Raw genomic sequence first — 144,179 nt, forward strand, 5'->3', positions numbered from 1 at the left:
CTAGGTCAAATTACATAAAAATAAAAATTAGATAGAGAAAAATTAAATTAAATTAATAATTAGAATCATCAATTGTGAATGATTAAACCAGCCTAGATCCATCTTAACTCATGTTTTATTATGTTATAGAAACATTTTGACTCAGCCAAGATAAAATAAAATAAAATTAACTCCATGTTAAAATAACTAGTTTGTTGGGTAGTTAAGGTAAGTTTGAGATAAAAATAAAAATAACCCTTAAAGGAAAGATTTTTATTTATTTTATTATTATTAAAGCATAATATATTTTTTAATATATTAATTTTTAACATTTCAATTTTATGTTTTTAAACATTTATTTTAATTTTTAATTATGAGTTTTTATAACTTTTTGTTTTATTTGACTTTCTAACATATTATTTTGTATTTTCCTTGGAATTCTTTGGAGCATTTCGACATTATTTATTTTTTGTTAGATCATATCCTCCATCCATGTCATGATGATGAGCCACAATACGAGGTTCAAAACGTATCATTATGAATTAGAAAAATCTGAATTCAAAAAAAAAAAAAAAAAAAACCTATGTTAAAATACAAATTCTAGGTTATTATTTTTTAATTAATTTTTGTTGGGTAGTTAAACTTTAAAGTAGTTACCAGTGATTTTTCAGCTCCAGGTTTATGAGAATGCATGGTATTTCCCATGATATTCATGTGGAATATAGTCTATTTAAAGGGGGGAATTAAACTAGCCTAGATCTATCTTAACTCCGGATCTGCCCAGCGTGAGAAAGGTCAACTCTTTTTGCATCTTAAAATATTTACATTTCAAAAAAATTGATCTCTCTATACACTTTGTAAATCCAAAATTAAAATAAATTTAAATTAATGTATAATCTTATACATGTAATTTTAAAATATATATTTTTAATCATTTATATTTTTAATATATTATTTTATATATATATATATATATATATATAATTTCATTTAAATCACTTTTGACTAACACTCTCCATTGGGAAGGCAAGGTTACAATTATTTTTACTCTTATAAATATAATTTCATTTAAATCACTTTTCACTATCACTAAGCATTGGGAAGGCAATGTTACAATTATTTTTACTTCAAAACTTTTGTGAGATAGATATCATCCATAATTTTTTTCTTGGGAATATAAATTTATTACAATATTTGTGAAATAGTTTATATATATATATAAAAGTTTATCCATTATTTAATTAAATTAATAAATATGAAAATAATTTATATTATTATTTTTAATAAAATAGTAACAGAATTAAAAAGATAAATATAAATATTTCTATATAAATTGGAAATACAAAATTAATTATTATTTTAATTATAAAAATATTATAAAATAAAAATATTATAAATTGTTATTTTTTAATAAATTATATATATAAATTATGTGGAGAATAAAACACTAATTATTATTTTAATTATAAAAATATTAAAAAATAAAAATATTATAAATTGTTATTTTTTAATAAATTATATATATATATATATATATGAATGATGTGGAGATTTTTACATTTTACATCAGTTTTTTCTATTCGATCCTGCACATAATGGAGGGGAATGAGTGTTGACCAAAAAATTATAATCAAATTTGAATTGAGGAAGTGAAATTAAATTAAAAGGAGAAGATAACCATTATTGTTTTTAAATTTAAAGGTAGTTATAAAAAAAATTATAAACAAATTTGAATCCATGAATTGAAATTAAATTAAATATGAAGGAGAAGATAACCTTTCTTGTTTGTAAATTTAAAGTGAGTTATAATGTAAAAAATAAATTAAATGAAATAAAATTAATTAAATTAAAAAAAAAAAGATTAAATAATAAAGATTGTATTGAAAAATGATGTAATCTAATTTATAGATGAAATAGTCTTTTTTCATAGGAATTCACTAAAATATAACAATATAATTTCAAGATTTTTTGTTATTTAAAATACAGTTTTGTATGCATAAATGTATTCAGCACTCTGAAAAACCTTTGGGGCACTTGAATTATGCAAATTAAACAATTTAAACTCAAATTTTTAAAAATCTCCGTCAGATTCTGATCAAAATTAGGGAAAAAGGTCATTTCATCTATAAATTAGATTAAGCCTTGAGAAATTAACATTTTAACTTAAAATTTAAATAAATGATTTACAAATATATTTGGTTGGAGATAATTTTTTTAAAGATAAAGAGGAATAATAATTAGTTAAAGAAAGTCATAACAAACTAAAGAAAGAGATGTGAGACATGAAAAAGGAAGAGAGAGATTTAAATTACAAAGAAAGTATATGGAAAAATGATATTCTAGAAGAATTAAGAGAAACACAAATATTGATTAATAATTTTAAAAAATAATATTAAAATTTTAAATGGAAGATCAAAATATTATTTAAAAAAATTAAGAAAATAATTAGATATCATTATAAGATTTTGAATTAAAGATTAAAGAAAATTAGAAAACTACAAAAATAAAAACTATAATGATGAACAATAAGATTAAAAAGGTTAAACATAATGAAAAGAAAGGATTGGAGAAGAAAGGAGCTAAGGACATTTGAATTTAGAATTAATAAGGTTTTTCCTCCCATGCATATATTTTAACCTCAACCCCTAGGTCTAAATTTTTTACTTTCTGTACAAGCTTCATATGCTTTTGATGATGAATGGAGTGTTTATTCTAAATGTTTGACATTAAACATATGTATGTATGTATGGAACAACGAATGTATGTATTTGGCTAAATGTCTACACACACAATATTTTATACTAGGAATATATATATATACTGAAGATCAGCTGTGGGACTTGAAATCAGATTACAAGCCAATTATTTATGTTTCTCTTGGATTGGAAAGAAACAATTAGAGTAAAAAATTTAGCATGTCCAACAAAATCTCCCATAGGGCAGAATTATTTTGACCCCAGAAAATTGCAATACCTTCAAAATGACGCTAGAGAGGCTCTTCGAGAAGGAGAAAATTACAATTCACAGCCTTCATAGTCATGAATTGACACATTTAATTCAATGCACACTTGCAAAGTGCAAAAGAGAAAAAATTAAGAAGTCTGAAACAAATTGCTTCCTAGTTAATGCTTGGTTTGATGAGGAATGCAAAAAGGCAAGGAGAATGTGGAAAGAGTCAAACAAGGACAACATAAAGCTCAAAGCTTACAATCAATTATTAAGCAAGGAAAAGACCGATTTCATGGTTTCAAGGAGGGAAGAACTAATCTTCCTTGGGAATAATAATCCCAAATTATTTTGGAAGGAGCTCCAACCGAAAAAGATACAAATTGGAAATAATATTACAGCTTCTAAATGGTTTGACTATGCAAGACAACTCAATGAGCAGGCTCCCAAGGTTGACCCTCCCCCCTTGGTCAACACTGATACTGAACTCTTCACGGTACAAGAGGTAGAGATGGGTATCAAGAAGTTGGGTGTTGGAAAAAGCAAAAGACTTAACTGAACTCTAAGCAGAATATCTAAAGTGGGGTTCAAAGATTCTTGCACCTCACATTACAAAAATCTTCAACAACATCATACAACAAGGGCTCCCCACAGATTGGACAACTAGTCTGGAAATACCTCTTTTCAAGAGCGGTGACGTCAATAATCCCTCCAATTATAGGACCATCATGATAAACCCTTTGTTTGCAAAGCTATTTGGAAGCATGCTAAAAAATAAAATTAGCAAGTGGGCAGAAGAAAGAGATAAGCGTGCTAGAGGGCAAGCAGGTTTTAGACCTAAACATTCCACAGTTGATCATTGTATAACTTTAAGGCACATCATTGAAAAAGTTTGGGAGAAAAAGTAAGAAGTCTTTTGTTGCTTTGTTGATTTCAAAAAAGCGTTTGACTCGGTTCCTAAGGATAACTTTTGGCACAGAATGGAGGAACTTGGGGTTCCTAAACATTTGAGAGCAGCTGTGCATAGGCTGCATGAAGAGGTGAAAGTCAAAATTAGAACTTCATCAGGCATTTCTGAAAGTTTTAGAAGCGATATCGGGGTCAAGCAAGGTTGCCCACTGTCTCCTACCCTTTTTGGTTTATATATCGATAGCTTGAGCAGTGGTTAAATTCGTAAGGGGGTGATGGTATCTATTTGGGCAAGTTTGTTATAAGACTTCTCTTATATGCAGATGACCTTATTCTGATGGCTAAATCGGCTCTCGGTTCGCAAGAGCACTTCTATCCCTTGAGCATTTTTGTAGAAGTGTCGGGATGCAAGTCAATATTAGCAAAACGAAAGTAGTGGTCTTCTCTAAGAAAAGAAAACATAACCAACATAAGTTCTACTTTGAAGGCAACATTCTAGAAGAAGTTGCGGATTACAAATACCTCGAAATTGACTTCAACAAAAATCTAAGCTGGAATGGTTGTAGAAAGAAAAGAACTTTGGGGGGTTGGAAAGCATTTTATGCTTTTCAAAATAGGTGTAGAGAGAGTTATGGGACTGGAAAACCACTTAAACTCTTTTTGGGCTTCTAGTGATTCTGGTGATTCTCTATGGTTGTGAACTATGGGCTAGCAGTACATCCGACATGCAGTGGAGACAAATTGAGAAAATTCAGAAGCGTTTGATTACAAACAAATTTAAGATTAAAAGTGCAGTTCCTTATGATATCTTGTTAAGTGAAACAGGGATTGCTCCTATTGAAGCAATTGCTATGGTGTGAGTCATAAGATATTTAAAAAAATTGAGCAAATGGAAGAGGGTAGATGGCCTAAGGTTGTCTTTAATGATAGATTGTGCAAGAGCAAAAAAACTTGGATGCAGCAAAATAACAAATGGTTTAGTAAATGGGGTATTTGCTTGAACACGTGTCCCATAAACAACAAAGAGATAAAATCTTTTGTTATGGAAAAATTCCACAAGCATACTTGGGATAAGGAGCTAGGAAGAAAGAAAAATTACTATATTGAAGTGTTTAATCCCACTCATAGTCATCAACCAAAAGCATACATAGAGGCCAATATCTCTTGGAGAGCCAAAATTCTTATTGCTCAGTTAAGGACTAATTCTCATCAACTCCATTGTGAAACAAGGCGCTGGAAAAGGCCAGAGGAAGCATGGGAAGAAAGAATATGCATTTTTTGTTCTTCCAGAAAAGTGGAAACAAAAAAACATTTCATTTTAGAATGTGAGGCTTTGAAAGACAACAAGGAAAGTTATGCAAATATGCTGGCAGCTAGCTCTTGGTATAATCTATTTAGCGAGGGGTTTGTCGAGAAGCTGGGAGCATTTATTTTGAAGCTTCACAGAAAAGGGTCGAATACATCAAGCAGATGAAGAAGCAATCTGTCCCATAAGCTATCTTTAGCCTCGTGGATGTTAAAATTCTTTCTTTCTTCTTTCTTTCTTTCACTCTCAATAACAAGACTCTAAGCCATTACATTAAAGTTCCTCGTGTCATTTGTTGGAATTGAATTTGGGTAGGGAGGATGTCATCATTTCTTCCATCCATCTAAAATAAAGCATACATATTTATTACCAAAATACTAAATTTTTAAATTTATTTTTATATGGATGGTATTTAAATAAATTTATTTATAAATAATTTAATTGATATTTAATCTTATAATATTAATGAATTTAAATAATTTAATCATAAATACATATAAATAATTAAACTATTAAAATATTAATAATATATATGAGAAATAGTAATCAAACTATTTAAATCAATGTAGATTTGTCTTAAATCGTGATTTACCAAGTTTTGAAAGGGATTATGTCTGGAGTTAAAGATGGATCTAAGCTACTCTTTATTTCATAATGGATTTTCTCAAACCCTTAAATAGTCTTAATCATAACAAATTTTATGGACAAATACCATAAGCTATGCAAGACCATGGGTTTGTAATATAATTATTATTTTTTAATTTTTATATTCACTTAGTCACATTATATAACACCTTAAGTAGTGTTCTACAACATCGTTGTCATATTAGACTATAGAGCATAGATGCAATAAAACTAATATCTTAGTTATAAATATTAAGTATTAATAGTCATGATTATACAAAGTTTTAACATATTGTCTGTTAAGTTTATGATTAGAAAGAATAATTGATATCCTCTTCAACCATATTCATGTTATTCATGTTTGAAAATAACATAATAAACTTTGATATAATGATTTCAAATCTTGTTATTAACATCAAGGACCAAAACACATATAAAAATATTTTCCACAAAACAAACAAATTTAATATATATTTTTCCCCACAGAAAAATCACAATTTTATTCAAAAAAACAAAATTACATTTTGCATATGTTAAAAAGCATTCGAGCGGAGCCTTACCTTGTACCCAAAAAAGAAAATGCAAAAAGAAAGAACACTAAACTATTCTTTTCTACTCTTCTTTTTCTCCACTTTTCGCCAACCACAAGAGTTGGGAGTGGAAGATATAATGGCCATTTGATTCTCTTCTACATTTACAGAAGTTTCTTTATCAGAGTCTGAGCTCTCTGATGCATGAATTCTTTTGGTGCCACTCACTTCCTTTTCAGAAATAACCTTTTCATTTTGCTATTGATGAGTTGTAGTCGTTGTTACTTTGGAAGAAATTGGAACCATCAGAACTACCTACTCCACCCCTCTCTTCTCTATAATTTCTTGGGAATTTTGTTCAACAATATTTGTAGTATTATTTGGGGTTTCTTCTTCCTTTGCTTCAACATCTTGTGAATATGAGAACTGCCATCCCTTTGGATTTTGGGCTTGTCTCTTTTTTCTTTTGGGGTCTTTCTTTGCCCGAGGACATGAGTTTTGAAGATGTCCAGTTTGAAGACAAATACGACATCTAAACGCAATATTTTCAAAATATAGACATTAAAACCACTGCAAATTATTATGAATCAAAATAATGTGATCAGGTAAACCTTTACTAAGGTCCACCTCTACACAAATCCTGGAAAAAGTAAAAATTCCTTTTGTGACTCTATCCACATCCACCTTTAAGAACTTTCCCAAAGAATTGTCGATTCCTTCTAACACTTTGTGATGCCAAAAATGCAGGGGAAGATTATGTAACTTTACCCACACCGACATTTGGATACCACCATGGTATTTGCATCAAAGCACAGAAAGCATGGGGTCATAAAAAGACCTGCACTACCCCAAAACCATGGCCCCTCTCTTAATATGTAATCCAAATATCTGGATGTATCAAAATTGACAATAAAAAATCCCTCGAGCATAGGTGAATACCACAATTTTCAATCCAAGTGGAAAAGATCTAGTGATGTAAATCCTCCTTGGGCAAGAAAACATTAAATTTGCATATGACTGCTTTGGAATAAAATTCATAGTGAAGCTCATTTTACCTCTGGCAGGTTTATTGTCAAAGCTGGTACTTGATTCATTTGTTGCACAATGTAGGGACGAAGAATATTGGGGAGGTGATCAATAGTTTTGTGCGTTTCAACCCCTTCCTTTTATCACATCGTTGAAAGAGACTGGAACTTTAGGGTTACTAGATCCAAGACATCCTCAGGTTTAATATGATGGATGAGTCACATTTAATGTCGTAATATTGTAGCTTGGAGTCATCCTGCATTGATTTCCTTGCATAGATCAGACTTTGATATTTTGCTGGATCCCCAACTTTTCTTGAATCTTTTGCTTTAAATATTTCACTAGATCTCTAGCCCAAACCCTTATGATGATGAATTTCCCAACAAGGGATTTAACAAAAAAATGGGAAAATTTCTTTCACTGTCAGCTCTGGGTTTTGGCAGTCAATTTCTCTTCCTACAACCTCAGATCCAGGCACTATAAGGTTGAAAGGATCCATTGATCCACCTAGGCAACTGTTGGAATTTCGCCTCCCTATATTCACTTCTGCCGCCAATCTCCAAATGATAACATGATGTATTTTCCATGAATCCTTGTCTACCCTTCAATTCCAAGGAAAAAAGGAGGCCTAGACATCTGCTAACAGGATCCACTTTGGACATGACATAGTAACCTATCTTCGACATAAAATCTCGCCTATTGTCTCCTAAGAAAAGTTGAAAACTATAAGAAGACACAATGATAATCGAAAATCCGTCGGTGTGAGAGCATGATCTATCACACTGGAGATATGCACGCCGCCTAAGACCCTTCTCTCCTTAAGTTGATTATACCCACTATAGAAGGAATTTGTAGAAGAAAGACGAATTTGGTGTTTTGTGCGAGAAATCCAACGCACGAGGAAGACCTTCCACCATCTTCGATCTAGAACTAAGATCCAAAAAAATAAGTCATCGTATGAAGTGAAAGAAGGCAAAATCTCTATAACAATAAAAACTACACAACAAAAAACCGTAACCCTCATCAATCCATCTTTTCCCCTTGAGATTCCAAATCACTTAAATAGATTATTAATTTTATATAAAATATTTTCTAAACAAACTAATATATATATATATATATATATATATATATATATATATATATATATAACTTTCAAAATTTTAGCTATCAAAAAATATTTCTAACTTCAAAAACTTTAATATATATATAACACTAAACTTACTATGTCGGTTATATATCTATATGAAAACTTACTATGTCGGTTCAAAATTTTACATAATGAAAAGGAATATTTCAAATTTCGAGAGGATACACTCCATTCGTATCTATCGAGACAGTTTAAGCCATGTACCGAGAAAGTTCAAACAGATAGTAATATATCACATGAAACCTACAAGGTTGGAAACTGTATTCAAAGCCTTGTTCGACAGAAATTTGATCGAAAACAACTAAGTGAAAGTTACGTGAATACCATTGTTTGGCTCGTGCGAAAGGATTTAACACTCAGATCTGTGGGAAAGAGAGCAAGAACTGCACAGGATGAGGATGAGGATGAGGATGAGATACGCCAGTAAGGGTCATGTGGAATTGGTAGAAGTTATTAGGCAAGGATGAGTGTTATCAGAAATAGATAAATTGGCCACTCTGCTTTTTTGTGTTTCTGTTTCCATTTGTGTGTTTTTTTGGATCTTTTTGCTGTTACCAAAAATATTTATCTGCCAGCCATTCCAGTCGAGTCCATCTCTTTCATACAGACCGACAGATAAACAGTGGGTATGAAATTGGAAGATTCTCGGGTCAGATGGATCAATTATGGACGAGTCCTTTGCACATTATTAGGAAGGTTGGTCCATTGAGAGGTAACGGCAACAGCCGGTGATGACATACACAGTGCATGGGAGAGCATTCTCAATTTTCACTCAAACTTGACACAGTGAAAGCAAGGATCATTGATTTCCTGAAAGTGATCAGAACTGCATTGATTGATTGCTGCGGGGTAAGAATTGATCCTTTTGTTGCCATTTGTGTTTAGCATCTTGATAGTTGTCATTTCAATAAAATCACTCTATTAGCATTTATGGAATCTGTGATTTTCTCTGTTTGTAGTGTTTCTTCACTGCTGACCACAAGAGAGTGTGTCATTGTTGAGAAGGAAGCCCCAGCTATGGACTACTGAAAAACATATCAAGACTGGTGTGCCTTCCATATGGTGCCCTCTTCTGAAAGTAGGTTTAAACTTGATATTATTTATAGTTCGATATTTTACTGTTTAGAGCATTACATTTCCGCTTATTGGGCATTTGATTAACTATTCGAGTCAATTTAAAGGAAATTTGTCTATTTAAGTCCCATGCATTCTTAGCAACCTAGCTTTTTCTGGAGAGTAGAAGTTCATTCAAAGAGTTGAGGAGAAAAACTGTTATTCACCTTCTAGAAATAAAAAGTGCTTGACTTACACGGTTCTTTGTACACCAAGCACAAGCCCCTGCTCTGCTACCTTCAGGCAAGCAAATAAAGAAGCGTCATGGTTTGGGAGATCATATTTCTGCCTTCCCATTGTGTGCTAATTGCTAAAGATCGTTCGAAGATTAGGAGATATTGCAGTCATCTGCTGTCTTTCTTTATGTTTTTTGACAGTATAGTTTTGACGAATATTAAGCACCATGCAGTAAGCCAATCATTGGCTTACTGCCTTTCCATCTTGTCCATTGGATGAGAATAATGTAATATTCAATGGATAGGATGTAAAGGCCTTATTGTTTGCCATATAGTTTTGGCTTAGCAAACAAGTAATGTTCACCTCAGTTCATTAGGACAGGATTTGTTTAGTAAGAATCATTCAATCAGGTAGAATCCAATTGAATGGGAGAATGTACCCTTCTAGGATATAGACTTTTACTACCATGTAACATCACTTTTAACCTAAGAAACTGGATTCATCCAAATCCCCTATCGTGTCCCAAATCCCACAAATCGGACACGATTAGCTAGGTGTCCCAATGAGCATGTCTGACATGTCTTGGAGGGTGGGATTCGAGGGACATGTGAATCCCGACAATGTGTCCTGATTTCGGGACACGTGTCCCCTAAAAAAGTGTGTCATGCAGCTAATAAATCCCGATTTGGACTCATTTGGCACTCATTCTTGAGTGTGTCTTCTGTTGTGAGTGTGCGGGAGCTTGTAGCAAAGGGTTTGAGAGCATTTTGGACGTGATTCAAGTGATAGGTAAGTGCATTTTGTTTCTATTTTTTTGCATTTTAATTACAGCGGTTTGAATGTGCATTTTTTTTACAAGTTTGTGCATTTTTTCTTTATTTTTTTCTAGCATTCATGGCTCAATCAAGGGCAATAGGGAAGGGGTAAAGGAAGGGGAAGAATGTCCCCATTGGTGATGCCTCCCCTGTTCCAATTTCATTAGGGTCTATAAGTGTTCCCTCTATTGGAAGTGGGGCTGCAATAACAGAGTCAAATGTTGAGGGCAAAATGAATTTAGAAAGACAACAGGCTCAGGAAAACAAATATCCCTTATGGAAGTATGTCACAAGAGAACAAGGGCTAGGCAACAAGTTGAAGGGAGGAGGCAATGTTGCTTGGAAATGAAACTATTGCAACAATCATTTCAAGAGTACTTATTACCGTGTGAAAGGTCATTTGTTGGCTTTACTAGGCTGTGGAATTGGAACATGTACACAAGTGTATTTAGCTAAGAGGAAAGAAATGGAAAAAGAGGCCAATGTTGGTGTGGCAAGGGTGGCTACATCATCTAAGAAAAACAAGAATGATGATCCCCTTCCATTCTTAAGGAAAAGCAGCAATACATTTCCATTTGAGAGTTTTGGTAGGGGTGTGGGTCAAGCAACAAAAAGAAAGGAAGTAGCACTTGCCCAATGGATAAGATTTTTCAGAAAAAGAAACAGGAAGAGCTTGATCTCACCATTGCATTCTTTTTCTATCAGAACTTCATATCCTTTAATGTTGCAAACTCACCTTTATTTCTTGAGATGTGCCGAGCTCTAAGTCAAGGGGGCTCTATCAAGGTATGTGCCTCTTGGGTGAGAGAAACTTAGAAACACATTGTTGACTAAGGCAAAGAAAGAGGTGGACAAAATGCTTGAGCCTATTAAATCAGCATGGCCAACATCTGAGGTTAGTATTGTTTCTGATTGATGGATAGATCCAACACGCCACCCACTCATCAATTTCATGGTGTCTTCCTTGAATGGACCGGTTTTCTTGAAATCAATTGATGCACTTGGACAATACAAAGATGCACAATATATTGGTGAGTTGTTCATTAAAGTTATTGAAGATGTAGGTGTTGATTCTTGTGTGCAAATCATTACAAATAATGCACCTGTTTGCAAGGCTGCTGGCATGATTGTGGAAGCTAAATATCCACAAGTATTTTGGACACCTTGCATTGTCCATTCCTTGAATTTAGCACTTAAATATATTGCTTCTGATGTGCCTTGGATTGGAAGTATTATTGAGGATGCATGACATATCTGCAACTTTGTACAAAATCATACAAATGCCCTCACAATCTACAAGGAGTACACCAATCTATCATTGTTGAAGATTGCAAATACATGGTTTGCCTCTTCATTCATCATGTTGAAGAGGTTGAGGGAGGTCAAGACTGCTCTTGGGGCCATGGTTATATAAGAGTTTTGGTCTTTTTGGAGAAAGACAAATCAAGCAGCCTCAAAAAGAGTCAAGGACACAATGTTAGATGATGCTTGGTGGGCGAGGGTGTGGACCCTATCATTGCTTTGCTATGATTTGCAAATACAGACCAACCCATCTGATGAGCCCCAAAAATGGATAAATATTTGGGCTCATTCAACCTCCTAATTCGACTTAATCCACCATTCTCATTAGTTTATTGCATGTTTTTGATTATATTTATGCTAATAGAGTGAATTGGGTTAGTCATTATGCCAACAAGTCTAATGTGTGCTTTGTGTAGCCTTTTTGGTGAATTTGGAGACAAAGTCAATGGTTGAAATGAGCACTTGGCAGCCAAATTCGTGGAGAGTATTTTTAGGAAGGTGTTCCCTTCATTTATGGGCCCTTACCTCGAATTCTCCACCATCAGCTCGGACTTCAAGGGCCACCAAATCAATTAGCACAAGGGCAGCCAAGCAAGTCAAGTAGGACTGCTGTTAACTACAAGTTTTGGGCAGCCGAGCCCCTAAAGTTTAGGAGGATTGTTGGGGTCCTCAATTTGTATAAATAAGAAGGCTTAGGGCCTCATTGGGGGTTAGCTAGTAGTTGGCCAATGGTTAGTCATTTTGTAGGCAGAAGTTAGCTAGTTTGTATTTCGATTTTTAGGCAATAGATTAGCTTTGCTTTCAGCTCATTTTCAAGTTCTCCTTGTGGACAGTTTTGATGTAACTCTTCTTTTCTTGCTCAATAAAGATGAATCCAGCTTTGCACCAGCTCTAAATCTCTCTTAGGAGGCTGTAGCTCTTGGGGTTGGGCCCATCTCAAGTGCCCAGTACCTCCTTTGTTTATATTTATGTGTTTTTGTTGCATTCTTAGAATAAAATCTGCTATTTAGATTTAAATATTGTGTTGTTATTTAGGTTGCTTTCGATGATTAAAAAGGTTCTTCATGTTCAGATTTACTTGATAGGTTAATCACAGGGAATATATTCAGAAAAAGGCTACCAAGTACTTTGGATCTCACCTCCCCTTCAGTGGAATCATGAGTTGGGACCAATGTAACCTTGCTGCCCACAAAAACACATTCTTTGCTTCACCATGCAATTATTAGTGTTCGAATCTCATTTGCAGAACTTGATATCAGTTTTGGATGCATGTTTAGGTTTATGATTGCTTAGTTGCATAGTTGTTTCACATGGTTTCCTTGCAAATAAACTTCTGTTCATTTCCTTTTGCTGTTAGGTCAGATTAGAGTGAAGTAACTAGGTCATAGGTTTTATAAGTGTTTGTTTGTTTAGTTTGAAAAACCACTTGCAGAGTACCTGTTATCCTTCCTTACCTGCCCATACTCCATCCAACCTACCTGCTTCACCCTTCACTTAGAACCCTTACCTTACATTTGCCTCATTCGCTTACTTTGCCATGATTCCCATATTCTTGTGCAACATCGTTTCATCCCTCCTTGAACAGATCTCACCATCTACGCCACTCCTCAACTCCATCCTCCAAGTCTTGAACTCCCCTACACCCCTATTTCACCTCCATACTCATTCCTCCACCTTTTTTCCTCCATCCATGCTTCAAAACCCCATTTCTGAACATCCTGTAGAAAAATTACAGAACATCCTGTAGAAATCCTAAACATCCTGTAGAACCCCTGCGGACTTCCTGTAGAAGCTCACGAATGAGGTTTCTTGATAGCCAAACTCTGTGAAACTCTCTGGAAGGGTGTTGGGGACTCCTTAGACCCTCTCTGAACCTTCCCGACCTCTTCCAAGCTTTTCTCCTCCTTGATCCACCTCTGCACAGTAAAAAATAGTTAAAAGCACATGCATGATAATTCCAACAACTTAATCAAAAATACAAAAAGATGTTTTCTTCAGATAGAGGTAGTCTAGACACATGTATTTTACCTTCATAGAAGTAATGGCATCTCTTTCAGTAGTTTGCATGCTCTCCTTTGCGTCAGTAGGACTAGCTGGTAGAATTAGGGTTTGCTAGGGTTTGCGTTTCTTTTTGGCTTTCAGTTTCTTTTTGCAATTAGATTAGCTTCGTTCGAGTTAGCTTTCATCCATCAATTAAAAAGCTTCTTCTAAGAGCTCATAGAAGTTGGCTTAAGCTCCTAGTGGACTTGTGCCAGCTGACCAAGTGACAGCTGCGGCAAGAGCTAGTACTTGTGCATACAGCACCGTCGCTTCCAAGTTTGTTATGAACTACCGGGTTGATAAAATTAAAGAAGGGAGTTCCAGGAGTTGTAGCATTATTACTACAATACTGGAGCCCACCACCATCCTTGGAGAGGTTTATGAGGGATGTGATTCCATGATTGAGTTTGTGATGACCATTATTTTACAGAGTGATTGCCATGAGTATGAGACATCATCAGAGGCCTTCTTCACCACCATACAGGATATTCTTCTTAGTAGATGGGACAAGAATTGCACACTTTTGCATTGTTTGGCTCACTCATTGAACCTAAAATACTATAGTCATGAGTGGCTGTATGGTGGACCTTCTCGTAGATTCCCTCCTCACATGGATGGTGAAATTTCACAGGGGAGGAAGGATGCACTGAGGCAGATTTTTTAGGATAGAGCATCCCTCAATGAGGTGGAGGATGCCTTTGTGGAGTTTTCCACTAGCATTGGGCGATTTGCAAGCTATGATGTGATTAGAGACAGGGGGGCTAAGAAGCCCTATTCTTGGTGGGAAACTCATGGGGCAACAAGCCCTCCTCTACAACAGTTAGCCATGAGGCTCCTCTCTTAGGTGACTTCATCCTCTTGTTGCGAGAGGAATTGGAGCACATATGGGAATTTGTATAGTGTCAAGAAGAGCAGGCTTGAGCAGTCTAGGGCAGAGACAATGGTGTATGTGCACACCAACCTTCGTCTTATTTACAGGCAGAGGGATGAGTGGTTGAAGGGAAAGACAAAGATGTGGGATGTCTTTCCTGATGATATGGGTTTGGACAACAATGTTGAGTTGGCATTGGCCAACTTGGATCTTAATGACCTAGTGCTAGAGCCTGTCACTTTTGATGATGGTGATACTGTTGAGGGGTCATCCTCCACAACAACAAATGTAGAGATGACATTGGATACAAAGGAGGAGGATGTAGCGGAGGAGAGCAGTGGTGCCCATGACAATGATGCTGATTGATGACTCATGAGTCATGAGCTACCTACTACCTTGAGGCTTGTAGTTGTTTTGTATTTGTTATTTCTATTCGCCATTGGCACTGCTACTACCTATGTAACACATTTTGATTTTGATGCCTTAATGAGAAAATTGCAGTTTCTTGTCTTTCTCCTATTGGATCATTGATGAATCTGTCACAATTGTATATGTATGCATAATGTTACTTTTTAAAACTTACAAATTTTAAATTTACAATGTAGAACCTAGATCTATGTCTGAATTTGTATCATGGATGAGAATTTGTGTAAGAAATATCTATTTAATATTAATTTTTAATATATATCTATATATATATATATATATATATATATATAACGTGTCCTAACATGTCTTGTGCCGGGGGGTCAACGTGCTTGTGTCAGACACTCGAATTTTCATGTCCTGCGTGTCCTGTGTTCTTGTGTCGGTGACTTAGCTCTTAACTAGTGTGTTTTTCCTTTTACTTTTTTTTGTCATTGACATGCTTTGAGAGGTCCTTTGTGTGGGATGTTTTGCTCCTTTTTCCTTGGAATACATGCAAAGGGTCATAAGGCCATTTGTCATTTTCATAGGCAAATGCCTTTCCTTTCAATGGTCCAACAGTGCTATGTGGCACCACATCATGTGAAGGGTTTTCTTCTAAATGTATGTAAGCTCCTCCGTTAGGGTTTCCTATTATCTTCAACATGCTTTAGCAATCTCCTTGAAGAGGGTTTTCAACTCTGATGCTTATTGATGCCTTTTCTTGCCTTGTATCATGCTTTGGAGCCCAAACAAGTTAGGGCATTCAACTCCTTAGATTATGTTTGACCCTAAGCTCACGATGAAGTTTGAACCATGCCCTGGATATCTACTATGGCAGGTTTATGTTATAGTGCTCCCTACATCAATCACCAATGTGATATTGGAAAAGGCTCCATCAAAATCTAGCTATTATTGAACTCCAAGGGTCTTGTTCTATGCTTGGTGAGAGAAGCAAGGCTCATGAAAATGCAAAATGAACCATTCATTTTCAAAGGGGGTAACACATTGTAAATATTCCTAGTGTGGAGCCCCAGGCTGCTAGTGAATGCTTATGAGTCTTAGCGATGGGCTAGGATTATGGTGTGGTTGTTATGTTTGCCATGGTATGGTTATGTTATGTAAAAACATGTGTAAAAAGGAAATTTAGTGATATAATATCCACCAAAAAGGTTGCTTTAGTAAGCAACAAGGCATTAATGATATCAGAAGAGAGGAAGAGGAAAGGATGTTGGAAATATTGAGAGGGTGGTGAATCAATATTTCTTATCAATTAGTAACTTATTAAACTTTTCAGAGCATTAATTAATCTTCAAAATCAAACATAAGTCAACAATACATAGAATCAACAGATAAAAGACAGCAAAATTTTTAGGTGGAAACTCTTTTGGGAGAAAAACCACCGAATGCTTCTCTAATAATTTATGAGTACATCAAATGCTTCAACTCCAACTGAAAAGGGAAGCCCCAACTCCCTAGTACTCTAGAAAAGCATTCAATTTTCCAGCTCCAAGTGGAAGGATGCTCCAATGCACTAGTTTTATCAGTTGTTGCTGAAAGGATGCTCCAACACGCTTGCAAGCTCCAACTTGCCCTAGCACCACATTACCACCATGAGTATTTTCAGGCTCCAACCTGAAAGTGACTTCAACCACTTGCCTAGCACCACCCAACCACCTTGAAAATGATAATAGATCAGACCAACTATTGTGGGCTCCTATACTAGGGACAATGATCCACTTACAAGATATTTGTGGGCTCCTGTACCAAGGACAGTGACCCACTTACAAGATATTCAATTAGCCCTTACTGCTAATGGCACCCTTACAGAAATGACGAAACCCTTATTACAAATGAAAACCTAACGAAACCCTTACTGCAAAATTCAAACTGATGACTAAGTGACTCTTTCTATCAACCTGCTGTAAAATAATGATGACAATGAAGTGTTTGAACAAATGTACCTTGATACAGTGAATGCCAAGAATGATGAGACTGTCTTTATTTAGATAAAACCTTTATTTTTAGAGTATGATGTGTCACTGAAACTCTTCTACTAAACTCTCTTCAATTGAGTAATAACTTCAAGACTGCTGCTGAATCATGTGGCACTTACTTCAGAACCCTTACTGTAATTTTCCTCAGATGCACAGTAAGATGACAGGACTGCTGCAATGACAATGAGGCACAAAACCCTTTATTGCGAGACCGAATGAATGCTTCTGGATAATTAGATGCTTTCCAAATATGCTGACATCAGTCAGTGAATCTGCTTATAAAACCCTGGATACAAACCAGGATGCAAACTGATGACAAAGTGCATATTCCATATTTTTTTAATAATTGCAAAATGGTGACACAACATAAGCATTGAATACTGACTTCATGCTGAATAAAATGTTATGCCATTGTAGTTTGCACAATACATCAGTCCCTTCGTAACTTGGAAACCCTTGTTCATTTATGGCACCGATGATTTGTGCACAGGGGTACCCAAATCACCAAGACAAGAACTGAAGGGGCAAGTCGTCATATACCATAGCTCTAAGCATAGAGATCAGATCTTAGTAACTTGGTTACCTGCGTTAGGTTACTCCTTTGGATTTAACTCTTTTCATAGGGCTGAATACTTCCTCAGGTCTATAATGATAAAAGGTCCCAATCAAGCGATGCTGTTTTGCAAGAAACTTGCAACAAGGAGATATGTTGAGACATTAATGAATGCAAGAGTTAGTTTACTTGTCAACAAGACCGCAGGGCTTATAGACAGGCCAAGAACCACTTAAACCACAAGTTATAACTTCCAGAAATGAGACTGCACAGTGATTTGAAAATTGGATCTTAAAACAACCAATGCATTGTCACAGGATCTGTGCACAAGGCCACAATAGATTTATGAATGCAGGACTGATTTGATTCCATGCATTAGCAACCTATTAAATTTCAAATCTTCACTGAATTGATTAACATATTTGCTTTAGGATTACAGGTCGCAACTTTCAGAGATTGGGCCATATGGTATTGTCCACAACAAGAGATTAGACTGCTTAGTATATTGTTCGGAAGCCTGCCATAGAAGTTTATTCTCTTAGACAATAAGGCCGCAGAGGAGATGCATTCAAGAGATGCTCTGAATTTCACAAAGCTGATGTCTTGAGAGACCTCCGAACTGCACAGAATGCTAATGAATGAAAATTCCAAGTCACAGGTACTCTCAGATTTATTCCATGATGGAGGCCGAAAGTTAGATGTATATCTCGCCGACCTTTTCACAGAATATAATATCAAGTTAGATGTTTTTCTCAATGTTGCACAAAGCGGGGACGAAATGGGGACGTTTTTTGGAAGCAGGGACGTGGAAGCGTCATTTTCCAAAAATCTAGGAAGCGAAGCATCTACTATATATATATATATATATAATATTTTTTTTTGCATTTATACTCAAAACAAACATCCCAAATACCAAATTAGTTGTAGAAGACATGAAAACATGCATATTTTTGCATAAATCAAGATAGATATGGAATCCATGATTCCATTGTAGTTACTAGTATGTACATCAATGATTAATTATTTGAACATCAACCATCCATATTCTAGCAATTAAAAACATACATCAAATTTTTAAGCATATTATAAAACATAAAACATTTAAGCATATTATAAAACATAGAGCATATTATGATTTATCTAGCGAGCAACTGTCAACATTTGTCATGTCCAAAATTCAAATAATAATGTTTACAAAATAGGTCACTTGGTCACTGCCAAGACAAAAAGGTTCAAATTCACAAGCTTACAAGTCTAATGATTAATCTATGACAAAAGTAGTAAATTGTGAATATATCTACTAATCTCTCCTCCTTCCACCACAAAGAGAACGTGGCGGCAGGCCTCCACATGATGGCAATGAAGAAGATGGTGCCTGTGGAAGTTGTGGCACTGAAACTAATGAAGACGAACCCCCTGCTGTTGGTGTTGAACCATGGAACCTAGGAACCAAGGGACCAGATGGGGGTGGCATCTCAACACGATCATCATCATCCTGGAATCGCTCAAAAAGTTCATACAAAAAAAACTAGTTAACAAAAAAAATTAAAAACATGAATTAGAGAAATGCTTTATAAGCAAAATTCATACCACAATGGACATACCTGGATAAGAGCATCCTCTAATTGCTCTAATCACAACACTCCATCCTCCAAATTGGGCTCCTCTGGATTCCTGTCCCAAATCTTGATGTCTTTATTATTCTTTGCATCATCACATTAATGGGACAATAATCACAAGTTGTAATGAACATAAACCAAGCTCTCTGCCTGGTCTAAACTCAACCTGTTCCTTTTAACACTGTGGATGAAAGAATAAGAGCTCCAACACCTCTCTGCAGAAGAAGTGTTTACCACCTGTGATAGCACCCACAATGCCAAAGTCTGTAGAAGTGGAGTAGCCCCTCCATGCATGTTCCACCACTCAAGAGAAGAAAAAGTCTCTCGATCTCTAATTGCATGCATGCTCCCAAATGGACCAGTGTTAAGTGTATAGTTGCTCAACTGTCTCCGTACCATGGCAGCCTCCTCCTCATCAGGGACTAATTTACTCAATGCAATCATATATTTTTTGTGAACCTCTTGATCTTGGTGTGGTTTTCTCCTGCTTCCTCCCCCAGGTGCTGGTGTTGAAAGCCATGATGGATGATAGTATTTAGGTGTCAAAACATATGCTAATGCATGCAATGGAACATTTAGCGTTTCTCATCGGCTTTCCACCTCTGCACGAATATAATTGTACAAGGTGATATCTCTAGGCTCAACAATGTCTTTAATCTGCCCCAACATGCTATCCATTTGCTCATACACCTCCCCAATTATTGGTCGATCTAAATCTCCAAACTTGATCATGTAATAAATTGGTTTGGTGAATTGCAAAACATAGTTAACCTGTGACCAAAAGTACATGTCAAGATTAGTGTCCTTGGCTGCATTAGCACCATTTCTATTAGTGCTAATTTCATCCCATGTTTCAGCACACACCATATTAGTTAAAGCTTGTCTCACCTTCACTAGCCACCTAAAGGTGAGGTAATAGTTGGTAAATCTTGCCTTTGCAAGTTTAAGCAACTTCAACTTGGAGTAAGTGCCATAGAAGTAGTTTACCCTTGTATGCCCTGTGATGAATTTAATGAGTTGCTTCCCTCTCCTGTAAAGCTCATTAATCCACCCACATTCTTTATGCTTCACAATATCATGCATCAAAAGGTTCAATGTGTGAACCAGGCACCCAGACCAAAAGATGTGTGGATGAGTACGCTCAATAATTTTTCCTGCTGCCTTACAATTTGCTGCATTATCTATGATCACTTGAACCACATTATTCGGACCAACATCTTTGATTGATTGCAATAGGAGATCTGCAATGTTTTGGGAAGATGCACTGATGGAGGAGTCATGACATGTAATAAATACTGCACCACTAGCAGAAACACCAAGAACATTTATCAAATGTTGGTTTCTAATATTTGTCCACCCATCTGATACAATGGATACCCCACAATCTACCCACTCATTTGTAAAACGTGTCAAAGCTCTTTGAACCTTTGCTTTTTCTCTTTCTAATAACACTGTTCTAGATTTTTCATAGTTGCGGGACTTGTATCCTTTTGGGGCTTCATTAATGGCCTTTACCATTTCATGCCAATAGGGAGAGCGAAGCACATTGAATGGTACGCTGCAAGCACAAAGAAATCGGACTATCTTTCCATCCACATCATCCCTCCTAGCAACATTAAGGAAATCCCCTATTGTTCTTTTACCTCCAGAGCTTCCAGAAGTACCATGAGGAGATGAGCTACCAAATCTAGAGGTTGCACTTGATTCATAATGAGTTTTTTGTTTCTTGCTTTTTGTTGTGCAACCTCCTCTATTTGGATGTATTTTCTTCTTTGTTTAGCTAAAATGTTTTGGCAAATTTGTATCCCCACAACACCCTTTTTATCATCACTGTCCATCACCCCACAAAGATGCCTCCTCACACGGGTATATGAACCACTAAATGGTTTTCCTCCATGACAACCATGAGGGCACAAAAATTTGTAGCTTCCACCACCCTTTCCCCCTTCAAGTTTGGTCACATAGTTGCACAAGGGTGTTAATGCAGCTTTCCCATCTAGTGTTTTAGTTTCCCCTTCAGGTTCAACTTCATCCTCTTCCTCTTCAAACCCTTACTCCTCATCACACATTGGGTCACTCATATTGGGACCACTATCCTCTTGTGCTTCTTCCCTTCTATTCTTACTCCCCCTTGCCATCATTAAAACCAAAAGTGGAAGGATACATAGAAGCCAAAAGAACACCATCTTGGAATATGGATATAGGTGGTGGACAACCGGCAATTAAATGAGCAAGTAGAAACAATGGGAAAGAGTAGGAGAGGGAGGAGAAAAAAAAGATGTCAAAAAAATAAGGGGGTTTGGGTTTGCACTTACCTCTTTAGCTCTTGTAGATGGAAGTCCTCCAAGCGCCTCCTCCTTCACTCCTCCAAGCTCTCCTCTCTTCTCTTCTCCAAGCTCTCATAAACTCAAAGTGAAAAAATGAGAGATGAATGGGGGGTTAAATCTCTTCATTCCTCACCTTAACCTAAGGTGGACCTACCCCCAACAAAGCAAAATGCCAAAAATAAAAATAAAAATTAAAAAAACAACGCTTTTTTTTAGCCACGCGGCGGAAACAGAGGAAGTTGTATGGAATCACTCGCGATCCGTACGCTTCGTACTCTGAAGCGTGACGTTTCATATGGCCGAAGCGTCGTACGAAGCGCGTTTTGGAAAAACCGAAACGTGTTTCGGTCACACACTTCCGAAATTTCCAGGAAGCATGTTTATCAGCGTTTCGGTTTTTCCGAAACGCGCTACGTACGACGTTTCCCCCACGCATCCGTACGGATCGCGAATCGTGGTTTTGATATGGGGGGACGTTTCTTGCAACACTGGTATTTCTCCACGACCTTTTCACATAATATAATATCAACCTGCAACCAGAACAAATCCCTTGATCCAAACTCTTCAAAATCCTTCCAGATTAGGCAACTTGCTTGATTTTTCTATCTCCCATAGGGCCGAGAATATTTCAGACAAAAAATCACTTCATAGGATATGCGTTAGATCCATGCTCTAATGGTTAGATCTATGTGGAGGGAATTGAATGTTGAATTTCAAATTCTTGGAACAAAAACCCTTGATACCTTAGGCCAAATTTTTAATTCAATATTAGATGCGCTCAACAAGAGATCTTTGCCAAAAATATTTAATTTATTCTTAATAATAAGATGCCACATCAACCATTTGTTGGGGTTTTTGCCTAGAAGTTGGGGGCTTCATCTTCAAACAAGAATATCTCTCAAACCATGAGGGCTCTTGTGGCGTGCCACATACCACTCGAATTGAGTCAACAAGGACAATCCAACTAAGCTGGTCCAAACACGAAGAACTGTGATTTTCCATGTTATTTTGGTCAACAAAGTTGGGGCATCTTCTGGTGCTGCTTGGGTTGACATCAATGACAACCACATGTCAACAAAGGAGACGTGTGGGAGATTTGATCTTGACACTTGTACTCAGGGAAGTATTACGTTTTAGCCCATGCTTCCTTGCAAAGCTTTCCCATCTATTTGACCTGAGTGGTCCCATTGATGTTTTCCCATGCTTCTTGGGGGAAGACACATACTCTCTATGTAAGTGGGAAGTATATCTTGTGCAAATTCTTGGGAGGCTTCATCATTATCATTCATTATTTCTCCAATGAGCATTACTATCCCATGCTTTTGATTTTTTCTACTTTTGGGTTTATCGGAAATTGGTTTGAATCCTAGGGTTTTAATCATTAATATGTTGGCAAATGGAAAGAAAGTGTTATTTACTTGTGGCTGGTAAGTGCCAATCAAAGTTGGATATTTGTTATGAGAATGTGAGAGGAATGAGATGGTTTTGAGGGAAAACCATGGCTGGAATGTCCACAATAATGCCCCATTAAACCTACAACCTTTTTGTTGTTGCTCATGGATAGTTTTCGATCCAAGTTTTTTTTCTTTCAAGATATTCCTAAAAGGAACTAATAATTTTAAACTCTTTTTGTCCACATTAAAGAGGATTGCAAGGGAAGAAGATCCTTAAGGCACTATTCAATAGAGAAAGGGAATATCTTTACATTGTGTAGGGTAGTGGAAAATTGATGGTTGGATGACAACCTAGAGTATTTAGTGTGAAAATTTGGAATCCCGAATCCTATTGCAGCAACTGGGAATTACTCTCCTAATTGTTAATTAATTTTAACAATTTATTTACTGTTTCCTACAACAAATACTGAATAACTCACACTGCAACCTACACAAATAAAACTGCAGAAGAATAAACACTGGAAGAAATGCTAGCGTACACATAAATTTACACAATTATTTTTGGATCAATGTCCCCAAAAAACTTAACTTGGGAAAATTGGTGCAACAATGAGGGTTTTATTTATTATGCATCAGTGAAATTTGAGTACATCTATGGATGCCCAACTGACAATCCAAACAACAAGAAAATTTGAGTAAAATATTGAAGGGAGTTACCCTTTTCCCACAGGAAATCTTTGGCACCAACTTTCTCTATCAAAACTCCGCCTCCTAGAGCACTGCGTCAACTTCTGTGCTGCTTGTTGAGAAATCTAGGTATGAATAGTTAAAAGATTTCTCTACTTGATAATTGCTTGTGATATACTTTTACTTCTTAGCTTATAATCTTTTCTTCGTTATGTTATTATTGTGTTCTTTTCATTAAGACAATTACCAAATTCCAATATGTACAATAAAAGACAAGTGACATTGTATGTAAGCTTGTTAGCCAGGGAAAAAAACCTCTCACCTCTTGAGAGGAAAAACCGATAAAAAATTCTTCTTCTAGATCTTCAATTGATGAGTACCGAGACCATGTCAAAGACCCTTGACTCTAGTATCCTCCCAGGAACCTTGTCACTAACCTTGATGCTTTGCCTCTTCCCTTCCTCGATTTTCTTCTTGATGTCGAACTGCTCTCCTTGGCTTCCTTTAGAGAAACTCGGTCTCTATCCTTCACACTGCTTCTTCTCAGCTTCCCCTAGAGAATTTCGGTCTCTAGTCTCTAGCTCGGTCACCCAGAACAAGTACCCTAGAAGAACCCTTCCTTCGCTATCTCCAGAAGAAACTTCTCCTTTGCTGACCCCAGAAGAAACTCTCCTTCGCTAACCCAGAAGAATCTCTCCTTCGCTGACCTAGAAGAAAATCTCCTTCGCTTACCTAGAAGAAACTCTCCTTCGCTGACCTAGAAGAAACTCTCCTTCGTTATGCGCAGAAGAATCCTTCCTTTGTTATCCCTTCTTCGCACTTTTGCTTGGAGCCTCTTCTTTGCACTTGTACTAGACCTCTTCTTCGTACTTTTGCTTGACCTCTTCTTCATACTTCGGCTTGACCGAATGCTTGTCGAGTTGCTTGCCTCTAAGTGAGGCCGAGTGTGGCTATATATACCAATGTTGCAGTAATCGTTATCGGGATATTATCGGCGATAGGAAAAAATTGGAAAAAATCGTAAAAATCAGAAAAAAATCGGTAAAAATCGGGAAAAAATCATAACATACAAAAATATTCATTTTTTTAAAAGTTTTTAATATCTAAAGCATCTACAACATAAAATAAATACATTGACACATAAATATGATAAAAGAACTAATATATAAGATGTGTAATATCATTTCTAGTGCTACATCACACATAACAGTGAATCATGTCCTGAATAGTAAATCCTGAATCCTGAGTCCCAACTTAGCCTCAAAATATTAATAAAAAATATAATAATATATCTCATATCATGAGTCATAATGTCATATACAATGAAATGAACCAAATAACTAAAGTCTAATACTACTGATTTCCTCTGCCCCTCTAGATGTAGATGCAGATGGAGTTGGAAGTGGACTCTGCTGTGCTCTAGAAGGTGAAGAACTAGGAGCTACAGGAGGTAGACCACGTCCTCTACTGGTGACAAGGGTAGCCTGGGTAGGTTGTGTCACCTCCTCCTCATAAAAAATTAGAGATTTTTTTTTTCCAAAAAATCGCGATTTTTTCAAGTTATCGCGATTTTTTCAAGTTATCGTGATTTTTTGTGAAAAATTCTTTGGCGTAAAAATCGGGCGATAATATCACCAAACTCAAAAAATCGCGATTTTCCGATATTATCGCGATAATATCGCGATTTTCGCAACACTGATATATACACTTCAACACATGTCCTTTAGGCCGACATGATCACTAGTGGTTAGGCCGACTTCTTCTAGCAAGGTCTTCCATTGTTGTAGGCCAACTTGAAGAGAATAAGTGACAAGGTCTTGGCTTTACATAAACATTTTTGGGCTTTTACAAAGTGTAACATGACTTCATTACATGACAATGACTCTAATATTTTATGATTAAATGATGAATAATTCCTGAAGACTCTCAATGGCAGTCTTGACTCAAAAATAAAATCTCTTGCTCATGAAACCCATGAAGCAAGCAATATAATAATTTTATTCTTCTTCTTTACATCTCATTACATGAAATCATAATTACATGTCATTATGAAGACCGAACCTAGTTACACTTTTCAACACTCCCTCTTAACTAGGGAGGTATTCATAATGGTACTTGGTCATTCTCAATCTGAAGAATTTCTCATAAGAAGAATTCAGCTTGGTAACTCATTTTCATAGCATCATATCAACCAGCATTGTCACATAGCAAGGTCTTGACTAACAACTCCATCTCTCCACAAGATTTGAGCTCAATGCTGGCAAGACCAATGATTTATAGACACTCTCGTCATTGTCTCTCTCAGAACATCCCCTACCCAGGTACTCAGGGTGTGTTCCATGAGGATTATTCTTATCTTGGACTCCCCAACCTTCAAAGGATATCAATCCTCCACAACTACTCTTCTTTTGGATGCCCTATCTCATCCTCAAAGAGTATCGAATGCCAAATAATTACCCAATCCTCCATTCTGTCTTCCCAGGTGAAGACCAGAATGACATGTCTATCTCTCCCTCTCAGATAGGGAGGACATATTCCAATAAAGGAATGTACTCATTCCTACAAAAGGAATGTACCTAAGCTCCCTCTTGGCTTAGGAATTTCCAAGTTTCTTCCAAGTAAGAAACTTCTTTTTAGGCTCCCTCTTAACTAGGGACCTACAACAACTCCTCATGTGGAGATCATGAAACAACCAACTACTTGAAGAGATCCTTCCTTTGATGTCATGAATTTATTCTTCATTATGGAGTCTTCATCTTTTGGGACTTCTTCATAGGGCACAAACCATCCATCACTTTCGTTCATGAGTTAGTCATGTCCTCATTCCTTTCATCAGAAAGTGATTCATCAATTTTTCCATCTGGCTTTGCTTCATGTCATGCTGCTTTCTTCATGCCATATTTTCTGAAAGGATCCTACATCCTTCTATATGGTTTTCCTGAAAGTCATCCACAAATCTTCCCTTTGGCAGCCCTATATAAGCCCATCCAGATTTTAGTTCAAAAATAATAAATGAACACTTAAATCAAATATTACCTTTGTGATGGTCTTTCATCATGACATCTTCCTGTAGGTATCAACATCTTGCATACATGTTGATACATTTCCCACATATATCCATTGTCAAGGGTCTCTATCTTTTTCCGACTTTCATCAGAGTCTTCATATCTTTCCGGGAGATATTCTAGTCAAATCTTCTTGGACTTCGGATGTTGAATGCCTTTTACCTTTGTTGCATATTTTATGATCTCTTCCTTTCTTTTCACACACTTCATTCCCAGGAGCTTCCAATCAAAGTTCCTTAATTGTAGTCAGCTTCCTCATGATTCATATGAGAACATATTATGTTGATTTCATCTAGTGCGACTTATGCTTTTCTGCAATCTTTCAGAGGAGGAGATCCCCTTTTTCTTTGATCATGTTTCCCAAGATGGAAATAGTGATCCATATTATCTGCAACCATATGACATGACTTTCATAATAATCTATGTAAGCATACATACCTCATCTTTCCTTTGGGTCATCCAGACTTCTTGTAACAACTTCCTTTGAATGAACGAGTTTTATCTTGCTTCATTGTTATGTCATCATACCATCATCCCTTGAATCCCATGAGTTGGAATTCCTGATGAAACACTTGCTTTCTTTCTAGATTAGTGAATCCTTTGATAAGATTCCATCAGAGAAACGTGAGGATCTTCCATATCCTTACCCAACAAATGTTTGCTTATTGACTATTGTATGATGATCCCAGTCGATGGTGATCTCTTCTTCTTTCTATAAGTATCACTTGAGATCTCAGTGAGGTTTCCAAGAGCTCTTACTCTTTGTAATCAATAAAATTTATTCTAGACATTCTTTCTACTTCCCATATCAAGAGCTCTTGCTTCTAATGCTTCTTTCACGATGCTATTTTCTAATTAGATGCATCATGTCTTATATACACTGCTTCATATCTATAAATTACAAGTGAAAAGTACCTTCTAACCTTCTAGTGAAGAAGATCATCTCAATCATAGTAGAGATCTTTTACTTCTTCCTTCTTAAGCTTCTTTGTCTCAGGTTCTTTCACTTCCTCGGTAATGTGGGCTTCTTCCCTATCCCTCTTGTCCTTATTACGTTTAGGACAATCTCTTCTATAGTGCCCAAGTTCCTGACATCCATAGCATCTTACCTTAGCCATGTTCTTCTTTTTCTTTTGAGGACCAAACTTTCCAAATTTCCCTTTTCTTCTTGCCATAACAACATATGCTTGATTCTGCTCATTTGGTCCAACATCAACCTTCGCCTTTAGTCTGATTTCTTCGATCTTACAAAGTGACCATAGATCTTGAAATGGAGTAGTCTCTTTCTTTCCATATAAACTTGAAGTGAAGTTACCCCATTCTTTCGGTAGTGCATTTAGTACCACTGTGGTCATCTCTCTATCAGACATGACTTCTCCTAGCTCTTGTAGTTGATCTCGAATTTTTGATATCCTCATGAAGTATGAGGCTATTCCATCTTCCTTGGACATATTTAGTTTGTAGATTTCTTGCCTTAATGAGATTACTTCTCTTGTAGTACTTACAAAAAACAACTCTACCAATTTGTCATATATAGCTTTTGTAGTCTCCAACTTTGATACATATGGGATTAGATAGTCTTTTATAGATTTTATAAGAATTCTTTGGGCTCTCACTTCTCGCTTCATGAATCTAGCATGTGCTTGAGTATCTTCTTTTGGAGGCTGGGTTATCGACCCCTTGATGTGATCCATGATCTCATTCTCAATAAGATTTAGGTCTATCCTTTTCTTCCATGCAAGAAAATTTGTAGCCCCAACAAATTTATTGCTTTCATTGCAAAAAGACATTTTGTTACTATCAGATATAGTCATATACTTACTTGATAAATCAATGCTTGCTTCCTCCTTAATCTTGATGTTGATAGAGGATTTGTTTCTTGAGAGATTGATGAGACAAAGCTTGTTTCATGATCCTTATTGAGTGTTTTAGTCTTCCTTCTTTCTTGAAGATGGTTGCAAGACTCTTGTTGGTGTATATTTCTTCGATTTAGGGTTTTGAAGATCTTGACCTTGGTAGCCTTTGAATTTGCTACGATCCTTCTTCTAGGCTTGATGTCTTCTTGAATGCCCCTTGTTGACTTCAACACCAAAGCTCTGATACCATGCTGAGAAATCTAGGGTATGAATAGTTAAAAGATTTCTCCTTGATAATTGCTTGTGATATACTTTTACTTCTTAGCTTATAGTCTTTTCTTTGTCACGTTATTATTGTGTTCTTTTCATCAAGACAATTACCAATATGCACAATAAAAGACAAGTGACACAGTATGTAGGCTAGTCAGCCAGGGCCAAAACCTCTCACCTCTTGAGAGGAAAACCCGATAAAAAATTATTCTTCTAGATCTTCAATTGATGAGTACCAAGACCATGTCAAAGACCCTTGACTCTAGTATCCTACCAAGAACTATAACGGCCCATCTAAACTGATCCACTATGTAAAATTTTAAAGTTTATGATAAAACAAATATGATGAATTTTAAATAATAAATATGTTAAGTTTTATAAATATAATTAAACTTTATAAACATATATAAATTAAATTTTATAAATTATATAATTAAACTTTATAAACTTATATAAATTAAATTTTATAAATTATATAATTAAACTTTATAAATTTATATAAATTAAAACTTTAAAACTAAACTATATGCTAAAAACCTAAAATCAAATAAAGGACCCTTTTAAAAGGGGGCGCTTACAATCAGCTAAACATTTATAGCAGAACGCATTTGACAGGAAAAGATCTGAGAGCATCAATGCGTGGAAGGCGTGTCGGGACAAGGGAAGGCGGTGGCTGCAGGTAGGAGGGCGGCCACCGCCAGGCCCGTAGATAAAACCGGAGGCCTGAACCGAGAGAAGGGGGGGGGGGAAACAAGAGAGGAGCAGAAAGAACCAGGAGCAGAAATTCACCAGGAGAAAACCAGGAGGAAGATAATTATCCATTGGAAGAGCTTTAAGCCGTCTGAGGTTCTGGGCACGGAGGGACAGAGAGCTTCTGTTGTGAAGTTTTCTGGATTGAGCAGCTAGGTTTGCTCAATCTGGCTGGGTGGTATTGGTCTCCCGGAGACTGGATCAAAATAGCCACGACATCACCAGCAGAATCAGCAGCAGTTAAGGTAAGTACAAATTTAAATTCTTCAGGCTTTCTGTATTTCAGATTCTAGTTACTGTGTTTGGTCATTACAAGAACCTTGTCACTAACCTTGATGCTTTGCCTCTTCCCTTCCTCTACTTTCTTCTTGATCTCGAACTGCTCTCCTTGGCTTTCTCTAGAGAAACTCGGTCTCTATCCTTCACACTGCTTCTTCTCAACTTCCCTTAGAGAATCTTGGTCTCTAGTCTCTATCTCAGTTACCCAGAACAAGTACCCTAGAATAACCCTTCCTTCGCTATCTCCAAAAGAAACTTCTCCTTTGCTGACCCCAGAAGAAACCCTTCTTCGCTAACCCAGAAGAATCTCTCCTTCGCTGACCCAAAAGAAGCTCTCCTTCGCTGACCTGGAAAAAACTCTTTTCGTTATGCCTAGAAGAATCCTTTCTTTATTATGCCTTCTTTGCCCTTCTGCTTGGTGCCTCTTCTTCGTACTTTTACTAGACCTCTTCTTCGTAATTCTGCTTGACCTCTTCTTCGTACTTTTGCTTGATCGAATGACCGAATGCATTGCCTCTAAGTGAGGCCGAGTGTGGCTATATATACACCTCAACACATGTCCTTTAGGCCGACATGATCACTAGTGGTTAGGCCGACTTCTTCTAGCAAGTTCTTCCATTGTTGTAGGCCGACTTGAAGAGGATAAGTGACAAGGTCTTGGAGGATACTTTACATAGACAAGTTTGACCTTTTACAAAGTGTAACATGACTTCATTACATGACAATGACTCTAATATTTTATGACTAGATGACAAATAATTCCTAAAGACTCTCAATGGGAGTCTTGACTCAAAAATAAAATCTCTTGCTCATGAAACCCATGAAGCAAGCAATACAATAATTTTTTTTTTCTTCTTTACATCTCATTACATAAAATCATAATTACATGTCATTATGAAGACCGAACCTAGTTACACTTTTCAACACTGCTCTGTGTAGTTGGCTAGATAGCTTGCTTCACACTGGGCTCTGATTAAGTCGTTCTGCCTCTGGATGCTGAGAAAATCGTCTCTCCGACCCTTTAGGACTCCTTCCCGACCTCTGTAATTGAGAATGAATTTCCTTCTCTCCAAATCGATCTGCCTGACTGAAGCACTGTGCAGTCCCTCCACGCTGCCTCTTTGGGATAATTCGACTCACTTGCTGCTGCCTCCCCAGATCTGGAAAATCTTTCCTTCGGATCACTGTCCTTCCCCCTCACTCACTACTTTGATCTCAATGGCTCTCTCTCTGGTAACTGACTGCTGCTACTCTAGAAATCGACCTGCTCATGAAATTTAACTACTCAACTGTCCTCTCCAAGTGCCCATCGACTTCTTCTTATAATCCTCTGTTGGGACTCCAACGACCAAGATTAAATGTTAATCAATAGCTAGGGTTAACTTGAAGTTGATCTGTGTGAGTTTCTAGAACATGCACACCTTGAATTAATTAATTATGATTAATTAGTTATATTCCCTAAGTTTAGACTTAGGAAATATTTAAAAACTGACTAATAATCTAATTAAGTCATTTCTAGGTGGAATTTTCAGAAATGATTTTTGGGTTTTGGGGATCTCATGTATTCTAGCCTCTCCACAAAATTTCAAGGATAGAACACATCCGATGCTACAAAAACTAACACTCCCTCTTAGTGAGGAATGTGTTCTAGTGCTCTACTAACCATCTTGTAGCAACACCTTGTTTCTACATCATCTCCTATCACGCTGCTGATGCCTGGCCATGCTGCTCACCAACCATTGTGCAACTCTGATATGTGCTGCTGCTGACCCTGTTGAATTGCTGCCAACACCGCATCTACACTACAATTCCCTCTCCATTTGTTGCTACTGCAATTGCAACATCTGCAACCAAAAAGCATCCTAAACAATGGATCAACTGTGATAAATATGATGCATCTATCTCTTGAGTCTTTGATTGCTGCTAGTATCTGCGCTTTCACTAAGGAATTTGTGTTGCTGTTGACTCTGCACTATGCCATCTGCACTGCTTCCAACTATACACTATGCTTCCCATCATCTGACTGATATTTGTCACTCTGGCATCTGACTGCATCTACTGCCACTGATCCATATTGCTACTGAATACTGTGGGCCCCCATAGCAAGGTACTGATCCAAGAGGTGGACCTCCTGAAGGGTCCTTTCCATCTGTAGCACTTTGGGGCTACAACACCAAGTCACCCCACTTTACTCTTGGGGATATATCAAAGAACATGGCGAAGTCTTCCTCCAACCTAGAGGACAGCCTATCGATCTCTGTTAATGCTGCTTGCTGGTCCTGCTTCTCCTCCTTGTGCTTCTTGCAGAGAGGACATTGGGTACTATAGTGAACGAGCTCACCACATCTGAAGCACTTGACATTTGACATGCCCTTCTTCTCTCTCTGCTCCCCCTATCCCTGACTGGAACCCTTTGATGCAAGGGCCACATTCTCATCCTCCTTCACTTGTCTCTGTCCGTTGCTGTTGCCACTGATGGAGCTCTTTAAAAGAGATCGCCTCAACCCCTCCTACTGCAAATAGGACCACATCTTGCCCCAACTTGGCAAGGTATCTCTTCCAAAAATACTTTGGAAAAACACCTGCCACTCCTCGGAGACACTATTTAGTTCCAATCACACTAGCTATTTGGGTTGAGGTGCTGCCCCAATAGTAGACAACTGTTCTCGGACTTCCTGAATCCTGGTGAGGAAGTGGTCTATGCTTTCCCCCTTCTGCATCCTGATGCATCTCAACTTCTCTTCTAAGTACATCTTTCGCTGCTTGGAAGTTCCGTGGTACGGCGTGGAGAGAGTCTCCCACATCTCTCAGGCAATCCCTTTGCCAGTTATGTGTGAAACATTGTGATCCTGAACCCCGTCTAGGATCAACCTCTTCACCCACACCATCTCCTTTCTGTACTCCTTTAGCTGATTTGCATCCTGGGGCACTTCTACCATTGCATCAATATATGTCTTTTGGCCAAATTCATCCAGAAGGAAGGACATCCTTGCCTTCAGTTGACATAGTTGGAAGCTCCATTCAACCTGTCCTAATCTCGAAGCCTAGTAGTGGCCATCTCAAACAATGTCGAAAATCTCCTCTTCCCTTTTGCTCAGCTACTGCTAGGCTATTCGCACTCCCTTCTGGAGTGAGAAACTCTACTTACAATGTCTGTTGATCTGCAAGGGAAATCAAACTTTTTGAGACTAGAAGTTCCCTGAGGAATTTTTTCCCTCAGTGTGTGCTCTTCTACGCTAGCTCTGCTCTAGCAAATTGCTGCAAAACTATTGTGTCCAACTGGAGATTTGCTCTGTGAAAATATTGGGCTGCTCCCTCACTCAGAAAAATCGAATCTCCTCAAGAAACTCATCCTCTTGGCAGAGTGACAGCGCTGCCCCTGGGGTTTCGATCTGCTGCCTTCACTGAACAACGAAACTCCTCCTTTCTTCGCTAATGAGCTCTTCGGCCGATCATTTGCGCTCTGATACCATGTGAAAATTCAGAATCTCGAATCCTATTGCAACAACTGGAAATTACTCTCCCAATTGTTAATTAATTTTAACAATTTATTACTGTTTCCTACAACAAATACTGAATAACTCACACTGCAACCTACACAAATAAAATGCAAAAGAATAAACGTTAGCACACGCACATAAATTTACACAGTTATTTTTGGACCAATGTCCCTGAAAAAACCCAACTTGGGAAAACTAGTGCAGTAGTGAGGGTTTTATTTATTATGTAGCAGTGAAATATGAGTACGTCAATGGATGCCCAACTAGCAATCCAAACAACAAGAAAATCTGAGTAAAATATTGAAGGGAATTACCCTTCTACCACAGGCAATCTCTGGCACCAACTTTCTCTATCAAGACTCGGCCTGTTGGAGCACTGCGTCAGCCTTTGCGCTGCTCTGCGTCGCTGGCTGGACAACTTGCTTCAGACTGGGCTCTGATTACGTCGTTCTGCCTTTGGATGCTGAGAAAATCGTCTTTCCGGCCCTGTAGGACTCCTTCCCAGCCTCTGGAACTAAGAACTAATTTCGTTCTCTTTGAATCAATCTGCCTGACTGAAGCATCGCGCAGTCCCTCAGCGCAGCCTCTCTAGGATAATTTGATTCACTGCTGCTGCCTCCCCGGATCTAGAAAATCTTTCCTCCAGATCACTGTCCCTGCCCCTCACTCACTGCTTCGATCTAACTGGCTCTCTTTCTCCGGCAACTGACTGCTGCTACTCTAGAAATCGATCTGCTCATGAAATCGAACTGCTCAATTGTCCTCTCCAAGTGACCATCGACTTGTTCTTATAATCCTTTGTTGGGACTCCAACGACCAAGATTAAATCTTAATCAATGGCTAGGATTAACTTGAAATCGATCCGCGTGAGTTTCTAGAACATTCACACCTTGACTTAATTAATTCTGATTAAGTAGTCATATGCCCTAGGTTTAGACTTAGGAAATATTAAAAAACTGACTAGTAATCTAATTAAGTCATTTTTAGGCGAAATTTCCAGAAACGGTTTCTGGGTTTTGGAGATCTCATGTATTCTAGCCTCTCCACAAAATTTCAAGGCTAGAACACATCTGATGCTACAAAAACTAACATTTAGTGGTTAGAATATTGACTAGTCTTTATCATGAGAGAAATGGGTCATGCTAAATAATATTAGGACCTTGTAGGAGCTTTCTTCACCCTATTATCATGGTCTAGTTTGGGCGGGAATCCTTTGAAGGTTCTTATAGTTGTGCATTGAATCACTCCCCATTAGTTGAGTTGGTGGACTTCATTGGATTATAGATAAGTGTGTTAAGATCACAAGTTGAAGGGATTTAATGAAACCAAAATGCCAACCCAAAAGCTTGCAATAAAAGAGAAAAAAAACAATGCTAAAGAAGTGTGCTAGGATTGAACCAATGTACACTAGAAAGAGAAAGATGCCCAAGCATAAGTGTGCTACATGTGAGATGTACAAATATAAATAAAAGAGAAAATATGCCAACCACAAGAGAATGCCAAAGATGGAGTGCCCTAGGCTTAATACACTTGTTTTAGAGAGCCTTAGCGCAATGATAAAAAAGATGATTTACAAGTAAATCTTGAGAGGTGTATTTATACCACTCAAGTAGACAATGCATCCTTCCAAAGGGTTATGTGCCCACATAAGTAGGAGCATACTTCCCAAGAGGGTTATTGACCCTACATACCAAAGTTGTCTAGGTTGGCCTTAACCACACCTTGTGAGACAATTAAAAAAAATTAAGGTATGGCATTAGTCATGATTACAAGTACACTAATGATACATATAAATGGGTTGCTACCACATGTATAGATTACACCAACTATTCCAACAACCCCCCTTATGTTGAACAAGGGACCATAGGGTGATGTCATTACAACACAATATTTATTGTCCCCTTAATGCTGAGCAAGGGGCCACAACGCCCTCCCCTCAACTCCATATCACCCACATCAACATGATTCCACAACTTAGGGAAGGTGACCTCTCATAGAAGTATAGTGAAGTCATTGTGAGTTAGTTGGATTGTCAAAAGCAACCAAGTGTAGAGCATCTAGACTAGGTCAACATCATAAGGAGAGATTCACTATAACTTGTTGATTGGTTGAAGGTACAAAGAGTGGTTCAAACTATCCATGAGTTTGAAATGATTGAAAACAATATATCCAATAAATGTTGCACATGTGTTGTATTCTTTGCAAGAAGATTTATTCTCATCCCCATGCAGACAGGGGTTCGGCGGTTGCTCACCCCTTTATCTAGGGGATGCAAGCCCCCCAGATTGGGGTAATGGCCTTAAAAAAATAGGGTCCATTTTTGTTTGTTTTGTGCTTTTTTGAACAATGGCAATCTAATCCAAGTTAACAGATTAGGGTTTTGGATGTTGCGGAATACTTAAATATTGTATTGTGAACCATCAAGTTAATACAATGAAGAAGAGAGCGATGTGGCGCTACATTAGATTGGTTTTCTTGGTTAAGAGTTTCGATGGTAAATCTCTATGTAATCTAATTGTGCCATTGTTGTTCTTTATTTTTTTCTTAAGAATTTATATGATCTTCTTCACTTACAATAAACTCCAACACCATAATGTGGAAAATAGAGATCCATTATAATAGATTGTGACTTATCTATGGATGAATCTGTAAGTAGTGTAAAGGATCCTATGAACCGCTGAGTAGAAGGTCCATCAAAGGTGAGTAAGAATATATAGCTCCCCCACATGAACAAGTGGTCATAGGTCCACAAATATCACTATGAAACAAACACTGAGATGTAGTATCACAATAAATCGAAATATTCACTATAAAACCACCTATTCTTGAACATAAATAACATCTCTAGATATGGTGGGGTCAAAGGTGAGATCATCAATCTTGAAACCGGTAAGGTTCAATGCGTTAAGTGCTTTGCCATATGTGCACCATTTTACCACTCAAACTCTCACCCGATGTCTGAAAGTCCCATTTGATAAGGTGAAAACCCAATGACAACTTGGAAAAGTTATCCAATATCACCACAATAATTTTCTCCCACTTTTTAGGTTGGCTCTTCTCCAACTCAAGTGGGGCTTCTCCAAAATAGGATTACTAAAGCTTATTACGAAGAGGCTCAAGTTGAATAAGAAGAAATAGCTTTAGCAAAATAGAAATAGTAAAAGTAATTTTATAAATGGAGTGATGCAAGGCTTATGACTAGTGTCAAGTGCACTGGGCAAGTGGAGTCAAGCATCAACCACTAAGGGCAACAACTTATGAGATTAAGAGTTATTATAAGAACAAGTAAAGAAGTTACAAAAACACATATCATGTTCTCCACTATACAACAAATTATTTGTGAAAAACCCAAATTATGGAGAAGTTCAAACAAGCGTGGCAATGCATTTAGAAAAGGTAGATGTGAATGGTAACTAACTCTCGATTAGGATGAAAGATATGCATTAAACATCTCTTTGATAAACACAAAGATATACCTGAGATCTTCTTAGGAGAGGCACAATCTTCTTGATGAGGAGTAATGTTACCTATGTTTCATCCCTTCAACATCCATTTGATACAAATATTTCCAACCTTAGCCTTCAACAAGTAAACACAAGAAAGTCTGTCACAAGAGGAGAAAACATTAACTTTCCATTGTATTCAAGATTTTAACCATCATAACTTGCTCAATGTTTGTCATAATTTCTATTTGACCACAATTTAAAATATTGTAGCCATTATGCATCTACTAGTACCAATCTCACAACAATATAGGCACCCTATCAAAATATGTCTTCTTGTGAGCTATGGCACCTCTCCAAAACTCCTCCAAAAGGGATCTCATTAAGTGTGCAAGCAATGGTCTATTAGTTATAACAACTCCTTAAACATAGGGTGACCTAAACGTGTGTACTAGGGCATAGATCCATGTGCAAGATTACCAAATTAATCCACTTGATCCATAAAGAAAGCAAAATCATGTGACTTGGCCTCAACGTATGTGCAAATAAGAGGGAATCAATGGAGCACTCCTCTAAGAATGATACTTCAACTGATCAAGTTGATTTGGGGTAGCATCGAATGTGCTCTAGCCACGAAATTTGGTGGAGAGGTTGGGGCACATGAGATCTCCAATACCCAGAAAGGGTTTGGGCAGATTATAAACAAATCAAGAGATATTAAAATAATTAATATTTTTAATGGAGTCCCTAAGTCTAAACTTAGGGAAAATAAAATATTAATGTGTATTAATATGAATTTGTGTTAAAGTGGTCCAAAAGACATGGATCAAGCCAGATCTAATCTTAGCCATTGATTAGAGACTTAATCTCGGCCGTTGAGATGTCAACAGGAAAAGCATAAGAGGGGGCTTGAGGGTCAGTTGGAGAACACACCAGTGTGATCAGTGATTTTATTCTCTAGAGTGGGGTTTGTTAAGAGAGATAGAATCAGTGATCGGGAGAGTAGCTGAGGGGCATTGAGTACAAAGAAACAGAGAAGGCAGAGATTGTGCTGGGAGAGCAGCGCAACAGCCAAGGAGGGTGACGCAGAGCCAGCAAGGGCTCATGCAGGGTCACATAGAGGCAACCAAGTTTTGCGCAGAGCACCAGAGGGCCAGCGTAGCTGACGTAGAGGCTCCCAGAGCTGACGTAGGGCCTCCTGGGGCTGACGCAGGCCTAGAAACGTTGACACATGGCCAGCGTGAGACAAAGGCGCTGACACAGTCCAGTTTAGGCAGACGTTGGGGTTGCAGGAGCAATTTTGTGCGAAGGAGCTGCCGGAAGGATTTTCCGGGGGTTTCAGCCAGGAGATTTCTCTCAATCTGTGAGGTATAGCTGCTAAGAAAATTCTCTCTTGGGTAGGCTAGTTTCGGAACCCAAATTGTACTCTGATATTGCTTAATAAGAAAACCCTCAGATAGCTGCACCGGTTTTCCCACATTGGGTTTTTTCGGGGACATTAGTCCAAAAATAATGGTGTCATGTGGTGTGTTTGTTCTTGTTTCTTTTAGTTGTTGATCTGTAATATGTTGAGCATGCACTGGTGTTTATTTTCAGTATTTACTTTGTAAATAACTTGTTAAAGGAAAAATAACAAGTAGGTAGGAATAAATCAGAAGAAGTGCATGAAGGGTTTCTAAATTAAGTATACTTAGAAACTTCAACATGGTATCAGAGCATGATCGCAGATCACAGAAGGACTAAAAGGCACCAGCCAGAGCCATGCAGAAGAAGCCGAGAACTGCGCAGAGCCTCAGAGAGGTCAGCGTTGTTGATGCAGAGGGCCAAAGGGCTAATGCAGGGCATCCCAGGTTAACGCAGACCCATCCGGGGTGATACAGAGCCAGCGTGAGGCAGAGAGGGGCTGACGCAGTTCACAGAGAGGCAGTTGCTAGAGTCTAGAAGGCTGCAAAAATATTGCAGAGTGGAGCTGGTGAGGTACTGTAGTCAAAACAGTACCTGACAGAGCAGGGCTAGAGGAGTTGTTATTGAGGGTTTCTAGGCGAGGAACCTGAATCAGCAGTGCAGTTGCACAAGACGATTAGAGTAGGGGGCATCTCGACAAGCGGCAAAAGGATTCCAAGAAGGAAATCAGGACTCGAAGGGAGTCCAGAAGAGAACTTCCAGACGGGAAGTAGAGACTTAGAGGAGTCCAACAAAGAACTTCCAGGAGGGAAGTAGAGGAGCATCATGGCACTTCACGGGGTGAGGGACCAGGATAGACTGGATTGAGCATCGAACTTCTAGTCTGGAAGGCCAGAATCTTATCAGTGCTTGACAGGAATCGTGTGAAGAACTTCGCCTTGAAGGTTATAGCTATCCTAGTCGACCCCAATGATAACGACAAGTACGAAGAGGCGATGGCGAGGGCCAAGTGCATTATCCTTGACAGGGTCAAGGATCATGTGGTACCACATATAGCCGAGAAGGAAACGCAGTTGAGATGTGGGAGGCTTTCAAGAACCTGTACCAACATACTTCTATGCAGAGAAGAATGCTACTTGAGAACCAGAAAGGTCAATCGATTGACACCTTCCTTGGAGGACTGAATGAGATCTGAGATCAGTTGACTGATATAGGAGCGACACCAGATCAAGAGCTTATGGTGAGGACAACCTTGAATGCTGTCTTAGAAGATTGGGAAGTGTTTGTCCAGAGTATCCTAGGCAGAGGGACTCTCCTACCGTGGGACGAGATGTGGGCAACTCTTCGCTAGGAAGAGATCAAAGGGTAGTCGAAGGCAGGTAGCAGTAGCAAAGGGATCAAGGTCAAGGAGGAGGAGGAGGATGTTGCCCTAGCATCTGAGGAAAAGCAGGAGAAGCAAAAGAAGAAAGATCTCTCCAAGATCAAGTGCTTCCATTGTGGGGAGATGGGTCATTATGCGACCCAGTTGCCCAAGGAAGAGGAGTAAGGGAGAGTCTTTTGAGACTAAGGCAGCGCCAGTATGGGCAGAGAAGAAAGTTTTCACAGACGATGACTGTGCCATGAGTGCACACGCACCACTTGAGAAGAAGTGGGGAGACATCGAGCTATAGTTAGATGGACAGGCGATGAGGGGCAGGACCCTTGAGGTACCTAGCCTCTTGGATTAGACTTGCTATGGGAGCCCTGGCGAGGAGTAGCAGGACTGGCTGAGTCAATAGAGGCGGATGCGGATGGAGCGACAGAGAGAGCTACAGTGCAGAAGTCTTGAGACAACGCGAAGCTAGCACGCTGCAGCAGTGCGAGAGGCACAAGAGTGTTGCACCAGTGCAAGACGACACAGAGAGGTGTGCAACGGTGTGAGATGCAGGGAATTGTTGCAGCAACGCAGAGGTTAGAGAGCGAGCACTTGTCAGCGGTAGAGAGAGCTTCAGCATCAGTGGGTGTTTCTAGCCCAACAGGGAGGTCAGTTGGGAGATCAATTACTTACTTCTTAGTAACTGAGTTGTAGTGCCGCAGTGGGCAGCATGACGAGAGGAGGTGTAGTGCGGAAGCAGTGCTGGGAGAAAGGACCAACAACAACACGAATGAAGAGGGAGCTGTCGTACAGATGCAACAATGGTAGTGGCAGAACCATGGGCAGTAGTACAAGATACAACAGTGCAGAGGATGTTGGGCAGGAAGGCCTAGCATCAGAACAGGTACCGATGCTGAATGATCAGAGTAATGCTCAGTGAGGAGTATTGCTAGAGCACAATCCTCGCTAAGAGGGAGTGTTGATTTGGGGTAGCATCATATGTGCTCCAGCCATGAAATTTGGTGGAGAGGTTGGGGCACATGAGATCTCTAATACCTAGAAAGGGTTTGGGCAGATTCTAAACAGATCAGGAGATATTAAAATAATTAATATTTTTAATGGATTCCCTAAGTTTAAACTTAGGGAAAATAAAATATTAATGTGTATTAATATGAATCTGTGTTAGAGTGGTCCAAAAGACATGGATCAAGCTAGATCTAATCTTAGCCATTGATTAGGGACTTAATCTCGGCCATTGAGATGTTAACAGGAAAAATATAAGAGGGGGCTTGAGGTTCAGTTGGAGAACACACTAGAGTGATTAGTCATTCTATTCTCTAGAGTGGGGTTTGTTAAGAGAGATAGAATCAGTGATCGGGAGAGTAGCTGAGGGGCATTGATTACAGAGAAACAGAGAAGGCAGAGATTGTTCCAGGAGAGCAGCGCAACAGCCAAGGAGGGTGACACAGAGCCAGCAAGGGCTCACGCAGGGCCACGCAGAGGCAGCCAAGTGCTGCGTAGAGCACTAGAGGGGCTAGTGTAGCTGACGCAGAAGCTCCTAGAGCTGACGCAGGGCCTCCTGGGGCTGATGCAGGGCCAGCGTGAGATAGAGAGGGGCTGACGCAGTCCAGTTTAGGCAGAGGCTGGGGTTGCAGTGTTGAAATTTGGTACCGGAGGACAGGTGGTTCCCTTAGGCTTTGATCTTTGGCCTAGGGAAAAGTGTCTAAAAGAATTTAATTTTTCTCCTAAAGTGACTTTATAATTTTATAAAGTTAAATCTAATTTAAAAGTGACTTTAAGTGATAAAGTTACTAAGTCTATTTTTAAAGTGACTTTTATAAAGTCAATGAAAAATTAGAAAGGAAAAGTGACTTTGGAAATAAATGACTAAGTGGGTCTTTATTAAAGTGGGGTGAATTAAAAAATAAAAAGTGAGATTTAAATGAGCATTTAATCTCAGCCTTAAATCTCAATCTATTTCAGCCATTGGATTTAGGGATCACCCAAAAGTCACTTGGATCACCCAAAAGTCACTTGGGGTTAGATTAAAGGAGGAAAATGAGGAAAAGGTCATTGATTCTTTCATGAGCAGATTGAGAGAAGGAGAGCAAGAGAGATTTCTGGACAGTGAGCAGCGGAGTTTCAGCAGCGGAGTATCAGCAGCAGAGTTTCAGCAGCAGAGTATCAGCAGTGGAGTTTCAGCAGCGGAGTTTCAGCAGCGGAGTTTCAGCAAGGCTGAGTTTCAGCAAGTCTGTACAACGGAGTTTCAGCAAGGCTGAGATAAGTTGTAAAAGTTTGCTTGCTGATTTTTGCTGAATATTTCTCTTACTGTAAAAAGGCATTTTTCAGAAATAAAGAAGAGCTCTCAAACTAGTTTTCCCTAAGAGTTGAAGGGGGTTTTTCTAGGGTCACATTGACAAAAAATCTCAGTGTTTAAATGTGTTTTAATGGCTGTTTATTACTGCTGATTTTTATTTCTGCAATTTCCAGCATTTTGTAAAATTTCCAGAATTTGTGTTTTCAGCAAATTTATTTTTTCCAGCTTGTTTAAACGTATGGTTATGGGAAAGGGCATTTAACTGTATGGGAGAAATAAGGAGAAACTGAAAACCGGGGTGGGAAATGAGAAATTTCTACATGGTATCAGAGCTTGAGTGCTGAAGGAGAGTTTGGGACAGCGAAAGGAAAAATTACAGCTGCTGACTTTTCACTCAGAAAATTCCAGCAAGCTGATTTTTCCATAAACAACAGTTTTATCTTTACTACAACAGTGCTATTTTTCAGTTTTAGGACAACAGGATGTCATTGGGATTGAGGGTGGAAGATAGGCTGGATGGGCATACAAATTACAATGTTTGGAATGAGAGAATGCAGAGTATTTTTGAGGAGGCAGAAGTCTGGGATATCATGGTGCATACCACACAGAACCCTGTTGTTGTGCCTACTGATGCTACTCAGTTGACAGCTTATAATAAAAAGAACAACAAGGGTAAGACGCTGATTCTAGACGGAATCAAAGACCATTGCATTCCTCATGTGAGAGGAAAGAGCAATGCCCATGAGATGTGGACAACATTGTCCAATCTCTACCAGAGTACCAATGAGAACCGGAAGATGGTCCTGAAGGAGAAGCTGAAGAACATTAAGATGGGTAATGATAGTGCAGCTGGATATCTGACAAAGATTACTAATGTGAGAGATGAGTTGGCAGCAATTGGAGAGGCCATTCCACCCACTGAGTTGGTGCGGATTGCAGTGAATGGCCTCACCCGTTCATGGTTGAACTTTGCTGATGGGGTTTGTGCACGTGAGACCCTTCCCACATGGGAGAGGTTTTGGGATGATTGCATTTAGACAGAGATCAGGAAAGGTCAGCTTGGGGCAGCCAAGCCAGTTGAGCAGGATGAGGATGTAGCACTGGTGGCAGGAGGCAAGAAAGGCAAAGGGAAGAAGCAGGGTTCCACAAGTAGTGGTGGGGGCAAAGGCAAAGGTAAAGGTAAACAAGGGAACACACAGAAGGACTATTCCAAGGTGAAGTGTTGGAATTGTCAAAAGATGGGACACTATGCAGTTGTGTGTCCGGAGAAGAAGAAGAAGAAGGGGAAGAACCAGGACGTGGCAGCTTCAGCAGAGATTGAGGACTTTGCAGGTTGTTTTGACCGGGAGTTTGCGTTCACTACGTGTGAGTCCTCTAGTGCAGGATCACCTGCCACACAAGTTCAGAGGGAGCATGCTTTTCCTTCGATTAGCGGAGCATCTTCAGGTATTTGGTATGTGGACAGTGGGGCTTCATGTCACATGACAGGAGTCCGTGAGTACTTCTCAGAGCTTTCAGAGAGTGGCACTGATATAGAGGTAGTACTCGGTGATGACAGAGTTGTTAGAGCAGTTGGGGTGGGGACACTGACATTTCAGAGGGAGTCCAAACCTCTCTTGAAAGTGTCAGATGTTCTTTATGTGTCAGGGATGAGGAAGAACCTCATATTCGTCTCAGCTTTGGAGGACAGAGAATATGAGGTACTGTTCAGGGGAGGACATGTGTTGATGTATCCCAGGGGCACTCCAACTGATTCAGCTAGAGTGATAGGTGTACGCCATGCAAAGGTGTACAAGTTTGCATTCCAGCCCCTTTTGGCATTGAGCAGTAGTACCGACAACAGAGCTAGCAGTTATGAGTTGTGTGAGATTTGGCACCGCAGGATGGGACATATGTATCATGGAGCCTTGAGGACATTGCGGGAGATCACTACAAGTGTGCCAGATTTCAGTACTGATCACTTTGATACTTGCAGAGGTTGTGCGATGGGCAAGTTTTCCAAATCCCCTTTTTCCGGCAGTGACAACAGAGCGACTAGGATACTTGATTTGATTCATTCCGATGTGAGCGGTCGGATGTCTCATGTTTCCTTGAGTGGATATGAGTACTATGTTTTATTCATTGATGATCACTCCAGGAGGACCTGGATTTATTTTTTGAAGACCAAGAGTGAGGTCTTCAAGCGGTTTCAGGAGTTCAGAGCTCTTGTGGAGACACAGACAAGTCAAAAGATCAAGTCCTTGAGGTCGGACAATGGAGGAGAGTACACCCTTGGAGAGTTTGTTGACTATTGTGCGGAGGCAGGCATTAGGAGGGAGTTCACTGTTCCTTACAACCCCCAGCAGAACGGGGTTGCAGAGAGGAAGAACAGATCCATCATAGGGGATGCCAAAGCCATGTTACATGATCAGGGGTTGCCATTGTTCTTGTGGGCAGAGGCTTGCAACACAGCTATTTACTTGCAGAACAGGAGTCTGCATCGTGCCTTGGGGCACATGACTCCGGAGGAGGCTTTCTCTAGGAAGAAGCCTGATATTGGTCATCTTCATATCTTTGGATGCATTACATACTCCTATATACCCAAGGAGAAGAGGACCAAACTAGAGCCCACCGTAGAGAAGGGTATCTTTGTGGGCTACAGTGAGACCTCAAAGGCCTTTCGGATTTACATTCCTGCACAGAGGAGAGTTGTTGTCAGACGGGATGTGAAGTTCGAGGAGGACAGGGCCTTTAGGAGGTCACGGGAGTTAGAGTATCTGGATCAGCCAGACCCTCAGCAGCAGTTGAGTCGGTGGCAGGGATCCAGTGGGCAGGGATCAGGAGGATCAGGAGGTACATCTATGAGGATGTCAGGTTCGTCAGTGAGCAGTGGCTCACCGAGCCAGAGGGGTGGTGCTCCGGGCAGCATGCAGAGCAGTTCACAGAGTAGTTCACTAGGGAGTCCACTGATGGACAGCTCACACGGTACCTCAGCTTCTACAGGTTCAGGTGCAGGCAGGAGGACAATAGACAGGCAGTCAGGAGTTCAGGCTCCTGATGATGATGATGAGGAGGAGTTTCATTCTCCGGTGGGAGAAGTGCGCTCAGGGAAGAGGAAGCTCAAGTGGCTTCAGGACACCTTGAGAGATGCCTCATCTGTTGCTAAGTCGAAGGGGCTGGTCAGAGAGAGTAGACCACTTGAGAGGTTTTGTAGCTATATGACGATGGTTACCAGCATCCTTGACTCTGAGCCTTCTAGCTATGAGGAGGCTGCTAGCCAGCAGGTCTGGAGAGAGGACATGTAGGAGGAGTATTCTTCTATCATGAAGAATGATGTTTGGGAGGTGGTGCCGAGGCCTGAGGGCAAATCCGTGGTTACTTCCAGATGGCTTTACAAGGTAAAGCATGCTGCAGATGGCAGCATTGAGAAATTCAAAGCAAGGTTTGTGGCTAGAGGGTTCTCCCAGGTAGAGGGAGTTGATTATGAGGAGATCTTCACTCCCGTGGCTCGATATACTTCGATCCGCTCCATTATATCGATAGCAGCAGAGATGGGTTGGAAGATCCACCAGATGGATGTGAAGACTGCATTTCTCAATGGCTTCATACACGAGGAGGTGTACATTGAGCAGCCACACGGCTTTGAGGTGCATGGGAAGGAGTCCCATGTGTGCAGACTGAAGAAGGCCCTTTATGGCCTGAAGCAAGCTCCCAGAGCTTGGTACTCCAGGATAGATACATATTTGCAGGGGATGGGTTTCACAAAGGGTGAGGCAGGTCCGAACCTTTACTTTATTGTGATTGGTGAGGAGCCTCTCATTCTGGTGCTGTATGTGGATGACTTGGTCATTACAAGTGCAGATAGACTCATAGAGCACTGCAAGAGAGATCTTGCGACGGAGTTTGAGATGAAGTAGAAGATCCCTAAGATGTCTACTTCAACCAACTTATGTTGGAGGTAAAATTTTAATGAGGCTTGGGGCCTCCCTACACTAAAATGCCTAGATGAAATGCAAATTGTGTTAATTCCCCAAATTAAAATAATGATACATGCAAATGTTTCAAAGAGATTGATTTGCAATGCCTGAAAATGAAATAGTGTTCAACATAAGTTGCAATTATAACTTCAATTGGAGGAATAAAATTAGATTACAAGTGTTGCATGTGTTTCATCAATGAATTAAAATGATACAAGTAATTCGCTTGAAAGTAAAATTTGTTTCAAATAGACAATGACAATAAATTTCTCCAATAATCAAGATAACAATGTAGCATAAAATTGAAGTATGTATTCAAGTGCTCATGAAACAATTTACCAAGGTAAATGGAAATGAATCAAAGTTTGTTAAGAATATAAAATGCTTGCATGTAAAAGATGAATTGCCCAAAGCAAAGTGTAAGCTTGTAGCTCCAAGCAACAATGAGAAAGAAAATGCAAAGCTCAAAGGAAATTGTAACAAAATTTAACTTAATGAAATGTGATAGTGAGGTTGTGTTAATTCCCAATTAAAACATGCATGTAAGTGAATGAAGTATGAAAGCTTAAACCATGCAAATGTCAATCCACCCAAGAGAAGCCTCCCTCTAAATGGGGAGATAGGATACCATAGGAGAAATCCCAAGCTCCCACAAGCAAGTTAGATCTTTTATTAATATGACAATGAGAAGAGGGCCCTTCAAAGTTCTCAACTATACTTCAAGGAGAGTCCTCACAACAATTGCTTGAAACTTGGACACTAGACCTCTTTTCTTGAGAAAATAGTGACAAGATCTCACAAAACTTATGCAAGGGAAACAAGGTGTGAGTTTCCTCCAAATGCCCACGGCTTAGAGAGGAAAATGGCCAGTCCTCTAGTGAACTTGACTTGCCCAAAATAAGCCTTAAAAGGTCTCACGACTTGGAAATCGAACCCCCAACACTTGCCAAAGGTCCTGCAAACACTTGTTAGATGTTGCGGAAAGTTGTTCTTCAAAATCTGCCACACAAGTGTTAACAAACAATCCAAACAGTGGCTGCAAAATAAGTTAAGTATTAATGGAAAAATCAGCAAAATAAAATGTATATGTACAATTATAATTTACAAAAGGCTAAGCTATATAGTGAGAGTAAACTCTCGTCTTTGCTTAGCCATCTTCAAGCTCTTAGATAGCAACAAATGAAAGAAATGAAGTACAATGTTTTTTTTAAAAGAGATTTAAATTTAGAAGTTCTCGACTTGTGTACAAGCTATGTGCCAAAATCCCTGCAAAACCACTTTGTAAGATAAGACTATGAAAGTTCAAAGAACAAATGAGAGCTCCTTTAAGAATGTATCAAGAGTGGGTTAGTCTCTCCAAAGACTTGCCCTCACGCTTGATTCTGTAATCCCAACAAGATGTTCCATCTATAAAACTTCAATCAAGAATTAGTCCCATATAGATTTAGCAATAAACAATGATAAGAAACTCTAGAGATTTATTGAAAACCGACTAGAGCATTCTATACCTATAGCATACCTCTAAATCAAATGTAAATGCAAGATAGCTCTACATTAACAAATCTATAAGAGCATATGGAAGCAAATTAGATCAAAGCATGAGTAAAAGGAATTATACCAATGCTCAACAATTTATCACACTCGAAAAAAAGGAACACCTCAAAAATGAAACCCCAAAGTCTTTATTGATATTTCTAAAAGTGTACGAGGTAGCAACGCTTCCGCAAGCACAATAGCTAGTAACAATATTATACAATGTGAGAGCCCATGGCTCTATTATATAGAGAGTTGAGAGCAAATCTCAATGAAGAATGACAATGACAAATGGCATTGGAGCCAATCCCAATGTAGAAGTGATTAAACAAGTGGCATGACGTGACAATCCCAAAGAGAAATTCGAATTTGTTGAATGGAACTCCAATGTCAAGTGTAAAAATCGAATTCTGGCAAGTGGACATCATTTTCTTCTTCCCTTATGTGCCAATTTCGAATTTTATGGTGGAATGACAAGTGTATATGGGTGGTAACCGATGTGGGGACAATTTCCCACAAAAATCTCCACCAAATATTCTCCCAAATCCTCCCAAATGTGCATTAACTTCGCAAATTCTAATTTCCAAGTACCTTTTTCATTTAATGCCAAAAATTCAATTTTATTTGAGCACATTTCATTTATTTGATTTTAGGAGTTCACATCACCTTGGGACTTAACTTTAACTCCCCCATAATTTTCCACCTCATTTCCACAACATTTAGCATGTGTGGATATTTATTTTTCTCTATTTATTTAATTTCTGGCTTAATTAATTGTCAGATTTCCCACTAAACTTAGGAAAAGTGGGTTTTGAGGGTCCAAAACACATTATTAACCCCTCAAGGTGTATCATAGTAGAAAGTTGAGGGTCAAAGGTGTAATTTTGATTACTCATACCCCACACAACTTCTCTAGACTACACTTATTACAATTTAAATACAACTTTATTTGCAATTTTGACATGTGGGAAATCTAAAAAATTAAAAAATGACTACGTAGACCTAATCAGATTCCACGAAATTTTTTTGTGTGATCTAGTATGGTAATATACATCGACTCTAAACAGTAAGATGTGTCATGGGCTCAAACTTCAAACCGTCACCCCGACTTTGGGGTAAAACATGAGTGAAAAATCCTAGAAAATTATTCGCCTCTGAAAAAGAAGGGATAATTAACCAAATTAACCAAATAAAAAAAACTCTCCAAGGTGTACTCGTTTGTTGATCGAGTCCCAACATCCTAGGCCTATTACAAAATCAAAACTCATCATTACTAGTATCACTTATTATAATTCCCCGTAGGGTGTGGAATCTAGGTACAAGAAAGATGATGAGAAGATAAAAGTAAAGTTAAAAAAATCTATTGACTAACGATAGCTGATGGTACAAGTGTCCTCTGGATCATCCTTGGGCATGGAGTCTTCATATAATCATCAGGTGCCACTCTAGTGGTGAACATGTCCCTCAACATTTAACGAACTTCTCTACCAGTACATCCACTGGTGATGGGAGGATAGACCAACTCCTCATCCTGCCTCTGCGACTTCGTCTGCTGCGAACTCACAACATCTCCTACACTTGAGATCGTGCTAGTACTAGTGATTGTACTATATCCCTGTGACTTTCCTTGCAACTGTCCTTGTAGCTATCCTAGTGGCTACCCCTGCTGCTGGACCAATGGAGCTTCTTCAGACTCATTTTGATCACTTGCTAGCAACTCGCAAGATCTCTTGAAGGCTCTGTCCTCCATGAACTTCACGTCCCGTCTCACAATAATCTTCCTCCTGCTAGGAATGTAGATCTTGTATGCCTTCGAGGTTTCACGTGCAACTTAGTGTGTTTTTCATTTGGTACATGGCAGTAAGTAATGTTGCCAAAGATCCTGAAGTGACTTACTTATGGCTTCTTCCATAAGACTTCTTCAGGTGTTATCTTCCCCAATGCCCAGTAAGGAACCATGTTTTGTATATACACAATCGTGTTACATGCCTCTGCCCATAGAAACTTGGGCATGTCCTGGTCATATAACATAGCCTTTGTAGCCCCAGTTATAGACTTGTTCTTCCGCTTTGCTACTCCATTCTGCTGTGAATTGTATGGAGTTGTCCACTCCTTCCTAATGCCCTCTTTCGCATAGAAGCCCATGAAGTCACTATCTATGTACTCTCCTCTATTATTTGAGCGAAACACCTTGATATTTTTTCCTGTCACATTCTCTACTAGAGCCTTAAACTCCTTGAAGCGATTGAAAACCTCATCCTTGGTCTTCAAGAAATAGATCCAGGTTTTCTCAAAATAGTCATTGATGAAGGTAACAAAATACTTGTACTCTCTGAGAGATCTAGTGGACATAGGACTGCAAATGTTTGAATGTATTAGTTGTAACACATCTTCTTATCTACTGCCACTTCTTGGCAATGTTGCCTTAGCATACTTCCCAAGTACGCACCCCTGCACACATCATCGTGTTCCTTGCTTAATTCTGGAACACTTGTAATTGTCTCTCTAAGTGTCCTAAGTGCTCCATGGCATAAATGCCCCATTCTCTTGTGCCATAACGCATTCAGGTCTCTCCAACTTCTACTGCTTTCACTGTTGTCGTTGCTAACTAGTGCCTTTCGAGAGTTGAGCTGCAACTTGTACAATCTGTTGCTACAAACTCCAATCTGCCTCACCTTCCACTAGTTTCAGTGATTAATGAACACCTTCTTCCCTATAAAGTGGAAATCATACCATGTAGCTGGGATACTAAAATAAGGTTTGTACCCAAGCCAAGCACATGCAGCGCATCTGTAACACTAGTGCTTGCTCCTGAATCCCTCTAAATCTCGATGGTACCTACGCCAACTGGAGTACATTTACTTTTGTTTCCCATCTAAATCTGGAAGTCCATTTTCTCTTCCTTATAGTTGGAGAAGTATTCTCTAACTCCTGCCATATGAGCAAATGCTCTGTTGTCTAAGTATTCATCCTCCAATTTGGAAGATAAATTCATAGCCCCCTGAATGTTGAATCTCTCTGCAACCATACTAAAGAAATCTGAGAAATCTATTGGAGATATCCTGGGTATAATTTTTGTGTGTTTATCTCTTCTTCCCCAGCGCAGATCTGCAACTGCAACCCTTGTTGCAAATCTTCTGCACTGAGATCTGCACAACGAATCAACTGATTTGCTCACCAGAACCCTCTATCCGGTAACCACACTGCCTGCAAATTATGCTTCAGGCAAATTGAACTTTTCCTGCACTTTGCCTCTGGAAATCGATTTCCCTACCCAACAATTCCCACTATCTTTTTGGCTTGCGCAGATCTGAATTATGTGCTTCATATCTCCCTCTGAAACTGCATGATCTACTAATCTTTTGCCTTTGAGCCTCCAATCTGATAAAAAATGTTCTGATACCATGTGAAAATTCTTTGCTTGAAATTACTCTATATTATTCTCCTAACTGTTAGCATTTTAATTGTTTACGACAATTAACAAATAGTTCACAATTACATTCTTCACCATAAAAATATGTTGGGGAAAATAATATCAGTAACTAAGAAATAAATTCACACACAATAAAAATCAACACTAATTTTTGGACTAACGACCCCAGAAAAGCCCTTAAGGGAAAATCGGTGCAGCAGATGAGGGTTTATTTTTATTATGCAGCAAATTTTGAGAGTACAATATCTAGATGCCCAACTGGAAATCCTCTAGCAAATACACTAGCAAAATATCTAGGAGAGAATTTTCTCCCTCTACAAATCAACTTGGCCCCTCTGGCATTGCTCGAACCCCTCTCTGGCAACTCGCACTCTACCTAGAATTCGCTAGGTACTAGCGAAGTAACAAAAGAGAAGAGCGAAGTTCTTAAGGGTGTTTTGGGATTGTTTTAAGGACAAAAAACTTCTATACGTGAAGTTTGTTGCAACAGTAAAGGAGAAGTTTGTTGCAACAGTGAAGGAGAAGTCTGTTGCAACAGTGAAGGCCGAAGGTAAGTCTGTTGCAGTGGAAGTCAAGGAGAAGTGCAGTCCTCCTAAGAAGCCGAAGTGGAAGAAGGGCTAGTCAAGAAGGTCGAAGGTCTAAAGCAAAAGGAAGCCAAGGTTGAAGAAGAAGAAGGAGTTGAAGGTTGACTATCATTGACTAAGGATCTTGTGTCTTGGTCTTGGAGTGGCAAATAGGTCAAGGGTCTTGGTCTTGGTATTCGTCAATTGGAATCTCTATAAGAAGAAGAATTTGTTCGGGTTTTCCTCTCAAAGAGTGAGAGGTTTTGGCCCTGGCTGATAGCCTATATTTTGTGTCTCTTGTCTCTTTATGGTTTATGCATTGGTAGTTGTTTGATGAAGAAGAACACTAATAACCTAAGTAAAAGAAGATCCTAATCTAAAGAAGTAAAAAGTACTCACAAGCAGGTCCTAATAGAAGAGAAATCACTTAATTGCTATGCCCCAAGTACGAAGAAAAGTCAGATTTCTTGAGGTCCGTTTTGGGTAATCTCCCAAACGTGTGGACTGTACTTGGGGCATCATCTCACCTATAGAAGACGAAGGGTCCATAATGATGGAAATGAAATTCATGACATCGAAAGGAAGAGCTCTACAAGCAGCTAAAGGTACCATGATCTCCATCAAAGAGCAGAGAGTTGTTGTTGGAAACAAGTCCCTAGTTAAGAGGGAGCTTAGGTATATTCCTTTTATAGGAATGAGTATATCTTCATTAGTTGGGAGGGAGAGATAGAAGCATCATTCTTGTCTTCATATTGGAAGAAAGACTAGAGGATTGGGTAAGCATCTAAGATTGATTCTGATACTCTTTGAGGATGTGGTAGGCATCCAATAGGCAAGAGTAGTCGAAGAGGAAATTCTTTGAGGATGTGTTATTCCAAGATAGGAATTGTCCTAAAAGGACATACCTTGTGAACACCTGGTCGGGATATGTGCCTTGAGAGACAATGATGATGGTGTCTATCAGTCATTGGTCTCGCCAACATTGTGCTCTGATCTTGTGGAGAGATAGAGTTGTTAGTCAAGGCCTTGCTATGTGACAATGTTGGTTGGTATGATGAGATGCTCTGGCATAAGCTAAGGAAGTAGCTTATGAGATGGCTTACCAATCTGAATCTTCTTATGAGAATTCTTTAGTTTGAGAATGTCCAAGTACCTTGTATGGATTATGAATACCTCCCTAGTTAAGAGGGAGTGTTGAAATATGTAACTAGGTTCGGTCTTCATAATGACATATGTAATCATGATTTTATGTATTTGTTGTAAAGAGAAAAATAAATTTATTATTGTCATTCTTGAGGCATGGGTTTCATGCTCAAGGGAAATTTTTAGGTCAAACACCCATTGAGTGCTTCTAGGGCTTTTCATTTAGTCTACAAGTAAATTGAGTCATTATCATGTATGGAAGACTCTTTTGGGCATGATGTATATTGTAAAGAAAATTTGTTAGTCAAAAGACCCTCCAAGACCTCGTGATAATGCTCCTCAACAAGTCGGCCTTTCCAAGTATCAAATCGACCTAGAGACAGTGACAAGTTGGTCTTCACACTAGAACAGGAAACCTATATATATGAGGCTAGTCAACCACTTTTGGTGGCATCCAAGTACACTCAAGTAGTTCAATCTCAAGAAGAAAGTTCGATCTGTAGCTGGGAAGCAAAGTAAGAAGAGAGCAAAGGTCTAAAAGAAGAAAGGAAGGATGAAAAATTTGTTTTTGGCTCAATCTCTCTCACACGTGCAAAGGATTAGGGTTTCTGCAACTTCCAAGAAGGGCCAAAATTGCAACACTGTGTTGTAGTAGGACGAAGTGTAGTATCTTTTTGCTCGGAAGAAGAATACCCTATCTTGACCTTGTTGACCTTGGAAAGAGTTGCCTTGCTCTAGGAAGGTCTCAAGAGGAAGTTGAACTAGGGTTTCTGCAGTAGCAACAAGGGCCGAAATTGTAGGTCGAGTTGCAGTATTGGAGTTGGCAGGTCGAAATTGCAGTTTGAAGCTAGTTGGTGCAGAATCAAGGAAGAACTTGTTGGAAGGGCTGACTTGGTACTAGGAGAAGGACTAGGTTTATGGATTGGGTCTTTGTCTCATTGGAAGCAGATCCTATAATAAGAGAAGAGTTTTTCGGGTTTTCCCCTTGGAGGTGTTCTGCCCTAGCTGAGAGCTTGATTTCTATGGCCTCTATTGTTACTGTTTCGTTCTTGATATTTGTTTGATGAAAAGATCTAACTAAAGAAGACAAGAAGAATAACAAAGTTCACAAGCATCGATATTAAATGATTTCTCTTCTTTAGATAACTTCTTGTGAATGCTTTTTACTTCTTAGATTAGGATCTTTTACTTAAGTTAGTATGGTGTTATTCTTCATCAAACAACTACTAAGGCATATCATCCAAGGCCAAAAACCTCTCCCACCTGAAAGGAAAACCCGAACAAATTCTTCTTCTTATAGAGACTTCAATTGACGAATACCAAGACCAAGACCCTTAACCTATTTGCCACTCCAAGACCAAGACACAAAGCTTCCTCTTCCTTCTTGAGTCAATGAAATTCAAACTCTGTGTTCCTTCCTCGGCTTCCTCTTCTTTATTTCAAACCTACAATTTCTCGGATCTAATTTAGAAACCCTTAGCACATGAGAATGATCAATTTGGCTCTTGATTATCCTCACTCTAGAAGGAGACTTCTTCTTGACACTTCAACTTGAGACCTTCCTTGTTCTTCACCCAAAAACTGTCTTCACAATGTGACTATGGTAACTCGCTCTTCTTGCAGTAGACAATAGCAGATTCTCGCACATGTGGAGTGTACCTAGCCCAAAACAAACCCAAAAATAGCACCAAAGACTTCGCTCTTCTTTTTCCCTTTCTTCATTGGTTATGAGGCTCCTTCTCAGTGATTCTCGCACTTCTGCTTGTTTCAGACCATGACCGAAGTGCATATGTTTGAAATGAGGCCGAGCTACCTATTTATAGTTGTTGCCCATGATAATAAGCCAACATGACATGCATGTGAGCCGACGTGTCTTTTGGTAAAGATCTTTTATTCTATCTTGAAGTCGACTTGTAGGAGGTGGCTTTGCTTGGTCTTGGAGGGCTTTCTTATACATTTAATGACTCATACAATAATGTACCATGCCCAAGAAGGGTACTTCATACATGACATTGACTCAAATTGACTTTTATGACTAAATGACAAAACCTAAAGGTTCACAATGGGAACCTTAACTAAAATCAAATTCCTTGATCATGAAACCCATGATTCAAGTGAGAGCAAGTGAGAAAAATCAAGCTTATGCTGCAGTGACAAGAAGAAAGGGAGATTTTGGAAATTTTGGTCCTCAGAAAAAGAAAAAGAACATGGCTAAAATCCAATGCTATGGGTGTCAAGAATATGGACACTACAAAAGAGATTGTCCTAAGATCAAGAAGGACAATAACAAAAGAAGAAGAGAAGAAGCTCATATCACCGAAGAAGAGGAAGCTGAAAAGAAGAAGTCCAAGATAGAGGAAGTAAAGAGATCTCTACTATGACTGAGATAGTCTTCCTCACCTAAGTTCTTTTCAAATTCCTAAGTCTTCTGTTGTAAGATATGGCTATCATAATTCACTAAATGGGATGCATTAAGACATGATAGAAGCATTGAAAGAAAGAGCTCGGGACATCATCATAGAGAAGCATGAAAGATGGTTAGAATCTATGGAAGTCAAGGATATAGCTCTTGGGAACCTCATTGGAAACATAAGTGGAAATGTCATCTAGTACAAGGTTCTTCATACATCCAAAAGGAAACATTTGTTGATGGGGATACTTTAGATCCTCAAGATTCTCTAATGGAATCTTCAATGGAAGGTTCACCGATCCTAAGGACAAGCAAATATTTCATGATGATGATGTGATGACATAAAAGTGAAGCAGATCAAGGGATTGAAGCTCTTTCAATCAAGGAAGTTGTTGCAGGAAGTCTGGATGACCCAAAGGAAAAATGAGGTATGTATGCTTACATTTGATATTGTGGAAATCATGTCATATGGTTGCAAGTAACATGGATCAATGCTCTATCTTGAGAGCATGATCAAAAGAAAGGATCTCCTCCCTCAAAGGAATGCAGGAATGCATGGGTCACACATTCACTAGATGAAATCAACATAATATGTCCTCATATGAAGTATGAGGTGGTTGACTACAATTGAGGAACTCTAATTGGAAGCTCTTGGGAATGTAATGTGCGAAGAAAGGAAGGAAGAGATCATGGAATATGCAACCATGGTAAAGGCAATGAACATCCGAGAGACCAAGAAGATTTGACTAAGGATATATCCATGGAAGATATGAAGACTTCGATGGAGTCTAAAAAGGAAAGAGACCCTTGACAATATATATCTTTAGGAGATGTGTCGATATGTATCCAGGATGTTGATGCAAACTAGAAGATGTCATGATGAAAAACCATCACAAAGGCAATGTTGATTTTAATGTTCATTCCTTTATTTTTTAACAAAAATCTGGATGGGTTTATGCAAGGCTGTCGAGGGAAGATCTATGGATATCTTCCACCACTGATGCACATGTAATAGGATGAAAGATCCTTAAGTAAACATGGCATGAAGAAAGAAGCATGGCATGAAGAAAGGCCAGATATGGACTAATGGATCACTTTCCGATGATGACATGGTTGTCTCATGGATGAAAGTGATGGATGGTCGGTGCCCTATGTAGAAATCCCAAACATGAAGACTCCTAGATAACGAAAAGAAGTTCATGACATCGTGAGGAGGAGTTATTCAAGCAGTTGGTTGTCCCATTATCTCCGCCTGAAGAGCTACTATAGGTCCCTAATTAAGAGGGAGTCTTTAAACAAGTTTCTTACTTCGAAAAAACTTGGAAATTCCTAAGCCAAGAGGGAGCTTAAGTACATTCCTTATGTAGGAATGAGTACATTCCTTTATCGGAATAGATATGTCCTCCCTAATTAAGAGGGAGATATAGACACATCATTCTTGTCTTCACTTGGGAAGACAGAATGGAGGACTGGGTAAACATATGGCATCCAATACTCTTTGACAATGAGTTAGGGCATCCAAGATAAGAGTAGTCGTAGAGGACCAATATTCTTTGAGGACTAGAAATCCAAGATAAGAATAGTCCTAGTGGAAGACATCCTGAGAACCCGAGTGGGGTATGTTCCGAGAGAGACAATGATGAGGGTGTCTGTACATCATTGGCCTAGCCAGCATTGTGCTCGGATCTCGTGGAGAGATAGAGTTGTTATTCAAGGCCTTGCTATGTGACAATGCTAGTTGATATGATGTTATACAGATGGGTTACCAATCTGACTCTTCTTATGAGAAATTCTTCAAATTGAGAATGACCAAGTACCATTATGAATACCTCCCTAGTTAAGAGGGAGTGTTGAAAAGTAACTAGGTTTGGTCTTCATAATGACCTGTAACTATGATTTTATGTAATTAATGAAAAGAAGAAAAATAAAATTATTATTGTAATACTTGTCTCGTGGGCTTCATGAGCAAGGAATTTTATTTTTGGTATGACTCCCATTGTGAGTCCTTAGGATTGGTCATAAAGTCAAATTGAGTCAATGTCATGTATGAAAGACCCTTCTTGGGCATGTTACATTTTGTATGTCATTAGATAAGGTTGAAAGCTCTCCAAGACAAGCACAAGACATCCCTCTTCAAGTCGGCTTCAAATGAAATTAATTATCTCTCCAACTGACATATCGGCCCAACTTGACATCAAGTCGTCTTATTACCTTGGGAAACAACTATTTATAGTGCATCTCGACATCATTTCAAAGCAGAATTTTCGGTCAAGTTCTGAAGTCTGAAAACAATGCGATGATTAGCGAAAAGGTAGTTTTATGGTCAGCGAAATGAAGGGAAGACAAAGCGAAGTACAGCAAGGGAAAAAGGAGGACAGTCCAAGCTCTTTTCTGATTTGTTTTGGGTTTATAAAGAGCTTAGTTACAGCAGAAGAAGCGGAGAAAGAGTAGCACTCCTGAATCCTCCTAGCCAAGTTGGAAGAAGGTTGAATCTAGAAGGGAGGCCGAAACAAGAATTGGAAGAAGGTAAAGTCTAGAAGGAAGGCCAAGATAAGAAGAAGTTCATGTCTAGGCCGAAGGTCAACTATTAGTAACTGCTTGTGAATGCTTTTTACTTCTTGATTAGGATCTTCTTTTCATTATGTTATTATAATGTTATTCTTCATCAAATAGCTACCAATGCATAAACCATAAAGATACAAGAGACACAGAATATAGGCTATCAACTAGGGCCAAGACCTCTCACTCTTGAGAGGAAAACCCAAACAAAATTTTCTTCTTATAGAGATTCCAATTGACGAATACCAAGACCTAGACCCTTGACCTATGTGCCTCTCCAAGACCAAGACACAAGTTCCCTTCCACTGCTTTTCCTTCGTTCCCAAGTGAATACTAGTCATACTTTTGCTCCTTCCTTCTTCTCGGCTAACCTTCAACCTAGGCTTCCTTCTGCTTCAGACCTGCACTTTATTTCGGCCCTAGTTGCAGCATGTAAGAAGTATGATAACCAACTTCAACACCTTGTCAACACTTCGCTTGGAGGGTATGCTCCCTCACATACTTCAGCTTGATGACTTTAACTTCTTCAGTGACCTTGCCAACCTTGAATCCTCTACTAATACCCTCGGTTACTTCTACAAAAAAAGTTGCCTCTTCACTTCGCACGTGTGACAAGATAGAGCCCAAAATGGATCTGAAATTGGTTTGATCTTCTTCATCCTTCATTCCTTGTTTATAGGCTGCCTTCCTTGACCCTTTTGTTGATCTTCGCATCACTTATAAACTTCAAACCTGCACCGAAATTCTTGCTCTAAAATGTGGATGTGTTGCCCTATTTATATTTGTTGTAGCCTCATCATAAGTCTACTTGCCATCCAGCTAGGCCGATGTGTCATTTGGAGAGATATAATTATTCCTTTTGAAGTCGACTTGAAGGGAGATGCTTGTGATTATCTTGGAGGGCTATTTGACACTTTCATTGACCCTTATACAAATGTAACATGCCCAAGAAGGGTCCTTCATACATGACATAGACTCAAATTGGCTTTTATGACTAGATAAATCCTAAATTCTCACAATGGGAGCCATCACTAAAATGAAACTCCTTGCTCGTGAAACCCATGAGACAAGCAGTACAATAATTAAAAAAAAAATTCTTATTTTCATCAATTACATAAAAATCACAATTACACGTCATTATGAAGACCGAACCTAGTTACACTTTAACTACCTGGCTTGGATAATTCATTTTGCCTGCTACTTGGCTCTAAATGAGTCGTTCAGCCTCCCTCTACCTTTGGAAACGACTCACTTTGCCTTTTGAGTGATCTCTTGTCCTTCAGCAACTGAAACGACCCTCTTTTTGGTACTCACACTGGCTACTAAGCCTCTCTGCAAAATCATTTCAGCCTCCCTTTTCTTCCCTCTCTAGCACTAGAAAACTACTAGGAAAACTCCCTAGAATTCTTCTCTATTGCTCCCTCAATCATTGATGCTCTCCTTTTGGCTCAAACTTGTCCCTCATTGAATCTTTGCACACTGGGAAACTCGCACTGCCTTGCTCTTGCTCTCACACACTGTGTTTATCTCCATCCCATCAACTTGCTCTTATAATCTCTCGTTGGAGCTTCAATGACCACAATTAGATCCTTATCAATGGCTAAGATCATCTTAGACTTGATCCACATAATTTTCTGGAAGTCTCTAGAGCATAAGTCGATCTCCTCAATTAATTCACTTTAATTAACCACTTTTCCTATGTTAGACTTAGGAAATATTTAAATGATGGCTAATTAATTTAATTAAGGCGTTTCGCAAGCTTATCTCACGAAACATTTTCTGGGTTTTGGAGATCTCGTGTTCCTTAGCCTCTTAGACACAAATTGAGACTAGAACACATGTCTGATGCTACCAAATCAATCAAAAACTAACATGTTATAAACCTTGCGCCTTAGACAATGATAAGAAACCAATAATTATAGTCCACTTCAAGGGGGGAAACTCCTTTTACAATGAATACAATGTATGAGGCGAGATTTTATGCTCCTAAGACTAGGTCTCCTTTATATATATATATAGGAGATAAAGGGTACAATTATAATAAAAGGGGACCATGAAAGGTTCTAGCCTACATAACTATATAACAATAGCTATGTAATAACTCAATATCTAGGGCTTATTGCCTCAAAATCTAGCAGGTCTTTTAAGATACCTCACAAGACAATAGCCAAACTATGACACAACAATGAGATGGATGCCATTGTCACCTCGGCAATCCACCTCCTACTCTTTAGTGGATTTTTGTTGAAAATAGTAGCGAGAAAATTCCTTCTTTGACTTGTGCCTTAATCAAAGAGACCAAGAAGTAGTTTTCCTTAGCATGCACAAGTTCCTAAAAGTTAGGAAGTGTTCCTAAAATTTACGACGAAATCCTAAAAATCAAAATGAATTCCTATAAGTTAGGACAATGCATGAAGCAGTTTAACTCATGTGGTTAGTTTGAGGCTCAATTGTTTGTCTCCTAGTGCGAGTTAGAAGTCTCTATGGTTATTTGTGGCTAAGACAAGTTACATGAGTCAGTTAGACTCAGTGAACTAGTCAATCACAAGACCAAGTTCCAAAAATACACTTGCCAGAATTAGGATGAGTGAAAAGCTTATAAGGAGGACAAATGCACATAATTGATTCAATTGTCTTGTGAACACGAGTTGGTGAGACAAGCCAGCATAGAACACAGATTTGTGTTTGTGTGTGTGAGCTTGTGAGAGGATCAACAAACCAAGAGAGGCTTGTGCGTAGATTTATAGGAGAATTTCCTTGGTATTTGCGCAAGGAAATAGGGAAGCAGGTATCAGAGTCTTGCAAGTGTTTCAACCTAGTACAAGCAGAGAAAACCAGATTGGTTTCTATTGGAACAAGATTGTTTTTGTAAGAGATCTATTGCTCATTCTTCTACCAATAAAATTCTCAATCAAGCCAACAATTTTCCCAGTTGGGTTCCTTGTAAATTGTGTTTTTGATATTGTGTCACTTGTGTTATTTTTGTTCCTATTCCGCTGCAAATTGAGTAGAGAAAATTATGTGCCTTGGGTTACAACTACAAGTTAGTTTCAGATTTGTTCATTCAAGAAAATCAGAATTTTCGTGGATTTTCAACATCGTATCAAAGCAGTGAACAGAATCAAGACCAGCACAAGTTGAGGCAAGCATCATAGGAGAAGAACTTTTGAAGCAGTCATATCCTCTAGGAGCCTTATCAAGTGAGAAGGAGCCATGTTTTATATGATTTGGCACAGGCCGAGTTTGAGGGCAATTTGTCGCTGAGCTTGAGGGAAGTTCTGTGTTTTTTGTGGGTGTAATTCTCTGTCTATCTGTTGGACACCTAATCATCAATGGGTTAGTGTGGAAGCCGAATAGACAAAGTAGTCCAAGAGACCTTGGGATGTGGAACCCAACAGTCACATAATGTACTATAAATGTATATCTCTTGTTAATAAAAATTGTACTCTCATGTTTTATCTTTCATATTCTATTGTTGCCCATGTGTGTTTAACATGGTATCAGAGCGGGCGAATTCTGGCCCTGCTCATATTTGAGTCACTGTTTTCAATATGAGTCACTGTTTTCTTGTGGCCTTTTGTTGTGTTTCTTTCACCAGACCTATGCATTGACCATTAATGTTATGTGGGTCGTGAACTCTTGGTGCAGTGATATTGCTGGTTGATTAATTCATGCGCTGGTGTTGAAGCTTTACTCGGAATAGAGCATTGAAATAGTGGTACACATTTTGAAGTTTATATGCCTGCTCCTAATCAAAACTCTATATATGTGTTTGTCTAAATATTTATATATGATTGAATTTGTTGTATATATTTGTGCTGGCATATGTATAATTTTTGGTGTGTTGAATGAATACCACAATGTGGTGTATGGAAAGCATTGAAATAGTGTGAGGCAGATGCGTTGGTCTTATTGAGCCAGATTCGTTGGTCCATATTTAAATATGCAGCGTATGCCTTGGACTGTGGAATGTGGTTATAAATATGACCTCTGCTATGTGTTGAAGGCCATGCAAAAACGTTGAGAGTTAAAAGTCTTGGCGCATTGGCTCATTTCTATTCAAGCTACTACTCTAACCATTAATGTTATGTGCATTGTGAAGTCTAGGTGCAATCATATTGCTCGTTGATTCATGCGTTGGCGTTGAGCTTGAAGTCTAAGCGAAATTCACGGGAATACAAAACGTTTGAAGGCATCCACGTGTTGGAATGGAAAATCAATTTTACTTGCGTTGTGTCTCTATACGCCGGTTAAAGGAATTCTAAACGTTTTGAACATCCCTATGCCTGGTGATCTCCATGTGTGTTAGTCATATATATATAAAGAAAAAAAAAAAAAAGTAGTCGGTTGTTGTAGTTGTATTCTGCGTTGAATAAAGACCAATTTTAGCCATTATCCTGCCATCCCTGACATTCCTGACCTCTGAAATCCATAGGTCTCTATTTTTGATCTCTGACTCACTGTCCATACGTTGAACTGCCATACCAGAGTCCGCTTGCCTGTCTGACATGCTGTGTGCTGAACGCTGCTCATAACATTATCACGCTGCTCATTACATTATAACGCTGGCCTGACATGCGTTGAACTATCCTGATGCTGCTCCTGCTTTCCCGACGGTGGAAACTGAATTCGCGTTAGGGTTTGATTTTTGTATTCCTTTCGCAACTCATCTAAGAATACAAAGAAAGCACTGGGAGGCCTTTTCGAGTTTCGAGTTTTGATGCTGCTCATTGTTCTCTATCCCTCTCTGAGAACTTGCAGCCATTAATTATTTGTAAGCGTGTCTGTGCATGCATGGAGAATGAATGTCGCTCGTCAAGGTTGAATATGTTGCTATTCTCTACCCACAGTGCTGGTGAAAGCCGAGTTCAATTGCAATTATGTGTCCATTCTTTGTACTAGTTCATTGAGTTTATATGTATGTTGGTCGATTCGTTGAGTTTATCTGCCATTCGTTGTTTAATTCCTGGCTGGTGCATTTACATTGTACGTTTATTGGAGAACTCGGATTGGCCACTCAACATGGTTTCAGTGCGGTTTTGTTGAAGATGTATCGACTGTCTTTTGAATTTCAGTGCGGTTTTGCTGAAGATGTATCGACTGTCTTTTGAGTTTCAGTGCGGTTTTGTTGAAGATGTATCAACAAAGACTGTCTTTCATTAACATTTCAAAACGGAAGGGGTCGGTGCTGGTGGCCAGAGGAACAGTCTAATCGAGGAGTTAATCAAGGTAGCAGAAGGCGTTCGACTCAACAACCAGATTGAATCCCTTTCCCAGATTGTAGATAGGGGAACGAATTTCTAATATCAAGAAGGTAGAATCACACTGAATATCAGTCCCAGAAGATGGACGAAATCTACTTTTGATTGTGGGCGCAAACATTCCTTATAGAATATTTCTCTGAAGAGGCCGAGCTTATGTTAAATTGGTTGAGTTCTGAGATGTCAACAACACTCGGAGACTGAGTTCGGACTACCACTGGAGATTGAATTTTTGAACATGTCTGAATGGACAGGCCATTCTTCAAGTACGTAAATTCCAGAATTTAATCTTTGAAGCAACACTTCCAAAATCGGGTCGTGCTGGACATATCAAACCTTGAAGGCCAACTTAGCTTCCAGACCAAGTTCATATTGCTTTCCTGGTCATCTTTCTCTGCTAGATAAGAGGGACGCATTGTTTCCAGCATAGCATTAAGCGCTGTCAGCAAGTTTATAAAGATCATTTTTGTCTTCTCTAAAAAAAATAAAAAATGGAGCGAATCCCAGGAGCCTGCATAGCAGCTATTTGCAGAAAATCATTTAAATTTTGGTAAAGGAATCTACACAGGGCAGAGACACGAGCTATCACTATAGCTATAGTTGCTCCAAGTTTCCAGTCCTTCATTGCTACAGGACTTCACCTATAGGCTTGGAATCGCTGGTAACTTTGGGAAAATTGATCAAGATCTCAAGTTGAGGAAAAGAGGACATTGTCTGTCCGTAGTTCATTTGGAGTCAAGGGGATTATTGATAAAGGGACGTGGACTTGTCCTATAGCGAATCATGAACTAGTTGCAGAGTGGCACCTCTGGTAGCAGCGTACATCACTACAAATATCTTCATGCAATTATTACATAAAGTTGAAGTGGACTATTGTTTTCATGCAAATCTGGTATCTCAAATATTGAAGTGGACTATTGTTTTCTTTGAAGAAAGTGGCAAGATCAGAGAATATTGATTCGTACCCCAGTCAAGCATATGAGCATTCAAGTCCTGTCCATGACATGGTGTTATAATTGTTGAAGTTTTGTTAGCCATCATTTCTGATTCAAAAGGGAAGGAGTATTTGAAGGATCCAAGCAAGTTTGCAGTTGTTGCTGCCCCAGTTGTGGTATTAAAACTCATTATAGTCTCTATCTACATATATATGCATTGATTCCTTGATTCATTTGTTGCACATTTATAAAGGATATTGCTGTGTACTGTAAGTGGGTGTTACTTTTCTGCACTGATTAGTAGGTGTGATCAGTTTTTAAGATGTAAATCAGACATTGAAAAAAAAATGGCCACAATCAGTGAAGTATTAGAGTTCCTTAAAACTCTGATATTGTCTACTAATCATGATATATTATAAGTCAGCAAAGTTTCTCTAACAGACATTCAAGTCTGTCTACAAAGTGCACAAGAGAAAATTGATTTTTTTGCAGCTTGAAACTCAGCTACAGCAAGAAGAATTAAAACAGAGGAGTCATCATTCTGAACATGTTTCTGTTCAAAACATTGAGACTGCAACCCATCAGAAGCAAGTCAATAATGTTACAGTTGGTTCAGATTTAGTACCCAATAAAACAACAATTGTACATGCAGATGCAGAAACTCAGTTTGCACTTCCCAAGCCCATCATCAAACCTTGGGAACAGCTTGTCCACAACAAGCACAGAACTGGTCTTGGATATGACAAGGACTTGTCCTTTCATATTCCAGACTACGCCAAGCCCATTCAGTTTCAGAGTGTTGGATTCATTCATGACAGTTCAGCTTCAGCTGTTCCAGATTCTGCCCCTCTTCCACAGCAACAACAACAACAACAGATTGTGAAATGCCAACACTGTGACCGAGTTGGCCATTTGGAAGATCACTGTTTTGATCTTCATCCATGTAAGCACTGTCATAAAACCACCCATTCTTCACATAGATGCTTCAGAAATAAACGTCCTGCAAGAACAAAGATTCATCTTGGATGGATCGCTTCTTCGCAATGGGCATCGACAGCCAAGAAGATATTCCAATCACATGTCAGAACTTGTTCCAGAGTATTGAACAGTGTTGCAGTTGAGTTTTCTCCATCATCTCACCTTGTATCTGACAGGGGGGGAAATGATGGTCATCTACAAGCTTCAAAGTCACATCAAGCGAGCCTGAGCCACAACTTGCCACACCAGTTTCAGAGTTGTAGCCAGAAACAAAGATGCCCCTAAACATGCCTTCAGTTGGTAATCTGGGACACTTCCTCTAGCAAAAGACTTCAGCTTCTTGCCAGTTTCGGAAGAATTCCAGGAACAAAATTGAGAACACTTCCTCTAGCAGGAGATTTCAATGTCTTGCCAGTTTTGGAAGAGTTCCAGGAATTGCATTAAGCATTCCAGAGTTGTTGGTCATCCTTAAACCATCACAAGTTGAGACTTCCCTTTTCAAGTTGAAGTTCTCCCTTTTATGCGAGGTGAGACCTCCCTTTGAAGGTTTCCCTCTTCAAAACAATAGGAGCACTTCCTCTAGCAGAAGACTTCAGCTTCTTGCCAGTTTTGGAAGAGTTCCGGGAACTGCACTAAGCGTTCCAGTGTTGGTGGTCATCCTTAAACCACCGCCCTTTATACCAACATTTCAGAGAGCACATTCAACCTAGTGCTGCCATGCATTTTTGCACATTTTGTATTACAGCTCTCTTCTTGGACTCATACATAACCCTTCGGATTAAGGGGGGGAATGTTGGACACCTAATCCTCAATGGGTTAGTGTGGAAGCCGAATAGACAAAGTAGTCCAAGAGACCTTGGGATGTGGAACCCAACGGTCACATAATGTACTATAAATGTATATCTCTTGTTAATAAAAATTGTACTCTCATGTTTTATCTTTCATATTCTATTGTTGCCCATGTGTGTTTAACAGTATCAAGCCGAGATTTTTTGTGTGATTAGAATTGAAATTGAGCCCCTATAGTCTCAATATTGGAGGACTGGAAGGCCTAACAAGTCGCTAAAACATTCCTTTAGGACAACGTATGAAGGAGGCTTGTAAAGGGAGGGTTACACAGGCTTTTATGGAGGTTTAGAGGTCAAGTTGTGGAGGACTGGTGCACTAATCAGAGGCTAAGGAATCTCAAAGGAAAGCCTAGAACCATGAAGAAGTCAGCTAGTTGAGGTATGCTTTGTGTTCTTTAGTGATTGATGCATTTCTAGGTTGCGTAGGTTTGTTCTACAATTTGTTTGAGTAGCAGTTGGTTGATAGCTTAAGAGCATATTGGAGGGCTGCTAGAAGGCATTTATTCAGCCCTATGTTCAGTGTTTGTGAAGGACTATAAGACTGATAGGAGAGGCAGAATTTTGAGCCCTAGGTACAACTTCTTATGAAGGATTACAAGGTTGTTAGTAGGCAGGTGTTAGAGAGCTCTCTAGGGTAGCACAATGGCGTACCAAGGGTTGAGAGCAGATCACTATTTAGAGGGAGCATTGAACTTTGTTCCATGGAAAGGGAGGATCATGATAGTTTTGGAGGATAATGGAGTGGGAGAATTTGTGAAGCAAGCTATACCACCACCACAAGATCCCCAATAGTTGACCCAACATACTAAGAATGATATCAAGGCAAGGAGGATTATTCTAGAAGGGGTCAAAGATCATATAGTTCATCATATCCATGAGAAGAAGACAACTTTTGAGATGTTCAAAACTAATTTAGAACTATATCAAAGTACCAGTGATAACAAGAAGCTTGCTCTTAAGGAGGAGCTGAGGAGTATCGTAATGAGCAAGGATGAGCCCATCATCACATATTTGTCAAGGTTTACTCAAGTACGAGATGAATTGGGTGGTGTGGGTGTGATTGTATCTGATCATGACCTTGTGAGTTTGGCCTTACTTAGACATCCCAAGTCTTGGTATGGTTTCCAGGATGCTCTAAGTGGTAGAGAGAATTCCCCCAATTGGGAATGGTTTTGGATTGACTGTGTTCAAGAAGAGATCCGGAGAGGGACTAGAGATGGTAGATCATTACGACAGTGGACGAGGAGAACCTTTCCCTTGCAAGCAAGGCCAAGGGCAAGAAGGGCAAGAACTGTGTGTGATTCAGATCGAATAATTTTGCTTCCCCTAAATATTTTTGTTAGGAACTTAGCCATGTATTTGTTCAGTTAATAATTGTTGGGAACCGATTACCGGGTGTTGGGTTCAAGAAATTCTAAGCATGTTGAAATCCTAGTGTAGCTAGGACTAGAATATAGTTTTTCACAATTGATAACTACTTCTATTGATGTGATCAATTCCTTCTTTACACTTTAATCAACAAGTAGCTATACATGAAAAACTTCAACTATTCAAATCTTCAACAACAGCAGTAAATAGAGATCACCGTAGACACTAAACAATAAGAGACAAGAGACACCAATATTAAGCTCATAGCCAGGGAAAAATCCACACAGGGAAAACCCAAAATTCTTTCCTTATGAGAGAGAGATTTTGTCCATCAAAGTTACATCAAAATTGTTCCAACAAATCCATAATTGCCCTTAATAAAATACAAGTCAAACTTTGTCAATATAGAGATAAAAATCAGCTCCAAGTTCATTATATTAGTCTGCATAATAAGGTTGAAATGCAAGCATGTAGTCACCAAAGTATGAAGCCAAAAATAGTTTGAAGTCTCCTTAGAAAGGTCAATGAACCATCCACAGAAGCTCGGCCCAGAATCACTACCAAACCCTCGATCAACCCAGGTCAACATCTTACAAAAGGAGCGAAATCACGGTCCCAAGAATCAACGAGCTTTCCAAAAGTATTCGGCCTTCAAAGAGATTAGATCTATGGTAGAATAGATGCCAATAATCTCAAGACAAACTTCAGTCAATGTAGTCACCAAAAGAAATTCAACGCAACTATAATAGTCCTTTTTCTCTTTCCTTCGCAAGAGTGGTATTTCTCCTTTAATTGAAGACCAAATGTTTGAGATGAAATGGTGCCAAAATGAGAGCCAATGAGGTTGTATATATATCAGTCACATGTTGGCTAATAAGCCCTAATGGAGCTAACTTGTAGGACTTGTTGGGCCAACTTGTAGATGACAACAAATTAATTTCTTCTTCATGTTTAGGCAATGAAAAACGTTGACTTGTAGATGATAGAAAATTAATTTCTTCTTCATATTTAGGCAATGAAAAAGTGACCAAAAGAAATCAATCATCCAACTCAACCTATGATTCATACTAATTTGCCCTTAAACATCAAATGAAAGCACTAAATTACAAACATGGTTAATGTACCTTATAATGTATGATCCACCTTCATTTGAAAAGTAAGTTGGATGCCACAAAGCACTAATCAGAGCATAAATGGAGGAATCTTGGTGTACAATAGTTTGAGCTTCATTGTGTGGACGCCTTTGCTTGACTAGATACTCGGCCCATGGAACAAGTATTGATCTGTTGAAGTTTCTAAGTTTACTTAATTTAGAAAACCTTCATGCATTTCTGATTTATTCCTACCTACTCGTTATTTTTCCTTTAACAAGTTATTTACAAAGTAAATACTGAAAATAAACACTAGTGCATGCTCAACATATTACAGATTAGCAACTAAAGAAACAAAAACAAACACACCACATGACAACATTACTTTTGGACCAATGTCCCCAGAAAAACCCAGTGTGGGAAAATCGGTGCAGCTATCTGAGGCTTTTCTTATTAAGCAATATTAGAGTACAATCTGGGCGCCAAAACTGGCCTACCCAACAGAGAATTTCCTTAGCTGCTATACCTCACAGTTTGAGAGAATCTCCTGGCTAAAACCCCGAAAAATCCTTCTGGTAGCTCCTCAGCACAAAACTACTCCTGCATGTAGAAATTTCTCATTTCCCACCCTGATTTTCAGTTTCTCCTTATTTCTCCCATATAGTTAAATGCCCTTTCCCATAACCATACGTTTAACAAGCTGGAAAAAATAAATTTGCTGAAAACACAAATTCTGGAAATTTTACAGAATGCTGGAAATTGCAGAAATAAAAATCAGCAGTAATAAACAGCCATTAAAACACATTTAAACACTGAGATTTTTGGTCAATGTGACCCTGGAAAAACCCCCTACAACTCTTAGGGAAAACCAGTTTGAGAGCTCTTCTTTATTTCTGGAAAATGCCTTTTTATAGTAAGAGAAATATTCAGCAAAAATCAGCAAGCAAACTTTTACAACTTATCTCAGCCTTGCTGAAACTCCGCCTTGTTGAAACTCCGCTGTACAGACTTGCTGAAACTCAGCCTTGCTGAAACTCCACTGCTGAAACTTCGTTGCTAATACTCCGTTGCTGAAACTCCGCTGCTGAAACTTTGTTGCTGATACTCTGCTGCTGATACTCCGCTGCTGAAACTCCACTGCTGATACTCCGCTGCTGAAACTCCGCTGCTGAAACTCCGCAGCTCACTGTCTAGAAATCTCCCTTGCTCTCTTGCTCTCCTTCTCTCAATCTGCTCATGAAAGAATTAATGATCTTTTTCTCATTTTCCTCCTTTAATCTAACCCCAAGTGACTTTTGGGTGATCCAAGTGACTTTTGGGTGATCCCTAAATCCAATGGCTGAAATAGATTGAGATCTAAGGCTGAGTTTAAATGCTCATTTAAATCTCACTTTTTATTTTTTAATTCACCCCACTTTAATAAAGACCCACTTAGTCATTTATTTCCAAAGTCACTTTTCCTTTCTAATTTTTCATTGACTTTATAAAAGTCACTTTAAAATTAGATTTAGTAACTTTATCACTTAAAGTCACTTTTAAATTAGATTTAACTTTATAAAATTATAAAGTCACTTTAGGAGAAAAATTAAATTCTTTTGGACACTTTTCCCTAGGCCAAAGATCAAAGCCTAAGGGAACCACCTGTCCTCCAGTACCAAATTTCAACACTCCCTCTTACCGAGGAAGGTGTTCCTCACCACACCCATCTTGCCTCTGAAGTAGACATGCTTGCCCCGTGGTAAGACTTTGGTAAGAATATCTGCAACCTGCTCATCATTGGAAATATACTCAAGCTTCACAGCTCCCTTCTGAACATAGTCTCTGATGAAATGATATCTGATCCCGATATGCTTTGACCTGTCATGAAATACTGGGTTCTCCGTGAGTTTAATGCAACTCTGATTATCACAGTAAATCACTGAAGGTCTCAACGGCTGACCAAATAAGCCAAACAACATCTTGCGAAGCCAGATAGCCTCACAACTAGCTAGACTGGTTGCCATATACTCTGCTTCCACTGAACTCAGTGCTACTCACTGCTGCTTCTGGCTGAACCATGACACTACTGCTGAACCCAACCCAAAACAGCACCCTGAAGTGCTCTTCCTATCAGAAGCACAACCTGCCCAATCAAAATCAGTGTATCCTGCCAATCTCACTCCATCTCCCTGCCTGTAGTCCAGACCATAATCCACTGTCCCCTGCAAGTACCGCAAAATGTGTTTTGCAGCCACCCAGTGAACCTTCCTAGGCTCACACATAAACTGACTCATTGTGTTGACTGCAAAACAGATATCTGGTCTAGTGTTGACCAAATATATCAAGGAACCAATCAACTGTCTGTACAATGTGGGATCCACCAACTCGGAATCCGAAGCATGAAGCTTCTTCCAGTTGGTGATCATCGGTGTCGACATGGGTCTACAATCCTCCATGTGGAATCTGCTAAGGATGTCCACAATATACTTCCCCTGCACCAGGAAGAAATGCCCCTCCTCCTACCACACCTCCAAGCCCAAAAAGTAATACATCAAGCCGATGTCCTCCTCTATTGACTCCTCACTGTGAGATCTATATCATTGGGCGAGGGTGAGATCTGAAGATTGAAGAGTTAAATTGTAATCTTGTTGTAGAGCTAATTAATAAAATTAACCAAGAGCACTTTCCATTACATTTATTTTTCTTGTCTCTTGGTGGTTTGAGTTTTCATATGCAAAGTATATTCCAAAAGAAAGTATTGTAATCATTTCAAAGTGTTTTCTTTTCATATTTCGTGTCTAACTGCATATTGATGTCTTGGTTTAACACTTCTTTTCTTTTACATTTCCAAGTTAATTACTAATTTTTGGGTTTTGGCAAGATATGTTTCACATGTTTTGATTTATAAAGTTGATTATCTCAAAATCATTTTGTATCTTACATATCTTGTGCTAACAATTTTTATTTACATTTCAGGGTTACTTTGTTTTATGTTTTGAGAGCATTGCATTTTACTTTGAGCAAATATATCTTTAAATTGTTGAGCAAATTTCTTAAAAGGCACTGGTTTTATGGTTTTTAATCATATTAATGATTGGCTTTGTTATTTCAAGTTGCTCACTTCATATTTGCCCATAAATATTTAAAAGTAATCATTTTCACTATAACACTCTCCTAGAAACTCACATCTTTTAACTTAACTTTTCATTAGGGACCACCCCCCTTAGCTAACCTAGGAGATAGATTAAACCGAGAGAGTTGGGATTAATGTGATAGCCCCTTCTCTGGGTTCCCTGCCACCAACCACACCTTGTGGGGTTGAAGGCTTTTCTCCCTAACTTGTAGGTAGGTGTAGGCGGTAGGGTCAATAGGATACGAAGGAGTTCATAGGAGTGATGAACAAGAGAGAACATAAATAGCCAGACATGTACCAAGCATTGGTGGCACAGGTTGTTGAACCTTCCATCTATCAGGAGGTCGAACAACATCAGGTGTGGGTAGATGCCATGGTGGAAGAATACAACCCCATCATGACAAACGATGTTTGGTGGGTAGTGTCGAGACCTGTGGATAGGTCAGTTGTGGGCTTTCGGTGGATCTATAAGATCAAGTATGTTGCAGATGGTAGCATAAAGAAGTGCAAGGCTAGGTTCGTGGCAAAGGTGTACACGAAGAAGGAAGACATAGATTATGAGAAGATCTTCGACCTTGTTACCATATACACTTCCATCTAGTCCATAATATCTCTAGTAGCGCATATGGGATGGAAGATCCACCAGATGGATGTCAAGACAACATTCTTGAATGGGGTGATAGAGGAGGTGGTATACATCAAACAACCTGTGAGGGATTTGAGACATATGAGAGAGGCACTCATGTGTGCACACTGAAGAGAGCACTATACAGGCTCAAACGGGCTCCCAAGGCATGGTATGATCAGATTGACAACTACTTGTAGAAGATGGGATTCATCAAGAGTGATGTAGATCCCAACCTTTACTATCTTATGGTAGAGGGTGAGTCACTCATCCTAGTGTTGTATGTGGATGACCTCTTTCTGACAGGGTTATTAGGGCTCATAGAAGACTGCAAGAACCTGGCAGCAAAGTTTGACATGAAGGATTTGGGACTGATGCATTACTTCCTAGGACTGGAAGTATGGCAGGACCGGGAGATCTTCTTTGGTCAAGGGAGATATACTATAGAGATGAAAGAGATTCAGGATGTAGGACTATAGGCCTATCTCCATGCCTATGATTATGAACTAGAGGAAGGTAGAAGCATCAGAGGACGAGGACGTGGACCCAACCTTGTATAGATAGCTCATTGGTTCGCTCATGTATCTGGTCAACACCAGGCCAAACATCTGCTTCATGGTCAACACTCTTAGTCAGTTCATAGTGGGACCTAAGAGAGTGCATTAGACAATAGTGTGGCACATTCTGAGGTATTTGCGTGGCACGGTCGAGTATGGCTTGATGTTTACTTGAGGTGATGGTGTCAGTTTATGTGGTTTCACAGATGCAGATTGGGTAGGCAGGTTAGTGGATCGGAAAAGCACATCAGGGTGTTGCTTCAACATTAGATCAGGGGTTGTATCTTGATGTAGCGGGAAGCAAAAGTCTGTAGCACTGAACTCTGCAGAGGCAGAGTACATGGCAATGAGCGTGGCCACATGCGAAGCTATATGGCTTCGGAAGCAGCTAGTAAGTTTGTTCTGTTAGAAGATGGAGGCGACCGATATCTATTGTGATAACCAGAGTTGCATCAAGCTCTCTAAAAATACAGTGTTCCATGATAGGTCGAAACATATAGACATACGATATGACTTCATTAGAGATTGTGTGTAGCATGGAGTAGTCCAACTACAATGTGTTCCCACCAAGCAACAAGTTGCGGATATACTCACGAAAGCTCTAGGGAGAGCTAAGTTCGTTTATTTCAGAGAACATATGGGTGTAAGGGAGAACCCCTTCTAGTTGTAGGGACAATAGATCAATTCTCAATTGTGGTAGTTGCAACAACATGAGATCAGATGCCATGTAGGCAGTGTTGGCAATAGTGCAGGGAGGCACAGTGCAATGTCAACAATGATACAAATGCAAAGTGGTTTAGCTACAAGGTTAGCAGGTGAATCAGTGTATGTGTAGTAGCTTGGTGGACAATGATAGTATGTTGCAGATGTTAGACACCAAAAATGTGGTTCAACTACAAAGGAGATATGTTGGGGAGAGAACACCTTCCTCGTTAAGAGGGAGTGTTAGTTTTTGATTGAATGGTAGCATCAAACACGTGTTCTAGTCTCGATTTCTGTTTGTGAGGGTAAGGAACACGAGATCTCCAAAACCCAGAAAAGGTTTCGTGAGATAAGCTTGCGAAACACCTTAATTAAATTAATTAGCCATCATTTAAATATTTCCTAACATAGGAAAAGTGGTTAATTAAAGTGAATTAATTGAGGAGATCAACTTATGCTCTAGAGACTTCTAGAAAATGACGCGGATCAAGTCTAAGATGATCTTATGTTATGTTCTATGCTTATAACAATTTACTTCTTTTTCTTATTATATTCCATAGATTAGCAATCACATGTACATAAAGTAGAGTGCAAATAGAACATTAAACGATCGACAGAAAACGAGCCAAGACAAGAGACACAAGATGTGGCGGCTAGCCAGGGACAAACCCCACAATGTGTGGGGAAACCCTTTGATCAAATCTTCTTTTATCTTCAATAATTCAGCAGAGAGAAATAGTACAATAAATCTGATTTATATCAACAGTAGCAAACCCTAGATCAGCAACGTCAACATTAGCGGCTTCATCATCAAATTAGGGCAGATGATATCTCACAAACCGACCATCAGATCGACATGATTCCACCACCAAAAGTTGCGGCTTCCAGAGGAGGTTCAGATGAACCTATAGCGCAGTTCAGATGAAGAGATCTTCTAGTCCATGCAGGTCAATCTTTACTTCTGCAGTTGCAGCTTCAGTTTCGGCAGCTTCCGGCTTCAAACTAGGGCAGTCGATATCTTGCAAACCGTCCGTTGGATTGACTTGATTCCACCACCAAAAGTTGCGGCTTTCAGAGGAGGTTCAGATGAACCTACAGTGCAGTTCAGATGAGGAGATCTTCTAGTCCACGTAGGTCAATCTTTACTTCTGCAGTTGCAGCTTCAGTTTCGGCAGCTTCTGGCTTCACATGTGTGAGAGAGAGACCCTTTTCTGCGCAGTAGAGAGAGAGAGATGTGATGAGATGAGTGAGTCCAAATGAGGAAAATTCCTCCTGTATTTATACACAACGTTGGTGTTTGAATAGATGCGACTGTTGGGCTTCTGAGCCTACATGAGTTGTAGGTCGGCTTGATAATAATTCCATAATCAAAATAAATTCATATCTCCATGAATGCTTATTGGAATCGGATGATCTTTATATCAATCCTACACCTCTCGACGAGAGGAATCTAATAAAAATATTATCAGCCATGAATAAGATGACCCACATGAGGTTTTGCCTTGGTTGCCAATTTTAACATCTTAGCTGTCGATAAGGATCTAATCTTGGTCATTGAAGCTCAAGCAAGAGATTATAAGAGCAAGTTGATGGGATGGAGATAGACACAATGTGTGAGAGCAAGAGCAAGGGAGTGCGAGCTTCCCAGTGCGCCGAGATTTAACGAGGTACAAGTTCGAGTCAAAGGGAGAGCATCAGTGATTGGAGCAACAAAGGAGAATTCTGGAGAGTTTTCCCAACCGTTTTCCAGTGCCAGAGAGGCAAGAAAAGGGAGGTCGAAATGATTTTGTAGAGAGGCCGAGTAGCTAGTGTGAGTAGCTAGAAAATCCAAGTGCGAGTGCCAGAAAGAGGGTCATTTTTGTCTTTGAAGGCCGAGTGATCACCCATAAGGCAGAGCAAATCATTTCCAGAGGCAGAGGGAGGTTGGACGACACAGTTAGAGCTAAGTAGCAGGCAGTATGAATTATCTAGGCTAGGCAATGCGAATTCCAGGCAAAGTGCGAGTTGCCGGATAGGGGTTCAAGTAGGACCAGGGGGGCCAAGTTGATTTGCATAGGGAGAAAATTCTCTCCTAGATATTTTTCCAGTGTATTTGCTAGAGGATTGCTAGTTGGGCATCCAAATATTGTACTCTCAAAATTTGTTGCATAACAAAAATAGACCCTCACATGTTGCATCAGTTTTCCCTTCAGGGTTTTTTTGGGGATGTTAGTCCAAAAATTATTGTGTTGATTTTTATTGTGTGCGCATCTATTTTTCAATTCTTGATTTTATTTTCCGCAACATATTTTTATGGTGAAAATTGCAATTGTGAATTATTCTTTAATTGCCATAAACAATTAAATTGCTAACAATTAGGAGAATAATATCCAGTATTTGCAATCAAGGAATTTTCACATAACAATCATCTTCATAATATTTTTCTTTAAACACACTATATTCTCTTTCCATGGAGTCAAACAAAGCATTCAATGCTTTGATCATTTCAACCCTTTTTCGAATTTTAGCAATCATTTTTTCCATAGGGTCTTTGAGCAAAAGAGCCGTGAGATCTTGTACCTCCTTGTTCTTCATATCCAACATAGCACCTACCGCGGTCCGTGCAATCCTCAACACATCATTATCCATAACTAGGATCCCAACATTCATGAAAAGCTTTGATCAAACCTACAAATGAAGTTATCTATTTTGAACCACAAGCATGAAACCATTCCAATGCACACTCTTTCAAGTTGAGTACAAACATCCTCGTCATGCTATCCTCTTGTATCACATTTAGATTAGAGTTAAGCTGAATAAAAAATATAATGTGTATAAAATATATAACATGTTGTGTAGTTAAGTGAGGATATGCATGGAGCTTTGGAACACAGTCAAACCATCTTGGAGGAGGGAGTGCATTTGAATATCTCATAATAACTAAAAGATCTAATGGAGCAAAATTCTCTATATCAAACCATTCCTTCATCCATGAATCTGCCATACTAGAAAATTTCAAGAATTGGAAAAATGCATGACTATCATGCCTTTTCATACCAATGTGTGGAGTTGCCAAGGTGAGTCTTAAAGTTGTCTGTGCTCACCTCTACACAAAGCAAAATCATCGAAAATTCGCAAGGAACAAGGGCTTTGTTCCTTTATGAAGTCACCATATGAGCAAGAGGTCTTTACTACACACACTCATAAAAATGTAAAAAATAACAAGATTACAGATCGAGGAAATGGACTTTATCCCTAGCAATAACACCAAATTTTTACATCTCATACTCTCACCCAATGTGTAAAAGTCCCAATTAAAAATGCAAAAAACTAAGGGCAACTTGGAGAAATAATCCAACATCACCACAATAACTTTCTCCCGCTCTAGGTTTGCTCTTCTCCAACTCAAGGGGGGCTTCCCTGACTTAAAATTACCAAAGTTTATTATCAGGAGGCTTAAGGTGATTAAGAAGAATTAACATATTAGCAAAACAAAAATAATAGAAGTGGTTTTATGAATGGAGTGATGGAAAGATCAAGAGTAGTGTCAAGCCCATTGGGAAAGTGGAGTCAAGCATCAAGTTTCAACCAATAAGGGTAACAATATATAAGATTAAGAGTGAATATAGCCCAAATAAAGGATCTACAAGCACACCTATATTGCTGTTCACCAACATAACAAATTATTTGTGAAAAACCCAAATTATGGAGAAGTTCAAACAAGTGTGGGAGTGCATTTAGCAAAGGTAGATGTGAATGGCAGCTAACCCTTGATTAGGATGAAAGATATGCATTAAACACCTCCTAGATAATAACAGATATTTGAGAAAGGGATAAACCACAATTGATATCTTCTTAACAAAGGCACAATCTTCTTGATGAGGAATAATGTTACCTATATTTCAGCTCTTCAACACCAATTTGATACACGTATTCCAACCTTAGTCTTTAATAGTTAAACCCAAGTAAGTTTGCCACAAGAGGGGAAATCTTTAACTTTCCATTGTCTTTGAAATATTTAACAAAAGTTGAAAGGGAAAAGTCTCGAAGTCCAACTATAAAATGACTAAGAGTGCTACTCTTTAAATAATGTGAGCTCCATCTACCTTACAATAAATAAATAATTGTTTTCCTATATTTATTAGTTTTCCAATAAATAATAATAATAAAATAATCTTCTCAATAACTTCGTTACTAAAAATAGCAATGACTTGTTGAGATTCACTTTCTTCTCCACAAAGAAACAATAACATATACTTGGAGTTATCTAGATACATCCTTATCTCCAAGGAAAACAATCTAATAATCTTTGCTCATAACCAACTCGGATACTAGTCAAATAAAATAATGAGGCAGTTATGCCATGCATATCGTCTCAAGGTAGATGTTTTCTTCAAAGATATCCTCAAAACATATGAAGCTTTCCTCTATTTGCAAGGTCTTCTCCATGATTGGCATATATTAATTTCACTCTTTTGAAATAAGCAAAAAGCTCAAGCAACAAAGACCACAATTTGAAAATCTTATAGCCATTTTGCATCTACTAACACTGATCTAGCAACAATTTAGGCACTTTGTCAAAAGATATATGAGCTATGACGCCCCTTCAAAGCTCTTCCAAATGTGGATCTCATGGATATGTGAACAACGGTCCATTAGTTATAACTTCTCCTTAAACACAATGTGACCTCAACATGTCTGCAAAAGCATAGATTCATGTACAAGATTACCAAATCAATCCACTAGATCTATAAAGCAAGCAAAATCATGTGGGCATGCCTCAACATATGTGTAAATGAGAAGAAACTAATGGATTTCTCCTCTAAGAATAGTAGTTCAATAAATTGTTACTCAATCCCTATGCCAAGAGTATCTAATGAAGCAAAGACGTCTACACAATGAGGCTCAAACCATTTTGATTGGATCATTATATTGTTTTTCGTCCATCTCGATGCTTTTAGAGTGGAAAAAGTGGAGGAATTAGCTCACAGGACCATTTTTACCGTCGAAACCCAATTTGGCATATTGGGGTCTGAAATCTTCTGGGAGCATTTTGAGGCATCAATCGACGTTTTTTGAGGGTAAAACTTTACCACTTTATTGCAACACCTTTTTTCCTATTCCACACACAAAGACGGTTCCATTGACTCAAGAATCACCTCAATTGGAGTCTATATGCAAAAATTATGCCATGTAGAAGTTGACCTTTCTGTTTTGACCACCATAATTTGCAAGGATGCCATGTCAACCCCCGTTATTCATGGACAAGGGGCTGGCCACGTGATCATGATGAAGAAGACTCTAGAAGATTCAATATTGTAACTTTAGTTAAGAGTTGAAGGAGTAAAACCTAACCACTAGTAGGGTATTGAATTGTGTTATAATTGGGCCATTAGGAGGAAGAAGCATTCCATTATTTTTGAATGCATTTTTTTCCACAAATGAAGAAAGTAGTTTAGGGGTATAGGGAGAGAGAACGCAAAGAAGATTTGTGCACTGTAGTTGCTCACGGGCCAAATGCCTTACTTCTTTGTACTTGCATCCATTTTCTATCCAGAGAAAGAAAGCAGAGCAACCTCATCTTCCAATTGAGTTTTCTCCTTAAAGGGTTTCTCAGAATATATCTTGTTTCAATTGTGGTTTATGAGTTTTTATTTCGTTGTTGTCTATTTTTTGCATAATTATAATTTGCATGCATATACAATAAACAATGATTAACAGATCTAAAAATCCAAGGAGAAATAAACCCTTAATAGTGTAGATTTCATATTTTCCAATATATTTTAGTAGATATGTTGTGACAAATTGTCCAATGAAATATCTCCATGGCAATTTATGGATCATATTGGTATCAGAGCAGGTTTCATTGTGTATATTGTGGGAGTTGCAGGGGATCCATATTAGTGAATCTGAAAGTCATAGAACCCCAGTGATGGCCGACGAATCTATGAATAACCCTTTTGGTCCTATAGAGGAGAGGTTTTCACCGTTGGAAGTACAAGCTATTGTTATAAACCATAATGTGAGCCTCCTCATGGGGGCCTTGACCAATAAGCTCGGGCTATTCGAAGAAGATGGGGGTTCTAACCCAGAGGTTTGATTAGAGAGGAATTGAGGAGATTGGGAAGAAACAAAGGAGCTAAAGAAATAACCCAAAAGGATCAATCTAGGTCGAGTGTTGTGAACCATTCATAGTCCTTGTTCAAAATGGAAATGAAAGATGACATCACGCCATATCAAGATAAGATTGATGCTCTGAAGCTAAATCATTGGTTGCAACAATTAGAAGTTTATTTTAGTGTCTATCATATAGAGGAAGAATAGAAGATTTTGTTTGCTCAACTTAAATTAGAGGGCCATGCCCTATCCTGGTGGGAAAGCCATACAAAGACCTTAAGGTTGGAGGGAGATCCTCTAGTGACTAAGTGGGAGGATTTCAAAACCCTTATAAAGTCATAATTTTAACGTATTAGGTTTGTAGAGGACCAGTGAATCTGGTAGCATTATTTCAGGCAGAAGCAGGGTTAGAGTGTACATGAGTACACCACATAGTTCAAAAAGATGACCATAATGTTGAGTATCTCCCTAAAGAACTTGTTGCCGCAAAATCTAGCAGGTTTTGGAGAGGGAAGCTGTTAAAATTGGAAACTAGGGCCAAATTCCTCTTTGGACAACTCCTTTGAGGAAGATATTTGCGGCATTGAATTCCTCTTTTTGAGAGGACCAAAATCAACCTAAAGATCATCAAATTTGTTTAAGGAGAAATGTGTTTTTGATTTTATGCACTCTCATATGTAAAATGGTCAAGGTCGGCTTCACCACCTTCAAGTTCAAATGACATGTCTTTTGACCCTCTCCAATTCCTATATATAGAGGTGCTTCCAACCTCATTTGATACAACAACAAGGAACATAATTCCTCTGAAATAAGGTGTGGATCTGAGGCGAGGGCATTCAAGGGAAAAGAGCTGAGTTGATGAGAAGTATATCTCTGTTTGGGTACAACTTTTTGTGGAAGAGAGGGCTGCAGTTGTTTGAGGTTAGCAGTAGTCAACAAGGAGGCTCGAAGGGCTATTTGGAGACAGTCATAAACTGACTAGTTTATAGCCAGGTCGATCGTGGACCCCATAGAAGGTTGTTTCATGGGTTTTCAAGTGGTTTTGAGGGAAACTAGGGGTTGTTTCCGTCAAAAAATAACGCCTCCAAGCCTTTAAAAGGATGTCTCCCCTCTCATTTGCCTCACACATCTCATTTGGAGTTTTTGTGAGCTTGGAGAGTGTTGAGTTTTTGTTGGAGTAGTGGAACAACAAAGAGTTTGGGTTGAGTAGTAGCCACCATGCCTCCAAAAGCCAAGGATACTGAATGGGCTCATTGTGATGTGATTGATGACAAAATGATTTGCAAATATTTCCAAAAATCTATTGAAGGAGGGGGTATCAGTAGGTTCAACCAACATTTGGCTGGGACAGGAGGCCATGTAAAGCCATGTAGAGGACCAAATTAAGTAATACGACATATTAGGGCAGAATACCTTCAGAAGTTTCAGACTCAAGTCACTCAAATAGCTGAAAAGTTTGTGACTCAAGCAATTGAAAAGTTTGATAATCGAGACTCAACCAACTGAGTTTGATCACGATGAGAAGTGATAATATTGATCACTGATATGTAGACTTGTAGTAGGCTGGTGGCCCCATAGCTTGTAGCATTGTTTTTAGACTCTAGAAGCCATTTAGATTCTCGTTGATTATGTATTTTGTTGCTAATATGTGTTGCAGTCTGTGCCATTTTGATATATTCACGTTTACATGGTATATAAATGAGAAAACTTTGCATCTTTTGTCTCTATTGGTTTGGAATCATGGTTTTAAATCTTAAAAATAGTTTTTTCATTAAAATTAATTATTTCATGTATTTATTTAAAACCGGTTCATTAAGATATAACTAGTCTTGGTTTGAATGGTTCCGGTTTGAAACCCGGTTTATTAAGTGGATTAGTCCGGTCACCGGTTCTGATTTTGAATACTATGGTGTAGAGGGTCCGAGTTAACTAGTTCGAGTGGCCAGATTGAGCGGGGATTGCTTGTGGAGGAGGGTAAATTTCCCTCAGTTGATTTTACTAGTGTTTCTCTCATATTGGATTTCCAGTTGGGCATCCATACATTGTACTCAAAATTTCACTGCTACATAATAATAAAACCCCCATCTGCTCCATCGGTTTTCCCGTATTGGGTTTTTTCGAATACAATTGTCCAAAAATAACTGTGATATTTTTGTGTGTGTGTGCATCTATATTTCTTAGTTTCAACTTTCTAGTTTATTTCCGCAACGTTTTTAACTTTTTATTTGTGAAGAATCGTAGTGTGATTAATTTGATATTTTGCCTTAACAAAATAAATTGCATAATTTATCAATTAGAAGAATTAATTCCAGTTGCTGCATTTAAAGCGAAATTTCACGCTCGCCTAGGGATTCACACCAAGCCCTAGTTTACTACCTTAGCCTTAAAGGGGATGAAATTCAAAAGAGAGAGAAAATGGATAAGAAAGGTAAATGATCACCATCAATTTGGACTAGTCCCTTATCCCTTGGGACTATGGAGTCAATGATGTTTCAAATTAGCCAAATAGCTTCTAAGGAGGCCAAAATTTTGATGCCCTAGCTACCAAAATTCCAACAATTACCTATCCAATGAAAGGAGTTTTCATGGGAGAGCTACCAAGATTTCACCACTAAGGACATTCATTCACATGCTATGTATGAGTAATGCATGCAATAGATCATCTAGATTTATCATTCAATAGATATTCAACAAATTAGGGCACAAGTGCAATTACTAGAATCAACAAAATTCCATACATTAGACATGCAAGAGATAGATATTCAAAATTTAAGTCCACTTACAAGATAACATGCAAAGAATCCATTCCATTCATCCAAAGAATAGCTCCAAAGTGCAATGATTTAGCTCCAAATATCAAAATGCATCAAATATCCAAAAATCTCCACAAGTTCAAGAGATCGAAATGCACATGTAGGTTGAAAACAATCCAAGAGTGGTATGATGATGATAACTCATAATGAAGCCTCCTCTATTTATACGAGGAGGTCGAGTAGCTATTTTAGCCTAAAAGCCCCTACAAATCATAAAATAATGTGCCCCTACAAGCTAGGTCACAAGCCGATCCAGTAGCTAATGTGAAAGATAAGAAATCCTCCACATGTAAGAGCCAAAATAGACTAAGGTTCTGACGTCATGCAAGAATAGGCCCTTCTAGGGTTGGCGTTGAGGTCAAATGGTACCAATTTAAGTGTAGAAGCCCTCTAAAATCACTATCTAGGGGTGGCCCCTAGATCTTTGTCATAATCATCTTGTAGACCCTAATTTTGGGTTTGGGGCACAAAAATGGGTCTCATGAGTCTCCTGGTGGTGTGAATGTCTAATTTTGCTCCAATGTTGAGGGCACTGAAGATGGTGCTAGCCCTCCCATGTTTCACGACATGAGACAAATTTCATCTGGGCACTGGATCAACTGTCTAACCTTGTAGTACTGATAAGCTGATTGGGGGCATGCTGGTCAAGGTGCATCATCCCATAAATGATTTAGGGCAAAGTTGTTAAAATTGGCAACTAGGGCCAAACTCCATGTGGGTCATCTTATTTATGGTAGCTGATATTTTTCTTGGATTCCTCTCATTGAGAGGTGTAGGATTGATCTAAAGATCATCCGATTTCGATAAGTATTCATGAAGATATGAATTTATTTGTGTTATGGGACAATTCGTAAGGTCGGCCAACAACCAAATAACCCCCACATGTGCTCAATGTTTTAGTATAAAAGGAGGTGGCTTGATAGTCATTTGGACACACACTTCACTCTTGATTTCTCTCCACTTGTTTTGGGTTTCAGTGGCAAGAGAAATCTAAGAGGATGAAGCCCTAAACGTAGGTCTACCTAGAAGGAGACCCTATACACAGAGAAAGAAGGATGCCCTAACCGCTGTTATAATGAAGCCTAACCGCAGTCCAAGCAGGGAAATCTAGCACGGTGAAGGAGACCTAACAACTGACCCTAATGCAGTCCTATCATGCCCTAGCCACAAGTCTTATCATGCCCTAGCTAAACGCAGTCATGCCCTAATCCTATACGTTGTTTTGGAAGGGTTTGAGACAACCCTTAGATGCAACAAAAGGGATGCCCTAACCGCAGTCAAAAGAGGCTCCTAGTCGCAGCAAAAGCAAGATCATTGAAGGGAGATCTATCCATGTTTAGGGGAGCTTCTATACGCAGCAAGATCCACTGTCATAAGGAGGCCTTGAATCCACAATCTTGGAGCCCTAGCCGCAGATCTAAGGAAGGGTTATAGCCCAGCTTTGGAGGAGCCATAGCTGATGTAAAAACGTGCCCTAGCCGCAGTCTATACATAGCTAAATGCAGTCACAGAGATGATGGCAGAATGCCCTAGCCGCAGCAAGAAGAGACAACGTGGTAAGGTCACTTCAGGACAACATGGAGAGCCTAGATTAGAGGCTGAGTTGCTGTGGGAGTGCGGATTAGTTTGAGGGTTGTTTGAGGGTGCAAACAGGCCCAAGAACAGAGCTGTCTCAAGGATCAAGGAGTTGTGTGTAGGGCTGTTGAGGCCAAGCCTAATCAAGGTTGTTTGGACTACAATCAAGGGGTTTTGGAGTGAGCTGTGGATGACAGCTAAACTGTGATAGGCAGTAGGTCTAATCACCTCAGAACAAGGGACAACGTGGATAGGTTTGGGGCAGATTTGTGCCCAGAACAACAACAGGGTTGAAGAGAAGTCTCCCTTGCCTAGGCTGCAGATTATAAGGGTTGCTTGATGAATTTGTTAGGGTTGTTGCAGCAATTAGTCACTGTAATTAGTTTCGTTGTTCGAAGACATTGGCATTGCTATGTGCTAGGCCGCAAGCCATAACACCATAGTAATCAACCTTGGTGTCTTATGATGAATGCTGTAAGTAGACAACATTGTATATGACAATAGTATGCATAGTGCAACACTACACAAAGCAGCATGATGAAAGGTATGCAACATGATGATGTAAAGGGGCGCAACATGGTGTGATGCATGGTGCATCTCAGTGATGCTGGACATGGTATGATGGTGCAGCACAATAATAGGTGCCGCATGGTGATGGAGTCACCTTGGAAGATAAGTTGAAGCAACATGCTTTCAACTGAGTTCAGTTAAGCTACCTCATGTGTCATCTTCTTAGAGATGATCTCTGCTCTTATTTAGATAAGTCAAAATGTTGACTTCTGATGTATATGTACTCTCTCTCTCTTTGCTAAAGTATTGAAGAACATATAAGAAGAATTGATCAAGGGTTCCCCACATTGGGGTTTGTCCCTGGCTAGCACCACATCTTGTGTCCTTTTGTCTTGGCTTGTCTTCTGCGATTTATGTTTATGTTCTATCTGCAATTTAGTATTATGCTGATATCATTGCTAATCTGGAAAAGATATTGAGCTAATTGGGAAAATTGAAGTAAATTGCTCTAAGAATAGAACATACCTAAAATTAACATGGTATCAACGCTGAGGTGAAGACAAAGCCCAAGCAAGAGTGAAAGAGCAATCACCGAAGACAGTTGGAAAGGACAAAAAAGACTCAATGGGTTCTTCATCCCTCTTCAAATTCACCAAGGGTGAAGTCGAAGCAGAGAATAGTATCCAAGTGGTGCAGCCGAAGCATTTGCTGACCTACCTAAAGATCACTTCAATGAGAAGTCCGAATCTCAGGGTGGAAGGAAAGGCAGATGCCATGCTTGCAATATGTTTGGCCATTATGCGAAGAAGTTTCCGAATGGCAGGGACACATCACTTGATGAAGATAACAATCATTCCAGGGACATCTTCAATGATCGGAGGAATGATAGGTAATGCAGGACATCAAGGAAATGGCTGACTATTCAAAGAAAGCAAGGAACCCTAGACTCTTTGGGAATTTGGCTTATTGATTTTAGTGCTTCAAGGCACTTCATCGGATAGAAGGGTGCTCTCTAATTTGGTAGAGATGGAAACAACCGTGGGATTATACTTGTTGTCAATGCCACCTATCCCAGAAAGAGTGTAGGGAATGTTACCCCTCAATTGAACGAGGGTAACTCGATTCATTTACAAGAATCTCTTTATGTACTTGATCGCAAGAAGAACTTGGTGTCCATTTCGGCAATGGAAGTCAAAGGTTTCAGGGTGGCATTCATCAATGGAAAGGTACTTCTACTCATGGGTTCAGGGTTGGCAATTTATATCAAGTTGCAGGAAGTCCATTGGGAACCATGTCGATTGACATATCTCTACTATAGCACCGGAGGTCTACTCATTATGGGGCCCTACCCAATGTGAGTCAAATAATGATAGGGATGCCTGAATTCAAGAAGAGCATGAAGGTACATGTCCGAGATGTACCGAAGGAGAATATTACAAGGGAACCATTCCCCTCATGTAGCACTTCCACAGGGTTGGAACTGTTAGTTTATGGTATGTTCTATGCTTAGAGCAGTTTATTCTTTTTATTCTTATTATCCACAGATTAGCAATTACCTGTACAGTAAGTAAAGTGCGGATAGAACATTAAACAATCGACAAAAAACAAGCCAAGACAAGAGACACAAGATGTGGCGGTTAGCTAGGGACAAACTCCAATATGGGGAAACCCTTTGATCAAATCTTCTTTTATCTTCAATAATTCAGCAAAGAGAAATAGAACAAAAATCTGATTTATATCAGCAGCAACAAACCCTAGATTAGCGACATCAGTGGCATCAATCAATATCTGTCAGATCACCTAGATCAGCGGCATCAATCAATATCTGTCAGATCACCTAGATCAGCGGCATCAACATCAAAACTAGGGCAGTCAATATCTTGCAAATCGACCGTTAGATCGGCTTGATTCCTTCTCCAAAAAATGCGGGCTTCAGAGGAGATCTTGATTCACCTACAGCGCAGTTCTGAGGAGGGAATTTGATGGTCAACGCTAGTCAAACTTCTGATCTGTAGTTGCAGCCCCAAATACTGCACCTCCCTTCCACACGTGTGAGAGAAGAGTCTCTTTCTGCGCAGTAGGAGAAGAGCCTCTTTTCTGCGCAGGAGAGAGAGAGATGTGATGAGTTGAGTGAGTCCAAATGAGGAAAGGTCCTCCTGTATTTATACACAACTGTTGATGATTGAATAGACGCGACTGTTGGGCTTTTGAGCCTACATGAGTTGTTGGTAGGCTTGATAATTATTCCGTAATCAAAATAAATTCATATCTCCATAAATACTTATCGGAATTGGATGATCTTTAGATCAATCCTACACCTCTCGACGAGAGGAATTTAATAAAAATATTATCAGCCATGAATAAGATGGCCCACATGGAGTTTGGTCCTAGTTTCCAATTTTAACACTCCCTCTCAATTAGGGAGAACTCCATCTGCAATCTGTCTGTCAGTATGAGGGGTTTGAGATTCATGATCAGGAATCTCTTGTATGCAGGTGGAAGAAATCCCTCTATAGCTTGAAGCAAAACACCCCGGGCTTGATATGAGAGGATTGCTAGCTGTCAGATGAAGTTAGATTCACTATGAGTAGACCTCTCATACTGGCACCTTATGAGGACGACCTCTTCCTGACAGGTGCAGACCCTCTCATTTGCAAAAGTAAGAGGGAGTTGGATTCTGGATTTGGGATGGTAAACTGCAAGCTCGGGACTACCTCGATGGAGCTTAACTTTTAGAGGTTATGTGGTAGTGATGCCGGACCTGATTTGGGAAATGCCTCTGAGTTTCATAAACTCATACTAGCATTGATGTTCTTGGTGAACTCCCGTCTAGATATATGTTTTGTAGTTAGCATGTTGAGCTCATATATGGATGAGCCTCACTGGATTGGTGCCAAGAATCTTTTGAGATATCTTCGGGGCACAATCTCTCATGGATTGAGATACACTGCCGGAAATGTGAAGCTGCATGATTATTCGAATGCTGACTGGGCAGGGAGTGTGGAGGATCGCAAGAGCACTTCTGGGTGTTGGTTCTCTTTGGGTTTTGCTACGATATCCTGGATGAGCAGGAAGCAGAAGTTGGTTGCTTTGATCACCGCTGAGACCGTATACATAGCTACATAATGACCTTGTGTGAGCTGCCTGGTTGAGGAAGCTCTTCAATGAGCTGTGTGGACACATGCTGGATACCACCGTGATCTTCTGTGACAACCAGAGGGGGATTCGATTGTTGAGGAATCCAGTATTCTATGATCACTCCAAGTATATAGACATTAGGTACCACTTTATCTGGGATATGGTACATCGATGAGCAAGAAGGCTCCATCACATTGGGACTGATGTACAGGTCGCTGACATTTTGTTGAAGCCCCTGGGAAAGGTCAAATGTGTGACTTTCTGAGAATGACTAGGAGCCATGGAGAGACTCTCTCCTATGGGTCCTATATAATATGGACATTGAGCTCTAGGAGCTTCGGGGGGCTTGGGGGTACATCGTGGAGCGATGAGCAACCATAGGGTGAGTGGTCTAACCTTCCCCTAGTGGTTTGCTATGTAGGCAGGATGAGTGGCTCATCCTTCTCCTGTTGAGACACAGTCATAGGGTGAGTGGTTCAGCCTTCCCCTAGCGATTTGTTGTATAGAGGGTGAGTGGTTCAGCCTTCCCCTGGGATACCCCTTGCGACATGTAGGCAGGATGAGTGGTTCATCCTTCTCCCGCTGAGACATCCTGCCCATGCAGTTTGAGACTCATGGGAAGTACCTCTCATTTGGCCAATGAGTAGGGAAATGAGGATAGGGACCATAGTAGTACCGATGGACGCATCGTGTTACTACCGTACTCCCTATGCTAGGATGATATTGATCTGGGATCAATGAAACTGACTTCGGGTCAGTATGAGTGGTTTGAGACACTCTTATGATATTGATCTGGGATCAATGACACTGACTTTGGGTCAGTATTAGTGGTTTGAGACACTCTCTTATGATATTGATATGGGATCAATGAAACTGACTTTGGGTCAGTATGAGTGGTTTGAGATACTCTCTTATGATATTGATCTGGGATCAATGAAATTGACTTTGGGTCAGTATGAGTGGTTTGAGACACTCTCTTTTGATATTGATCTGGGATCAATGAAACTAACTTCGGGTCAGTAAGAGTGATATAACTCACTCTCTTTTGGAACTGATCTGGGATCAGTAAGAGTGGTATGACACACTCTCTTCATATGGGACTGACTTCGGGTCAGTAGAGAATGGTATGAGACATTCTCGATCAATTCTTCTTCTTCATGGTTCAGCAAAGCAGTGCAGGGCACTGATGGCAGAGATAGTATAGTCTGGTAGATGGATCAGCGGATGGAGTTCTCCCTAGTTGAGAGGGAGTGTTAAAATTGGAAACTAGGGCCAAAATCCATGTGGGTCATCTTATTTATGGCAACTGATATTTTTCTTGGATTCCTCTCGTCGAGAGGTGTAGGATTGATCTAAAGATCATCCGATTCCGATAAGTATTCATGGAGATATGAATTTATTTGTGTTATGGGACAATTCGTCAAGGTCGGCCAGCAACCAAATAACCCCCATGTGTGCTCAACGTTTTAGTATAAAAGGAGGTGGCTTGATAGTCATTTGGACACACACTTCACTCTTGATTTCTCTCCACTTGTTTTGGGTTTTAGTGGCAAGAGAAATCTAAGAGGATGAAGCCCTAAACACAGGTCTAGAAGGAGACCCTATACGCAGCAAAAGAAGGATGCCCTAGCCGCTGTTATAATGAAGCCTAGCTGCAGTCCAAGCAGGGAGATCTAGCACGGTGAAGGAGACCTAACAGCTGACCCTAATGCAGTCCTATCATGCCCTAGCTGCAGGTCTTATCATGCCCTAGCTAAACGCAGTCATGCCCTAATCCTATACGCTGTTTTGGAAGGGTTTGAGACAACCCTTAGACGCAGTAAAAAGGGATGCCATAACTGTAGTCAAAAGAGGCTCCTAGCCACAACAAAAGCAAGATCATTGAGCTTATCCATGTTTAGGGGAGCTTCTATACGCAGCAAGATCCGCTGTCATAAGGAGGCCTTGAATCCATAGTCTTGGAGCCCTAGCTGCAGATCTAAGGAAAGGTTATAGCCCATCTTTGGAGTAGCCATAGTTGATGTAAAAACGTGCCCTAGCCGTAGTCTATACATAGCTAAACGCAGTCACAGAGATGATGGCAGAATGCCCTAGCTGCAGCAAGAAGAGACAACGTGGTAAGGTCACTTTAGGACAATGTGGAGACCCTAGATTAGAAGCTGACTTGCTGTGGGAGTGCGGATTAGTTTGAGGGCTGTTTGAGGGTGCAAACAGGTCCAAGAATAGGGCTGTCTCAAGGATCAAGGAGCTCTGTGTAGGATTGTTGAGGCCAAGCCTATTCAAGGTTGTTTGGACTGCAATTAAGGGGTTTTGGAGTGCGCTGTAGATGACAGTTGAACTGTGATAGGCAGTAGGCCTAACAACCTCAGAACAAGAGACAACGTGGATAGGTTTGGGGCAGATTTGTGCCCAGAACAACAACACGGCTGAAGAGAAGTCTTCCTTGCCTAGGCTGCAGATTATAAGGGTTGCTTGATGAATCTGTTAGGGCTGTTGCAGCAATCAGTCACTGTAATCAGTTTCGCTGTTCGAAGACATTGGCATTGCTATGTGCTAGGCCGCAGGCCATAACACCATAGCAAGCAACCTTGGTGTCTTATGATGAATGCTGTAAGTAGACAACATTGTATATGACAACAGTATGCATAGTGCAACACTACACAAAGCAACATGATGAAAGGTACGCAACATGATGATGTAAAGGGGTGCAACATGGTGCAGCTCAGTGATGCTGGACATGGTATGATGGTGCAACACAATAATAGGTGCCACATGGTGATGGAGTCACCTTGGAAGATCCGTTGAAGCAACATGCCTTCAATTGAGTTCAGTTAACCTACCTCATTTGTCGTCTTCTTAGAGATGATCTCTGCTCTTATTTAGATAAGTCAAAATGTTGACTTCTGATGTATATGTACTCTCTTTCTCTCTTTGCTGAACTATTGAAGAACATATCAGAAGAATTTATCAAGGGTTTCTCCACATTGGGGTTTGTCCCTGGCTAGCGCCACATCTTGTGTCCTCTTGTCTTGGCTTGTCTTCTGCGATTTATGTTTATGTTCTATCTGCAATTTAGTATTATGCTGATGTGATTGCTAATCTGGAAAATATATTGAGCTAATTGGGAAAATTGAAATAAATTTCTCTAAGCATAGAAGATACCTAAAATTAACAAAAGTGCAAGAGCTCTGTGGGTGCTGAAGGTGCCCATGGATTCAAATGATGCTCTGCAACTATTCAAAGTCCCATGACCCTCAACACATTATCTGGGGGTGTCAATATACTCCTCTGGTGGACTTGGGCCCCAATTAAGTTGCCTAGCCCATTATGAAACCACCTGTCAATCACACAATATCCAGTGTTGCAACTTCACCATTAGGTACATATATTCATTTTTGCATCTAAGTGGATCAAGCTTGAAAGTAAAGGGCAAATTGACATTTCTTATAAGGATTCCCTCCCAAAATTGGGGCTTTAATCTCGTGTTACCTCCCTAGGAAGGAGTGGTTAATAGAATTCCCTATTAGGTGTTTCTAGGCCTTAAGGGGAAGGACATGTCCTTGGTCCACCCTTCAATCGATAGCTTCCATGTGAATAATGATGGAATGTAGGGGTGAAGACTTCATGGCCAAGTGCCATGGTCAAGGGACCAACAAGAAGGAAGCTCCACATCCTAGGTGTTTAGAATTTAAATGTGTTGAGGGAGCAATCGTGGATGCATGAGTTACCTTGGCCTTTGTTTTTCAACCCCTCTAATTGCCTTTTACCTTTTCTTGATTTTTCTTTGTATTACTGCTTGAAGCTTAAAGGAATGAGAACATGCCTTGTATGATGTATAACAATTATTACCCCCTTAGTGGTGGGGCAGTTCATCGCCCACCAGGGGTTGGGACAGTTCATCACCCACCAGGGGTTGGGACATGCAAGGGTTGCTTTTCCATGATGTGCAGGGCAACATTGGCCCAAGAATTGAGTGATGGCCATAATATGGAGTTAGAGCTTATGCTTGGCTTTTGTCCATGTGCTAATTTGTATGTCTCGATCATCTTTTGCATTTTTACAATTTTCTTTCCTTCGTTTTGCTTTGTGGCCATTATATGCTCTTTACCTTTCTTTTAGTTGCATTGACCTCCCGGGGAAAATTTCCTGGCCCAACCTAGGTATGAGGATATGAATGCCAAATTCCAATGAACCAATGGTCAGTCGAACCCAAAGAAGGGAGGTGGAGTAGCTCATGATGTGAGATGGAAACTGGCAAGTATGGAAAGGGAGAGATGGGGCTATGCTATATCATTTGGGGTTTCTCAAGTAGTGCCCTTCCTAAAGCCATAGGCCATTAGGCGAGGTCTCACTAAAAACTAGGGTTGAAAATTAACCCCCTCCCCCATTTAAGGTGAGGGAACAAAAATACTGTTAAAGACCTTCCTTCTTTTAGGTTACCCCATAGTCCGTGCCAAATTCTTAATTACAAGCATGCATAAGCACCCAAATGCAAAATGAATAAAATACCTTTTGGCTTGGATGCCCACCTTCCAACATGTGCTCTTGGCAAATGGGCGAGGAAACATATGACTGATACAGGCGGCAGAGATATGAATGGCACATCACATCGGCTACTCGGAGGTTCTTAGGAGCTGCTCATTGTTAGCTGGAAGAGATGATTAGGAGAAAAGTTTCTCCTAGGGGTTACCCACTTTTGGTGGGTAACAAAACCCAAACGTACTCAAGTATTTGGGTGGTCTAAATAGCCATTTGCAAAAGCAAGTGATGCTTTTCAAGACCAAATCGATGGATGAGGCTTGTGTATAGACATAATACCTAAGGAACATAGGCCAAAAGAAAGGGAAATCAAGTGGGTTGAAGCAAAAGGAGCACCATGATGCTTCTAAGGAGGGGAAGAAGTGGAAAGGATTAAAAGACAACAACCACAACACACCAGTGCAAAGATCCCAGCAACCACAACAACCACTATAACATTGATGGTTATATAGAGGAGAAATGTTGGAAGTTGCATCGAGAGCTTAACCCGAAGAACAAAAAGAAAGACAATAAGAATAAGAATTTCATGGCCACTAATTCGAGCAACTAGGTTGAAAGCAGTTTGAACATGGATGAGAAAATCTTATGTACATTAGTACAAAAGGAGGTGAATCTTAGTAGCCTTTAGGAACAAGAAGAGAACTAAAAGACTAGACTCTTCCATAGAAAGATACATGTTAAAAAGACCAAGATTGATGCTTTATTTGACTAAGGATCACAGACAAGTCTCATTGCAACAGAGTTGCTTGACAAATTGGGATTGGAAGTTCATGATCATCTAAGGCCATATCCATTGGGATGGGTAAATAAGGATGCAAAAGTAAAAGTAACAAAACAATGCAACATCAGATTTGCTATCAATGTTGATGATGAAGTAGAACTAGATGTAGTTCTCCTTGATGTATGTGCAGCGGTGTTTGCAAATCCCTAATGTACATATGAGATGCTATCTTCATGCAAAGAGCCAACCAATATCGCCTTGTTAAGGATGGAAAACCGTTCACCATCAACGCCAAAAAAAAAATAAAAAAAATTGTTGGTAAGTGCCAACCAACCCAAGAAATTGATCAATTCTAGCAAGAAGTGTTTTTTATTGTTTTTAAGAGATTAATTCTGTATAAGAGTCAGAGAAAGCAAGGGCATCCCTGGAGGGGTGTACTAAGAAACAAAAACAACAACTAGAAGAGTTTCTACAAGCATACATGGATGTGTTCCATGAGCCTAAAGGGATACCACTTAAGAGGGAAGTGAAGGACGAGATCCAACTATTGAAAACTCCCCATTGCCAAACATTGCGCTATACATGTAATTTGTTATAGAAGCAAGTGAGATGAAGAAGTAGTTGCAGTAGCTATTGGAACATGTGTTGTTCGACCGAGTTCATCACCATGTGAGTTTCCCATCGCCATTGTGCCAAAGAAGGATGGGACTTGGTGAATGTGTATATCTCATAGGGCCATTGAACAAAATTATACTCAAGAATAGTTACCCCCTACCCAAAATAGATGTTTTGTTGGATCAATTGTAGCAAGCGAAATACTTCACCAAGTTAGACTTAAAGTTAGGATTCCCCAGGTTCGAGTCAGAGAAGAAGATGCCTGGAACATTACCTTCAAACTAGGCAAGGCTTGTATGAGTGGTTAGTCATGCCATTTGGCCTATGTAATGCACCAACTACGTTTATGAGGTTAATGAATGATATACTGCGCCCTTTTATAGATTCATTTGTTATTGCCTATTTGGATGATATACTAGTATATAGTGCTACCTAGGAGGAGCACATTTCACATTTGATGCAGGTGTTGGAGACAGTAAAGAATCTCCAACTGCTAGCAAATGTCAATGAGTGTGAGTTTGCACAACAATCCTTGTCATATTTAGGGTATGTGATAGGTGGAGGTGAGCTGAAGATAAATCCTGCCAACATGGAGGCCATCATGAAATGGCCAGTGCCTACTAATGTTTTTGAGGTCAAGATTTTTGTTGGGGCAACATAGTACTTGAGGAAATGCATAGCCTCATTTTAGTAGTATTAGCACCACTCCACGCCATAATAGCAATTGGCGAGAGTTTAGTGGGGAAAGGGTTAATAGAGGGTCTTTGAGGAGTTAAAGAAGAAGATTAGTCAAGCAACAGTTCTAGCAATACTGAATTTGCAGTAGCCCTTAAAAGTGGAGACATATGCAAGTGGGTATGCTATGGGAGTGGTCTTGATGCAGAGAAGAAGGTTTGTATGCTACCATTTCGAAGTATTTCGTGAGGCAATTTTTAACTACCCTACCTATGATAAGGAGCTTTATGCCCTGGTGCAAGCTGTGAAGAAGTGGAAGACTATTTGATGGGGAAGGAGACAATAATCCTCACAGGTCACCAACCACTACAATATTTGCAGGCCTAGAGTAAGCTACAACAAACTAGGCATTACGAGTGGATGAGGTTTTTACAACAATTTCATTTAGTGATCAAGTACAAGAAGGGGAGCACAAACAAGTTCGCTGACATGCTTTCAAGGCCATCCACATCAAAGATCACAACTTTGGTAAATTTGCTGCACATGAAGCCATTCTCTCATGATGCATACAAGGAGTTATATTCAAAGGATGAGGAATTCAAGGAGTTGTTTCAGTAGTTGGAAAGCTAGAGTCGCATGACAGTGACAACACAATTAACTACCACCTCTAGGACAATTTACTCTATAGTCTGGATAAGTTTTGTATTCCTAAATGTGAGCGATTGCCACTGATTAGATAGGCTCACACCTCCAAGGTTGCAGGGTGCTTTGGTGTAGGGAAGATAATGGTCAACTTGTAGAGGTATGTGTATTGGCCCAAGATGCAAGAACATGTGTCTAGTTTCATAAGAGGATGCATGCTTTATTGTACTAGCAAGCCTATTGACAGGGAACATGGTCTATAATGTATATCATCCCTTACCTATATCCACTCGTCCTTAGAAAAGCCTTTTCATGGACTTTGTAGGAAGATATGACCACCTATTCATGGTAGTTGATAGGTTCAATAAAATGTATGTTCAAATGCCTTGTAGAAAGACCATAAACTTGTTATTTGGATAGGTTTGGGTGCGCTTTGGGATACCAAGGAGCCTCATTTCAAATAGGGACACAAGATTTCTAAGTGTATTTTGGACTACATTGTGGGAGAAGATGGTGTTGTGGGGAAAAATGCCTATGCAGGACGATCCTATCCACCTAAGGTGTGACAGTGCCTTAGCAACAAACAGAGACAGCTATTTTAGTATTCTTCCTTTATGAATTAAGAATGAAGAGAGATGGATGGACTAACCGGTGTCTTCTGTTTGTCCCTCGATCCGGTTTCTCTTCTCTTTGGGAGTTCCCAGCTACTTGCCTTCTCGCTCGCCCAACTTCAACAGGCCTCTGCAAGATCACAAGAGAAGAACACTACACAAAGACATAGATTCATAATCATAACTAGTTCAGGATTAGAAGTAAACTAAACATACCAATGCAATCATACATCAAAGATACATCAGTATATAGGAGAAACCAAGATAGCTTTATTGATGAATAACAAGGTTCAGGAAGAGATACAACCCAGAGGGCTCCAATCCAGCATCTTCCCAGCAAATAGAATTCCTATCTTCACCTCCCTTCAAAGCATTAAGCACCCAATGATTCCAATCTCAAACCAACAGCAATTCTCTGCAATAACAAAATTCCAGCCTCTAGATCTCATGGAGGAGAGATCCATATATAGATGTTTGGAGAGAGGATGAGTCAGCTTGAGATCTGACTAGTGTCCTCTCCCTCTGTCAGTTCTTGATTCCACTTGGAGGTTCTTGCTTCCACTTGGAGATTTTGGAACCTCTTACTCATCATAGTCGAATTCCCTGAGGCAAGTGTCATTTTGGAAGCTTCCTGGGTTTTGACACCTTGTGGAATGAACTTGCCACATGTCCAATCTCGCTCAGCGCAGGTAGCCAGTGTTGGCTTTGACATTCAGCGCAGGTAGCCAGTGTTGGCTTTGACATTCAGCGCAGACAGCTAGTGGAGCCACTGAAATGATCCTGAATTGACTTGTTTTTGAGCAGTTTTCTGGTGGAGAACTTCTGTGAATTGCTGTGGTTTGTTAGCCTTGTTCCTCTAGGGGTAGGAACAACATGTTTAGGGACTTTGGATCCCTTAGATTATGGACATTTCATGCTCAATGCTGTAAGGCACAAAAATGTCTATAACAGTTGCCCCCTAAAGTATGAGGCCGTTTATCGGGTGAAATGCTTTATCCAGGAGGATCCGAAGTTCATCCAATGCTGGGAGGAGACCTGTAATAAGATACAATACAATACATTATTTTACATATTGCTTTCATGATCTAGCTGATGCGGGCATTCCCATGCTCAGCTTTATAAATTCATTTTTCTGTACATAGAACAGACAATCGTCTGATGGTAGACTGATAATTTTGATGAAATTATCATCCTTTGGGTAGGGTGATCATCTGCTGCAATGATGTACATGTCAAATGTCTTTATCTTTCCTGAATATATATCGCAGCCCGGATGGATGAAACTAGATCCGGGGTCTTCAAACTCGTTCGATCTTCACTCTAAGTACAAGTCGATCCATGTGAGAAATGTTCTGAAGTCGAACATGGAAAGACATCGCTTGATTACCGGTCAATGAGGTAAACCGTTAACAAGCGCGAGAGGAATCACCGATAATGATAATGACCCTCAAGGTACTGCAGTACAATTCACGTGGTGTGAATAAAGGACTTGGCGTCGAACACCACGCAAAATCTTTCGGTCGAAGGTCATTGATGTATACCTGTCGCCGGAAGTGAGAAACTTGCCATTGAGGCATGCAAGCTTCAAAGTACTGAAGGGGTTGTTCCTAGATCAACTTCTTGGATAATGAGCTGATGTCGACAAGAAGCGATCTGTCAAAGGAGGGCCTTAATGTATCCCACATCAGTGACACGGAACGGAGCTAATGATTTTGATGGAGGTGAAAACGATCTGTGACATATGATTCAGGGTGGCGGTCATGAAAGGATGAAGGATAATGCATGGCAGTGGATGGGACACGGTTGACTTTTCTGAACGACTTCTCTTGAACATATGGCGACACTGATGCGATGGATCGGTAGCATTACCCCAAATATGGATGGTATGGCGAGACCATGGTGATGTGACCGGTGAATGAAACAACCCAACCCGATTGTGGTACGGAGGAAAAGTGTCATGTTCAAGAGCGACTTTCTACCATCAAAGTTTTCTTGAGTTTCTCCCAATTTTTCCCCAGTCATTGCTGACCAGTACCTCTTTATTTTTGTCAAGCTTGAGGAGGATAACATATGCTTGTTCTATAACCTGCCCTTCAGGCAAGCTCATCGCTATGTTTTAACGAGCCTAGCGATAGTGAAACTCGTTCTCGTCTAAAGACAAGTTTGTCGCTATTTAGTGATTTTAACGAGTCTAACGACAAAGATAACTCGGTCCTTTTCATTTTTAGAGAGTCTGAAAAGGTACATAAAGTTAACTCCAAAATTCCTTTTTCGTCATCTAATCCCTTTAGTCCAAAAAAGTATAAAACAATACAGAAGGGATGAGTTTTCGATAGTTTTAACAAGCCGAACAAAACAAGCGCTCGATCTTTTTGTGCAATAATCCCTCAGGTCCAAAAAGATTAAAATCTAGAGGAGGGATAACACTTCCTGTCCCTTTAACGAGCTGGAAGGCCAAGGACTCATCAATCTTTTCATATTTTACGAGTCAGTTGAAAAGAGCTTAAAGAAGACTCGTCTTTTGAGGAACGAGTGATAAACAGGGTTAGCAGCTGATTCCAGGTACAGGTTGGAATTTTCCAATCACGGCAGTGTCACAAGGATGGCTAGGTGAAATCACTCTTCGCAGCTGTTCCTCAAAATGGGTAAACAATCATATGGAGGTGAACGATCGGCCAAATGAAAAGTGGAGGTGACGGTGTAAACACGACCAAGGCTTTAATGGCTGATAAGGTTACATTCACAGTGGTTATTTACCGGGTAGTGGTTCATTTTTTATTTTAAAATGAGCTTAAACGCTGGTGGAAACACTTGCTCATTGCTTATGTTTATTTTTTAACGAGCATGAAGTCCGCGTTAAAACTGCTCGGATCTTGCGTTTATTTTTTAACGAGCATGAACTGTGTGCTAAAACTGCTCGATGATAAGTTTGCATGCCCCCAACATAATAACACAAATCGAGGCGCATGCATATTGGTCACTATTTAAGCATAGTAACGCTTGAGGTACAACCCATTGCGAGGTTGCGCCAGTGGAATTCCGTCATAATCCATTAACTCGTAGGCTCCTTTTGCTAACACTCGTTTAACAATATAGGGGCCCATCCATAAAGAATTAAATTTACCTGCTCCCAATTTGTCAGATTCTTGGTCAAAGACACCTTCTGAGAAGACACGGGGTTTGACATTTTTGTCGAACTGCGCCTTGACTCGTTTTTTATGGGCTTTGTTAGCCAAAGCGGCGTCACGACGGGTTTCATCCAATTGGATTAATTCCAAGAAACGGGCCTCTTCTTCTGAAGTTCCGGGGAGGAGATCGATTGCGAGTTTAAGAGACGAAATTTCGCACTGGACTGGTAAGATTGCCTCCAGGCCATACACCAGTTGGAAAGGTGTGAACCCGGTCGCATTCCTTACCGATGTTCGGTAAGCCCACAAGGCTGAGTACAGGATTAGGTGCCACCTTCTTTTGTGAACTCCGATCATCCTTTGCAACATACGCTTCAGGACCTTGTTGATCGCTTCAACTTGTCCGTTGGCTTGCGGATAATACGGGGTAGAGCTGTCGTGAGATAGCCCTAGCTTGGCAGCTAATTCAACCATCATGTGATTGCGAAAATGCGATCCATGATCTGTAACTATAGCCTGTAGTACGCCGAATCTGGCGACTACATGATTGAAAAAGAAAAGGGCAACTGTTTCACCTGTGTTATCTTATGTAGGCATCGCCTCGGCCCATTTGGTAAAATAGTCAACGACGACTATAATATACCCATACACCCCCGTCGAGGTGGGGTTACATGTCATGAAATCGATGCCCCATTTGGCGAAAGGCCCAACAGCAACTATTGGCTGTAATGGTGCGGGTGGTCTTCTGGTTTTGCTATCAAAAATTTGACAAGCATGGCAACTTCTGACTGCGGTTATGCAATCTTTGAACATGGTTGGCCAGAAGTATCCTGCTCGTAAGATTTTTTGTGCTGTTGCATATCCAGATTGATGCCCCCCACACGCGCCCGAATGACACTCATTCAGGACTTTCTCGGCCTCCTCATGGGTGAGGCACCTCCTCAGAACTGTATCGATACCACGACGGTAAAGTGTATCACCGACGATCATGTAGTCTTTCGCTTGGTATCGTATACGTTTCTGTTCAAAGTGAGAGGTGTTAGGCCTGAACTTTTGGGTTTGGAGATAAATTATTATATCTCCATACCACTCATTGCTTGTAGATATCAGAAACAAATTCTCGTCCACGATTAATTCTTCGGATGTTTCATCGTTGGACGACGATGGGAGATCGCACAATAATTCTGCAAAAACTAGAGCTTTCTTTGATTTGGATTTTACAAATTCGAGATCAAACTCTTGAAGGATCGCTATCCATTTTGGATATTTGCCCCCCAGCAACTGTCGCGACAGTATATAAGTCATGGGGTTGCAATCTGATAAAATGGTAGTTTTCCGAAAGAGGACATAATGTCGAAATCTTTGAATCGCTTGAACAGCTGCAAGCGCTAGTTTTTCAACATAAGAATATTTGCTTTCTGTATCATTCAAGTTTTTACTTAAATAATATATAGGATGTTCAATTCCATCGACTTCTTGAACTAAAACCATCGCAATGGTCGTATCTGCTGCAGCCAGATACAGGTTAAAATCTCTTTGATAGTCCGGGGCATACATTAATGATGCTTTTACTAGAGAATCTTTCAGAGCGTCAAAGGAAGCTTGCGCCACCTGATCCCAGACAAAAGGTACATCCTTTTTCAAAAGACGAGTATAACCTTTAGCAAGTTCTGCGTAATTTGGAATGAACCTCCTCAGAAAGTTTGCTTTCCCTTGGAGTTTCTGAATCTGAAGCAAATTTGAAGGTGGAGGCAAATTAATAATTGCCTGAACCTTGCAAGGGTCGAGACGAATCCCATCCTTAGAGACTACAAAGCCAAGTAAACGACCAGAACCGACGCAAAACACACATTTGTGCGGATTGAGTCTTATCTTGTAGTGTCGGCAACGTAGAAATATCGCTCTTAAATGCTGCGGATGATCAGTCCGCTTTTGCGAATGAGCCGGAAGGTCGTCGAGATATGGTTGAACGATGTTTTTGATGTCATGGAAGGCATAATTCATTGCCCTCTGAAACGTCGCCCTTGCGTTCTTTAAACCAAAGGGTAATTTTCGATAAGCGAATGTGCCCCACGGACAAATGAATGCAGTCTTTGACTGGTCCTGTGGGCGGATATTTATTTGATTATACCCGGAAAATCCATCCATAAATGAAAAGATTTCACATCCGGCGCATTCATCAATTATCTGGTCGATGAAGGGTGTAGGGTAGTTGTCTTTCGGACAAGCTTGGTTTACATCCCTATAATCGACACACACTCTAATTGTCCCTTGTTTCTTCATAACAGGGACAATATTCGATACCCAATCGGTTAGAGGAACCGGGTAGATGAAACCAGCATGGAGAAGCTTTTCAACTTCTACCTTAATGGCAGCAGCTTTCTTGGGGTGCACCTGCCGAAGTCGTTGTCTTACTGGTTTGACATCAGGATACATCTTAATTTCATGTTCAACGATACTCGAGTCAATGCCTGGCATTTCATCATATGACCAAGCAAAGACATCTCTGAACTCGCGAAAAAGAGCGTTATATATTTCCAGTTCTGAAGGAGAACAATCTTTGCCGACATAAATATTCTCTACAACATTTGTTTTAGTCGAGATATTTATGGCTATAGTCTCTTCAATATTGGATAAGTTTCGCTCGGAATCCACCGTATTTACAGTATTTGATAGGAATTCAAAAACTGAAGGGTGATAAAGGTCATGCTGAGTATCTTCTTCATAATCTGGAAGAAGGGAACGATGGTGGCAATCATTCCATGGTGTCCCCTCAATCAACATTGATTGTAGGATTCCTTCGTCAGTCCCATGCACTTTCGACCAAGGATCTAATGGGGTACCATATTCTCTAGACCTATCTACCCAAACGCTTGATGAGCGTTGATTTGGGTTCGCCTCCCATGCCCGAAACATTGATTGCTACAATATTTCTATTGGGCTTGGGGGCAAAACCATTGCATGATCCATGTCGATATCGTCTTCTGCGACCTTCGTGGAAGATATCATGTTGCAGGCTGCTACCAATGCTATTTCTCCTATATAGATGGGAGGTGGAAGTGCGAAAGTTCCCATCAATGTGGGGTCTTTCAGTAGGCCTACTCCGATATTTTGAAGCGAATGGTTGCTTCTATGGATCATGGGAATGCTTCCTGTAACTTGTGAACCATTAGGGAGGAAGTTTTGTTGGTCGACGATCGTAATCCCTCCTTGAAAAGGGAATGCGATCTTCCTAAAGTAAGTCGACACTACAGCTGCCATGGCATATATCCATGGTCTTCCCAGTAGGATGCTGTAGTCAAGATTCCCATCGATGACTTCATCATCTATTTCTATTGTTTTTCCGCCTAGTTCAACCTTCAAGTTATTTAGGATACCGTACGGGGTGTACGTTCTTCCGTCGAATGCTTTTAATGTCGTCGAAGATCGCGACAAGGTTGGAGACCCTAAAGTTTTCCAGCAACTCATCGACATGATACATGTAGATGCCCCCTCATCAATAATTGTTCGGTGAATAGTTTTGTTGAGGGCTTTCACTTGAATAAGGAAAGCTAGTTGAGCTGGTAACTGAGGGTCGTATCCTTTATGGTCGAAGGATACAAGATTGGAATCCTTAGGATCAACCCCACCAATAGCCGATAACAAAGCCTGCCTTTGGGATGGACAATTTTGGAGTACTTCAAGAGTCGACATAGCGGATGGCGATTGGGCCAAATCTTCGACTATGTTATAATGCTGCGCTGCTCTGGCGCGAGGATTAAATGTCGACTTGGGCGGTACAACTTCGGTCGAAGTTGTTGTCGAACTACTTGGTTGATCTTTACCTTTGTCGTTCGACAGCTGCGGATTCTCGTAATCTTTATTCCTTGTCGAAATCAAAGCATCATTTTGTTGCTTGGAGATTGACAACATTAGCACTTGCGACGGGGAAGCATTTCCACTATCAACCAGATTTTGACCTGGATTGGGAAACGGATCAGTTAACACAACTGAGGTTTGCGAGCTTTTGAAGAACCTTTTAAGCTCAGCTTTGTATGGACAATCGGCTGTCCAATGATCCTCGTCACATATCATGCATGGACTTTTTGGTTTCCCTTTCCTAGGAGGGTTTGAAGAAGTTTTTTCAGGGGATGACTCACCCTGTTTCTTCTTATTTCCTTTGTTTTGCTTCTTCTTGCTTCCTGGTTGATTGGTTTCTTTGCCTTTATCTGCTGATACGGCATTTACTTCCGAAGCAAGAATTTCTTCTTTTGCATTTTGATCCGAAGTCTTATGGGCTTTCTTAGACGAAGCCTTTGCCGATTTCGCGTTTGCCGTGCCAATCACACCATCGCCGGCATGAGAGTCACTATTTGATTTAGGAGGAGGAGGAATTGAGAATTCCGGTCTAGGGGCGTCAGGTATTTTGTCATAGAGCGTGCCAGACTAAGTGTAGACTAAGTCTAGATATTGTGCACGAGCAATAACTTGCTCCTCCGCTACGACCCCCCCTTGGCCACATCTTCTGTTATGGCAGGAAGTAACGACTTGATAAACCATTCGGCTAATAGCTGATCGGGAACGTATGTTTTCACCATCCTACGACGACGACGCCACTCATGTATATGATCGGATATATGAGTGGCCGTTGTCTGCTTGAAGTTGGTTAAGATTTCCGTTCCCGTTTCATACCTTATCGGTAATTGAAAATGGGTTAAGAAAGTCGTGGCTAGGGAGCTGAAATTGTCGAAAGAGGCTCTAGGTAATTCAATATACCATTTTGCCGCTGGACCCGTTAACGTCGTTCAGGGTGTTTGATGAACACCACAGATGAAATGTCATCACGTGATTCGATGGATCTTCGCCTGGATTTCCATTAAATTTAGGAATATCCGATGGAAGTTTGTGAGGAATCGCTTGCCACCAAGGGGCGTAAGCAATTGGATCGTTTGTTAACCGGTGTAAATCGGGTAACTCTAAAGTTGCCATGAATGGTAACTGTTGATTCAGGTTAGGTGAAGCGTACCCAGGGTATGATGGAATTGCCTGAGCAGTGGGCCTTTGCATACCAGCATAATGTAATTGATGTTGGTATGATTGATACGGTTGGTGGACTTGACCACTGTAAAGCGGTTGGTTTTGACTGTTTTGAATGTACGGTTGTCCACTGTTCGCAAAGATCTGCTGCTCAGAACCTTGGTACACTTGCTGGAATTGTGGTTGTTGGTATTGCACCAGCCATGGTTGTGAAGCCATGTTCTGCTGCGCTATACTAACCGACGGACCAAGATGTGGGGTAATTGTACCCGTTTGGACCTGTGTCGCCCCACCAGTTGGCGATTGTGGTTGTGTCACAGGGTCAAGGGGCTGTTGCATTACAACCTGAGAAATTTGAGGTTGACATACAACAGGCATCGTTTGAACTTGTGACACTGTTACAATAGCTGGTGTTGTCGGGATGTTTGACATAGGTACACATTGTTGCATAGAATACACAACTCTTGGTTGTTGGGGTAGCATAGGTACCCAACCACTTGTCGTAACTCCAGTATAACCTGAATACTGTTGAGAACTCCCGTATGGATATCCTCCCGGAGGGGGTAATGAAAGGGCATACTGCCCCCCATACGGTAGCAATCCGGAACTCAAGGGGATTGTTTGTCCTTGGGGACTGGATTGCCCAAATTGACCTCCAAATGGATCAATCTGGCGAGTCTCAACATACGAGTTGACGGATATTATTCCGGAGGAAAAAACTGGAACAGACCACACTGTCGAAATAGTCCCTGGGTGGACTCCTTCTAGCGGTTGTGAGCTAGTTGGGGCAGATGGTACGCCGGCAAACATTGTCGGAGTGACGACAGGGAGTTCTGCTGTCGCTGTGTCGTTCGACACAGTCCTAGATGTTGACGGTTGTTCAGACATTTTGAGTCTATCCAATAGATTGCCTAGCGATTCTAGAGGAACTTCCACTGGTGATAGACTAACTTTTGATGTAGAAGGAAATAGAGTGACCCCTACTCCAAAATGGGTTGGAGTACTTGCTTGCGGATCTTCTACAATTTCCTCTATCGCAATCAAACCGGGTGGAAGGGGAAGACCGTCAGGTCCGTAAAATATTTCTGGTGCCGAAGAAGGGGTTGATTCGACAGCGACAGTTGTTTGAGGAGCAAGACTCTCCGAACCGGTCACAGATGGAACTGGTTCAGTAACGCAAGTATTTGCTCTCAGACTAGGATCAGTGTCACTGTCCCTCTGTGGCTGTTGCACTTATTCAATAGAGGTAGGGTTTCCAGAAATGTTTGGAGTAACCGGAATCTCAGATGTTGTTGGAACACTTGTTCTAACTGTGATAGGAGATTTCGAACCGGTTAAATGAGTTCGCTTTGTCCGTACTGTTTTCGATTCCGGAGACAAAGACGGTTGACTCGTAAGCCTCCGCGAACGACGGGGTTTCAATTGACTTTCTTCCACGATTGCGGATTACTCGATCAACCAAAATACAAAAGGGGAAAGTGTGTTTCCGAATTGAATGAATTTTTTAGACGCTTTAGACACAACTTGCTTTTTCACTTTTAAAGAGTCGAGAAAAAGCTAAAGATGACTCTAGTCTCCTTCGATGTTTTAACGAGCCCGAAGTGACAAATGCTCGGATGGACTTTTTCTGTTATAGAGTCTGAAAAAGGCCAAAAGAAACTGCTCTGGAGTTCTAGGCAGAGGGTGTGCCAAACTTTTCGCAAAACCGCAGAATACTTTTTAGGGTACGGGCGGTCGATCTTCCTGAATGCTGTGTTCAGTGCATTGCGATCAGTAGGGCGGCCGACACGGCTTCCTAAGGATAAAGGTTATATTCCTATAGGGGTCTCCCAATATATACGCGACGGTACGTGGGAGCACAATCCGTATTGGCGCTATCGTCCCTCAGGAGGAATCACCCACCTTCAACGAGATCGACAGTCACCAGGCTTTACGACGCCGGAACACGTCTCTAGCCTAGACCTCTATGTTGTGCGTTATGTTGCAAAGCGTTGTTAAGTTCATTCAGTTTATTTTAAGTTGATCTTTTTTAGAAGTTTGCCTTTCTGGATCACCACGATATGTATGATATAATTCCTAAATGCAGTCTACAGATGATAAGCAAGCTTTATATCTTTTCAACTTTGAAAATCCTAGCTACTAAGGGAAAAGAAAGACACCATCTTTTCTCAAAGAGCAATCAGCACACTCTAATGCACTTTTCCTAAATCAAACATGCAAACTATCAAAATGCAAATGCACAATGCAGGTGTTTGTTTTCCGCTTTCTTAGTATTGATGCCTACAAAGAAAGCTTTTTGTACAACTTTGAATTTGCTTTTAAATGACAAATACAAACAAGTTTACTTTTTCGAAATCAGAAAGGGTAGAAGAGAATACAACACTTCACGACTTTCAAAATGAACACTTGTTTCGACACTTAAAAGAGACAAACTCAAACCAATAAGCAAAAGCAAATGTATAATCAACTGTAAACAGCCAATGAACTCTCTCCTAAGATCACAATCAACAGATGTGAATCAAGGGCTACAGGATGATTATTTCACTCATGCAAAGGAAAACTGTAAATGACGCCACAAACACATAAAAACACTCACAGTCTTTTTGTACAAAAGGAGGCGGAATTTAAGCAGAGAAAAGGAGTTATCAGACTGGTACCTATGCTGGTTACAGGCTGCAAAAATCAGAGATCAAAACAGGGCAAAACAGAGCAGAGAACCCCAGCTGCACAAGGCCAAACTGGATCAGCGCAATCTCAACACAGGGGTTTTGACATTCAGCGCAGGTGGCCTTCACGGGACCTGCGTTGAAATGCAGAATCCCTTCACAGGGGTCGCGCTGAAGAAGAAACGAGAGTTTCTCACTGGGTTCTGGGTCACATATTGCTGATTAATCAATGGTTTCAGGCCAAATAAAAGCAACAAGCAAGGTACAATCAAAGGGATGCTTTGAGGGAGTACTAAGATCTATCACAAAGGATTATCAAATCATTTTTGAGTCCATTGTTCAGATCATAGACAAATCCAGTGATTGGATCAAAGCAGCAACTGTCTACTTTGCATCTGAGAAGAGCAGATACAGTTCGATTGTTGCTGTTGAGTCTATGAAACAAACAATGATAGAGACACAAATAAAATGACTAAAACAAATCTCCTCAGCGGAGTCGCCAATTTGTTGTGGGGAAAAATGCCTATGCAGGACGATCCTATCCACCTAAGGTGTGACAGTGCCTTAGCAACAAACAGAGACAGCTATTCTAGTATTCTTCCTTTATGAATTAAGAATGAAGAGAGATGGATGGACTAACCGGTGTCTTCCGTTTGTCCCTCGATCCGGTTTGTCTTCTCTTTGGGAGTTCCCAGCTACTTGCCTTCTCGCTCGCCCAGCTTCAACAGGTCTCTGAAAGATCATAAGAGAAGAACACTACACAAAGACATAGATTCATAATCATAACTAGTTCAGGATTAGAAGTAAATTAAACATACCAATGCAATCATACATCAAAGATACATCAGTATATAGGAGAAACCAAGATAGCTTTATTGATGAATAACAAGGTTCAGGAAGAGATACAACCCAGAGGGCTCCAATCCAGCATCTTCTTCCCAGCAAATAGAATTCCTATCTTCACCTCCCTTCAAAGCATTAAGCACCCAATGATTCCAATCTCAAACCAACAGCAATTCTCTGCAATAACAAAATTCCAGCCTCTAGATCTCATGGAGGAGAGATCCATATATAGATATGTTTGGAGAGAGGATGAGTCCGCTTGAGATCTGACTAGTGTCCTCTCCCTCTGTCAGTTCTTGATTCCACTTGGAGGTTCTTGTTTCCACTTGGAGATTTTGGAACCTCTTACTCATCATAGTCGAATTCCCTGAGGCAAGTGTCATTTTGGAAGCTTCCTGGGTTTTGACACCTTGTGGAATGAACTTGCCACATGTCCAATCTTGCTCAGCGCAGGTAGCCAGTGTTGGCTTTGACATTCAGCGCAGGTAGCCAATGTTGGATTTGACATTCAGCGCAGACAGCTAGTGGAGCCACTGAAATGATCCTGAATTGACTTGTTTTTGAGCAGTTTTCTGGTGGAGAACTTCTGTGAATTGCTGTGGTTTGTTAGCCTTGTTCCTCTAGGGGTAGGAACAACATGTTTAGGGACTTTGGATCCCTTAGATTATGGACATTTCATGCTCAATGCTGTAAGGCACAAAAATGTCTATAACAGATGGACACAAAGTTAAAGAAAACATAGCATTCCATTAACATACATATGGGCAGATAAAAGTAGTCAATAGAACTTCAATGCAACTTTTGAGGGGTTCTAATCAGAAGCATCCGAAGACCTGGGATGAAAATATGGTATATATACAACATTCTTATGAAAAGGCAGTGCATATTTCCACTGGTATGTCCCCATTTGAAACTTGTTTTGGATATTTTCCACCTTCACCTTTGGATATTGCATATGGGCACCAAGGAGGAGTGAGGGATGATCTTACAAGGGATGCCTTAAGGGCAGAAAGATTTGTAGAAAAGATCAGAGAAATTCATATACAGGTACAAGAGACAACGCAAAAGTCACAGGAAAAATATAAGGCCAGGCATGATTTGCATAGAATAGGGAAGTCCTTCAAGGTGGGAGACAAAGTATGGTTATAGTTGAATAGGGAGAGGTTGTAAGGTCATGGTAGGATAGTCAAGGCTCTACGGTATGGTCCCTTTGAGATATGGGAAAAGGTGGGAGATAACGTCTATAGACTTAGTCTACCCCCTTACATGTGCATTTACTCAGTTGTGAATGTAGAGAATCTAAAACTATATGAGCCTTCCATGTTAAATTAGGAAGAGGAATAGGTCCTACCTTCTTTAGAGGATTTGGCACCAGATGCTCAGTCAGAGTTGACAGAAGATACAATTTTGTAGAAGAGGTTCATAACTACAAGACAAGGGCATCATGACCTTTGGTAGATTGGGTTGAAAGGATAGCTTCTGGGCAATTCTAAATAGTACACCTAAGAAAAGTTGGAGGAAAAATTCCCTCACCTCATTAAGTAGAAGATTTTGGGGACCAAAAGCCTCCCAAAAGGGGGAGGTGTGATTTGGATTGGATCATTACATTGTTTTTCATCCATATCCATGCTTTTAGAGTGGAAAAATTGGAGGAATCAACTCATGGGACCATTTTTACCGGTCGGATTCAATTTGGTAGATTGGGGTTTGAAACTTTACAGGAGCATTTTGAGACATCAAATGACTTTTTTTGGGGTTAAAACTTTGTTGTTTTAGTGCAACACATTTTATTCATATTCTACATGCAGATACCTTTCCAATGATACAAGAATCACCTCAATCGGAGTCAATATGCAAAAGTTATTGCCACTCAGAAGTTGGCCTTCCTGTTTTGACCACCATAATTCAAGAGGATGACACATCAGCCCCTATTATTCATGGAAAAGGGGCTAGCCACGTGATTGTGATGAAGAAAACTAGAAGAGTCAATATTGCAACTCTTTTTAAGAGTTGAAGTCAAACCTAACCACTAGTAGGTTATCAGGCTATGTTATAACTGGGCCACTAGGAAGAAAAGGGGTTCCATTCTTTTTTAGTGCATTTTGTTCCATAGATGAGTAGAGTAGCTGACAGGGATAGGGAGAGAGCACACATAGAGTATTTGTGCACTGTAGTAGCCCATGGACCATAGGCCTTCTTTGTACTTGCATTCATTTTCTATTAAGAGAAAGAGAACAAAGTGGTGTCACCTTCCAACTGGGTTTTCTCTTGAAAGGGTTTCCCGAGATATATCTTGTGTTAGTTGTGATTTCCGAGTTTTTATTTTGTTGTTTTTTATTTTCTATATAAGTATAATTTGCATGAATACGCAATAAATATTAGTTAATAGATCCAAAAATCTAAGGAGAAATAAACCCTCATATTATAGATTTCAAATTTTCTAATATATTTTAGTAGATCTGTTGTGACGAATTGTTTGGTAAAATATCCATGGTAGTTTACGGATCATCAAAAATAGCTGTTGAGAGAGCTAAAACCATCTAGAAATGTGTATAGGAAGAGTGTTTTCCTCAAATGAGGAGTCCATCATGCTAAGATCTCATCGTCATGCCAAAACAATCGATAAGCACTATGGTGTTCATCCAATGTAGCCAAATATCATCCAATCTCATCCACGCTTAGTCAATAAGTGTAAAGGTGGTGTGCTTACTATTGGTGCACAAATTGTTCCCACATATAAACAATTGAGCACACATACAGTGAGGACTAGGTAGCCCTCCTGTTCTAGGTGTAACTGCTAGTCCTCAATACACCACAAGGGGTAACCTTGTAATATAATTGTCATATTTTCAATATGCAAATAGTATAAGACCAGATGTGAGTGTTTTAGTCGTGGTAGATGATGGTGGCATTCATAGGAGGAAGAGAATCATTTGGCGATATATAATTCTGAAGTCAGCTCACCAACGAGCAAGACAATTGATAGTTAAATATGGCGATGATAAAAAGAGAAAATTAAGGAAATAGAAATATAAGGCAAAAGAGAAATGAAAATATCGGCCTTTAAAACAAGGTTGCGCTCTAGTTAGATGAAAACATGTGTAGCAAGTACAAGCATGCTTATTTTACTCTAGGCTAAATAACAGTTAATACTATATATCGAGATTGCTATTTATGCAAGAGTAAAACATGCAAATTTTAGAGAACGTAAACTATGGGAAAGCTAAGAATATATTAACATAATAACAAAGCATACAGAGCTGCAATCACTGTAAAGCATGAATTATATTAATGAAAGATAAATATCCAAACACAAATAACCCAGGGTAACTCACTTAGTAATTGTGCTGATAATATCGATATCGAAACACGACAACTAAAGAATTAAAATATAAATGAGGTCAAGCCTCAGATTTAATTGACTGTAATTGCAATTCAGAAAACATACGAAACAAAACGAACAAATAAGAATTGCCAAGAATAATTTTCAAAATTAATAACGAACACTGTATAGACATAAAAATTAAACTAAGTAATTAAAACATGATAACGAAATGATTAAATATGGTGCCGCCTTCGCGGCTTTGATGACTTGACTTTTTGGTCAACCCCGAGGAGGATAGTGCGTGCGCTTCGTGCATTTTTCTAGTTGGTGCTTGAGTGGTAATGAGGGGAATCTCGTTCCAGTCTTTCGGTTTATCTGTGACCGATTGTAGTGGTGGGACTGATTCGGCTATTTGAGACGAAGAGGTGAGCTGTTGAACTAACACGGTGTGTTTGAAATGATTCTTTAACTTAATTAGTTTGTCCCAATTTGCAACAGACATCTAGGGCACACTTTTGTATTTGGTAATTGCCACCACCAGTCGAGATCTAATTTGATATTTGGTGGCAGGAAGGTTCTGCTTTCATGCACATAAGCCGATAATCTAGCCTGTTTTTTAAGTCGCGAAATAATACCAAGCAGATCATAACGCCAACAATCGTCCCGCGTGAAACCAAAAGAAGACATTTCTTTTTCCAAGGCATCAATGGCATTCTTATTTTTAGCAATTAGAGGAGATATAGCATAAGGATAATTGAACAATGCCCCTTTCTTTTTAAACACAAAATGAAATTCATTAAGTACAGTCTTTTGCCTTAATACCTTGAATGCAAGTAACAAAGGCGTTACATACTTGGGAAGCCGAATCTGTTGATTATCAAATGCATATAATCAAATTACAATATATTCTAGAAACATAAACCAACTACCTTTATTTTCTTGCTTGGTCAACCTCAAAACTTTGACTTGCTCTTCTAAGGGTCGATTCACTTTGGCTTCAGTTATCTTAGCTTTTAAAGGATGAAAAAAGCAGTCAACATATTGAGAATAAGCCAATGGAATGCGTTGAGGATAAATGGCATTGGACCAACGAAATACTTCTTTTTCTCTGCCTTCAACATCTGTAATATCTAATAGAAGTCCAACAACAAGGAAGTACGAGGGATAATTATACAAGATCAAGTGAACCAGGTAAGAGCAGTGTCGGCAGAAGCAGAAAGGAATGGTGGTAGACAAATCCACAGTAAGGGCCAGAGCTAAGTATTTGGGAAAGTTAATAGTGTTTTGGTTTGGCTTAAAGGTAACAAGACGAATTGCTAAAAACAATGATTCGTCTACCTTAGAGTTATCAGAGAGGCCCATAAGTTTTGACAAGAGAGACATTAAAGTCTAACAGAAAGGTTTTAGCAAGGTGGCCGGGATATGGAATCGGGGTCGAAATGGATTGGCCAAAGAATTGCATGCAAGATTCCGGTCCTAAGCAAGCAATGGTCATCAACTGATGTAATTGTTGATGAGGAAAGAGTCCTCTTTAGGGTAAGAATATTAGTGAGGCACACCTTGGTGTCCTGCACTCCCGCCAATTCATTTACGAGGGATTATTTTCCTATTGGCTTGGCCATAGCGGCTCAAAAGCGCAGGATTACAACTGTAACTAAAAACTAGAGAAAAATAATAACTTACAGGTGAACATATTTGAATTCGGGATGAGTCCGGTAGCTTTTGTAACCTTGGCAGGATCATAGTCGAGCTCGAGCAAATATCACGCAGAGAGCAAAAATAACGAGCAGAGTGGGAGAAAGATGGCGGCGCTTAGGCTTAATGGTGTTTTAAGACGCTCATTAATGAGGCGGACAGGTGTGGAATTACCATAGGTTGGGTCACCAACCATGGCGGGTGGGACCCGCCCATTGCACGAAAGAGACTAGCTAAATGTTGTGCAAGTTCAAATGCAATGACCGTTGATCCAATAACGATCAACGACGATCGTACTATCGGGTCTGCTGGGATGCACTAATGAGCGAGCAGGTTTATTTGCGATAGGGTCCTAGAGCTGCTAGATGCGATGTTAATCGATGGTCTACATGCATTGGGATTTAGTGAAGCGCTTATTGCGCACGCATCTCCAAATGCGATAACACCCTTTAGAGCTAATTAGATTAGCTCCAACGCTGATCAAGCCGGGAACTTGCAAGCAATTTAAACACATCGGGAGCTTAATAGGGACTAGCCAGTGTGTAATTTAAAAGTGCGAGAGCTTTTTTTTTTTAACCTTTGATTGGCAATTAAAGGCAAATCTGCCCCTCATTCCTGCTCAGACATTAGATAAGGCACTACATTATCTATAAAGGTTATAAGAGCTTTAATATTTATAAAAAATTTGTAGGGTGGGGATTTTTTCCCCAACACTTAGTCCAAATGAAGTGTGCATGTGCTAAATATATCATTACTATGCCAATCATACCAATATGACCTAGGGTGTTTTCCCACTAGGAATCTCCTGACCATATAAAAACACTTCAAATACATCAATAAGCCTATTGGAACTATGTAAAAGGCGGTCAATGTGCTAGGCATTTACGAAGTGAATGATATCAACTGGGTAAATGTGCAATCTTCATGTAAAATAGATTCCATATGCTAGAAAAATCAATCTCTAGACAATCTCACATCACCAATTATCCAATCCCTTGGGGTTTTAGAGCCATCATAGATGAACAAAGATGTAGCACTCTTGATATGAACTAGTATGCTGAAGACAACAATGATGAGATAATATTTGTATTGGAAGGGTCATATATACATTATACCAGAATATGATGGACCTATGTAGTATGTACTCGATTCAAAAAAATTGAAATGCCAAACAAATAAAGTCATACCTTGTTCAAAGTTTCAACACAATACGTCAACTCCGTATGCAATGTTCATGGATAGATGTGCCTTGTAAAGTGTGTCAGCAGTATCATCTAGAAGTTCCCTATCATAAACGATCACACTTGCAAGCTCTTTTATCCCTTGAAGATAAATCAAGAAAGACTTGAAGACACAACTCTCCATATGACATCCATTGCATATAGAGTTCTTTTTTATCATATATGCCCAAATATAAGTAGCCCCTTTTTTTATGCCTGTAATTCCCTGTAGTGAGTGGATTGGCCAAGCATGAGAGCAGGTGGGTAATAGTGCAAAAATTCATTTTGAGGTTATTAGGTTCAAAAAAGAAAAAGGCTCCATAAAGTCTTCAAGGTATCCCCTATATAGGCGAAAGAAGGGAATAGTACCAATCCAAGAAATATTTAGTGTATTTTTTTGTATTTATAGTGCAATCCTTAGGAAATTTTTTTTTTTTTTAACCACATGGTGAATCGGTAACTGCCAGTCCTAATCTATGGGAGACCCAGGATCAATCCTCGTAGTTGCCTCTATAACACCAGGAGTACATCCAACCACCTGCAAGTCGGGTATACTAAGATCCTATGATTTTAGCAAGAGCAGACTCACGTGCAGCCAAGGCGGTATTGGGGAATCCGCCCCTTTAGCTTCCATGGTCCACCACAGCAGGTCAGTGTACTCAATGAGATTTGAACTGCGGTCTCCCAGGCTTCGCCCAAGTGACTTACCGTCAAACCACACATCACTGTACTCAATCCTTAGGAAAATATTACTATAAAGAATGAACAAAAAGATAGTGCTGGATTTTGAAGAGAGTGAAAATACCCTAGGGAGGAAGTGTTTCTCTTGTAAAGAGGGTAAAAATCCTTATATACCCAAGGAACCCTAGAAGAGAAGTGCAACCCTTGTATAGGGGTAAAAACACTAAAAGAAGAGATCTCAGCTCGTAGCCTTGTAGATTATGACAAGAAAACTTCAGACCAAATGCTGAAGTGAACCCTGAAAGAGATGTTCTAAACAAACTTTTGGATCAGCGGTTATAGTGATTCGTTAAAAGTGGGTTAAACCCTAGAAAAGAGATTGCCCAAAAACCTGATTATGCAATGCTTAGGGCAATGCCACTGGCAAACCCTAGTTTCAGGGGGTCAAATCAGTGGAAAGCTATGTAGTTACTCCATAAAACAGCTTTAATGACCCTGAAAAAGAAAAATATTTTCCAGCGAGCAGAAAACCATGAAAAACAACCATAATATTCCTCTAATATGGTTCTCTTCCAGACACCAAAATTTGATCACAATAGCATGAACCACCAAGAAGAAAACCTAATGGCAGCCAAGAAGAAAGTCTAACAGCAGAAAAGTAGGAAAGGTTCAAATCTGCTTTGATACCATGTTGATATCACCAACAGATCAAATGGAATCAAAACACTAACTGAAAATCCTCTTGTGAAAAGAAGGAAAAACAGCTCTAAAGAAGTGCACTAGAGATGAACGAGATGTGTTAGAGAAATAAAGATGCCGAAGCATGAGTGATTAAACGCACATAAAACAGAAAATATGCCAACCACAAGAGAACATCAAAGATGCATTACCTGTAATTTTAAAACACTTGTATTGGAGATTTAGCTCAGTGACCAAAAAATATGATTACAAATGAACTTGAGTGGTGTATTTATACCAGGCATCCTTCCAATAGGGTTATGGGACTACATGAGGAAGCACATCCCCCAAGAAGGTTATTGAACTTACATATCAAAGTTGACTAGCTTTGTTTTAACCACACTTAGTGATACAATAAACAAATAACTTATGACCTTTACCATGATTACCAGTACACTAGTGATACTGACACATGTGAATGGCAGGTGGTCACATGTACAAATCAATGTTGCAAATTTCTCTGATTTTTCCTTAGTTTTCAAGTTGTCAGTTGGTCTGATACTTGCAGAATTCTTTGGGTCGAAGTTTATTTGCTGATATTTTTTAATAATTTCCAATATTCTCCCCAATATTTCTGATAAGTTTCTTTCCAGACCCTCAGCAACATAATCCCTGGAACGATATTTTCAACATTGGTACATATTACATCGATAATTCAACAAAGTGTTCATAAGTATCTCTTTGTAGAATGCTTTCTGTTTTGCTATTTCTTGATTTCAATGGGTAATGAATGAATTCTGTTTATGCATTGTTAGCTCCACTGCTATTTTATATTTGCATATGAATTCAGGACTATCTTGCTGCTAGAGGCCAAATAAGCATCAGAGTAAATGAAACAATTGCTTTATGAAGAAATTTTGTATATAGTGCCTCAGTAGACAAGGGAAGCATCTGAGACCGTACATTACATATTTTCTAGGCATCCTACCATTATAGGGATGAAGAGAAATGACCCCCAAAGTGTATTGCCCTTGACTTATTCTCAAACTTTAAATAGGTAAAACAGTACCATGGAAGTGTAGCAGAGTAAAACACCGTTAAAACTTTTGCCTATAACTTGAAAGGTTTTGTAGAACTCTCAAATCTTATACCTTCTTTAAAATAATCCTGGTGGCATTGTGGAGAAAAGTTTTTTTTTTGAGTTTTGGAAACTTCAGACTGTTGCCCATCACATGAGGGTATCTTTGTAGAACTCTCCAAGTTTATACCTTCTTTAATTAATTATGGTCGCATTGTTGAAAAAGGTATTTTTCTCTCATGGAAATTCCAAAGAGTTTGCAAGGGTGAAAGGGTCTGCCCATCTCTGGACTTTCATCCTTTGTATCTTCATAAATTTTCTTGATTGAGAAAGGGCTAATTTTGAAGTCTGTTAACGAGTTCTTTTATGCAGTGTTTATCTGGGCATTCCTTCGATTTTAAGATGTCTGGAAAGTGGAAATCATACATGCAGTGTGTTTGTGCATAATGTAGCTTGCTCTCTTCATACAAGATTTCGTTGTATGTACACACCTTTTGGGGTTTAATTCTTGACTGGTGTTAGTGAGTATATTGTTTACCTTACAGGTTAGTCCTCTTTCATTATGGATGAAGTGGGTTATTGGTTATTTGGCTGGTACTTTCTACTTGAGCATGACATCTTTGTGGTACAATACCAATACCTGATACCCATGAAGCCTGGATACATGTTTTTGGAAAGGAGAAAATGTTAGTTTTTATTATTTTAAGGGATATTAGGCTTTGTAGGGTGCTTCCATTTTGATCAAGGTCTGCCTCTGAAATTTATGCAATTTTTTGTTTATAAGAGCCATGCTTGCTTTAATTCTTGCATTTGGTTTACTGCTAATTGTGATTACTAAGCAATAAGTAAATTTTTAAGCATCTTTGTACTCTGTGCACACACAATCTTCCTGTAGCTGTAGCTGTGATAAAAAGAACTTTCAATATGCTTTCATATACAGATCTCTTCTTTGCTACATGTGTACATTATTGTTCTTGTAATTTAAATTTATGCATATGCATTTTCTTGTCATATAAGTTTATAACAATATACTTTAGTGTCTGCATTTAGTTTTCATTTGTGATTCCTAGGCCATAAATTGATTTAAACCATTCTTCTACTCTGTTATAGTTGTAATATAGTGAATATTTAATAGACATGTATATACATCTCTATAAAAAAAATACCTTCGACACATGCTCTTGATCACATGGACAGAGTTTTTGTTGTTTGCTTCTCTGCTTTGTATTATGTGTTAATACACACACTTGCTTCTGTGGATGCATGCTTTGTAATAACTATTTGTAGCAACCATTTGCATGGTTGTAGCCCTGGGGGTTAGATCATTCAGTTGGTGCCACTGTTGCAAAGTTGTAATAAGTTGGTTCCAGCCAAGATGTTGCCGTTAATCCAACATGCTGTGCAGGTCTCTGGTTTGATTCCAACAAGGTAAGATGCACCAAGTCTATGCCACCTACTTTACACTTGGTACATCCTCAGAATGAGGGGAAGTGTCTGGAAGTTTCCTGGGGATTAATATCCAAGGAAAATAATAATTTGCCATTGTTGTGTCTGTGTGCACTGAGAATTTATTAAGTTTAATAGTGTTTTCTGTGGGGACATTTGTTGTCTTTCCTTGTTAGCACATAACTACCTCTTGCATTCAGGCCCTGAGTTTCTTTCTCGTTTCTTATTCTAATATGTTTTGATCGCATTCCAATCGTGAGAAAATAGAACAGCTTTTTGATAGCAGTAGGTTGTTTAGGTGAGTATTTTTATCATGCACTGTGCTTCAAATAATTTTGAATGATTGTAACTAACAATTTCTTTAAGAGAGCACTGGGTACATCCATGTAGAAATGCAGATTAAAAATGTATTCTATTGGGTTCTTGATTGTCATCCCATTTTGAAATATAAGATCCTCATTCTTCTCGATATCTACTTTTAAATCTATGCAATAGAGAAAGCTTGTATATCAGATTTAAAAGCATAGTTTGGATTTCTATACTAGGAATTCAGTTAGCAGGTGAAGTATTCCCTTTTCCTCTTCAATGAACACAGCTGACTAGCTTTCGAGTACGTTATCCAAGATAATCCTCGAAAGATAAATCTTGAAAGTCTCCTCTTACTCCTTTCAGACCAAGCACAAATTCTCCAGAAAAATGGTACCCTTTTCCTGAATGATAGTCAATATGAAAGTAGAAAATTCTCAATGGGAGGGGTTAAATATGGACGATTGCTTCACGTATTATTAGCAAAGTCGGTCATTTATTCTCTCCTTGCTTTCTTCAGGTGACAACCGATGATGATCAATACGCAGTACATGGGACGGCATTGGTAGTTTTCACTCAAACTTGCATTCACAGTTTGGAATGGGAGAGCATATTATATCAACTGCGGTTTGTGGCATTTCAACTAAGGCCAATGTGCTATTGAACTTTGAAGTTTTGTTTTCTTATATTAGACTTGAGTGAACATGTTGCATGTAATGCTGTTGGCCCAGGCAAATGGCATGTTGACACGGTGAAGGCAGGGGGTACCCTGGAAGTGGTCAGAATCAGAACTGCATCAGTTGGGTATGCACAGTAACAATTTAACCTTTTGTTGTCATGTGTTTAGCATCTTGGCTATCCGGTATATATATTTTGTTTCTGTGATTGCCTCTGCTTGCAGCGTGTCTTCAAAGTATGTCACTGTTGAGCTTCCCATGGATGAGAAGAAAAACCCAGCTACGGGTGGTGGTATGGATTACTGAAAAGCGTATCTAGACTTGTTCTTGTCTAGAACATTAAATTTTCCCTTATTGGGCATTTGATTGTGTATTCAAGCCAATTTAAAGGAACTGTGTCTATTGAAGTGCTCTGCAGATTCTTCAACCTAGAAACCCAGCTCTTTGTGGAGGGTAAAGACGGCAATCAGAGCAATATTAGAAAGAAAAAAATTGTTATTCACCTTCTGGAGATAAAAGGTGCTTGATATACGCTCATTCACGGACATCAAGAACAAGCCCCCGCTAGTTTCTGTGACAACCAAATGAGAAATGAAGAAACTTCATGGTTTTTGTTATTGAGACAATTGTGCCTTGACTTGCTTCGAGCTTCAATAAGAACTGGATCTCTTTCCCAGCAAAATACATAGATTTCTGCCTTCCCATTGTCTAGTCATCCATTTCAGGAGAGTTTTTGAAGATGTGAAATTGTCTACTCATCAATGGGGAATCCAGGAACTTCGACGGAGGCTGTCATCTTCTCGTACACCCCTCTCGTGATCATTGTTGCAGTTATCCTGGTGTTCTTGCTCCTCCTCCTTCTGGGGTTGTGTGTCCGTGCTGTACAGCTAGCGCTGGCGCTGTGTGTTCGTGCCGGACGATGCTGTAGAGAGTGCTGCAGCAGACGGAGGGTGGTTGTCTGGCCAGTTATTGAGCCCACCTAAAGAAGGCGGGAATCGGAGAATAACTGAAATCATGATAGAGAATTAGGGTTCTTTTGGTTGGCTAATCCACGCTGTGTGTTCGTGCCGGACAATGCTGTAGAGAGTGCTGCAACAGACGGAGGGTGGTTGTCTGGCCAGTTATTGAGCCCACCTAAAAAGGCGGGAATCGGAGAATAACTGAAATCATGATAGAGAGTATTAGGGTTCTTTCGGTTGGCTAATCCCCTGGAATTTGAATTGATAACCTTTTAGCAAGGAGTTATGAGTGTTTTAACAGTATAACCACTACCGTAAATCCAAAGCTGCCATCAAGAGGATTAGGGTTACTTGTATCAAAATTTAACATTTTTGCAGGGTTGCATTAATGAGCACAACAACTCTGACAGTGGATATGTAGTTAGAAACCCTGAGGAGTGTCTCTCTATGGAATCTTGTTGGCACTACGGTAAAATGAACTTCCAGTCAACTTTATTATATGTTTTGCTTGCATCTATGTTGACACCTGTAGTTTGTCTTGCTAGATTGTCTGCAAGTTATATTTTGTTAATGTTGTTAGAAAGTATTCTGCTCTTCTATGATTATTCATTTTAGAGTTTCTTTTAGTTTCAGACATTATAGAACATTTTTGCAAAAAATACTGCAGTGTCATGGGTGTAAAGTCATTTGTCCAGATATATATTGGGAGCGAGATTTATCAATTCACTCAAAACATTAACAGCAATCTAATTGATATAACAAACATTTATAACAATCCAGTGAATATAATAACTAAATGCACTGTAAATAGATATATCTTCGTATTAATGAGAAAAGAAACCCACATATAGAAGGTAAGAGAAAATGACTTTGCTTACAATGATGGCGTGGCAATTTATATTAATGAAGCAAATACATCTTTGAGAGCTTGGATTTACACTAATGGTGTGACAATTCAGAGTAATAAAGCAAATGCATCTTTCAGAACTGGGATTTATGGGTGAATATTTACAAGTCACAGGATGTAATTACAAGTTGTGTTCAAAACAGGGAATTTTAACTTACGAGATTGTTGGAAGGAAAAGTTACAAGTTGTGTGTTCAAAACAGGGAATTTTAACTCACAATATTGTTGGAAGGAAAAGTTATTTAACACATTAATTAATGAAAGACCGTGTAAAAATATCAATCATAATTATCAATTAAATTCGAAGATATTGTGATGCTACTGCTAATACACTTATTATAATTTTATAAAATTTGGGAAGTTTTGCCTTATAAAAGTGTTGGAAGAGGAAAGCTATATAAAATACATTATTGATAAAAGACTCATTATTTTATATATATAAAAAATAAACATGAAAAAGGAAGGAAAAATTATACCATTGTAATTTAATTAAGTAGGCATTAAAGACGTGTGAAAGCATATTAAGTAACTGCACATAAATTAAAAGAAAATTGAAACATAAGGGCCACTCAACATATTACATTAGAAAATGCCATTTTTTCTTATACATTTTAAAATGAAGTGGTGTTGAACTAGTGGAACAAGAGATCAGCTCATTTGAGATTGTTACGTGGAGTTTGTCGATGTTTAACTAAAATTTATTAATAAATAGTAAAATTACAAATGTTGATTAGATAGTCTATGTTAATTATGACATATATGTTGAAGAAATGTCCCTCGTAAAATTAACGTTGAAGACATGTTCTTAGGGTACTTTGTACATATTGCATGACAAAACTTTAGAAATAGTTAATTGGTTAGGATGTAATATATCAATTCACTTGAAAAGATGAATAATGAGCTAATTCCCCTAGGGGCTTGCATCCAATGTAACCCCTTTTTGGCAAGTTATGCTGGTGGAGCATACCATAATCTTAGTGGAAAGCTTAATACTTTCTCAATCACAAGTGAATCAAAGCTCCATGCTTAAGACAAAATTTTAAATGTTAGTGAAGCTGGATTTTATGTAAAGGAAGCATATCTCACAAGCACTTTAAAACACCATTTCTAAAAATGAAGTAATGGAAACTACGGTAAACAATGCTAGCCACCTGAACATTTACAAATGTATGAATAATTACTTGCATTGTGGAGGATGTAAATTTCATAAAATTCTTTGTGATTTTTTATTATGAATTGTTGTATTTTATCTCAAGAATAAGTCATATTATGTTAAAATATTTAAGATTTGTATGGATTTTAGCCAACAAGTGAATAAATGAATCTCATGAAATGTAAATGCAACCATGGGAGTGAATATCAATTAGCAACATCAAAGTCCTTTTACATTACTAATTGCATTAGTATGTGGTTTGTATTCACTATAGCAAGTTGAAATTGTAGGGAGAAAAAATCATATCATCAAAAACATATGAGTTATGTTCGTGGTAGTAGGTTGTTAAACAAGTTATGGATAGAAGCAATTATAATAACCATTGCTTGAAACATCTTTCCCTCTAAACCATTTCACGACATGACATATAATGAAGCTTGGTATGGAAACAAGTCATGAATGATGTGTTTGAGACTATTCAACTATCCAGCAAATGTGCATGTAGTGTTGGAGAAGTAGAAGAAGCTTGATGATAAGAGTGTTAAATGTCTAATGAACATTGCTATTGACTATGAACATTATGACAACATTAGTTCTTATGGAAACTAAATAGTTCAACCAAATCCAATTTTTTTAGCACTCGCATGGGACAACAACTAACGAGATTCTTTTTTGGTCCTAGATAGTACAACTTATGTTACAAAGTAGAAGAAACCACACATATCATTCTAACTTTCCTTTTTAGAAAGGAAGGGAGGAAGGAAGTGGAGAGGATGACATGCTTTCAAAATATGTGGGTAGATGATGATATTGAAATAGCCTTTAGGTTATGGTGTGCCAACAAGGATATAAAAGAGATTAGAGTTCTTCTCTTAACATTGCATGGGGGTGTGGCTAGATAGGAATCTAAAATTGTTAAAAAAAAGAGACATTAACATTAAAATGTGTTGTCTACGCTATAAACATCCCAAATGTGTACCCATAATCTTTGGAGGAACATTCAACTCATGGTTACATGGAGGAGGTAATAGATTAGAACTTCTTATGGGCATACTTTGATGGTGCCTCTTAGTGGACCCCTCTTAGGGGAAGAGCCAGAGGAATATTGTATTTATCACAAAACCATAACTTTACATTCAAAGCTAGAATCGGGTAGGAATTAAATACCTTATGTGAGTTGATGGCCCTTAGATTGGTTTTGAAACTATTCCAACAATCAAGAGCTTCTCATAGTCAAATTTATGATGATTCAATTTTGTAATTCAATGGATGCACAAGGAAATAACTCCGAGAGACTTTAATGATGTATAGTCACTACTCTCAACTTTTTCACAAATATCCTTTTCACACATCTACAAGGATGGGAATATGATAGTAGATGAGCCTCCTAAAGTAAAAATAAAGATAGGTCGAGGAACTTGGATGTCATTAATATTAGAGGAAGGAAACACTTTTGATATATGCTCATGAGTCTTGGACATCATTCCATTTACTCATATTTTTGTTTCTTGTCGGTAGATAAGATTGAGTATATGTATTTTCCAATATCATTTGAGATGATGACCAAAAACTTTATTTAAAATTTTTGATCACTGTGTACAAAGTGGGGAGAAGAGGTATGTGAGGGCAAATCTATATACAAGGCTACTATAATTATTTCTAATGCATATAGCATTACACATTGTAATTTGTTTTTATTAATAACAATACAAACTTTTTTGTTAGGAAAATAAACAATCAAATCTAAAAAAAAAGAAAATTTCTCGAGTCATTCTAATTTTTTTTTTTTTTTAATGGTTGTGAGATGTAGACATCAAAATCTTCGTAGAAAAATATGTGAGGCCAAATCTATATACAAGGCTAATATAATTATTTCTAATGCATATAGCCTTACACATTGTAATTTGTTTTTATTAATAACAATACAAACTTTTTTGTTAGGAAAATAAAACAATCTAATCTAAAAAAAAAGAAAATTTCTTGAGTTGTTCTAATATTTTATGTTTTTATTTTATTTTTTTTATATGGTTGTGAGATGTAGACATCAAAATCTTAGTAGAAAGAAGGTTAAATTGGACAATGTGTACAAGCATTAATTTATAACAATCTCAACATTTTTACTAAAAAAAAAAATAGAATTTCAAAGGATATGTCAATATTTTATTTCAATCTATTTATTAAATTCAGAAAACTTTCAAAAATTCCAATGGAGCATTGGATTATGGGTGAAGTCAAAAAAGTATTAAGGTGTCTATTAGGGTTTTCTTTTCACAATGGTTTGTTCTATAAAAATAACATGAGGTCACCCTTCAAACCTTTCATCCAAGTTGAAGGAAATTTTCTTTATGCAATGCAATGCAATGCTTTGGAACATATATTTGAAAGCACTTCAAATTATATATATATATATATATATATATATATATATATATATATATATATATATATTAAATAAATTGTAGATTTTCATTATATTAAATTTTATAATATAAATGATGTAACAAAAACTAAGGTTCCCTTATGAGTCAAAGTCATACATCATAATTCTATAACACCTTCACAATTTCATATATAAAATGATAGCTAGTACAACAAACAAACAACAACATATAACTCTTAACACAAGGATTAAAGTGGAATCCCATAAGGGAAAGCTACCATCTCAATTGATTGATCTCCCTTTCTTATTGATTTTGCTGAATAATTATACAATAGGTTCATGACCACCTCATTAACTTAATAACTCATTTTGAAGGCCATGTTAGCCTTTTCTCTTATCTACTTCATGTTTGGAGAATCCCACCTTTTGGCTTGTTATCTTGGAAATTTATTGTCTTTTTCCTCGATCCATCTTTTGAATGTTCAAATTGTTCATGTGTTAAAATTGGCAACTAGGGCCAAACTCCATGTGGGTCATCTTATTCATGGTTGATAATATTTTTATTAGACTTTTCTCGTCGAGAGGTGTAGGATTGATTTAAAGATCATCCGATTCCAATAAGTATTTATGGAGATATGAATTTATTTGATTATGGAATACTGATCAAGCATACCAACAACTCATGTAGGCTCAGAAGCCGAACAGTCGCATCTATTCAATTATCATTAGATGTGTATAAATATAGGAGGACTTTTCCTCATTTGGACGCACTCAACTCATCACATCTCTCTCTCTCCAGCGCAGTAAAGAGTCTCTTCTCTCCTGCGCAGTAGGTGATTGTCTCTCACACAGGTGGAAGGAAGGACACAGAAAATAGAGCTGTAACTGCAGAACCAAAGTTTGACCAGTGTTGACCTGAAGATCCCCTCCTCAGAGCTGCGTTGTAGGTCCATTTGGACCTCCTCTGAAGGCCGCATTTTTTGGTGGTGGAATCAAGCCGATTTGACGGTTGGTTTGCAAGATATCGACTGCCCTAGTTTTGATGATGAAGCTACTAATGCTGACGCTGCTGATCTAGGGTTTGCTATTGCTGATATAAATCAAATTTTTGTACTATTTCTCTCTGCTGAATTATTGAAGAATAAAGAAGATTTGATCAAAGGGTTTCCCCATATTGGGGTTTGTCCCTAGCTGGTCGCCACATCTTGTGTGTCTTGTCTTGGCTTGTTTTCTGTTGATCGTTTAATGTTCTATTTTCACTTTACTTATGCACATGTGATCGCTAATCTGTGAATAATAATAAGAAAGTGTTATAAACCAGCTCACAAAAAGATAGAAAATATAGTTGAACCCCTTAAAATTCAGCCTCTTTGAGGGGGCAACCTGCTTTACATTACACAAATGAATAATTCTTGGATGATTCAAATGACAAAACCTCCTTTCTATATATAGGAGTCTAAGGGGTCACAATATAACCAAGCCGACCTAACAATAATAATATAAAGGCACAAAAATAACAATAGAGAGATTCTATGGGGCACAATAATAACAATATGGGGACAATAGGGGCACAACAAAATTAATAAGGGATACAACTACAATATTAATGGGGGCATCACTAGTATTATATGGACCTAACAGAAAGAAGTAAATTGCTCTAAGCATAGAACATACCATAAATTAACATGGGATCAGAGCTGAGCTGAAGACAAAGCCAGAGCAAGAGAAAGAGCAATCACCAGAGAAAATATTGGCAAGGCTATCCTAAAAGAACTATGGGATCCTCAATGCTCTTCTGTGCCGAAGACAAGCTCATTGAGAAAGCTGACTATCACGGATGGAGGATGTCTATCGATCTAACCTTAGAAGATCAAGGAGTGTTGGACCATGTGAGAGGCAATATTGTTGAGCCTCCATCAAATGCACCCGTTGCCGCGAGGAACAAATGGAAAACTGGCAAAGTCAAAACAAAGAACATCGTCCTGGACTCTATCGACAAGTTCTTGGTGGCCTACATCTCCAATCTAAACACCTCCAAGGAAATCTACGATAGACTGGTGAGTTTATTTAAAGTTAAAAATGCAAATCAAGTTCTGTTTCTTAGAAATAAGCTGAAGGAAATTAAGTAGGGCAAAGATGAGAGTATGCAAGCATACTTCTTAAGGATCACCGAGATCAGGAACGATCTCCTATCTATTGGGGAGACTATTACTGATAGGGAAATGGCACTCACAACTCTTGGAGGATTACCATTCGAATGGTATGTGTTCAGGACTACTCTTCCGAACAATAATGTAATTCCTGGTTTTAAGGAATTAATGGCTAGATGCATTCAAGAAGAAACAAAGGTTGAAGAGCAAAAAATGCCCATGCTTAAAGGTCCTCCTGTTGCCTTTTCTTCTCATGCTAAGAAAAGAAATAATTCCGGGACTAAATCAAAAAGAAAGGCTCGACCTAAGAAAAGGACGATGTTACATTTGCAATAAACTAGGACACTATGCAAAGGAGTGCCCTAATAGAAAGATCTCACACCGGGATGATGATCAAAATTCCTCTCATGGAAATCAAAGGAATGGGAAATATAATAGCAAAGACAAAAGTAGTGCTGGTAATCCAGGAAGAGGACAATCATTCAAGAAGGCTATAAATTCCAGGTATGAATCTAACATTGTTAAAAATAAGCAGGATGAATATTATTTACCAGCTGATCTATCTACCTCTGCTCCTTCAGACTCAATGGGAATTTGGCTCATTGATAGTGGTGCATCAAGGCACTTCACTGGTTACAAAAGAATTTCTCCATAATCTAATAGAGAAGGAAACTAACCTGGAAATTGTCCTTGGAGATAATATTAAATATCTCGTGAAAGGTGTAGGCAATGTCTCTCTTAAATTGAATCAAGGAAATACGATCCACTTATAGGATGTATTATATGTACTTGACCTCAAGAAGAACCTGGTGTCCATCTCAGTAATGGAAGACAAAGGCTACAAGGTGACCTTCAGCGATGGCAAGGTAAGTGTATGGAAAAATAATGTTAAAGATGCCTTCACTCTTGGGTGCGGGTTGATTCATTATATTAGGTCGGTGGAAGTCCGCTAGGTGTCATGTCTTGTAACACATCTATTCAATCTGAACTTTGGCATCAAAGGTTTTCCCACCTTCATTATAAAGCTCTACCTGATGTAAGATAAATGGTAACAAGGAGGCCCAAATTCCGAGTAGAGAAAGGTGGTGTATGTCTGGGATGTGCCGAAGGAAAGCTCAAAAGGGTACCATTCCCCTCAAGCCAAAGCAAGACCTCCGATATGTTACAACTAGTTCACTCATATATATTTGGTATGATGCCTGTGAACTTCTTAGGAGGATATTTATATTATCTTACTTTTACAAATGACTATTCTTGAAAGACTTGGATATACTTTTTGAAAAGGAAGGATGAAGTGTTCTCTTGGTTTCGACACTTCAAAGCCTTTATCGAGAATCAAACCGAAAAGAAGATCAAGTTCTTAAGAACTGATAATGGGACCGAATATGAAACTAACGAGTTTCATGACTTTTGTAAAGAGGCTGGCATTAAGAGGGAGACTACTACACCATATACTCCTGAACAGAATGGTGTGGCAGAAAGGAAGAACCGTACGATTGTGGAAGCTGTCTGTGCCATGCTCCATGATCAAAGACTTCTGAAGTTTCTATGGGCCGAAGCTGCAAACATCGCCGTATATGTACAAAACTGATGCCCTCATCAAGCATTGGGTTCCAAGACTCCTGAAGAAATGTTCACCGGTAAGAAACCTGACGTATCTCATTTTAGAATTTTTGGAAGCCCTGTATATTTTCATGTGCCGAAAGAGAAAAGGAATAAATTGGGTGCATCTGGAAAGAAACGAATATTTGTGGGCTATGGTGAAAATACTAAGGGCTATAAAATCTGTGTAGCCGGTCAAAGGGAAGTCGTGATTAGTCATGATGTCACCTTTGACGAAGATATGGCCCTTAGCAAGGTGAACAATCTTCCTACAGTAAGGAGCTCTCAAGAAGCTGACACCAGGGAACCACAAGAAAAAGAGTATGACGAGACATTTGTACCTGTTGCCAGATATACCACCATCCGCTCGATCATAGCCCTTGCGGCTTCACAAGGATGGAACCTACATCAGATGGATGTCAAGACCGCGTTCTTGCATGGTTCGAACAAAGAAGAGGTCTACATGGAGCAACCCAAAGGATTTGAGATTTATGATCGAAAATCTCATGTATGCAGGTTGAAGAAGGCTCTCTATGGGTTGAAGCAAGCACCCCGAGCATGGTATGAGAGGATCGATAACTACTTGATGAAGCTGGGATTCACTAGGAGTGAAGCTGATTCTAACCCTTACTTTAAGGTTGAAGATGACAAACCTCTCATACTGGTGTTGTATGTGTATGACCTCTTTCTAACAGGTGCAGACCCTCTCATTCAAAAATGTAAGAGGGAGTTGGCTTCTGAATTTGAAATGATGGACCTAGGAATAATGCACTATTTCCTAGGACTCGAAGTCTGGCAGAAGCCAAGGGAAATTTTCCTATCTCAAGGAAAATATGTGGTGAAGATATTGGAAAAATTCGGTATGGTGGACTGCAAGCCTGTGACTACCTCAAGTATCTTAACTTTCAGAAGTTATATGGTAGTGATGTCGGACCAGATTTGAGAAATGCCTCTGAGTTTCATAAACTCATTCGCAGATGTTCTTGGTGAACCTCCATTCGGACATATGTTTTGCAGTGAGCATGATGAGCTCATATTTGGTTGAGCCTCACTGGATTGATGCCAAGAATCTTCTGAGATGTCTTCAGGGCACAATCTTTAATGGATTGAGATACACTGTCGAAAATATGAAACTGCATGATTAATTGAATGCTGAGTGAGCAGGCAGTGTGGAGAGCACTTTTTAGTGCTGGTTCTCTTTGGAATATACCTTAATATCCTGGATGAGTAGGAAGCAGAAGTCGGTGGCTCTAAGCACCACCAAGGTAGAATACATTGCTGCTAGCATGGTCTCCTGTGAGGCAGTCTGGTTGTGGAAGCTCTTTAGTGAGATGTTTGTACACATGATGAATACCGCTATGATTCTCTGTGACAACCAGAGGTGGGATTCGATTATAGAGGAATCATGTATTCGATGATTGCTCCAACAGATAAACATCTAGTTCTACCTTATCTGGGATGTGGTAAATCAATGAGCAAGGAGGCTCCATCGCTTTGAGACTGATGTACAAGTCGGTGACATTTTGACAAAGCCCCGGGGAAAGATCAAATCTGTGATTTTCCCAAATGACTTGGAGTCGTCGAGAAACCCTTGTAAAAGGGTCTTGCATGTTGCATACATTGAGCTCTGGGAGCTCTGGGGGCTTGTGGTTCTTACTGGAGCAACATACGACCACAGGGTGACTCAACCTCCCCTGGTGGTGCACATGGGGACAAGATGATTCGCTCTCTTGTGGGACAGGATGATTCGCTCTCCTCTGGATAGGATGATTCGCTCTCTTGTGGACAAGATGATTTGCTCTCTTGTGGGACAGAATGATTCACTCTTCTGTGGACAGGATGATTCGCTCTTCTGTGGACAAGATGATTTGCTCTCTTGTAGGACAAGATGATTCACTCTCCTGTGGACAGGATGATTCGCTCTCTCGTGGACAAGATGATTCGCTCTCTTGTGGGATAGGATGATTCGCTCTCCTGTCGACAGGATGATTCGCTCTCCTGTGGACAAGATGATTTGCTCTCTTATGTAGCAGGATGATTAGTTCTCCTATGAGGTCTAGATGATGTGTTCTCCATGAAAAATGGTAGCAGGATGATTTGTTCTCCTGTGAGGTTTGGATGATGTGTTCTCCATGACAATTGTAGCAGGATGATTAGTTATCCTATGGGGACGAGACTGATTAAGTTCTCCTGTTGAGGCATCCTACCCATGTAATCAGGTACTCATGGGAAGTACCTCTCATCTGATCAATGAGCAGGGAAATGAAGTTAGGGACCATAGTAGTACCGATGGACGCATCGCTGTATCTACCGTACTCCCTACGCTAGGATGACCTTCATTGATCTGGGACCAATGGTATGAGTGGTACCTACTATGACGCTGAATTCGAGTCGGTTGAGACTGGTCTGGGATCAACGATACGCACTCTGAGACTGACTTCGAGCCAATGGAGGATGATACTGGTCTGGGCAGTGGTAGGAGTTGTACTCACTATGACGCTGACTTCGGGTTGGTTGAGACGGGTCTGGGACCAGGGGTACATACTCTAAGACTGACTTTGAGTAAGTGTGATGCATCCTCGATCATTTCTTCTTCTTCATAATTTGGACAAAAGCAGAGCAAAACAGAACAAAGCATAGCAGAGCAGAACAGAGCAGAGCAATGCAGATCAGTACAGGGCAGAACAGAACAAAGCAGAACAATACAGATCAGTACAAGGCAGAACAAGACAAAGCAAAATAGGCAGAATAGAGCAGAGCAGGGCAAGGGTCAAGCTGTACAGGGCAGTGCATTTGATGGATGAATAGTAGCGACCAACAAATAGATTGCAGATGGAGTTCTCCCTAGTTGAGAGGAGTGTTAAAATTGGAAATTAGGGCCAAACTACATTTGGGTCATCTTATTCATGGCTGATAATATTTTTATTAGACTCCTTTCATCGAGAGGTGTAGGATTGATCTAAATATCATCTGATTCCGATAAGTATTTATGGAGATATGAATTTATTTTGATTATGGAATAATTATCAAGCCTACCAACAACTCATGTAGGCTCAGAAGCCCAACAGTCGCATCTATTCAATTATCATCAGATGTGTATAAATACAGGAGGACTTTTCCTCATTTGGACTCACTCAACTCATCACATCTCTCTCTCTCTCTAGCGTAGTAAAGAGTCTCTTCTATCTTGTGCAATAGGTGATTCTCTCTCACACAGGTGGAAGGAAGGACACAGAAATTAGTGCTGCAACTGCAGAATCAAAGTTTGACCAACATTGACCTAAAGATCCCCTCCTCAGAATTGCACTGTAAGTCCATCTGGACCTCCTCTGAAGGCCTCATTTTTTGGTGGTGGAATCAAGCCAATCCGACGGTCAGTTTGCGAGATATTGACTGCCCTAGTTTTGATGATGAAGCCGCTAATGCTGATGCTGCTAATCTAGGGTTTGCTACTACTGATATAAATCAAATTTTTGTACTATTTCTCTCTACTGAATTATTCAAGATAAAAGAAGATTTGATCAAAGGGTTTCCCCATATTGGGGTTTGTCCCTGGCTAGCCGCCACATCTTGTGTCTCTTGTCTTGGCTTGTTTTCTGTTGATCGTTTAATGTTCTATATGCACTTTACTTATGCACATGTGATTGCTAATCTGTGAATAATAATAAGAAAGAGAAGTATATTGCTCTAAGCATAGAACATACCATAAATTAACATCATGTCACTATTGCCTATGACTTATCTCTTGAATGGTATAATCACTTGGCTACATCAATAGTCTTTTCCATTTAACACAAAATTGTAATTGTTCTGGTTCACTGACAACTCTCAACAGACATTCTCCTTAACCTCCATGTGGCCCTTGCTTATTCATTACAAGGTTTTGTTTAGAACCCCTTCATTATCACATAGTCATAATTTTCTATTCCCCACATGCCCTTTTATATGTGGATAGGTTCAACTAGTGTTTTTTTTATATTACAATATTCCACAAACAAATGTTTAGGGTAGGGGAAGGAAGGGATTCTACCTACTTCACACTCTACCCCATGCGAAGGGTGCAAAGAGTGAAATGTTGAGTCTCAATCCTCCTCATTACCTCTAGCTCCACCCCAATAATACCTACACATTTTTTCCTTTATAAAGGGTTCTAAAAACCAATATTTTGTTTTTAACAAAACTTTAACACATGCACTCCTTCCAACTACCAATTTATAATTTTCGTGTGTCCACTCTTCTCTCCTCAACATTTGACATAGTCATCCACTTATAATTCATGTCATCTATTTCACTTCCACATCATCAATCCCATACATCATGAGGCTTTCTCTTAATTGTCCTTCACCTTTGTGAGTACATACTCATCTTCTCACCACAATCTTCTTATGTATGCTTTTCTCAAGGTATCTTCGTTTTTCCAATGATGCTCCTTACATCAAATTCAGTTTATTAAGAACATGTTCTTATGCTTAAGAGGTTCAATCTCATATTCAATCAAAAACTTCATCTTCTTTTGCAATCTCCATGTGGTGCACTCTTTACTTTTGTTGTGAATGTACGTACAACAAATTCAACATACAATGTATAATGGAAATCAATAATTCTCATTTCCACATCTAACTGCAACTTATCTTTTTGATGCAACCTCCCTCTTTTCTTCTATTATTTTTAGTCTCTATCTATTTTTACCGCATCTCTACTCTTTACCTTGTCGAAGTACTACTTCATGTGCTTATCACCTCTCATTTAGAGTTTTTGTAACTCTACTAGAGGACTGCCTTTACAAGTTGTATATCACAATGCATAACAAATTTTGAGCCATGCCTGCACATACAAAACCTTTAACTTCCTCCAGTCTTGATGTCTAATATGATTTGTAGGTTTACTGAACCTCTCTTTGCTTGAAACCACACAACATAAAGTACTCCTCCTATGTTTCACCTTCTTTAACTCAACCACTCTAACTTCTTCCTCTTCTTTATAAGAAAAAAAAACCAAGGAATTCTTTCTCATCTCAATAATCTACATCTTCTTATGTTCATTATACAATATCTTTTCACTCATTCTACGACACTTACTCTTCCACAAACATCTCCCTAGTTGGAAGATTTGAATATGCTCATTCTATGATCAACATCTTCATCTTCATTAGCTTCTCCATAATTCTTCATCTCCTCAAGATTGTCTTGTGATCATATTCTCCATTACAAACTTTTATGGAATCACGTTCACGTTCTTAGTTACCCTCTTATAATTCTAATTCTTCTTCATCTTTTTCTTTTGTTCCACTATTCAACTACTTCAATTACTAGAGGACAACATAATCACACATTATATAGGGATTAACATTGAAACCCAATAGGAAAAATCATTATCTCTATCTATTGTTCTCTCTAATTAAATATATAATAATTATACAATTGGTTGATAACCTTCTCACTAGGTTACAAATTCATCATGTTGGTAGGATAAATGCCATGGTGGGGTTTCTCTCATCTTCTTCATGTCTGAAGCACCCCCTTTTTGACTTGTTCTCTTGGAAATTTGTCTTCTTAATCTCAATATGTCATCTAATTGTTTAAATTACTCTTATAGTTTTTGCTGCCAACTTCTCTCTTAGATGGTGGTAGCTACTTCTTTCTCTATTACCTTAAATACATTTTTCTCTATCTCAAACTTGGTGTTGTTTCCTTACTAATAAATCTTGACATACATTCTCCTTAATCTCCATATGGCACCTTCTTATTTTTTGTAGAGTTGGGATCTTGTCGTTGTTAGAATATTGAGGTATATGAATAAACATACAAAAATATTAAACACAAGAACTTTACTGGTCTATATTCCTATTCATATAACAACAATATTTAATCAAAGTAAGAAAGAGATTAGAGAACAAAAGAGTACACCAGATATACATGATAAAACCCGAATGTGGGAAACATTCACAGGAAGGTATTGTCTTCTTTATCCATAAGAAATATCCAATCTTACACTTGATAGAACCTACACAAATGCTTTACCATTTACAAAGATAATACTTTTTCCTTTGTTCATCTCTCTCATGGGTCTCTCTTACCTATATTATATACCAAGAGATATGGAGGAATTACATCCCAGTAATAAAAGTTGGATAAATATAATTTCACACACACACACACATTTGTGTTTAGATGAATCAAGAATTGGGTTGGGCTCGTACTTGCATAACATGGGGTTGATTCTGATCACTACCACTAAACCTACATCCCCATGCATGGCCCATGTGGTTTTCAGGGGGGATTTGAACCTTGAACCACTCACTTCACAAACACTTCATATCATGACGATCATCAATCGAGCTGCCCCCCCTAGGGGATAATTTAACATCTTTATATAATAAATGATAACAAGAGAATTTACTCCATGGTGAATGTGGCATAACTCTTACATAAAATTAATTTTTCTAACATAACACTAGACATTACTACTTTCCAAAGTAACAAAAGCCAACACTCCCTTGAATGATGACTAGGGAGAAGGAACACCTTTGGAGGAAAATGGAATTACATCAACACTCTTCCTTGATGACAACTTTCCACATTCCAAAAAACCCTCATAGTCACACAAACTTTACCTCTGAGATGGATTTGGTGAAGAAATTTGTTGCTTATTACTCTGTGGGACAATACTTTAAGAAATACTAGCATCCACAACAAGATCTTGAATGTAGTGAGTATCATGATCAACGTGTTTGGTTTTGGAGTGATACAATAGATTATATGCAAGTTGAATTGCACTCTCCTTGTCACATATTAACTCTATATTTAATTTATGAACTAGTCCAAGATTGGTAAGAATATGCCATAACCAAACTACTCCTTTAGCTTCTTCCTTAGCTTCCCTCTACTTTGCTTCATAAGAAGAAAGAGAAAAAGGTTCTCAAAGTTAGAAATCATACCTAAACCAACCTTAAAGATGTACCCCATAGTAGACCACCTATATGCACCATCACTTTCCCAATCAATATCTATTTAACAAAGAAGAGAAATCGTAGCCTTACTTAAATAGAAAATACCATAATTCATTGTCCCTTGTATATATATGAGAATTTTCTTTGCTGCTTGCCAATGGATTTCATGAGGCTTGTGCATAAACCTCAAGACCATATTAACAACAAAAGAGATATCAGGCTAGTTGTGTGTCAAATATTTCAAAGTACCCACAAGCTTACAAGAAAGAGTAGCATCAACAAGGGGAGTAGGATAATTAACAATTAATTTTACATCGGACTGAAATGGCACCAGTGAAGGATTACAATCATTATATGGAATTAAGCAAGTAGATTTGTCCATACTTAGGATATAAAAGAAATATATCATTAGACATATGCCAAATTTGAAGACCCATAAAATTATAGTGCAATATGCTTAATCTATCATTTCAAATTGATTCTTAAGGTTATTCTTTGATTCCTATATAAAAGCAAATTGGATTCCCGTAATTATTAAAATTATCCACATAAAATACAATAATGAAGACTTCATTACCAAAGTGCTTTACATATAGATTCAAACTGAATATACATTGTTTGAAACCATTCTTCGAGAAATAAGTATAAACTTTCTCATACCAAGCTCTACGTTCCTCCTTAAGACCATATAAAGACTTTTTTAGTTTGAATACCAAACTTTAAGTTTCACTAGTGATGAAACCATGTGGTTATTGCATATAAATGTCTTCAAGAAGATCACCCTTCAAAAATGCACTTTTGACATCCATTTGGTGTAGTTCCCATTCGTAGATGTAAAAAGAGAAACACTGGTTCTTATAGTGTTCATTTTAGCCACTAGAGGAAAAGTTTCATTATAATCAATACCTTCTTGTTGAGAAAATCCTTTCTCCACAAACTAGGATTTATGTTTTATAATTGTCCTTGTGCAATAAACTTTCCCTTATATATTCATTTACAACCAATTAAATTCCATCTAGGAGGAAGGAGAACAAGAGTCCAAGTCTTATTATTCACCAGTGAGTCATATTCTATAATCATTTTTTCCCATTCAGGATTGTCCTTAGCTTGAGCATATATGGAAGGATCATTTGTAGCCAAAAACTTTAGTCATAAGACAAAATTAAATTCTAGTTTGACAAGTATTGGAAGGAATATTGGTCTTAGAACTTGTAGATTCAAGAGTTTTACAAGCCCAAACAGGAAAAGGGTTAATTGCATGAACCACTTTATTATCTTTGGAACATTTAGGAGGATCACTAGAAGAGGTAGGTGAACTAGGATCAATATTAGGGATAGATCTAGAAGAAGGATTAACTGAGATGGGAGTAACAAAAGATGAAGGAAAATTCAAGGTTACATGAGGTCCAAAAAAAACTTAGGGGGAGGAGAAAGTTCATTAAATTGAACATCTTTCCAGATGATAACACCTTTGGTAGATTGATCAAATAGCCTACATGCTTTAGAATTCTCACTATAGCTAATGAAAACACATTTTTGAGACTTGGGATTTAACTTTTTCCCTTTGTCATTAGGAATATGGACCCAAAATTCATTGCCAAATATCTTAAAGTTACTTATGTCGGGTTTTCTTCCATTCCATTTTTCTTCGGTAGTAACTTGCAAAATTGCCTTAGTAGGAACTTGATTTAAAATATAGTTAGCACAACAAATGACTTCAACCCAAAACCTTTCATGTAATTCTCCAAAATAAAGCATACATCTAGCCATTTCAACCAAAGTTCTATTTTTCCTTTCAACTACATTGTTTTGTTGAGGTGTATAAGGAATAGTCATTTGATGTTAAATACCATGCTTAGATAAATATGCAGTAAATTCATTTTTAGTGAATCCCCCCTCATTAATAGTTTCATGTCTTAATATTTTTACTAGATTCATTTTCAACCATGGATTTAAATTTTTGAAATTTACCAAAGGTTTCAATTTTATGTTTCAAAAAATAAATCCAATATTTTCTACTATAATCATTAATAAAAGTAAGAAAATAGATAGCATGAGACATAGGAGTTTCAAGCAGACCACATATATCACTATGAATTAATTACAATTGTTCTTTAGCATGCCAAGCTTTACCTTTATCAAACATTTCCATATGATGTTTACCAAGCACAAAACCTTCAAAAACACCTTTAGTGGAAGAAATAGGAGGTAAGACAAGTACCATTTTAGATAACATTTTCATTTTACCATAATTCAAGTGACCTAATATTTCATGCCATAATTTACTTTGTTCATCAACATGAGCAACATAAGAATAAAATGGTTGTTTTTAGTTGAATGAAAACTAGTAAATTTATATAAACTAGAATTATGTTCATTAGGATTGTAAAAAACTACTTTGACATGCATTATAAATGAAAAGGAAATTGGTAGGCATGCCTTGAACATGAAAAACATCTTTCAATATACCATTAAGAACTTTAACATTACTAGAACCTACTACTAAAAGTTGTTTGCAATCACCGATAAAAACTTTCTGTGATGTGTGCTTGTGAGCGTCATAAGAATACCATCTTAGAATATTGAGACATATGAATAAAACATACAACAACAAAAACAAGAAACTTATTAGACTATCCTCATATCTTCTTTATGATTAGAGAAATTTTGAGGTAAAAAATGAGCCTCAAAACAAAAATGTACAACAAAAACCAACTTTATAAGAACCAATAAGATTTAATATGATGATGTCAACCATGGGGGATGATTCACCATTTTTGATAAAAAGGCAAATATATAAAAAAAAAACTATTTTTTCAACTCATATTTTCAACTTATCTCCCTACGATTTTACTCAAATTTCAAGTGGGAGCACTTGTTGGATGCAAAATTTAATTTTGCATCCAAGGAGTACCCATGTTACATACTTTTGTTGGACCCTACTACATGAAAAATGTGATTGCAATAACATTTTTCATGTATTTCACATTTGTCATGTAGTAAGGTCTATAAAAACTATGCAACATGGTTACTCCTTGGATGCAAAATTAAATTCTGCATCCAGCAAGTGCTCCCGCTCGAAACTTGAGTAAAATCATAGGGAGATAAGTTGAAAATATGAGTTGAATATATATATATATATATATATATATATATATATTTCCCTCGAAAACTTGATGAAGTGGTCTAATATTTGTAAGAAGAGCTTCGGCGTAAATCACATATAGAAAGAGATCTTTGTCGACGCGTTTCGAGCCAGCAAGTGTGGCTCATCGTCAGGACAAGTTGAAGAAACAGATCCAGCTTTGCAAGTTAAATAGTCTGAGCAGGGCCTCCAACAGCTATCTAGATCAACGGCTAGATTTGACCAAGGGACAGTCAAAAAGTCAAATGGATTATTTAGAGGGGGTTACATTATTAATTTAATAATTAAAAATTATTATTAAAGGGAAATAGTTATAATGGAGACCTAACATTTTATACCTAAGGTAAATGTAAGTTGATAGTTAAATAAATAAAAATAAAAATAAGCAATTAAATAAATAATAATAATAAATATTCGTTAGTAGATAAATAAATAGATTAAAGAAATAATAAAAAAAACATAAATAAAAATGAAAATAATATATATTCGCTAAAATATAAATTGTAAAATAACACTATATAAAAGTTAGTTACGAAAAATTAGATAGAAATAACAATAATAATATAATTAAGATATAAAATAATATAAATTAGTTATGAAAGAAATAGTAAAATATATATTCGTTAATAACTATATAAAATAATAACAATATATAAAGGCTAGTTACGGAAAAAATAAAAATAAAATAATAATAATAATAATAATAATAATAATAATATTATGTATACGTTAATAGATAAATAAAATAAATAAATTATATATATATATAAATACTAATAATAAAACTAGCCCCAAGGGTTAGCTCAATCGGTCAAGTTGGGGCCTCGCCAATGGGAGGTCACAGGGTCGAAACCCGAAAGCTCTTGGGGTTAGGTCTGTGGTGACCGAGGGGTGGACCCCCTTCGGGTGGGGTCCACCCAGATTTCTCGAACCTGGAGTAGCGGATCAACTGACCAGGGTCCGTGAACCAGCCGAAAAAAAAAAAAAAAAAAAAAAAAAAAAATACTAATAATAAAACTAAGTAAATATATATTTGTTAATAATATAAGTACCAATATCAAACAGAAAAAAAGGGGGGGACGAATAAATAATACTGATATTATTAATATATTTTCGTTAATAGATAAATACATAAAAATATACATAAAGATCATATAAAATAGATAAAAAATAAAAATAATAATGAGTAAATAAAAAACTGTTAAGAATATGAAAACCAATATCAACTCGGCAAAGGCGGGAAAGGAACGATACAACTTAGAAGGAGAAGGACCGGAAAGAGTCCAGAGCAAGAAGGATAAACCAAAGGAGACAGGAGGGCTCCAGGGGAACGACGAAAGCGAAAAAGATGAAAGGGGGGGGGGAACTAAGATGAAAGGGCAGGGATCCAACACCTACTGATCTTCCAGCCGTCATCTCTATTGAGATTGTTAGGTCTTCTTTCAATCTCAATAGCTTCCCTGAGTTTACGATGATGGAACTGGGCAACCTTGGCAACCACCTTAGCCTCCTCAATACAAACATGATGCTTGGTCTTCACCACATGCTCTGCTAACGCTGAAGACTTGGTTCTCCCATGTCTTAGGTCAGCTGCATGTTCGCTGATCCTCTGATGGATGGAGCGCCCCGTTTCCCCGATGTAGGGGGTCCCACAAGAGCAAGGGATCAAGTAGACACCCTTCATGTCCTTGGGGTTAACGGGATCTTTCACAGATCGGAGGGAATTACGAATCGTGTTGAGGGGTCTAAAAGAAGAGGGAATATCATACCTCTTAAGGATTCGAGCAATCTTGTCCGTGGTTCCTTGGACATAGGGAAGGTGGACCCCTATTCGGCGTTCCTTAGGTTCTTTTTTAATAGCTGCATTCCTAGATGCTTTAAGGAAAGCCTTCTGACCTAGGCGTCTACTATATCCATTCTCCACAAAGACATCAAGGAGATGGGATCTCTCCTTATCAAAGCTCTCATTATCAGAAATCCTGAGGGCTCGAGTAGCGAGGGTGTTAAGGACACCTATCTTCTGAGCAGGGAAATGATGGGAATCGGCATGCAGATACTGCTCAGTATGCGTTTTCTTCCGGAACACAGAGTGGGAGAGATAGCCGTCCTTATTCCTCGAAATAAGAATATCTAGGAAAGGGAGGCAACCATCGACTTCTTTCTCCATGGTGAACTTAATGGCAGAGGACTGACCATTGAGGTGATTGAAGAAGCGATCAAGCTCCTCTTGGCCATGGGACCAGATGACATTAGTGTCATCTACATACCTTTTCCAAAGCTTGGGAAGGAGACGAGCCGAGGCTAAAGCTTTGGCTTCGAAATCTTCCATAAAAAGATTCGCAACAATCGGGGAAAGGGGGGAGCCCATGGCAACACCACAAGTCTGCTCAAAGAATTCACCCTCGAAAAATACTTTATATATTTGTATGGGAAAAATCATAGGTTGGCTCTAGTAAAATATGGTGCTTATTCATGGATTATGTCAGCCCCATTAGGCCTCCTTAATATGTATAAGTATACCTAGCCATTGGGAATTTGTGGCAAGCAATTTGGATGATCGAAGGCAACAATAAATGAAGAAGTAGTCTGAGGTCTAAGCCATATTGAATATATGAAGAAGGTAAAAATTCAAGAAGGGATTTTTATCCTTTTTTTTGGTGGGTTTCTGAACATTATCTTCACTATCTTAGTTTGAATTTTGTCATCCTGAGGTTGTTCCAAATTATATGAAGGACGTTCTCATCCTAAGGTTGGTCTGGATTCTTTTGAGGTCATTTTCAGCCTCTCTGAGGCAAAACCTCGTCCTTTCTGAGGACTTATTCAGACCTCTGAAGTACACACCTTAGGCCTTTTGCAACTTTTCCTTCTGAGGTCATCATTGACCCTATTTAGAGTACATTTGAGGCAGTTTTGGAGGTGTATATATGACCAATTTTGAGCCAAATACAAGGATAATATTGTGGGTGATTCAAGCCTCACAATTGAAGTAGTTTGAAGATGATCCAAGTTCATAATTTTCTGAGACATTTTGAGAGACATGTCAAATTCATCTTAAGGGTGATCTTAAGGGTTTTGCTTGTGTTATCTCAAGCTTGTCTAAGAAAACTGTAACTTGGTCTCAAGAACACTTGTGGAAATTCAAGTTACTTCTTAGGGAAAATCAGAGGCATAATTTTGGAGCAGATATTGAAGTTGTCTTATAGCATACCTTAATATCAATCATGTAGAAGCTTGAAGTACAGATTGGCATGCCTTGATACTTGAAGAAGTGTTATAACAAAATCAGCCCCTGATGAAGTTTTGGAGCATGCTTTGACAAGTTCAGAGCAAAGTTTGAAGACACTTGGAGTACTACTTGAAGTTGTCTTTGTAAGCAGTCCTTAAAGTAATTCTTGGAGTCATTCTTAAGTAGGAATTGAAGGCTTTCTATGAAGTCATTCTTGGAGATGTCTTTTGGAGGTATGAACTATATTTAATTTGTTGCATTAGATGCCAAAATTACTATGGAAGACTTATTGGAGCAATATTGGAAGTTGAATATGTTCAGAAAAAGATAATAGTGATTGTATCTTGTTGTTTTTGGGTCATTGTCCTCGGTATGGGAGCCCAAGAAGATTTTATTTTATCTTTTATTCTATATGGTGGCAGGGTGGTGCTAGGGAATGAAGTTGTAGCTTCCTTTAAGAAATTTTTGCCTCCTTCTAGTGGGAGCTGGTAAATCTCAAGGTTGTAGTCCTTCCATTCGTAGTTGGTAAATTAAGAAATTATAGCTTCCATTTTAATATAAATATATTTTTCATATATATTGTGTTCCTTAATGTGATGTTATTGTTTAATTATTTGATACTTAAAATGTTGAAATTATGAAATACTGATTCACCCCCCCCCCCACCCAAAAGCATTTCCAACAATTGGTATTAGAGTAGGTTACCCTCTAATAGTCTAATCATTGGAGAGAAGATCATGAGTAGATATGAGAATGGTAGGCATCTATTCAAGAACAATTATGGTGTTTGATGGAAATTATTATCCATAATGGAGTAGTTTCATGGAAACCTACTTGAAGGCTTTAGGAGAGGATGTTTGGATCTCCATCGTAAATGGCTACAAATTTCTTGAAAATCCTCTAACTGATCCGGGTGAAAAGAAGTTGTTAGTTGTAATTCAAAAGATCTTCATACCATTCGGTGGATTGTCAAGAACCATTAAGTCCAAGGTGATGTCCTGCACCATAGCCAAATAAATTTGTGATACACTTAAAACTTTGTATGGAGGTCATGATAAGGTCAATTAGGTCAAACTTCAAAAGTATAGAGCTCAGTTTGAAAGTCTGAAAATGGATGAAAAAAAAAGATATTTTGACTTACTTACTTAGAGTAGATGAAGTTGTCTACTCCATTAGAGGATTAGGATAAAAATTTGAAGATCCTTTGATTGTACAAAAGGTCCTGAGATCGATTCCATTAAGATACGATGCTAAGGTATCTGCCATAGAAGAAACTAAGAACTTGACCAAAATGAAAATGGAAGAATTACATAACACTCCTACATCATACAAAAATAGAATAGATACAGAATATGGAACACCAACCACAAAAGAAGCTTTAAAGCCACAAAGAAGAAAAGAGACAAATAACTCAAGGTCAAAGGAAATCCAAATGACGAATCAGATATAGAAGAAGCAAATTTCATTAGGAAGCTCAAAAGAGGAACTAGAAAACACAAAGGTAAGTTACTTTTTAAATGTTTCGATTGTGGCATAATAGGTAGTTATGTTAAGAGATTTCATTTTAAGGAAAATAAAAACTTCCATAAGAATAAAATTCATTTTAAAGAAGCTAGCAGTTCTTAAGATGAAAGTGACACAAAAGAAGGGGATGCAAGAGAAGTTCTCTTCTTAACCCAATGAAATCAAGATAATGATCATGGTGATGAAGAGGTAAATTATTTGGATGATGATGAACCAAATATAAGAATAGATTCTTTATTGGGACTCAGAAAATATTCAAAGACTGAACAAGAAGACAAAGATCTTTGAAAAGTTGAAGAATGGTGAAAATGAAAATGCCAAGCTTAGAAATAAAAATAGAGACTTGAAAAGCATGTTTGAAAAACACGATGAAGAAATTATCCCCTTTAAGGTTCAACTTGAAGAAACAAATAGAGCTGAGGAAAAAATAAAGACACACATGATGAAGAAAGAATAAGATTGTAAGACATTGGAAGAGGAAATTGTGACAATGAGGACTAAAGTTGATAAGCTTAACAAGAACTTGAATAATGCACTAGTGCTAGATAACATTCTTAGATGTCAAATATTTCTAGGTGATAAAACATGTCTTGATTATGAAGGCATATTTTCAAGCAAGGAGGACACAAGCTTCAAACCTTTAAAGGAGAATCTATAAATGTTGTTGCTTCAAGAATTTTTGTTGATGTTCCCAAGAAGATCCATTACAATGATGATTAGCAATGGATTGGACCTCCTCCAAGGAAAAACAACTTAGGAAGACCATTTTACTCTCCCAGGTATGAAAATATATTTCTTGGTCATTGTTACTCTTGTGGAAATTTTGGGAATAAAGCAATTCATTGTAAAATCAATATAAGATACAATTATGCAAGGAGCAAGAATGATTATGGATTTATACCTAGAAATTTCCATGGAAACTACAATCCATTTGAACCACTAATGAACCAAAACATTATATTCTACAAGTGGAATAATCTTGTTTAGAAGGCATGGGATTTCAAGCTTGTGAAAGGGAATGCTCCAGTCATGCAGAAAGAGAAGCCAACTATGACATGGGAGAAGAAAAAGAAGGAAAATTTCAATCTAGCATTGATCGTTGAAGATGGAGATGGTGAATGGTACATAGATAGTGGATGCTCAACACATATGACTGGAGATCAAAACAATTTTTTCAACCTAAAAGAAAAAGGTAGCAATGTTGCGTTTGGAGATAACTCTTCTGTTAAGATACTTGGAAAAGGTGTAACAAGCCTTGGAAGCAAGCATATGAAGGCACAAAATGTTTGCTAGTTAAGGATTTGAAGCACAATATTCTTATTGTTGGAAAGATGTCTCATCAAGGGTGTAATCTATTATTTGACTCTCGAAAGTGCAAAATCAAAGAGGAATACTCAGGAAGATTGGTTGCAATCGCCCACAAGAAGATCAAACAACATATACATTTTAAATCAAGCAGAGTGGAAGAAAATTGCAACCAAGAAAAAGAGTTGTATGGACAACAAAGAAGGGAAGGATAAGAAGACAAAAGTCATGTTGAGTGCCATATGTTTAGGGGGAGTAGCCCCAAATAAATAAGTCACCCTTTGCCATTGATGTCAAAGGGGGAGAGAAAAGGAAGTGGAAAATGGAGACCGGGGGAGGATGATGACAAGGGGAGCATGAGTGTTGACATCAATGGCAAAGGGGGAGATTGTTAGAAGAATTTGTCATTGATGTTAAAGGGTGAATGAGCCAGTATTTTTTTTTATTTATGTTTATGTTTATGTTTATTTTTTATTTATTTATTTATTTATTTTTATTTTTATTTTTTATTTATTTATTTATTTATTTTTATTTATTTATTTATTTATTTTTATTTATTTATTTTATTTATTTATTTTATTTTTATTTTTATTTTTATTTTTATTTTTTATTTTTTATTTTTTATTTTTGTTTTTATTTTTATTTTATTATTATTATTATTATTTTTATGCATAAATCAATTGAATTTGGATATAAGGACCTCCAAGATTGGTAGCCCTTGTCATGCCATTTCATTTGATAGGTGGCAGATATTGTGGGTCCATTTGATTGGAGAGATATTTCTTTCTGAAGATTGATGACCCAAACAAATGGATTCTTGGCCCAAGAATTCATGGACTCAAAAAGTCATCATTTCCCTTAAAGGAAAACCTAAATTGTAGTCATATTACCACATGTCCAAGTATCTAGGAAACAAGATGTTATGAAAAACAAAATAAATATTTTTATGTAGTTTGAGCCTCCTCTTAAAGGACAACTTACCCTCTTACAAGTCGGCTTGGAAAAATTATTTTTGTTGGAAAATATTTTATATATTTGTACGGGAAAATCATAGGTCGGCCAACAAGAGTTGGTGCATGTTTATTGATTAGGTGGACCCCATTAG

At 38.8% G+C, this 144,179-nt stretch overlaps 1 long non-coding RNA gene across 1 annotated transcript; it reads left to right on the forward strand.

The window, feature by feature from the left end:
* Window positions 1-8,615: 8,615 nt before the first annotated feature.
* On the forward strand, window positions 8,616-119,360 carry LOC149236483 (uncharacterized). Its single transcript, XR_016246224.1, has 5 exons — window positions 8,616-9,319; window positions 9,430-9,548; window positions 117,619-117,725; window positions 117,830-117,902; window positions 118,000-119,360. It is a non-coding gene; the product is annotated as an uncharacterized LOC149236483 (long non-coding RNA).
* The last annotated feature ends 24,819 nt before the right edge of the window (window positions 119,361-144,179 follow it).

The sequence above is a fragment of the Pinus tabuliformis genome, chromosome 8 (genome assembly GCF_031772625.1).
Source record: "Pinus tabuliformis cultivar Carrire ecotype Pingquan chromosome 8, CPIR1, whole genome shotgun sequence".
Lineage (NCBI taxonomy): Eukaryota > Viridiplantae > Streptophyta > Pinopsida > Pinales > Pinaceae > Pinus > Pinus tabuliformis.